Source organism: Ursus maritimus, unplaced genomic scaffold, assembly GCF_017311325.1.
Source record: "Ursus maritimus isolate PB19 unplaced genomic scaffold, ASM1731132v1 scaffold_1, whole genome shotgun sequence".
NCBI lineage: Eukaryota > Metazoa > Chordata > Mammalia > Carnivora > Ursidae > Ursus > Ursus maritimus.
This window is the reverse complement of record NW_024423343.1, coordinates 45,421,880-45,533,903: the sequence shown is the minus strand read 5'-3', so window position 1 is coordinate 45,533,903 and position 112,024 is coordinate 45,421,880. Positions and strand designations below refer to the sequence as shown.

General features: G+C 33.8%; 1 protein-coding gene across 1 annotated transcript; it reads right to left on the bottom strand.

The window, feature by feature from the left end:
• Window positions 1-2,683: 2,683 nt before the first annotated feature.
• CALCRL (calcitonin receptor like receptor) lies at window positions 2,684-97,499 on the bottom strand. Its single transcript, XM_008687238.2, has 16 exons — window positions 97,291-97,499; window positions 77,093-77,160; window positions 44,686-44,775; window positions 44,419-44,508; window positions 43,090-43,182; window positions 39,959-40,094; window positions 37,357-37,467; window positions 37,149-37,261; window positions 35,692-35,783; window positions 19,684-19,810; window positions 16,553-16,706; window positions 15,000-15,060; window positions 14,849-14,915; window positions 11,379-11,597; window positions 11,188-11,229; window positions 2,684-5,778 (listed from the first exon to the last, which is right to left on the bottom strand). The coding sequence occupies exons 5-16, from the start codon at window positions 43,141-43,143 to the stop codon at window positions 5,563-5,565; spliced, it is 1,392 nt and encodes a 463-aa protein (XP_008685460.1). The 5' UTR covers window positions 43,144-43,182; window positions 44,419-44,508; window positions 44,686-44,775; window positions 77,093-77,160; window positions 97,291-97,499; the 3' UTR covers window positions 2,684-5,562.
• Between the last annotated feature and the right edge of the window lie 14,525 nt (window positions 97,500-112,024).

The window sequence follows — 112,024 nt, the reverse complement described above, 5'->3', positions numbered from 1 at the left end:
ATGGAATATTACTCGGCCATCAGAAAGAATGATTACCCAACATTTGTAGCAACATGGACGGGACTGGAGGAAATTATGCTAAGTGAAATAAGTCAAGCAGAGAAAGACAATTATCATATCATTTCACTCATTTATGGAACATAAGAAATAGCAGGAAGATTGGTAGGAGAAGGAAGGGAAGAATGAAAGGAAGGTAAACAGAAGGGGGAATGAACTATGAGAGACTATGGACTCTGGGAAACAAACTGAAGGCTTCAGAGGGGGGTAGGGGGGTGGGGGATTGGGATAGGCCGGTGATGGGTATTAAGGAGAGCACATATTGCATGGAGAACTGGGTGTTATACGAAAATAATGAATCATGGAACGCTACATCAAAAACTAATGATGTACTGTACAGTGACTAACATAACATAATAAAAAATTATTATTAAAAAAATGATAATAAAATAAAACCAGGATAGCAACCATACCAGTCATGTGACTTGTTAATAGCCCTTTTCTTATCCAGGGATGGCATGTTTTTCAAGAAGCGAAAGTGAGAAAAGAAAAGAATGAATGATTCTCTGGGTGATAATGTCATTTCACTCCCTATTTGGATTACCATTTTTGGCTCTGTCTCTAGCAAAATATTCAAAAGAGTGCTATACACACTTCTTCTCCCGCATTCTCTCCGTCCTTTTTTCATGTGTTGTTAACCACTGTTTCAACTGTTAGTTTACAAAATATGTCAAGGCTTATCTCCTTCCCTGTTGAGAGCTTTCATGACTATGAAACTTAGAATCATCACATCTGGTTTCAAAATAATTATCTACCCTTATTTTTATTTGGATCATAGTTACTTTACAATTTATTTAGGGGAAACTGACATCTTTATGGTGATCTTCCTATTCAAGAATATCAGGTGCCTTTCCATGATCTGATTGATATCTTCTGTTGCGATTGTTCATAGTGTTGAAATGTATTTCACTCATTTCTTATTTGTTCCTATATATTTTACCTTCTCTTGATGCTGCTATAAATTTGCTTTTTTTTTAAACTGTACAATTCATTGGTTTTTAATATATTCAGAGCTGTGCAACAATTACCACAATTTTGGAACATTCTCATTACACCCAGAACAAGCCCTGTATCCCTGAGAAACCAGCCCCCTTTATCTCTCAACCACCCAGCCTTAAAGAACTGCTTGTCTACTTTCTGTTTCCATAGATTAGTATATTCTGGACATTTCATGTAAGAATCACACAGTAAGTGGTTTTTTGATAACTGGCCTCTTTTACTTAGCATAATGTTTTCAAGGTTCATCCATGTGGTAGCATGCAGACTGTATTTACTTTATTCCATTTTATAGCCAAATAATACTCCATTGTATGCACATGGTACTTTTTATTTATCTGTTCGTTAGTTGATGGATATTTGGGTTATTATGAATAATGCTGCTATGAACACTTGTGTACAAGTTTTTTTTTTTTTTTTAGATTTTATTTATTTATTTGACAGAGAGAGACAACCAGCGAGAGAGGGAACACAAGCAGGGGGAGTGGGAGAGGAAGAAGCAGGCTCCCAGCAGAGGAGCCTGATGTGGGGCTTGATCCCAGAATGCCCCGAGCCGAAGGCAGACGCTTAATGACTGCGCCACCCAGGCGCCCCTGTGTGTACAAGTTTTTATGTGGACATATGTTTTCAGTTCTTTTGAGAAAATTTGCTCCTTTTTATCCCACTGCAGCTTCTACCTGGTTGTTACAGGTTTATACAGGAAATACTGATCTGTGTACATTTACTCTGTGGGTTTCTACATTTCTGACTTCTCCTACTGCTTAGATTAGCATTTCAGGTGTGTCCATATCTATCATCTCTCTTTATATATATGTACACACATACAAGTATTTATTGTACTTATTGCATATGCATCAAATTGTTCTCTCATCATATAGGCAAGATATATGTTAGAGTCATTAAAGTGTCCTTTCTAATGCTAGAAAGTGTGTCCTTTGGGGTTATCTCTGCTTTTTTATTTTGAGCTATTTTACAGATATATTAGTTGCAGAAAAATGATGATGATGTACATTATTCTTGATCATAGAAATATACAGTTATTCAGTAGAATGCAACTGATTATTGCCCTAGGAATGGAGCATTGATTTATAAATTCATTTCAGCATTTTTTGTATTCTTCTATATGTGTGATATTTTGAATTCTTCCATGAATTGTTGTTAACATCTTGTCCCTTCATTAATGAATGAACTAAACAAAATCTTTGACAGGTTTTCATTTTATATTTGTGAATCATGATTATGTTCTTTTTTTAAAATTATCTTTAAATAGTTCCTTTCCTTCTTTTTCTTTCTGCTATTCAAAACAAAACTATACAGTGGAATATAATGAAAAGAGGAGAGAAATCCCTGTACATTTTCCTATTTCTTGTCATTCTTTCCCTTCTTTCAGCCTAGGAAGGAATTTGACTATGTTGTAGTTTATTTGGAGTTTTCGAGCTTAAAAAACAAATCCATAATTTTTTTTCAAATTCATAATTTTTAAAAAATTGGTTTGTGAGATGTTTTACTGGTCATTTGAAGATTTTAAAGAGGTTAATAGAGATAGTCATTGATTTTAAGTAGTATTCCACTGACAGCTGTAAAGAATTATGTTTATAAATTATTCAGCACTTCAGTACACAAGTGAAAATCATCTTTAACTCATACCTTTAATATTTTCATACAGTCAAAAAATAAAGATATACATTAAGTAGACATAACATGACTTATTTTAATTGATCAGAATATTTTGTTTATGACATACAGATAAAAGAAATGGTGGTTTCCATTAGCTGTTTAAAACCAAAAGAAAATTAAAATAAGTTCACATTTTTAAAAAATTATAAGCAATAATTACAGCACTACACCTACCCCTAATTCTTTGTACACTGGATTACATTTGAGCAAACACCAAATTTCAGAATGGATATTTTACAAATAAATGCACTGGAAAAAAAAACTTTAGAAAATTAAAAAAGAACCGATTAGAATTTTTTTTTAATTAAAATGTGACTTTCACAAGTACAGAAAAATAGCAGATCTACATTTAAGTTAGAAATTCCCCCAATTAGTTTTTAATTACCAAAAAAGTTCCCTTTTAAAAAGTACTGATTTTATCTTTTCTTCATAAGTAAGATACAAAGGAGATCTTAATTAGCATTTAAGCTTTAGAGAAGCCTAATATTGAAAAATATTACTCATAAAAAAATTTGGGTACAAAACTAACACTGAGTAATTATTGGATGCTTTCACCTGAAGACTGTGCAATAGATGATTCTTGGCTGGAAAGGAAACCTGATCTGAACTTAATATGTTAAAAGCACAATAAAAAAATACTGGGAAATTACAGTATAATTTTAATAAAATGCTCATGGAGAATTTGACATTTTCTACTGTCATTTATGGTTGAGACTTGACAGTTTGTCTGGAAGAATGAGGAAATATGTGAACAGTATCAAGCAAAGGATTTGAATCTGTGTCTTTGAATAATAAGTAGCTAAAAAGTGAGTTTATTTAAAGGGATTTTTGTATAATTTAGACAGTAGCAAGTCCAGAACAACCTGCATTCCTTCTTAAGACAGCTTGCTATAAAATCCGTAAATTTGAAACTAACTGTAAAACCCTTGCATGTATACAGATAAATTATAAATTTATTGACCAGACCTTTTAATATGTTAATTATTACTAATTAGATAATTTTCCTAGACAATTTCAAATGACTTCTGAACTCACCATCTAGTGACAGCTTAAGAAAGAAGCTGTGATTACTAAGTTATTAGTTTAACCCATTTTAAACAAATTAACACACTAGAGAACACATACACATAGTGATTTCTCCTCCTCAAATTGACTTTTACTAATTGAAGGCATTTTCATTTTTCAGAAATTTAAGTGGAAAATAACATTAGGGAAACTGAATCCCATTTAAATGTCACTTTAATTCATTAGCAAGGCTTTCTTCCATCTTAATTTAATTACTCCCTAGACATTCTAACAACAGTTCTTCTCCACTGACATATTCAAATCTTTCACTGATTTTTAGTATCGTATTTTAAATAGTCTGGAACATTTCCAAAGCCATATATATTTATACAGTAAGAGTCAGAAAAGTAATATTTTTACTTGTGTAAAAACCATAAGAATGGCAGATTGACATTTATTACCGTAAGGACCCTTTAAAGTTTCTGGATTAGAATGCAAGTTCATCGTCAAAATAAAAGGAGAAATATGTCAAACATACCTATTATTAAGTTATGACTCACCTAAGCTAATGTAGTAAAACAGTGGCCTTGAGTTTTTTTTAATAAATATTTTATATTGTATCATAGATATTTCTGTTCTCTTGGTTCTCAAACAAACTTCTGATGCTGGCATCTGGTTGTCTTTAAAATATTTACCAAATATAGAATTCCAGACTCTATTTTATTATAAAATCAGCCCAGACACAGTATCAGATATTAACAAGCATACATTGTTACATTATGTATTTGTTTTTTTAAAAACTTATCTAGATTATATGCACTTGATTTGAGACTATAAAATAGAATAAGAGTATTTACAAGCTTATTTTCACAAGAATTTTTTTTTTTACAAACTTCCAAGAAAATAAGAAATCCTTCACTGATTTCCTTCATGTAAAATAATTGCTAATTTGTCTACACAGTAGAAATGGAAGGGGCAAAGTTTCTATTTACAGATACAGGGAAACTGATTCCCTCCCACTTGTGTAGTAAGATAGGAAAGTAGCTAACAAGGTGTTTGTAACATCAACCAAAATGTCTCGCTAATGATAGCAAAGTAGGATTGCACATCCTACATTCTAGTCATCAAATCTCAAAAACAGATGTGACGTTGGACATAACTGTGATGTATCAGCCAATGAGTAGCCAACAGCAGTTCTGCTCAGTCACTTTTCTTGGAGAGAAAAGGGTAAGCCAACAGAAATAATTACTACTTTATCTAGTCCATTTGAAAGGGTAGATACAAAAAGGGCTAGAATACTTTACTGGGTAAAAAAAAAAAAAAAATCAAGCACACCAATGAATATGGGATAAAGATTTTAAAAACAAACAAATGAAAAACTAATTTTCCCACCGAGTCTGGAGGCCTTACCTAGCTCTCTTTAGTCAATAAGAGTAGAATTGTGCCCAATGTGTATATGAACTTTTACAGTTACTCATTTGTGAATTCACGCGGTAGTGTACTAGAGCTGATACATATCAGCCTGTAAGAGTTGATTGTATTCATATTTTCCCAGTTTCACATTTAGTAATGTCAAATTGGTAACCTGAAATCAGCCATGGTGGGAATACACCACAGAAACTGGAAAACATTATAAATCAGGGGTTTTTTTCTCCTCAAGAGCTAGTTGTTAAACATTTCACAACACACTACTGAATCGATGTGAGGGTTTTCTTTGTGGCATTCAAGAAATTCATTGAATATTGAAGTCTTCTGGTCATAAAGTCATGGATCCAAGTCCCTTAGTTAGGAGTGGCACAAAATAGTTAAGCAGTACTCTCTCGATTATCAATCATATAACTTTTCTGGTTTTAAGACAACATTTTCAATATCATGGATGCTTTTTCCATTTAAGTGTTCACTAGGACAGTCATGACTGTAACCTGTACCATCACTGATTGTTGACACTGTGTAAGATGCGCTTCGAAGAGCATCTGTATGGGAAAAGCTGTTTCCAAATTGGATTTTATATTGATTCCAATTTCTTCTCAGAATTGCTTGAACCTGTCAATCAAAAAGAAACAGGACAAGAGCAAACCATTATCTGAAATAAAGATATTGTATTTAAAACTACAATAAAATAATTAATGTAAAACTTAAAAGAAACCAAAAGCATTGATGTTAATTAGTGAATAATATTGCTTTATTTTCTTAATTAAATTGGGAACATTAAGAATTTTATATTTAGGAAATTCATTGCATTACTCTTTACTCTTAGATCCCATTAATATTTTTTATGCTCTATCTTTGAAGCTTTAATAACACATATGAATGTATTATTGTCAAATAAGTAGTTAATCCAGACCCCCACTTGCAGCTTGCATGTGTTACATTTAGTTTTATATCAATATCTTAATAATAGAATGAGAAGACAATGAGTGAGAGTACAAAAGAAGAGAGAAAAGAGATAAAAGAAAAAAGTTAGGGATACACGGACTATAAATCTTCATCATCATCATCAACAACAGCAGCAACTACTTATTTTTGAGTGATTATCATGCGCCACATATTGTGCTACATTCTGGAAAAAAACATTAAGGTTTTTGTCCGCCTGAAATTTACTACCCAGAGGGAAGAAAGTGTTGGACAGGTAATTACAAATGATACAAGCCTGTGAAAATGTTTAGGAATATCAGCACTCTACTTTTGTGTGTTTGGATCCCCCTCGGACTGGGTGAATTTGATATTTAATGACTTCCTTCTCTAGGGATAGAGATCACATCTGGTAGGCCAGGTGACTTTGGTTTAAATTGAACATGAGACACTAAGGTGATTTTCTTCATATTGAGTCAGTAAGTGGAAATGAGAATATTCAAAGACGTCTCCCACTTGGTAACCTGAATATTTCCTGGTGTCTGATGATTGGGCAGACCAGTGTGGGGCTGTCTGCTCCTACCTTATGAGGGTAGTAGCCACATCCCTGTGACCTAAGCTAGGTCTGTCCAAAACACATCTAGCTTTGAATTGTCTTCCCCAAGCTCTCTGCTGCTCATTGACGCGTTCTTTGATTGCTTCTTCAGAGACAATCTGAGCATCACTAAAAGCAATTTCCCAGTAATCCATGTACTGTTTCCAGTACTCATGCAATAATTGTCTGCCTTGCTACTAATTATATATAATTCCTCAACTTTTCATTCACTGTATTCATGTGTAAAAATTAATAATAAATTCTAAAATAGAGCTGGTTTATTAAAGTCTACATTCTTTTGTCTAATAGATCTAGAAAACTTCTCCAAATTAAGACCAATCTATAACTAATAAGTATTCCCTGGAACTCTTTTAATGAGAGAACCCTGTGGGATACTTCAAAGTCGTTAGAGTCTCCTGTACTCTGTCACTTAAAATGAACACAAAGTTTTACTGTCTCACTTTACATTTTAGCATGTAGAAAAACGGAAGATACAATACAAAGTCAATGGGTTTCTTTAGTTAGAATTCAAAATGAGTTATTAGAATTTCAGGTATTAATTATGTAATTAGAAATGCAATAAATGTGTTTTAAAAGTTGTATTTTTATGAAATTCAGACCTTCAGGACTTTCAAGCTTATTTATATATATTAACTGTATCTGAAGGGAATAATTTAAATTCTTGTAAATTTTCTTTGAAATAATGGCATTTATAGGACAACAAATACATTTATTTTGCAAAAAATTATATACTACTGCTTCCTTCATGGTTTAGTAATGTCTTTCTTAATTCTCCAAATAGCATGTTTAAAGTAATTTAAAATAATATCTGCATATGTAATATCTTCAAGAGCATAAGCAAATGACAAAAGGAATGGCTTTAGAGTGTGCTTTTAAAATAAATATTCAAAAATTTACACAAAAATGACTTTTGGCCAATTATCTAGGTATTTCTGATGGGAACTGTTTTTGATCCTGATTTTCTGCTAAATTTATTTCTCTTCACTTTGTTACTAAATGATGGGCTGACTGAATACATTTACTATATAGTTTCTGTTTGAAAGGAGAAATGGAATGTAACTTTCTACAGAAGATTCTACATAAATGTGAGGAAGCAGCTGACAAAAAGAAATATCTTAGCTGTGAATATAATACTTAAGTTCTTAAAAATGAAAGTTTAAATTCAGTTCCAACAGTCAAAATGACTTTTGAAATATGTGACTGCTCTTGAAATATCTGCTTTAGGGGTTCCTGGGTGGCTCAGTCGTTAAGCGTCTGCCTTCAGCTCAGGTCATGATCCCAGCATTCTGGGATTGAGCCAGCCCCGCATCGGGCTCCCTGCTCAGCAGGAAGCCTGCTTTTCCCTCTCCCACTCCCCCTGCTTGTGTTCTCTCTCTTGCTGCCTCTTTCTCTGTCAAATAAATAAAGTCTTAAAAAAAAAAAAAAGAAATATCTGCTTTGATTACAATCATCACCCTATTTCTTCCTTACAACTAAATCATCAGAAAAATCATGGAAGTTCAATTTTCTGAGCTGTGGGGACTTATTTACTGAGGTTAAAAATGAACCTAATTAAAGACCCATGGGCCTTGTAGGCATCTGTTTGTTTATGTTATTCTCTATAAGGATTTGTTTTTCATCTGCTTCCTCTAATACAGTATCATACCTGTTCAATAGAATATTAAAGTGGCCAGTCTTAATACACTTGTAATGAGAAAACTGCAATGGGGGTAGTAGCAAGGAAAATTGCCATTGGAAGGAAAGATAGTCTGATGTTATTAAAGATATGAAAATGTTTTTCATTGTTTTACACAATGACTGTCATACAAATAGTAAGGTCAACTGTTTTTAGAATGTAACATTACAACTTTATATGCCCATTAGCACTTAATAAGGAACCAACTCTATACTCCTTAACCTAAATTAATTTAAAAATAGTTAATAGAGCTTCATATAAAAATGCTACCTAGATCTCATTACAGAATATAGCTTTGGTTATTCTCAATAAATCTTTTTGTTTGCTTTATAAAAGTATCTCTCTCAGGTGTTGTTAGATTTACCCCTGAGGCTAAGGAGGGCCCTTCTGATAACGAGATCTCTAGTTTATACAAACAATCCACATTTTTGGCTGAGTGGGTTAGAGATGAGATGAATGTGGCCTGAGCATTTGTCACGCCACAATTATTGAATTAGTGAGAAGTTGCAAATAGGAATATTTTGGCTAAAAAAACATAAACAAAATGTGAGAGTCAAAAAAAAAAAAAAAGAATAAAAAGGTAGAGACTAAGCTAAAGGGAAGCTACTTGACCTCCTGTGGAAAGTAAGAAGGAAACTTAAGCCTGAGCAAATGATTTTAAGAACTACATGACATAGTTGGAACCACACAAAATGAATCTGGCAGCTGTGTCTTCATGATATGAGAGTGGGAAAAACTAAGAGGCCAAGAGACAAAAAAGGAGGGATTATAGCATTTCTCAAGATGAGAAATGAGTCATGCACAAATAGGGACTGTACCTTGAGAGATGAAGAAAAGGGGACACATATTGGAGATGTTGTAAAGAACCAAAGGATTTGGCAACAACTAGGCTCAAAAGATTTTGTATTATTGTAATTTTTTACTGCCAAAATTTTCTCAATTTTAGGACATGGCAGAAGATCAAGGTCTGTGTCTCTTTTGCTTACACAGAGAGAGTGCAACAAGAGTGTTAGGCATTAGTTTAGATATTCCCTGGGCAACCTTTCCAAATAAAAAGTCCAATTTGAGATTGACTCCAATATGATTAATGCTCCCATTTGTACATATATTTTTGAAAATGAATGATTTGACAGATCTAATAAGGAACCTATAATGTACTGGTAATGTACTAAGATTGGGGTATGGTGCTAAAAGCTTTAGATCCCTAGCTTAAATTAATCTTTGTGAGACTTGTGTAAGGAACTTGCTTTTATTTCCCTTTAATAAGAGTAGACACAAAGACTCAAGGAGGTTCAGAATATTGACCAAAGTATTACAGCCAGGAAAGAAGTGGCATTTTTGGGGTTTACATGCATTGCTCTATCTGTGCTTTTATTCTACACTGCTTCCTATCACTAAATATTTTACTAGTGATTATGATTTGTACATTTAGAAGTTACCCTTTATAAAAATGAAATCTTTCTGCAGGTGGAGAAGTATTGTTCATATTGTATGTATGTTCTTTGGCATGTTTTCCATTTCTCTCTCATCTATATTTAATTGTAAAATCCTATATGGACAGCAAATAGGATTGTCTAATTCAGCTCATGCAATCATTAATTTCTAGAGGTACATAATAAATGCTATTTGAATATTATTATCAAAACAAATGATTTATATATTCTTCCTCATTGTATTTTGCATCTGTACTTCTCCTTGACTTCAGAAAAAGTCACTCTTGTCCACTGTATGGCAGAAGACTCACAGAAGCACCACTTACAGATATGAAATACAGCCTACTATGTTTAACAGTTTTATACTCCATTATGAATAAATAAATGAAATAAAAATTTTAAAAAATCAAACATTAAATTGCATTATATGCTAAGAGAAAGAAGTAAACTATTATTAAGCAAAGGAAAGCAATATTTTATAGTTTTATACATGTACATGATTTCCAATGTTGATTTATTTTTTAGGAATAGTTCTCATAAAGCTACACGTACTGGTCCATATGTTTCCCATCTGAAGCTTTGTGATAAGCTTCACATTACCAAGTATTTGAGTCTCACTCAGTTGCTCCCTGGATTTCTAAACTTTGTTGAATTTTCCAAAATTCTTCAACTGGTTAAAATTTGTCAAATAGATTAAAAACAGATAAAGAGCTAAATCAGTATAGCTCAAACCACTGAGCTATAAGACTATTCGTATGTATAAGAAATACAGTACCAGTTTCTAAAACACCTGAAAATTTCTAATTTGGAAAGCCTTGGATAAAAAATCTTGAATTATCCAAGAGCACATTGCCATGTTACAAATTACAGCATTCTGTTCTCCTAAGTTTTCTAACTTACTACATGTCCTCCCTGTATTGCAGAGTTTAATTTTTTAAAGTCTTTTTGTAACCACCATAAAGCTGTTTTCCAAGACCACATTGTGAGCTAGGCAAAACAAAAAACAGAGAAAGGGGGAAAATGAAAATGAGCCGATTTTATTTCCTATTAGAGTATATGTTTTATGAGGTTAAGGATTGCCTAGCACCAGACTTACTAGGATTAGTGCAAAAGGTAAGTCAAAGACTACATGAATAAAAGTCACTGATGGACTATTTTAAAGTGAGGCTGGATTTGCCCTACTCTTGAACTCCAGTATGACCCAAGCTTTTGGGAAGAAGAGTTGCACCCATGAAAAGAGATTCTACATTTTTTTTTCCTGATCAAAATGGAATTTGAAGTAGTTGTTCCTAGGGAACGTATAATTGTGTTTCTTTTTAAGAAAAAGAAATATTGCAAATATAAAACGATAAAAGGAATAAAAACAATCACCATACCTCTCCATTAAAGAAACAGAAAATTGTAGAAACCAAAAGACCCTGTAAAAGAAAAACAGAATTTTCTGATTCCAAATGGAAAAGATACATTATTTGTAACCCACTTACTACATAGTCAAAACTAAACCAAAGCTATATGCAATTTAATACCAAATTTCACAAGCTGCCTTCCTGACACAAGAACACCATACCTGATAGTGCATAAGGATGTGCATGATGTAGTCATATATCTCCTCTGCAATCCTTCCTTCAGGTCGCCATGGAATCAGCACAAATTCAATGCCGAGTAATGGCACCAGGATAAGTGTAGCTCTCACAGCTTTCATGTAGAGATTGGATTCTGCCTGGTGAGTAACTTTTAACTTGGTAATGAGAACACGTACAATATTTAATAGGAAAAAAAGATTCACCTAAAAAAATAAAATGACATATTGAAAATTATTTTATATTTAATATTAAGAAGCATTATTGAAGGATCTTTGATTTTATGTCTTAGATTATTTTCAATGTACAGAATATATTCTACTGCAGAGAATATATGCCTAATATATTAATTTGTATTTCTAGAATTGTGATTTATTAATTTAACAAGAACATCAATGTTAATGGACTTCGGTTTTAGAAAAATAAAATTATGGTGGAATTATTGTGGAACACATTCAGCTAAGGAATATCTGAATGTTTTTGTCAATTCATTTTCTTATGCAGTTTTTTTTTGAACTTTGCTATGGACCAAAAACTAAGTCTTTTGAACATTTTCAGCTCAAAAAAGGAAAGAATTGTTCATAACAAATGCTAATTTTTAAGTGTCTCCTCTGTATCACTGTCCATACTAGTACTTTCCAAATACATATTATACCATAATAACCATTTTCATCTTTTTGGTTTCTCTTTCTTGTGTTTCTTTTTGTAACAGTAATACTCACAACTCCCCAAGATAGTACCATAAGCTTTATCATTCAAGGAAGCTGATCACACACTTAAACCAGCTAATGTTCAACCTAGATCATCCTAGAGTTAAAACAATTTTGGCATCCCATGGGGCCTTCCGTTAATTACTTTCTGTAATTACATATTTACTGTGTGTTAAAAACTTTCCCCAAGAAGTCATTCTCTTTGAAAGGGACATATAAAACTCAAGAATGTAGTGTGGATAACTAAGTTATTCAGGAAACAGAGTTCTGCTTTAATACGTCTCTCTCTCTCTCTCTCTCTCTCTCTCGCACCTTGAATACCGCTTTCTTATCTTCATCCAAGTCAATGTCTTTTATGCTTGTCTATTTTTTCTGTGCTCATATTTTACACCTTCCATAAGATTGTGGCTATTAACTCCATAAGAGCCCTAAGGCTCTTATGTTATTATGTTATATTCTCTTTCCTTTTTCTTCACCCTAACTTCTAGCATCTGTGCTTTAACAATCTAAAACTTTTAAACTACATGCTGATAAGTAATTTATATCTGCTTACCTTAATAAATTGGAATAATAATGATAGCACCACATTTCATATAGAAAACAGTGAACAAATAACATACATATGCTGATTTAAAGCACGTGTTATGAAAATAACTGGGCCTAAAAATATTCCACTACTATTCTTAGAAAATCTAATGGAACATATGCTCCAAAGTTCACTATAATCCCGATGGAAACACGTCTATGAAAAGTAACATGGTTATAGACACAGGAATGTCTCTGCTAAAGACAAAAGCAGAATAAGCCATTTCAACAGGTGTAAGAATGAAAAATGACAAATCAACACATCAGCTGTTATTCCAACCATCCTATTATATTCCCTTTCTAAGCACCCATTGCTGTTTTTAAAGTTTTGACTAAATGGAAATTAGTACCAGCCCATGGAAGAAAATATAATAATGCCCTTTATCTGCTTATAAATTTGGAATATAAAATATTTTATAATCTTTACATGCAAAAACCATAAATTATAAAATCAGTAGAAATGTTGCAGTTTAGATGCCCATTATATGAAAATTTCTAAATGCAAAGTGCTTTTCCAAAATGGCAAATCTGATTTAAAATGTGAAAGTAGGAACTAGAAAATCATCCTACTTTATTTTCTGCAAATACTTCCATTTAGTTTGAGTAAGAGTAGAATAATAATTTTAAATTTAGATGAACTATATCTGAATCTCATCTATCTTAGAGCAAAACTAGTTAAGGGGAAGAAAAGACACCTGTTTTTACTCCAATATTCAAAAAGATCATGTAAGTGGTAGGCACAACAGGACATTTTCATATCGTGATACCACACTTGGGTCATGAAAGGAAGCAGTGTATCTCAGTACAGTGACTGAAAGAGAATTCCTAGAAGCCATTCCCAGACTAGAACAGCCAGCAACCACTTAACTATACACTGAACTGACTTAAAAATCTCTCACTAAACACAAATTAAATGTATCCTCTCTCAACTTCCCTTTGGCAAGATCTCAAAAGTGCTGTAGCCACTCGAATACCACCCTGCTCAAGAGGAAATGTGACAGGGGAAGTCTGAGTGGAAAGAAATGGATTGAGGTTGAAATATTTTATTTATAAAAGTTGTACTTAAGCGTGTGACCACATAAACAATTGCTAAGGCCCCTCCCAAGACCTTGGAATCAGCCATAACCAGTGAGAAGCCCTAGGACTTAAACAAAGACAGAACAATTTATCCTGTTAGAAAAATAGGCTCCTGCTCTTTTTTGAAAGAAAATGGAAAACCTTTTATGCAAATAATGTAGATTTTCACTTTCTTTCTTACACAGCAACTTGATGGGTTGTATTTCTATGTGATAGAATATCAGCTGTAATTATAATCTCAGGCATTAATTGCATTCTGGTCTCTAATGCTCTGTGAAAAAAAGCATGTTAATGTGGATGACTTTATTTCCCCACTGAAACAATGTAAAAAAAGCACTGAATGTGACTTCTTTGTCTGTAACCACACTTAAAAATGTCCAATTGGTGTATTTGTATTAAGTGATGATCATTATAATAATGAAAAAACAGTTTAACCAATACTCTCTTTTTCCAAATTAAAGTTTTTTCTTTATTGGAATGTAACTCTTATTACCAAAATAGGTGTGTAGTTTTTCCCATTTGCCATTCCCTCTCACTAGATCTATCCTCTGCCCTTCTCTCTTCTGCTTTGTGTCCCAGAAAACTCTGAGGCACCTCGAAGCACTGCATTCATGCCCAGGCTTCTTGCTCTCTGACATTTGCTGCATTTGGCCAAAGGAAAGAACCAAGTAATCAGGGCATAGGAAGAGAGAAGTTTGAGTATTTCTTCCTCATTCTTCTTCCCTGCCAGGCTGTGATTTGGGCAGTGCCTGTGTTCCTCTACTCAGGGCCAGACCTCTTGCTGGGCCACACTTCCAAGCACGGGCCCAACTCCCGTAACACTGTTCTGTCCCCTTTTTAGGTCTAGAGCCATTAACAGCTTCCCACTGCAGGTCCCTGGTGCCTGGCCATTCCTTATGAATTAGCTCCTTTCCTCTTCCTGCCAACACCTCAAATTAACACCTTTATTAAACTCTCTTCAATTAAACACTGCAAAAATCTCATTATGTCCACCAGGATCCTGAAAGATACCATAGGCCAGATGATTCAGGAAATAAAGTTGAACTATGAACAATGATGAAACAAAGAAAGTTTTTGTTACGTACCAGTAAAGCAGCACAAATTGGACCATGAATAATGTAGAGGAGATGGGTATCAGAACTGATCCAGCAGCTTGGGGAAAAAAACAGCAAAATTACGTTGAAGATTTTCATTTTATCTAGTTCCAATAGAAATCAGAAAGAGAGATTATCTTACTTGTCATTGTAATATAAGCTTCTCGCAACAGCATGTATACAAGCAGGGATCAGTGGAAATCCTGTAAACAACAAACAAAAAGAAAATTAACAGACAACTTTTTCTGTAGATCAAATTCCTAAAATGTATCATAAAATATGAAACTCAGAGGTACTCTGGGAGCAAAAATAACTGGTCAGTATACGTTTAATGAGTAAATATCATCTGTATAGTCAAGCAATAAATATGGTAACTATTAGGTATTTATATATCCAGGGTTGTGTGTCTGTGTGTGTTTTCTTCTAATAGAAGTCATTTTTGAATCAGTGGACTTCAAAGCCTAAGTCCATAAACGTGCTGCCTAAGCCCCAAGGCTTAGAAGAATTCATATATATTTTCTATGATATAGAATTGGCCAATATTTATTTGGTAGATGGTCAGATGTGGGAAGAAGTTGAGACTGATCAAGTGAAGAAAAAGAGAGGAAGAGAGAGATGGTTTATATCTTAGATATTTTGTATGTTTTTAGTATTCTAAATCAGATCTTTCCAACATGAAATGAAGAAATGTTTTATAAAGGTAACCAATACTAAATATACTGAATATACTAAAGAGTGTGTGTGTGTACACACGTACCTTCATATATCTGTATCTATTGTCTGACTGAATAGGTAAGTAGATTGATATATGATAGGTAAATTTAATCTCAGTTACATTTCTGGAAACTAGTCCAATTGAATTCATTTTCAGCATTTTATATTTTGAATTATTCTAGTTGTTTTTAAAAATATGCTAGAGGTACAAATCAAGAAACAGACTCTTGATTACAGAGAACAAACTGATGATTACCAGAGGGGCAGTGGGTGGGGGGATGGGTGAAAGAGATGAGGGGGATTAAGGAGTGGAGTTGCCGTGATGAGCACAGGGTGATGTATGGAAGTGCTGAATTACTATATTGTACACCTGAAACTAATATAATCCTGTATATTAACTAACAGGAATTAAAATTAAAACTGAAAAGACAGAACAAAAAGAAAAGAAAACATGCTAGGAGTGTATCCTTATTTGCTTTGTGAATAATACCATGTCAGGAGATTGTGTGGAAAAATGGATCTTTTGTGTGCCTTTATTCAATTACTGGTCCCTCTATTCTTAAGATAAAATGGTATTTTTTTAAAAACAAACTTTTTTTGAGTGGAATTTCAAAGCTGGCTAAGCCCAATGCCCTCATTTTGCGCAAAGGAAAAAAGAGATTTGAACAATATGAAGACTAGATCCCTAATTCATGATTCTAATTCTATCGTGTTAGCCACTGCATACTTAGCCAAGATACACACTGGAATATTAAACAGAAAAAACCCCAACAACATTGTGTTATTGACCTGTGACTACTGAAAACAATGAGTCAGTGGTTCTTTGTTTAAATATTTCAATTTACAGCAATAAGCAAAGGTTAATCACCTGATGTTGTTTAAGAATGATTAATATAAGTATATTTTTATTACCAAGGAGCTCTGCATCCTCTAAGACCTTTCTTAAATGGTGAGTCAGCAGACACGCATAATGGCACTTACCCCAGCCAAGAAAATAATACCATATCAAGTGTTGCTTCTCCGCAAACACAGCCACCACAATGAGTGTGTGTAGGTAAATGCCTTCACAAAGCATCCAAAAGTAGTTACAGCCCATCAGGTAAAGGTGAATGAACTGAGACACTTTACAACTAACCTGTGAGAAAAAAAAAGAAAGCCATCAATATTTAGTTGTTTATGAATTCACATGTAAAGCAATAGTCTAGTTTAGATTAGTTATATAGAAACATGGAATGTTCTCTCCTCTACACAAAATCTTATATACTAATGATTCAGATTTGTAAAATGCGTCTGCATCCTGATCTGATGGTGCCTCTAAAGTTTTTAACCACTGACTCTAAATATTTATAATGGTATACCTCCCAGGAAATATGTAAATTCCAAATTTATTACAGTTAGTGGATGCGTATTTTCCAAATACGTTTTTTTTTTCATGAAAAGTGGCCAATAATTGAAAGTCTTGCATAGTACTGCTACCAATGCAATTACTTAGTAAATAATAATCTGATGGGCCGATATTTTATATTATTCAAACAAAAGGTTGAGGATTTCATGTAAGTAAAAAGAAGACAAAGTTATGGTTTCCTTCCTCTTTTCCTGAGATCTCCACTTTCTCTTCTCTATTCTTAAAGTGATCAGAAGAGGAAGGTTCAAATACAGGGTAAAGTAAACATGAACGAGTAAGAGATATATTTTGCTCCCTTAGAAAGGAGAAAATAAATTTAAAATTCTCCCAGAAATATATGGACAATTACTCCCAACAGCTCCCAATTTCTAGTCTGGTCAATAAATATTTAGTGACTATTATCATTATTTTTGAAATAGGTATTTTTTTCACTAAAAAGAAAACTGGAAGGGAGGTACACTAGAAAATAAATATTGGGTTCTCATAGAATAGTAATCATGACATGTGCATATTAGTTAGCTTAAAATATTTTTAATGTGTTATTTTATTTAATCTTTAATTCTGTGTGGCATAATTTATCACTAGTCACATATTTTATAGATAGAAAACTTGAGTACTGGAGAAGTTAAGTGATTTGCTAATATTCATACAATATCAATCAAAGATATACCCTGAACCCAAGTCTTGTAATTCCAATTTTGTTTTCATGATTATACACATTGCCTTCTGCCTGTAGGATATTTATAAAACCTATTCTTCCATTAAATACATTGGCAGAATGCATAACATTAAACTTTAAATAAAGTATCTTGATGTCAAACATCACGTTAAATTAACAAAGGCTTCTCAAGGGTAAAAATGAGTTATTTGACTATATCATAAAGAAATAACAGACTTCAGCTTCAAATTTTTATCTGTTCTAGTTTTTAGACATGCATATCTAACTGGGCTTCTTACTCCTGATTTCACTTAAAAAATTTATCTATAAGCCAATATGATAAAAAGAACTTAAAACATGCTTCAGAAAAGTATTATTATGAAGGGCATTGCTGATATAAACAAACAAATTTTCCAAGAATAAATTAAAAATATATTACAGCTTGCAATTTGTACGTTAAATACAATATCCTTATATCTAAATGTTAGCTTTAGAATCTCTTGCTCTGCAGCTTCATGACAAAATTTCTAATCTCTTTGCTCTAGAGAAAGTCATTCTAAAGTGGTAGGTCATTGGCCAGTTTTTGTTTTTTTTTTTTATGTTGCTAATTCTATCCCAGTGTGTTTCCTCACCCAGTGACGTTAGAATGGAACACACACAAGATTAAGCAATCCGGATACACATGTGCAAACAATGCAGGGAATTTTAGGATTTTGGAAATTACCCTAAAACACACGTAAAACACACAGGAGAGTATTGTTTATTGACCCACTGAGTGAAAATTCCTTCCCTTCCATGATTTCAGTAACCAGATAACTTCATCTTTAAAAAACCACTTTATGTACACCATATATATATATATATACTACTCCACAAATCCATATCCAAAACTGTAGTATGGATACTATAAACATTATGAAAGCAGGTAATTTTAAATACTTGAAAATATGTTTGTTATTTATCCAGATACTTTAAACATAGCTCACATATGCATATAATTTGCATAAAATATATACATTTATGTAAGTAAATTTTAGTTTATGTTTTGAAATATGGCTTTTATATTATGATGGTCTCTGTGCTTATTTTTACCTATCTTTTGATACTCATCCTAAAAATTATGCTACCAGAAACAGACCCCAAAATACAGAGAACAAACTATGTATGGTTACCAGGGATGGAGGGAAGGGGAGTGGGAGATGGGCAAATTGGGTTAAGGGGAGTGGGACATACAGGCTTCCAGTTTATGGAGTAAGTCATGGGAATGAAAGGTGCAGCATAGAAAATAAAGTCAGTGGTATTGTAATAGTGATGTACGGTAGGTGAGCATGGCATGTGGCATTGTTGAATCACTATGTTGCACACCTGAAACTAATGTAACATTCTGTGTCAACTATACTTCAGTAAAAAAAAAATTTGAAAGAAAAACAAATTGTACTTCCGAAGGAATTATAAGGAAACAATTTATAAATATTTGCTGAGATACTGAGGACTTGGTAGAGTCCTTTAAAAGTTTCATGTTAAGAAACGTTAACATTACACAGGGGGTGTACAATTCATTTTCCCCTGGTTTTATTAACTATTTAAAGTCACCTGATCCCAAATATATAATTTAATTAAAATTTTTCTTCTTTCACGCCTTGTGTTTTCTAACTACATCTGTAGTTAGTTGCTTTGATTGATTTTTTAAATTCAATTGAGTAAATGTTACTTGGTCATAAACCCTTATGTCCCACCAGCAGGAAGACTCTAGCCATAAAATGAGGCGAAGATATGTGTAACATATATAAATAATTGAAGCAAAGAAATGTATTCCTCCTTTTGATTTTCAACCTTTATAACTTGGGAAAGATTGAGATGTATTTACCTTTACAGATTAGAATATGGATACATATGCTCTCTAGATGCATATATATACATATATATATATATGTACTTATACGCATTTACATATATCAGAACCCCCGACCCCCTACCCTCCGCCACCACCTTTCACATTTCTTTCCCTCTAACCTCTTGAACCTAAGGGCACAACCTCATTTTACTTACAGGATTTGTGGCCACTAAGGCCTGGTTGTTGGCCACTGCAGTGAGATGAATGATTGTTACAATAGAGTTACAAACGAAAGAGAAAAATAGATTTTTGTGCAAGGTAATCCTTTGGCAGCTTAGGCTCCTAAAAGGTAAGAGAAACCAAATATTTTATTTTTATTAATAATCATTCGAATACATTCACAATTCATAGTAGCTGCTCCAAATCTGGAAGAATTACTTTTTTCTCCCCAAGATTGACTCATGATAAAATCTTAATTAGGGAAAACCTATAATTCTTTAAAAGAGAGACGAACGAGTTGCTTCAGTACAGGTGGACATTCATAGGTATAGAAATTTGCCCATACAAGACTTCTACATAGATTTCTTCTGTGAATCTCTCAATATGATTAATATTTTAATTTATTCCAAAAATGTAGAAACTGAGATTCAGTGAAGTTAATTGATCAAAAAACCATGCAGCTAATTAATTTGAAAACTTTGGATTTGCCTGTCAGAATCTTACACAGATAATGCTCTTTTCATTATACCACATAGGTTGTTCTGTTTATATAGCCTGTTTATGATTGTTTATGGTTGTTCTATTTATAGAGCCTCTGTATGTTGATAGCAATTATGCAGACCAACCATGAGAAAGATAACATTGTATTCAGAATAGATAAATTGATAAAAATGTAGACTTAGCAGCCACTGATGTTTGTTCAGCTTTACTGAATTTTTTTTTCTAATTGGCCCGGCCATATGTAAGATATAAAAATATTAGCACCTTTGACTGGAGCTCCTCCTATATAAAACAAAATTAAAAGGACTGGCTATTTGGAATTCATATAGAAATAGGAAAAGTCATTATTAATGACAAGTAATGCCACTCCTCGGATTGTATCCACATCTACCCTACCAGATTATCCACATATTACTGCCCTACCAATGTTCAAAGACCAACTCAAGTTCTGTCTCTTTCATGAAGCATTTATTTGAATGCTTATGTGTAAAGTTTTAAACTAATAGAAAGGAATCCATTTGAAACGGAATACTAATATCAAAACAAAACACATATGTAGGAAGGCAGGAATGATTTCATTACAGAGACTTAAAAGTTCATTTTGTATTTTTGCAAAATTATGCAATTAATATGGTCAACCTAGATAATCCACCCTATTTAACACAGACTAATGACTTCTACTTTGGAAACTTCAAGATTTTAACTTAATTTTATCACTGTGTCTCCTTATCCTAAATAATCTGTGTGGCTAGAATATTATAGTTAGGCTGGAATGCCAAGGTTTTCTATATTTAAAAATGCAAAGTTTAAGCTATATTATCTCTGAAACTTCTTCCAGCTATAGATCTGTGGTTTTATATATAGCTGTAGTATTTTAAAGGATCTAGAAGTGAATTCAATACAAACCGTATTTACTGATTTTCTGTACATGCCTTCCACAGAATGGGTGCTGTGAGGGAAACTATGAAAGACTTCATGAATGAGATGGCTCTTGGATCAGTCACTGAGCATAAGATAGTCATATACGACAAGTATGTGAAGTGCAGCTGGAGTCCTTCAAAATAGAAATATCTCTGAGAGCTGCTAGTATTTTTGTATTAGAGAGTCTTTGATTTGACTTTGCAGTGTATGAGAGCAGTGAGAGGCAGGCAGGGATCAAACAGTATAGATGATATTCTGTAGAAAAGAAGAATCTTTGAAAGTTTTTTAACAGAGAAGTGGCGTGACTGCTGTTACTATTTAAGTAAAGTCAACTTCGATACAAAATGGCTCTGTTTTGATAAAATACTGCAGCAGTGGGGAGTGTTTTGTGTTCACTGTGAGTGAAGAAAATTAGTGAGTGTGAGAAGAGGTCTAGTCAAGAATTATCTTTTCAGACCATTTGTATCATGAATGGTTTATTTGGTTTTTTTGGGGGGTGGGGTAATTGATCACTCTTCCATGATGAACATTATGAACACATAAAATTTGTCCACATGGTCTTATTTTGAAATGCATTCCTTGAACTTATCTTCTGTCTATAGAGTGTCAACTCTTGTTTAGGGAAAAACTGCCTACCCCATGCAAATACACAATTTTTTTTTTCGTAACACAATTTGAATAACTCAGATACCATCGTGGGAAAAATAAAATAAAAAATGTTTTCTTTAGCTGGGCTATTTTGCCCTTTTCTGCTGAATGCACTAATATTTAGGTCCATTGGTTAAGACATATATATAAACAACAAAATTTCATAGTTTTCAAATTATGACCAAAATACTGGGAGGGTTTGCTTAGACAGCAATTAAGAAATGTTTGTAAAGAGTAAATTGGAACGAAGGAAAAACAAACACTAAAGAAGGCTTTTAAAAATAGCAATTCACGATAGAAGAGCCAAAAGATGAACTAAAGAACATAAAATGAATAGCATTTATATTATGACTGTTGGTGTTTGTAATATTCACATGTGCAAAGATTAAAAATAAGTAAAATGAAATGCTAACTGCAGTTAGTCGAAAATAATTTCAGTTTTCTTTGTGTACACTTAAACTTCCTTTTCTCCTCTATTAGAGTGTGTATTTCTGCTCCTCTCAGAATTCCCACTTTTCTGATGACTCTGCTCCCACCTCAATCTAGTTTGAAAGTTAAGGACTTAAAAATGAGCTGCTGGTATCTACTCTCCTCTAAAGATGTAGTTATCGAGAGTATACTAACAAAAAAAAAAATGCTTCTTACTCTGTGATAAATGGATATACCACATCTTCCCCTTGGAGAGCCAAAATATGCCATATAATGGGCAAAATTTTGAAATAATAAAATGAAATCCTATTATAAATAAAATATTTAATATAAAAACCAAACAAATACTTAAGAGGATGCATGAAGTCATTTCAAAACAGAGATATAAAGCTTATTTTGAGTGTTACAAAATTATCTAAATAATATAGATAGATAATCTACCCTATATAATTCAAACATAGATAATCCACCCTATATAATTCAAACCAAATACTTCTGCTTAGGAAACCCTGATATTCAGTTTAGCTGTTCATATTGTAGTGTGGAACTGAACCACTGCAAAATAAATTAACTTTGTGTTGTGTAAATCTGTCCAATTATCTATAATATTAGCCTATGGCTATTGTTTTAGTTTCTTCCATTTCTTCCTCCAGGTTTTGTGCAACTTAAATGCAGACAGATGCTATCTGACATATGTTTTGTATCAATCTCTAACGGTAAAAATGCTCAAATTTTTCTAGTGATGCATATTGTTTTTCTCTAAACATATTCATTAATGCATGTAAGTTCATCAGTACGAATAAAATCAATTGATAAATGAAAACCAAAATATGTACCTGGTAAACACATTGGTTTGTTCAAATAAAACCCTGAAGGTATCCAGGTATTTTTTCAAATGTTAACCTGAAACCAGTTTCACCTACTCTAAGTTTTAAAATGTCTTTATCTTACTCAAAATATTAAAACAATTGTTTCATACACTTGGAGAAGGTTTTACAAAAAACTCTCTGCTTTCTTTATAAGTTATAATATCCCTTCCTATCTGAGCATAACCACAGAATAGAGAATGTGGTTCGTGGGTTTGGATTGTTTCCATTTCATATTTTTACATATAATTATTTTAGAATACTACTTCAATATGCACTTTGACAAGCAGAGTGATAGAGGCAGTTAATGTAAGCATGTCAATAATCCATTATTCTTTATGTGTAAGGTGCCTAAGACTTTCAGTTCTCTGTTGGAACAATTAGGAGTAGGTGGCATCCAGTCCTTACACATACTTCAAAGTGGGTTTTGAAACCTGGCCTGAGAGTGAATCTGGACTATGTTACCTCCTGACACTATGACTTTGGGCAAGTTATTTTAAAACTGTAATCCTTAGTTTCTGCATCTGTAAAATAGGGATAACAATGGTACTTCACAGGATTGGCTGTAAGGTGAAATGAGATTAATCTTGTCTAGTGTTTAGCATAATACCTCACCCATGTTAAGTTAGCTATTATTTTTTTGGCATAGTTATCATACGGCTGATTTTAGTCAAGTTCTCTAAGGATTGTCTCTCACAAGTAATAAAATAACATTAAGGTTCACCTTAGTAATCTAAAAGTGCCCATATTTTAAGTAATACAATGAAACAGTGAATTGCCATCTTTTTGTTACAAAGCAAAAGAATTTAGCATTGGAAAGACAATTTCCTGTGATGCAGAGCAATAAATCAAGCAAACTGAATTATCTCCCAAGGAATTTCATCCTTTCCAGGGTTGTCTCCAAATTACCACTTTCGTTATCATACAGGCCTCAAATATTAAAGATTTATGTATTTATTTATTTATTTACTTGAGAGAGAAAGTGCATGCATGCGTGCCTGTGGGAGGAGGGGCAGAGAGAGAGGAAGAGAGACTATCTCAAGCAGACTCCCCACTGAGCACGGAGCCCAGTGCAGGGCTCAGTCTCACCACTCTGAGATCATGCCCTGAGCCGAAATCCAGAGTAGGACACTTAACCGACTGTGCCACCCAGGTGCCCTGTTCAGGCCCCAAGCATTATGTTGCTCCGAAGTTCTGCCACAGCATGAACAAAATACTTGCCTTTGTTTCCCACATGGTTTTGACCTGAGGTAAAAATTTCCAAACTACTTTCACTCAATACTAATCCTGAGCAAAACTAGTAACTAAAAGAGGAAATACAAGCAATATAAGAACTGCCCAGCCTACAAAGTACTGCTTTTTTATGCTAGTGTATCTAATTTAATTTCCTAAGGCTCAGCTCTTTTCCCAAGAAAACACCAACCATATATCTGGGAGGAAAGCTCATGCCAATTGGAACACTGCCAGAAAAGCAGGCCGAAGGCAGTAAGTATATTAAAAGGAAAAGCAGTCCGGCTATCTTTTGTCTACTGAAGAGAATATAACTTCTATCAATAGCTCTTTTTTGGAGGTTTCTGGTGATCCATCTGGTCAGATTAGAAAGAGTACGAGAGTGTTTCAACCAAGGTGATCAATGAATGTCTTTCTGAAGGGAAATGGTTGCTCTTGCTCCATCACGTTCCCTTCTCCCTTGCCCACCTGTCAGGCAGGGTTCCTTATTTACGATAACATGTGAATATGGGCTGCATAAGGAACAGATGGGCATGTTTTGTGTGGCCAAATGGTTTTCTCTCATGTGTGAGCTGCCCCATGCAAGAGCGCTTCCTGGTCTTCTAATGGGCAGGAAGCAAGAGAAAATATAGGCTTTCTGAATGCCTGTGATTCTTACACTCCCCAAAAGTTTAGAGATAAAATTCATAATAGTAGCTGCCACCATTTATTGAGCTTTTAGAAAATCCCGGACACAGAGATAAGTACTTCACATTCATTATGTGATATAATAACCCCTTGAAGTGTCATTATCCTTTAATAAAATGGAAGCGAGTTGCTCCAGATCACAATCCTATTAAGTGATCTGGCGAATTTGAATGTTGAATTTTTAGAAAATATAAGGCTTTTGTTTAATATTTATTTAATCACATAACTATTTATTGATGCATAAGTAATATATTGTGCACTATTTCTAGATTTTGAGGAAACACTTCTGAATAATATAGATGTCATTCAAGTGACAATAGAGGGTAAATACATAAATTACATCGCATAATTCCTGATAGTGTTATATGCTTTTTAGAGATTAAAATAGAATTAAGAAATAGATAAAGCCTGTGGCCAGAGTGAGGGGAGACCCAAGATAGAACTGCAACAGAAGATAGGGGAGAAAAGCATTCCAAGCAGATTAAGAAGTTACTCTAAGTCAAAGTTTCAAAAAAAAAAAAATTACGCTTAGAGTTTTTATAGGGAACGAAGAACAACATGAATAAAGGCATAAGACAAGACTCCACATTGTTTTTTTTCTATTCTAAGATGAAGAAAATTAAAGAGCATAAATTACTAAAATACTTTTTGATTCTGAAGCTCATACTCATTTGTGTTACATTGTAATGTTCTATTAGCAAATGTTAGCAGCATACTATCCAGTTATTTCCAGTTTTTGTTTTTCCTAACTACTAAAAAATGCTACACTTTGGAGGTTTACTGTGGCTTTCTCCTAATATATAGTCATTATCTGTGGGTACAGTCTAGCAAAATAAAATATGCCCACAAGAGTGGAAAACCAAATTGCTAAATATATTATGACTTTGAGGAGGGAAATGTTACATTATTTATGTTCTCTATTTCAAATCATGAAGTTTTAATCCATTCAAATGACCATAGTTTTAACCTCAAGCAATGGATCATTTGTTTTCTTAAAATGATTTGTCATTCTATTCCCATGAAAATTTTTATGCTTAAATAGCACTTGTGTTTCAACCTGCTCAAGAAAAATAGATTACACTTATAAAGAAGTTGCATATCCATCAAAAATATTAACAGAAATGTGTGATCTTTAACATTCAGTTATAGCTTTAAATAATAAATTTGTTGTTTAAAGTAAGTCCAGAATCTTTAATTCAGTTATTTACTTTATATTTCCATACCTGGGACACTTCACCATAAACCAGTAATAGCAATTATATTATAGTGGAACTGGTTTTTATTAGAATAAACCCATTAGTTCTTGCACTACTCTCTCCTTATTCAAATCTGATACCCTAATGTGGAAATACAATGCTTTTATTATATAATTACAGTGAACATATTTAAAAAGCTTTCCAACCAAGACTCACATTACTGAATAGGAATGTTTTCAGTTCTCACCATGTGTAGTTTGAGGGGATGGATTTTTCAGCACATTGATCAAAATTTGTTAATTTGAAAATAGACGATGACCTCATAAAATATTACATGAAAATTATGGTTATTTAACCAATATTCAGTGTTAAGATGAAGGAAGCCTAGGATGCATAAAGCAGAATAAAATATGTCTTAGAATCATACTGCCTAACAAACTTACAATGAGTGAAATGCACCAAAGAATTGAGAAAGCCAGGATGATCCTGGATAGGAACTAAGAGCTATGTTATTCAGGGACCACTTGAGGACTCTTTCTGAACTCAGTCATTGTCAAACCTCTGATGGGGCAAATTTGCCAGATTTTAAAGAACTTAAGAAAGTGAAAGTTCCAGTTTGCCAAAAGAAAAACATCAGGATATGATTTGTGGAATAAGACTTTTTGTTCTCCATGTTCCTATGTAGGATTTCTTTAAATAGTTAGCTTTGTTTAAAATAGATTTGAAGATTGAATCATGAACAGTTTTCAGGAGAAAAGTCATAGCTTAAAGAAGACAACCATACTTTGTTCTAGTCAAGAGTTATATGAAGAAACTGGAATTGAGATAAGTGTTCACAATATTGATTGAATATATTCAGATATGATCTAAGAAAAAAGGTGAGCTTTGGATCATTTGTTCTGAAAAGCAGAAATATAAGTATTAAAGGATTATTTTATTAAGGAAATTTAACCTATCAACTGGATAGATTTTTGCTGAATTTTATTTAGGACTTTATCTCAACTACCTAGAAATGATATCATTGTCTATATAGTTGCAAATGTGCAAGTTGGCTTTGAAATTACTTGGAATCAGTGTCTGAAAGGTCAGCAAAATTAAGATGTCAAAAAATAAAAAGCACCATTTTTTTTCCCATACAAGTCAGATGTTATACGTGCTCTTTTATGTGCAGGAAGATGGAGCCCTTTATCTGGGTTGAAAGTAAGAGCAAGATTTGCTATGCTCTCAAGTTTTAAACAGTAATTAAAATATAATTTATAACTAATTCTGGTAAAGTTTATTTATTTTTTTTTATCTAAAGGGTTGTGCTTTGTTTTTCTAAGGATCATTATGAGTAAGAGTCATTGCCTCTCAGGGCTTGGCAAATCCCAAAGCTCTGTCTCTCTGTTCCCCTCCCTCTGGTTCCCTTTCTTTTTATCTCCCACTCTGACTCTTTCCTTTAATTAGCTCTAATATAAAACTGAAGTATATCTGGTAATAGTGTTTTGAGTTCTCTGTTTCTAATTTAAAGCATGGATGAGTAGGAGACTTTTTCTTTTCTCTCTCTAAATAAAAATAACAAACAGCGCCCTAAATCAACTTTTTTGTTTGGTTCTTCGTTTTTATTAGGATGGGTCAGTAACCCTGAATTAACAGACAAACAAAAAATGTTACCTCTACCCAAAACTAATCAAGAATGACTGCAGTATGGGGAACTGGGTAAGAAAGCAGAAAAGAGATATCGGTAGCTTTTCAATGCACAATGCTTTTATGTGAAACATCAACTCCTACAGGATGTTTCCAGGTTGCTGGGAAGAAAGCTAAAATTTCTAGTGCTCTTGACTATTTGAACATGGTTCATTAACCATTCAATTCAGTATTTTCTGAGGTGGTCTTGGTCTTCCTTCAATCTAGCTACAGAGTATTCTATATTGTTTGACAGATTCTCCTACTGATTAGAATTTTAAGGAGTCTTGCTCTAATACCCTTCTTGGTTGATGGAGACAACAAAGGCCAGACAAACTCAAAGGACTTGTCCAAGGCCATAAATAAGTCATGGGAAAGTCAGTCTTAGAAATAAGCTTCCAAGGCACTTCATGTTTTTCATTCCTCAAAAATGTATTAAGTGCCTACTATGAGCAAGGCCTTGTGCTAAGCCCCGGAATGTGTTTAAAAAAAAAAAAAAAGCAGAAATGATTTGTACTAACACAGAACTTAACTTTGTGATATTCTTCCCATTACTTCCTGTTCAGTGGATAGTTGTTTTCAGTAAACAGTGGCTTTTACTTGTTTTGGTAGATAGTTTTGAGGACTATGTAGAAGTGTCTTAAAATCAAAGGCTATAAGTTCTTTAATATAGTTTAAAGTACTGAGTAAGCTAGATGGTACCTTGTAGGCATAAATGGTTTTATTATTTTTGACTAATTTATTTAACCATAATTTTTTTCTGATAAAATTATACTAATTTATTTATAAAATTTTTCATTCACTGTTTACTTATTTTTCTACATGAACATTATAACAATTTCATTATAAATGTGATACATATAAGACTAAAAATTGTGTTCTTTAATTTTGTTTTTAAAGTGACCACTGGTAGAGTGTGCCTATCAGGGCTAAATGTTTATATAAAAATATTTTAATGGACTAATAAGAAAGAGTGATAACTATGTCAGTAATAGACAATGTTTCCAAATTAGACACTCCACTTAACACTGAATATACACTATGTTAGTCCTTATGCTCAATCTGTGATATAGATACCAATAGAATAAGATGTGAAATTGAGGATTACAGAAACGAAAGAACTTGCCACACAGCAGGTGAATGACAAAGGTAGTATCTGAGACCAAAGGTGCCTGTCTAGAGAACATACTCTTTTTTTTTTTTTAAAGATTTTATTTATTTGACAGAGAGACAGCCAGCGAGAGAGGGAACACAAGCAGGGGGAGTGGGAGAGGAAGAAGCAGGCTCATAGCAGAGGAGCCTGATGTGGGGCTTGATCCCATAATGCCGGGATCACACCCTGAGCCGAAGGCAGATGCTTAACCGCTGTGCCACCCAGGCGCCCCTAGAGAACATACTCTTAAGTACTCTCTGTGAGTCAGGATGTCTAGACATACAAAAAAGTATTTCAAATGCTATACCTGGGTCTTAACTTGAAGAGGGTTTTTCATGTTTTACGTAAAGCCTGAGAATGTATAATAAAAAAATTAATTTGTAGTTTTACTTCTTTCTGTTCAAGTGCTCCATTTTTAAAAGACAATTAAAGTCCAATAAAATTACTAAACCAAGCAGAAAGAACACAGATTGGGAGGAAGTGTGGATAACTTAGTTAACTATTTAGAACATAAAGAAAATTAGGTGTTGGACTAGGTAATGTCTTCATTGGTTGTGGTTTACAATTTTTAGCTGTTGAAATTTTACCCATCATTTAACACTTATTTCAGTGAGATTATCACTTTAGGAATCTTCTGATTCTATGAGTCAGAATGAGTCTTTCCTTCCTGTCTTCCCATAGCTCTTTGTACCTTCCACAGTAGCTTTTCTCCCCCCACTTTGTATTAACTATTAGATAGGCGTAATATTAGATGACAGTATAGTGAGTGCAGTCGCCGTTCCTACGTGATGGATACAGTCCAATGACACAAGTTGTACCTCTTTCTTACCATTTATTGAGAGATTGCTACATGCCAGGTACTATGTAAGTCTTCTTTGCCTTTTAAACAACATTATGACTCATTAGAGGAAACCAAGGCTTACTGAAAAGCAGAATCAAGCTAAATCCGTACTATTAGTAAGTGGTGATGGCAAGATTTGAATATATTCCACATTTTAAATTACTGTAGGACACTATACACTAACGTTCCTCATGGTGAATCACCATTAATGATTTTTTTAAGTTCACCAGAGAATGAACAGTTAATTGTACTTTCTGCAAAAAGTTTAAGTATAACCAATGTATTATTAATTGAAAACCTTAATTTTTCTTTAATGTAGAGGCCAAATTCCAATATTGGCAAGACGCTCATTGGTTTTGCCTATGTAGCATGCTAGATATCATTTACAAAAGCATAGGAATTTTAGCAAATAGTAGATACATGGATTTATTGCATACAATAATCTCAATTAAAAAACTTGCTTTCTTTCTGAAAGAAATAAGGCCTATTTATATTGAAATATGAGGACAATACTTGAAGGAACAAGAAATTTCTAGCTTCTCTTTTAAAATGAGGTATGTGGGGGGCCTGGGTGGCTCAGTCAGTCAAGCACCTGACTGGGTGTTAAACTCTGGTCATGACCTTGGGGTTGTGGAATGGAGCCCAGGGGAGGGCTCTGCGCTCAGCATGATGTCTGCTTGATATTCTCTCCCCCAGCCCCTCCCTCCGCCTCCACTCTGCCCCTCCCCCTGCTCACACTCTCTCTCTAAAATAAATAAAAATCTTTTAAAAAAATTAAAAATAATAAAATAAAATGAGGTATGAGTCTATAGATTCTACCTTTAAACCTAAAGTACTTAGCATAATATACATAATTCCAATTTTTTAAAAAATGTTTTTTCATAGAGAAAATAGATTCCGAAGTTTTAAATTTTAAGGCTTCAAGTAAAAATTAAAATTACTTGTGAGTATTGATTGAATAGTGTGCATTTTTAAACAGAACATACCTAAATACAGATATAAAAATGCTGATCCAGATTTTCTTGAAATTCCTAATCAATAATAAAGTTTTTCTGTGTAGATTGTTCTTAGCTTGCAAAATACTTTCACAAATGTTAACTTCCCTGATATTGAAATTATGTATTTTGATTTTAAAAATGTTAATTCTTTTATTCTAATCCTCTTTACTAAATTACTGCTCATTCATAGATTTGGGTTTGGAAGTAGCATTACGGATCATTAGGACTAGCTATGAACTAACCCAGTATGGGAATCCCCCATTTCAAAATTCCTGATAAATTGACGTCCGATTTCTGTCTTGAGTGACAGGAAGGTTGATTGGTCAATTGGTGGTTCATTCTGTTTTGTTTAGCTGTCAGAATTTTCTAGATTTTTTTAATTGAGCCAAATTTTCCTATGTTATTATATAAACTTTTATTATATAAATTTCCAGTTACAGTCATTTGGATTCTTGCAGTCATCTATTGTACCCCTATATTTTGTCTTTCTCTGGCTTAATATTTTTGGTACCTTGACTCCCTGACCAGTGGACATTATTTTCTTCAATTGCTTCAATGTCATGATAAGCCAAATCTTCTGACATTCTCTTTTTCTCTTACAAAGTCAATCCGTAGTGGACAGGGTAAGAGACTGGTCTGATTAGAGATTTGGAATTGGATACTTTGCATTTACTGGTATATTCTAGCTTGTAGCATGGTTTTCACTAGACAGTCCCACTACTGCCTCATTAGTTCACAACAAGCATTTGCTCAATTAAATCACAGACTCTTCATGAAGAAGCTTTGTTAATTTTACATTTGACTTTATGGAATTAGTGCAGGACTTTATTTACATCCTTGCTAAATTCAAACTTGTTTGGGACAATAGGACTTGGTATACTAGGGGACTATTGTTCTCTTTTTGATTACTGATTTTGGCATGCAATATAACTGCTATGCTTAGCTTCATGTCATGCAGATATTTAATGTACATTTTGGCTTATTAGATGGAAAATAAAAAGAGGTTATTTAATTTAAAGGGTCTCAATTGTATTAGTTTTAATCTACAGAGATAGGTGATCTAAATGGTAATTAAAAATTCACTCCACATTCACTGTAACTAGTTGCAGTTTTAGAAATGCTACAATAAGGAATTCAGGAAGATTTCACTGAGGAACTGATCCTACAATTTAGATCTGAAAGTTGAATACATTGAAGCAGGCTGGGGGTGGGAGGATAGGCAAGATAGTCAATTATAGGATACATTAATGATTTTGATTTTATATAAATTACAGTAGAAAGTTTAAGATTTTTAAAGTAAAGGGTGATAAAATCATACTTGTATTTGATCTAAAGCTGTGAAAATATTCTGGCTGCATTGTTTGGACTTGAATGAAGGTGGTGAAGGGGGACTTACTGAGGCTAGGTAACACAAGGGTGGGGGTGGTGACAGCAGACGTGAAACTGATTGCATACATTGGAGGGCTGTTGCAAGGCTAAATCCACAGAGCATGAGGAAGAAGGTCAGGGAAGAAAATTGAGACGATGCCACAGATTGCTCCTAATTCAACTAGCTAGCTGGTGGTAGTATTCTCAAAGATGGGTCACTCTGGAAGAAAAACTGCTTTGGCTTAGGAGGAAGTACATAGTATGAATTTGTTTCAAACATGTTTATTTTGAGATGCTTTTTAAGATGATGTATTTCAAGAACCATAAAAAGATATATACCCTTTGACCAAGAAATCCCAAGTCTCTGGGAATGTAGCCTAAAAAAATAGTGCAAACTATGGGAAAAGTTATGTCTGAAAATGTCCATTGCAGTGTTTTTTATTAATAGGAAAATTTGGAAGTAATGTTAGTGCTGAGGAATAATTTAATAAACCTTTGTCAACTTATTAAATGGAATATTATTTAGCAAATTAAATGACTAAATAATAAACTAAAGAGTTTTCAAAACTCTTCAGGGACATGGAAAGAATTATATAACACTAAATTATAAAATAGTTAACATGCTTTGTACATAACAAAACAGTAAAAACAAATGAATATGAAATAAACTGCAAAAATATAAGAAATTGCTCAATAGGATAGTAAAGTTACAGGTACTCAATAGGATCTTAAAATTACAGGTGTATACATTTCTTTTCTTTATTTAAGTAATGTGCTTAAATTGTTTTTGATTTTTAAAAACTATTACAAATTTAAGTGCAAGTCTTGTTTCTCAAGATTATAGTTTGTTTTTAATTAAGGAGTGAATTCTTTTTCCTGAGGTTAGAAATAGTTAAAACTTGTAACTTTTCCCCAAGATTTGTGAAATAGTACTAAAGAACTCTTATTATTTCTATTTTATGCTTTTAGGATAAAGGCTGATCTTTGTATTCAGTCATAGTTGTAAGAATTTTCATGTTAAAAGAAAAAGAAACTTAGTTAATATTAGTTATATTTAAATCCATTCTCTCAGTGTGTTTGTATGGTATGGTGTGGTGCAGTAGACATGTAATTTTCATGAACTAAAAATCTGAGTTCTAGGAGTACTGCATAAATTTAATGGCATTTATTTGCATTATTTAGTTGTAAGAGCCAAGAGAGTAATATTTTCAAATTTAGACAGTTTCTATTTTTAAACTGAAACAATTCTGTCTTCACGAATAAGAAATGAACTGTATCTTTGTGAAACTGTTAGTCATTTTATTACACTAAATGAGAATTTGAAATTTTAATTTCATTTTGTGTTTTTAAAGTCACTAAATATTAGCTAATTTTCATTGCCCTATTTTACCAGTAAGTTTGTTAGCATCAGCAACATTGCTTCACTTTGTCAATTAGCATAAATTATATATTACTATGGACCAGAGGACTTTATTTAAAAATTATCACTTTGGGTGCCTGAGTGGCTCAGTCAGTCAAGCATCTGCCTTCAGATCAGGTCATGACCCCAGAGTCCTGCAGGCTCCCTGCTCAGCAGAGAGGCTGCTTCTCCTTTTCCCTCTGCCCCTCCCCCTGCTCATGCTCTCTCTCTTTCTCTTGCTCTCTCTCTCAAATAAATAATTGAAATCTTTAAAACAATTAAAAATAAATTAAAAATAAATAAAAATTATTACTTTGGAAAATGGTTTATTTTCTATTTTTTAGAAAAGACATTTTTAATCTATTATATAATCCTAATAAAGTTTTTCCTACTCCAAAGACAGTATTCATTTAAAAAATCTTGTGTAAGGAGAGAATATATTTAAGAGTAAATTCATGAAGTTTTATTAAGCTATATATAAGCAACTGATATGACATAACTAATTATAAAGGCATTGACTAAGAACTGGCGATTCATTTTGAGCAAGAATCTTTTGATAACTTGTTGCAAAATATAGTATAGTAAATTTAATTCCTTAAGAAATGTTTTCCATATTTTAGGATAAAAATTCTTTTCAACTGACTTTGATACATTTTTACATAATTTACTAAAGAAAACGTCAAATATAAAAAAGTACGTGAATGTTTAATTAGCTTTATTCAGAGGGGAGTTGGGTTTTGTTTTGTTTTGTTTTTGTTTTTAAGATTTTATTTACTTATTTGACAGAGAGGAAGCGAGAGAGGGAACACAAGCAGGGGGAATGTGAGAGGGAGAAGCAGGCTTCCCACTGAGCAGGGAGCCCAATGCGGGGCTCATCCCAGAACTCTGGGATCATGACATGAGACAAGGCAGATGCTTAACCGACTGAGCCACCCAGGAGCCCCTAGAGGGGAGTTCTTAAAGTCACTTTCTAATGGTGCCTATATAATGTTATAAATCATTAAAAAGTATCTATGTGGATTCCTCAAAGTAACTGATACTGGAGATTTTTTAAAAGGCACAGTTTTCCAAAAATAGCAATTCTGGTGCAATCTTTAGATCCTGTGATTTTGAAGCCATGAGAGACAATTTTTGGTTGGTTCATATATTATTCAATATACTCTGAATATCTGATGGACTGTGGGCCAAATCTGGTGCTCTAGTTACATATGTATCTAGCATCCAGCTGCCTGATAATTTCCGGGTTTGGATTATTGTGATGTGCTACTACTCTAGCTGATTCTGAAGCTACTAATGTTCCAAGACAACTACTGAAGAAAGAAGCAAAGAAGGAGGAGGAGGAGGAAGATAATGACAATGGTGATGAAGATACAATAAGATACAGCTACTCTTCACACTGCATTCTATAATTATTGGTAGTGATCAAAATTATGAAAACCACATTAATGCATAAAATATTGTATGCATGTTTTGGAATTTATTTTCCTGTCAATTTAAAACATCACTTGTTGATTAGTTAAATCAAGAAATTGGAGTTGACTCTCTCTCCCAAGAAAAGGAAGTAAATTTCAAGTAAAATTCAGATATATAAGCTAACTATATTAATGATGACCTCCCAAATGAGGAAAAGTTATCTAACAATATATTTCTATTACTAGATTTAATAATATATACTAAATCCCATTGCCATTATCTGCACAAAATACCAGTTTCTCTACTGTACCATGTATACTGACACAAAAATTGACCTAGAAGTTGAAAATTCGACTAAGAAGACCTATAATATCTGACAATTTCTGAAACAAATACAGATAAATTTACGTAATGATTTTGGCTCTCTTCTCACTACATGACTTCATTCTTATATGTCTACTAATTTTGTAAAGTTGAGCTTCAGTTTTCCACCAATCTCTGCTCTATATATTTTACAAAGTCATGATAAGATAAATATATTTCAAATTATTTTAAACGGTCAATTTATTTTAAATGTTATAAATCATCTATATTTCATATATTTTATCAGCACATGACATGAACATGCGCAAGACACCGCATTCACCAATGACAACTGGTAAATTAAAAAATACTTTACATGTACTTACTTGAAATAAAAGAATATGCCAAGCGAGATAAGTAGTGAAGCAATAGATAATCCATGTCCAATTATAGTCAGGTAGAACAAATTCAGTGCAGTCTATAATTTGTGTGGATAAAAAAACAAGTAAGGCTCATATGAGTACTATAATCCTCCATGCACATAAGCTCAAATCAGTAGAATAAATTGTATTTTTAAAAATATGTGCTCTGATAGTCTTACCATTTAGCTTGCATTAGATATTTGAATACATCTGGAATGAAGAGTATCTATGCAAATTTGTTGAGTGACATCAAAACTTATAAATTGTATGCCCTTTTTATTTAAGAAATTAGAACTCATAGGATAGGAAGGAATAATTTTATTGATCTAGGTTGTGTAATATATGAAACTAGCATTTTATGTTTTGAAAGATACTGACAATTTTCACTCATCACTTTTGTGCACATTAAATCAAATGCTATGTAATTATTTTTGTGCATTTTCTTTAGGTAAGGCTTTCTTTCCTACTGGGTTTTTCTTTTTCCTATGACAATTTGAAACTCCAAGACAAATCTCAATATAGTAATTATAGGAGCCTCATCTGAACGTACAAATATGTTCTTTTGCATGGTTTTGACTTTTCCTCTGACTTTCTTATTTTTCTGTATTCCATCTATTATAACTTATCCTTTTATTGTTTTTATAATTCTCTTTAAACCCTTCTCTGAATAAGCAAAGAATACATTATTTATAATTATAATGATAGCTGACCGTTATCAAATGCTTATTCTATGCCTGTAGTTTTCAAAGGTTTTTCCTTGTATTAAGTCAATCCCTATGAAAACCTTGAGGGTGAGTTTATTGTTATCTTTGTTTGATACACAAGGAATTGAGGCAGAGAGAGGTTATAGCTTGCCTGAGGTCATCTAGCTGGTAAAGAGCAGAAACAGGAAGTCAGATTTCAGGACTCAGTTTCAATCACTGACAAACTGCCTCTACCAAAGTTTAATTGTTGTGACAAATTGTGACTAACCTTGACTTTAATGTATAGTACTAAAAGTGGGAATGTGAGTGAGAATCACCTAGAAACCAGTGGGAAGGACAGCCTTCTGTTAGGAACAGAGAGAGCTGTTTAAACCCTGCTGGGCTTCCCTTGTTTACTGGAGCACAATTCTTGAACTTAGTTCTCAAAATTCCAATACCAATGAAATGTTCCCTTTTCTTATACTTTTAAAGCATGTTTTCTTTGGGAAACTTGAAACTCCAGTACTGACATATTGACTTGTAAATACACTATTACCTAACAGGATTGCTTCCTCAGTATCATGACAGAATGAATGATTATTTCCACAAAGATTTTTCTCCATTGTTTTCTCAAAGTATATTATGAAAAGGCTTTACAATAGAATGGAACACAAAGTAAATTTTCTCCAATACTGTATCAGCAACTAACTTTTTGAACAGACAGTGTAAATTCCATACCTTGACTTTCTCCTGTGTGTTAACATTACACTGGGTATAATTTGTCCATGTTCGGTTGCTTTCTGGATGTCTAAACCAGTTTCCATCTTGGTCACAGATCTTTGTAACTTTTTCTTTAAAATTAAAAAGGAAAGAAGAAAACAGTAGTTTAGCTAACTTAGGGTTTATTTAATATCAAGCAGATCTGCATATAAATTTCTGCTTTTACCTGATGGGTCAAAGTCCTGAAAGTAATCAGGGCAGTGCTGTATTGACTCGGTTCCGGCGGCAACATCATTCCAGCATAACCACCCATCCCAGGTTCTGTTGCAGTAAATGCCTAAAGGGGAGAATAAACATCAGCGACTACTAGTCCCTCTAGTTATACCTGAAGACATAAAGTCTTACTGGTGGGTTGATACTGACTTGAAATACAGACCACCAACTGAAAATGAAGACATCATATAAATCTATAGCTATTACTTATATTTTTCACCAAACAATTATTGGAATAACTGCTAAATTCAATTTAGAAATATCTATAAGAGTATATTGAAAGTTTAACTTTAATTCCAATTCTCAAAGGTAGCTATTTATTCAATAAATCAAGTGGTCTTTGCTGGTTATCCTTAACCATAAAGGTCCCTACACTTAAGATTTTTTTTTTTAAAATATGGGAAATTGGAAAATATGCTATCTTAGAAACTGTGTTCTTAGGGCAAGGTGTTAATATTTTCTGGGGAAAAAATGAACACTCCAACATTTCCCATTTCACCACACTGACCCTAACAGATATTTAGACCCCTCTACCAAATTCTAGCTCTTACTTACCTTCCTTTACTTTCCAAATGGAGTGGAGTGTTTAACATTCTAACAATTTCCTTTTAACAACCTGAAGAGAAAGAACCTCTTACATGACAAAATGTAATTTTTAGTAAAGGCATAGAGAAATAAAATGACCAGTGTTCCAATGTTTTAATAGTCTATAATCAAAGAAAATAATTTTCCATCTTATCAGGCAAGCACTCATAGATAGAAGCCCGAATGTTGTATGAGATGTTTATTATTTTTAACAGATTTGTGCCACAATCTCAGAATCAATCTAACTTTCATGGGAGTAGGGAAAAAATTCTATTGGCCTGAAAGTATAAATACTTCTGATTTAAAAAAGAACTCAGATAACATCAGTTTTTTCTCCTGTGATTTTTCAAACACTTATTTAAATAGTCTGCATTCATGTATTACTAAATAAAATGTATTTTATGACCTATCTGAGAAGAATTCCCTGATAGAAAGCATCTTAAACAAGTCCATATCGCTAGTCCAAAAGATTCTATCTAATTAATGACAACACTGGCAGTATAATAGATTGCAAGGTCCAGAAACTTCCAAACTGTGCTGTATGGCATTTGAGTGAGACAGGAGTAGGTAGTCCGTTAAAAGAGTTTCTATGGTCAAAAGATTTGGGAAGCACAAAGTTAAAATAACACCAGTTCTTTATTGCAAGACTTTCTAGAGTGTTTAAAATTACAGTGTGTTATGACGCTCCAACAGGAAGATGGATTACACAATGATTCTAAAATGATTTTATCACCAAATTATCTCATAAAGATATTCCTGTTGTTCAATTAGATTTGAAGCCTACTTTTACATATAGCTACATGATCTGGAAGGGGTTAATTCTTTCATTTTAAACTTAAAACACTTAGATTTTAATGGAATAAAGTGAGAAGCCAGATGGATTAACACAGAATTTGTATACAGTTCATGCACTTGATAATTAAACCCCTATTGACATAATATCAGATAGTTTGTCATTGTATATTTCAAAGATATTTTTGACTGAATAAATTTCTCATAATAAAAATGTTTGGATAGATATATCTAAATACTTCTCCAAAGATAAGCAAATTATATTGTTCAGTTAGATTCTTCAGTAAGAAGAATTGTTCATTAAGATTATAAAAGTTGCCCAGTGTGGGAAAATCACTTTTTTTCTTACAGTCAAGTTCATTTTGTCAATTACAAATATTAATAATACCCTACTTTTAACATTTTGTTCATATATGAAACATTATATATTATACCATCAAATATTTTTCCAAAAATTTTAAGATCTTTGTTTCCACTGATAATTTAGAAATATCGAAAGTCTTTTGCTATGTTTTGTTGTGAATTTTGCGTTTTATATTTTGAAGATATTCCCTGTCTTTAGTGTTGCCAGATAAAATACAGGGCCTGGTTTTGGTTTTGACTTTTGATTTTGTTTTTGTTAAGTCTGGCAACTCTAATTGTGTTACTCATCTGTGTATATTCAGAATCAAGGCAGACATCTGGCATTTAACAATCCCTCAGTAATGTTACAAAAATATCTAAAGAATATCTTAATAGAAACAGAAGCACTTAGACTTCATTAGCATTGCTACCAAATGTATTATGCAAAGCACATGTTACCCACAAAAAATTATAATTTTATTGTGCAAACTCCTATCAAGCAGCTTGTGAAAAAAAGAAATACAAATTGCATAAACTGAAGATCAACAGCCACTATTTAATTCAAGGCACACATTTGATATTTTAAATATCTTTGTACCATAAAAAAATGTTACTAAAAATATTCCTGTTACACATACTTTTTATTAGAATTTTTTAAAAGAAGCAAGATAAATTATGTCATAAAATGTTCATATATAGTTAAGAATGCACACATGCCAGGAAAGCTAACAACTAACCCATTTTTAGTAATGGACCTAAGGAACCCATTAATGATGTAATGGAGTTTTCTTTTAAAAATATATCAAATGAATTTAAAATTAAAAAGTCATGTTTACCTTCTGTTTGTTGAATAGGGTCTTGCATAATTTTTTGGTAACATTCATATTGAGCTGTCATGATTTTATTTCTAGTATAGACACCCAACTGACTTAAGTCTTCAATGTTCTCTTCTGATTCTGCTATGTCAAGAATCTAAGGGATTAAAAAAAAATTCAAAATTGTGAGAATGTCTGTCAGAGGCAGTCTGTAACCGTGGAAAACCGTCATTGCAGTGATATGCTAGATGGTCATCTGGCTCTGGTGGGGGGGGGGGGTCTTGATCTGATGTATTTGCCAGTTTTCATGGTTTAAATATCCCTGCCATGTTCAATTTCAAGTGCCCCCAAACAGCTGCCAATAGCAGCTCTGGGAAGTATAGTCTATAGACGGTTCTCAGAAGCCTGTGGGAGCTGGCTCTAGGACATGTGTTCTGGAATATGGACAGAGCTGTAGTCAAAGTCCACCTCTACTTTTTCACCTGCTCTGTGACTATAGGCAAGATATTTAAGGCCCCTAAGCCTCTGCTTTCTTATTGTAAAATGAGATAAAATAGACAGAGGGAAAGTATCTGACACATGGCACATATTCAAAATTGTCATTTTTATCATCATATTTTGATAATCACAATATTGAGAATATTCATTTATGTGTGGTGTGGGTAAACAGAATTTTCATTGTATGCACATCAATAAATGTTTTTGGACAAGCTATATATTCATGATCTTCCAATTCAGTAGCACAATTTTAAGCTTCACTTTGGTAGTAATATTTACGTCACTTTTTGTTTCTGTTTTGTAATATGAAGCCTGTATAATCTCTCTTCAACCTTATTTCTTTTTCACTTTTCCATTATTTCTATTATTTTCCATAAGCAGTAATTTTCTACTTTTATTTTGTCCCCTTATTCTTTTTTTTAATATAAATTCAGTTAGCCAGCATATTGTACATCTTTAGTTCTGATGTAGAGTTCATTATTAATCAATGAATATTGTTTCATTGCATATAACAGCCAGTCATATCACATGTTCATCATATCACATGCCCCCCTTAATGACCATCACCCAGTTACCCCATCCTCCCACCCACTTCCCCTCCAACAACCCTCAGTTTCTTTCCCAGAGTTAAAAGTCTCTCATGGTTTGTCTCCCTCTCTGATTTCTTCCCATTCAGTTTTCCCTCCCTTCCCCTATGATCCTTTGTGCTATTTCTTATATTCCACATATGAGTGAAACCATATGATAATTGTCTTTCTCTGCTTGACTTATTTCACTTAGCATAATACCCTCGAGTTCCATCCACGTCGATGTAAATGGTGGTTATTCATCCTTTCTGATGGCTGAGTAATATTCCAATGTATATATGTACCACATCTTCTTTATCCATACATCTCGGCTTCTTCGCAGTTTGGCTATTGTGGACATTGCTGCTATGAATGTTGAGATGTAGGTACCCCTTCTTTTCACTACGTCTGTATCTTTGGGGTAAATACCCAGTAATGCAATTGCTGGGTCATAGGATAGCTCTATTTGTAACTTCTTTAGGAACCTCCAAACTGTTTTCCAGAGTGGCTGCACCACCTTGCATTCCCACCAACAGTGAAAGAGGGTTCCCCTTTCTCTACGTCCTTGCCAACATTTGTTATTTCCTGTCTTGTTCATTTTAGCCATTCTAACTGGTATAAGGTGGTATCTCGTTGTGGTTTTGATTTGTATTTCCCTTGTCCCCTTATTCTTGATTCTCTGTTCTCTAGCCTGAATTTGTATTTAATGAAGTCTAAATAGTAATATTCCCTCAGTGTGTGGCACCACTCAATTTCACTATCTCCTGCCCTCCATTCACTCTCTCTCTGTCATTCTGTGATTAGTTTTAATTTCCTAGTAAAGATTTATGCGGCATTTGTGCTGTACAAGCAATAAATGTAAATTTACAGCATCAAGAAAATTGACATTCTTCTCCTGTTCTCTGGAAGTTCATCATTTTTATTCTTAAAAACTCAGATTTGCACACTGTCTCAATGAATTCAAGAAAAATGGTCACAATCCTTAAATTGCAATAATCAGATTGGTAATCTGATACAGAATTACCTGCAGGCAACCAAAGTTGGCAGGTGCAGCTCATTGGCATGCTCAGTGGAGGAAGCAGGCTGAAGAAACAGAAGTCCTGCTTCTTGAATTCTAGTCTATTTACCTAAGATAACATCTAAGAAGTGCAGGATTTGGACTGCTCCTGTTTTTGAATACAAATGCTGACAGGAATGTAGTCTTGCTTTTTTCTGTTTAGGTTTTCTATATTTTTCTTGAGTTCCTTTGTTTGAATCTTTTTATGGGGTTTGCTTGAAAACACCACAGGAAAATTATTTGCTGGCACAGAATTAGATGAGATTACATCTCTCAGTTTCTAATACATATAGTGAGATAAGAGTACCATCACTCTTTTCATGTGGGACAGAGAAAAATGTGAACAAGATATTTCTGTCAATAAAGATAACATGATATGTATAAGGAATGTGACCCCTCCAGTACAGTGATAGGTTCGTAGTCATTCTTAGTCTACCTTCCACCTCTAGCCTCGCATTCCCTGCAGATGCACGCAGGGGCACGCATGTGTGCATACACTCACAGACACACCTGCCCCAAGCATAGCATCAATGACTGTCAGAAAACAGACACTTAATACTTATTTGGATGAATGGATAAGGAAATTACTTTAAAAATAGTGCATGGTTTCAATTAATGCAAACCAATCAGTTGGCAGAATGAGAGAAAAACCAACAGATTGGAATCTGCTTTTTAAATAGATCTAAGAATCAACAGGTCTGGTTGAAAATATTTTCTTTACTATGCATGACTACACTATAGAGCCATTTCATTTTTCTTTCAAACTCTAATAATTACCTTCCTCTGGTGTCTTTTACATTTTATCATTGATCTTCCTCACTTTGCCATCCCACCCCCACTGCCTCAGCATCCAATGAAAGTGGATGCTGAAAGATAATAGAATACTGCTTTGTTGATTAAAAATGTACTTAATTTATGCATCAAATAACTATGTCATTCTGTTGTTATTAACCCTTATTAATTATAGGTATATTGGAAGTTAAAACAAACAATCATAAATAGGGAGTTATATTAGAGGAATTTATGCTTACCATAAAAAAAGGCAAGATTAGCAGTAAATACAGGATACACTTTTTCTCCATCATTGAAGCCAAAATGAAATACGCTATTAAATATAAATCAAACTGCAAAGAAAATGACATAAATATAATTAATCAATGTTTATGAAATACAGATGGTACTCAATAGTAAATTTTTTAAAAGTATACAGTAATTTGGCTTTAAGAATTTGATTAATAGGTGTATGTATTACAAATGTTAAGAACATTGGAGTCCTGGGTGACTCAGCCAGTTAAGCATCTGCCTTCGGCTCAGGTCTTGATCCCAGTGTCCTGGGATCAAGCCCCGCGTTGGGGTCCCTGCTCAGCTGGAGTCTGCTTCTCCCTCTTCCTTTGCCCCTCCCCCTGCTTGTGCTTTCTCTCTCTCAAATAAATAAATAAAATCTTTAAAAAAAATGTTAAGAGCATTATGGCTTAAAGTACTAAAGAGCCTAAATACATTTTAGTCTTACAAACAGGAAAGCTTCTTACATATATATTTTTAAGTAATTAGAAAACATCTTGCTTTCTTTGCCTTTGCCAAAATTGGAATAAAATGCTTAAAGTATCAAAATAAAGAGCTTCACAAGGACATAAAAGCACAAATTTTGATAGTGTATTTTACTATAAAGCTCACCTTTATTTCCTATAAATATTAATCTCATTTTTAATTTTCTGACTTTTCAGTAATTTAAGGGGGAAAATTGTTCTTGGGCCAATTTCTTGAGAATCAACAACCATATGTCATAAAAATGGCCTTATAAATTAATAGAAATTCATCATTTAAGCAGGAAATAAGAGATTCCCTAAGTCATCAATGTTATTAAGATAAGGTTACAGGAAATGGACAATACCACATAAAGTATTTCTGTTAAATATTTCTGAAGGTAGATACAATTCTGAGCTAATGAAAATGGCCTCTAAAACAATACCCCTAACTTCTTAATTCTTAGAAACATTGCTGGGTTTGCTTACTCATTATAAACTCCATGAACAACCTACTTTGACAGTAATTTTATGAGATATAAATTATCATGATATAGTCATAATATTTACTTAACTGAATGTGTAAGAAGTATTTTTCAAGGCAAGGGAGATTTAAAAAATCTGGTCAATAGATATTTGCCAGAAAACTATGAACTTAGATTTAATTTTGTTAAGAAACTTGTCATGATTTTTATTATAGGGCCAATGTTAGAGTAAGAGTTATAAAAACCGTTTCCACATATTATACTTACTATTTTTATTATCACAGGCAACGAGAGCACACCAATTTCTAGAACATAGAATCTATGTCATTGCTTGCCCTCATTAATGACTCACCTAGACACAGCTTTTCTTTTTAACTATAGCAATCTTCCAAATCACGTTTTTTCTTCTATCAGCTATACTGGGTTTTTATTATTAGTTGATCTAAAAAAATATATAACCAAAAAATCAGAGGCATTGTATCAATTTTAGATATTAAAAAACATGTTGTAACAGAAGGAAAACAATGAATCAAAGTTTTTGCAATTTAGTAATTAATGCGTTGATATTTTAGTTTTTATTACATTTTACCATGAGAAAATCTAATTTTCCAATACTTACATTCACAATTGTCTCCAGACTCAAATCACATTTTCCCTCGGATCATATTGGACATTGTCCTGAAGAATTTCTTAAATTCAAGGTCATGACCTGAAATATTGATTGATGTAATAATTTAATGTTATTTCAATGAGCCAAAATAATTTCCATGGTAAGTTGAAATTTTCAAAGAAAACACCATTAAAATATTTTTATTAAGCTATTCCAATTTTTAAAAATCTCTTTTGCTTACAATATATTTGAATTTTTTCACAAATATTTGTTGTTTTCCATTATATGGAGAAACTTAAATTTATTTTCATTCATCTAAGATGGTTAAGATACTGAAATTTTAAATTAAACTACAGTTTATTTTTCCTTTGAATGACTTTCTTTAATAACGTCTTGGAGTGTGTTAGTTGTCTTAGTTACGTATATTCATTTCCCTTGCCAGTATGGTTTCTCAAAGCCAGAAACCATATCTGATTGATCCATGTAACTTTGGTGACTGGCAGTTAATTTACGTTGGCTGTATAAATGAATGAGTAAATGAATGAAAAGACTAAACCAATAAACTACTTTAGGATTTAAAATTACAATCAAGAAAAATAATTTTAACTATTAAGTAACTGCCATTTCTTCTATTAGAAGGCTTTTGATAGTGTTGGAATATATACTGACAATGAAAATTGGGGGAGAAAGTTCTTATATCAGCACTTTTACCTTCTTAAAAAAATAATGTCCTGAAAAATATTTATTTTTCAAGTTCTGTGGTTGTTTGGGTATTGAATAAACAGTAGTTTACTCTATTGACTTTGGGACTCTTCATAAAGGTTAAGCCAAACTTAAAGCATTAGTAGTTCACATTTCTCTATATTAAATATATATAATCCAGAAATACACAAATAAGAATGTAAAGAAATGTTATTCTATCTGGAAATCAGATAGGTTTTTTTTTATGAAACAATGCTTTGATGACTTACACATGAGTCAGGATTAAACTAACTATAATATGTACCTGTGCTCAAAAATTGAAAGGAAAAAGTGTTTCAAAATCATGTTTCAGGTTTTGCCAAACCCAGTATATTTGAAAAATATTTCACCCAACACTAGCACTTATTTGTGTCTCTTATCTAATCAGAAGCTTCAAAATCAGGGTTTCAAAAAGTATGTTAGTAAAATACCTTTTAATGTTTACTAGATTATCCTGGCACCCACAATTTAAAAAGACGTTATTCGTTTCACGAAATATTTACCAATGCAAATAATTCCACTTTTATAGCTTCCCTCTTTACCCTATTCCTTAGTGATCTGGAAAATGTGTTACTAGTAGCAAGGTTGTTTTTTGCACTGTGTAAACTTGTAGCACTCCTAATCAAGGGGCAGCAAATTTGGGCGGCAGTTTTTCAAACACACGGTGGACACCTGTGCTCTCCATGAAGTCTAACAATGACCATTTTAAGTGGTGATCCAAGTCATTTGAGTCATCCACCTGACAAAGGACCTATCAAATTTTCTTGCCATCAGACACATGTGGTGAGTGGTATTTATGGAGGAATCACCACTTTCGCCAAATGTTCTCAAGGTCAATAATGGAGGGCTCATGATTGCGCAAGTAGGTAACGCCACTGAAGATCCATCTGAAGGTCAGTTCAGACTGAGTCTCATATTAGTAGATGTAAAGGCATGATTGTTATCAGAAGTATGTTCAATTGTATTCCTCAGTTTAGCTCAGTGGTTCTTTGCATGCTACCTCTAATATGTTCCTTCAGCAAGTGGTTCCCTCTTCTATATTTAGCTTATTCCAAATTTATCTTTGCTAAAATACATTTGATATTAACTGACTAAAGCTGTTAAGCAAATCACTGTAAATCTTTCAGATCTTGTTAAATTATTTACTGACAACTGAGTTGCATGTTGCCTTGTGAGATATAGAAGTTCTCATCCAGTTCTAAAGAGAGATGAAGTACACAATGAAGGGTCAAGTTAAATGACTAAATCTGCCAGTGGGTTTTTCCAAGTGTCCTTAGGTTTGTTTAGTAAGAAAAGAGCTTATTCAAAATGAAGAAAGCTCTAATTTAAACTCTTAAATGAATTTGTAGTCATAATGGTACTAATAGTAGTTACTGGCATTTTCTCTGCTAGCCTCATGGATCCCATCAGTACTGTTTTATTTTCACTTCTCAAAATTAATCAAAATGGAAGATTTGGTTCTACTGGTAGAAACAAAATAATTTTCTTTACTGTACATGCGGAATTAAAAAAGTAGTTTATTTCCAAATAGTCTTCATTTTTCTGGTCCAAAGACCAACATAAAGTAAAAATGACTTATTTCATCACAGAAAAAACTTTGAAGATGAAGAATGTTGTAAAACCTCAAAGAACTTTTGAAATATAGCTTCCTAGTCACTCAGGATTTATGTAATCTCATTCTGGTTTCATTTCCTAAAATGACCATTGATATGTACCATAAAACATTTTTCATGGATCTACATTTCCAAATCCAAAACTTTTAACCAATCTTTTTTGCTTACTTCAGTGTAAAGCATGTCTTATTCTGCATTAAAAAATTATATATCAATGTGACTTAATCAATACTCAGTTATCAGAACACAGAAACCTAAATCCTGTAAATGTATAGCAGTGCCTTGCAAACCTTATTTTCTCAAAATTTTATTATTCCTATACACATTTTTCATTAACATGTTTTTCTTTATAACAGTTCTTAGTTTTAGTTACCTAACCCTGATACTAAAAGTATTCACTCCAAGATTAAGGGGAAAAAACAACTTTTTTACTTCCACTCCTCCATTTCCAAAATATCTTGGATTTCTATGGGCCCTATGCCATATTCTCTTCTCCCCTTACTTATCCAGTCACTATAAAGTGGGCTAACAGAAGCATTTCCCACACATACCTCATTTGCCATCAGCCGTCCTGAACCTTTGTGTGAATAAAGTAAGGATTTTCTATTTAGTGCATGCCTTTCCCTTATGGCATATTCAACATGCTACATTTCTTTTTTTTTTTATTTGAATTCAATTAATTAACATATAATGTATCACCCAGTGACCCCCATCCCCTCTCCCCTCCAACAACCCTCAGTTTGTTTCCTATAATTAAGAGTCTCTTATGGTTTGTTTCATGCTACATTTCTGAATCAAAATAGGGAATAAACACTCTTCTCCAAACCCAGTTTTTCACACTTGGATGGCAAATGGAAACATCTTTCTGTCATTCTACACTATGTAGAAGAGATTGTGCCACTGAGGGAAAATGTCAAAGTACAAGATCCCAGTTACCTTTTATTTTCTCCTCACTGCTTTTTTTTCCTTTCTGCTAGAATTATTCTTGCAAATTACTGTCTTCACTTCCAATAAAATCTTTAAGAAATACATGCAGTATAAGATTTTAACTCCCTACCCCCATCCTGGCCTGGAATGTCCTTAACACTTTCAAATTAAAATATAAGGACCTCTTCTTCTTAAATATCTGTTACGGATGTAAGAAACTCAAATATAAGTTTTTTTTTTTTTTTAAATAATATCACTTGGGGCTTCCATAATTTTTTAGGCTGCTGAATGAACAGGTACCAAATCACTGATGTAGCATAAACCAGTGTTGCTCAAATTGTGGGTTCATGGATCACCTGCATCAGAATCACTACCAGAACCTGCTGAACATGTTAGAATGTCTAGACCCCGCCACACACCCTCGGAATCATAATCTTCAGGAGAAGAACTGGGAATCTGAATTTTTAGTAAGACTTCAGGGAAATTCTTGGCCTATTAAATTTTGGGAAACACAACATAAATACAACAGCCTCATTGGACCATGCTGAAACCTGGACACACTCATATTCCTCTGTCTCTAGTTACTGCCAGACTATTTTTTTTTAAGATTTATTTATTTATTTACTTGACAGAGGTGGGGAGGGGCAGAGGGAGAAGGAGAGAGAGAATCCTCAAGCAGACTCCCTGCTGAGTGCAGAGCCTGAGCATGGGGCTGGATCCCAAGACCCTGACCTGAAATCAGGAGTTGGTTGCTTAACTGACTGAGCCAGCCAGGTTCCCCCTGCCAGGCTGTTCTAAAAATAACTACTAAGGGGGCACCTGTCTGGCTCAGTCAGAGGAGCATGTGACTCTTGATCTTGAAGTCATAAGTTCAAGTCCCACGTTGGAAGTAGAGCTTACTTCAAAACAAACAAACAAATAAATAAATAAATATCAAGTATAAATCAAGCAAAATATTCTGCCATGTTCCCAGGCACAATAAATGTCTCAGAACTCCAAAAGCAAATTTTCAAATAGCTATTTCAAAATGTATCTGGTAATGTTGTAATTCTTTTTGTGTGTGTGTCTGTTTATGCCACTAGATTGTGAGAACAGTAAAAATAGGACATGCATTGTATCTACCTTTATAACTCCAAACCCTAGGCACAAAGAGAGTAAATAGAAAGTGTGTTTTGAATGGATCACTTAAAAATGAATTTAATTAGGTTGAGGAAACTGGTGTTTGGGGGTGCTCTTAGCCCTATGAAGCACATTATAAATTCTGACACCTTAAAAAAAAGTCATTGACTGGATTCTACTCCAGGAAATTTGCGTTCAGTTCATCTCTATTGGGGCCTAGGGATAAGCATTTTTTTCAAGTTTCTAAGATGATTCTAGTATACAGCTGAAGTAGAGAACCAGTGGTACACATAGTAGAATTCCATGGTAGGCAGAATAATAAGCCCCCACATATTTCCATGCTCTAGTCCCCAGAATCTGTCATTTCAAGGTTATGGACCTTACAGATTGCTATGAAGTATCCTGGTAGGCTAAACTGATCATTTGACCCCTTCAAAGTAGAAGAGGAAGGTTGAATGGTCAGCTGTGGAGATGCAACAGAAGAAAAGGAAGCAGAAGAGACATGACACCAGAGATGGCTTTGCCAGGGAACCCACATACAAGGACCGGAAGGAAGCCTCTGGGAGATAAAGGTGGCTCTCAAACTAATAGCCAGCAAGGAAACAGGGACTCTGGCTCTACAACCTCAAGGAATTGAATTCTGTCAACAACCTGAATGAATCAGGAAGTAAATTTTCTCCCAGAGCCTCCAGAAGAGAATTCCTTGATTTGGGCCCTGTAAGACTTGAAATAGAGAAACTAGCCAAGCCCACAGGACTTCTGACCTATGGAGCTGTGAGATAATAAATGTGTGTTGTTTTAAGCTACTACATGTGTGGCAATTTGTTACAGCCCGTTGAAGACAAATCTTCACCTGGTCAAAAAATTATATTTTCCCATCAGATGTAAGTGGTAACTTTCTGCTTCACAATTGGCCAGTCATTCCTCCTAACTTTAGCATACATTTATCATAGGGCAAGGCAATCACATGAGCTGCAGAATTTCTTCCAGCTGTTCCAAAATTGTTAGGTGATTTTAAGAAAATCATTTCAACTCTTTTCTGCTTGGTTTACCAACTAGAAAATGAATACTTAATTTTTAGCTCCCTCTTCTATACTGCATACTTATTGAAAGATGTGTGCTGGAGTCAGAGAGGCATAGCTTCAAACTCCAGTTCTTATAACACTTAAACTCACTATTTTCTGATAGGGAAAGGAGTACACAAATAGTGGCTTGGTTGATGTTGCCTAAAATTTTTATCATAATTCATCTTGTCAGGTTGTTTTAAGTGTTGAATTACATCATAGATACAAAGAACTTATAATAAACACCCAATAAGCATTAGCTATTGCTATCATATTTATTACTCTATAATTTTAATTAGTCATGGGAATATTACTCTTATCTCGTATCTCATACATATCTTAGTGACTTGGCCAAGGGCACACAGATGCTTAGGGCTGATCCCAGTCTAACGACTCAGATTCTCCAACTCTAAATCTGAAGCCCTTTGCCCAAACTCTATTGACTCAGAGAATTGAGCCTTTTTTTTTTTTTTTTTTTGGGGTAACTAAAATATAGAAAGTGGTGCAGGATACATTTCTGTTTTGCTTATTCAGTTATTTTGCCTAACCATCCAATTTTCACATTTCATTTCACTTTCATTTATCAAACGCATTTTTATTTTTTCTCACGCAATTTCTTTTTTTGATTCCTTGTCTTAGTAAGGCTGGGATATTTTACTTTTTTTAAACTTATATTAGTAAACAGCTTTACAACTCAGACTTGCCATTCTGTTAAGATGCCAAGATAAAACCACATGCATTTTAATTTAAGAAATACTTCTGGAAATTTCAATTAGTCATCTTACCCTATTTATTGAGCATCTACTTTCACCTAGTTGTGTAGGGAGATGGAAGTGAATATAAGTTAAAATTCCTCAACAAAAATATAAAGTTAGAGAATAATCTTATTTTAGTGGTTTATTTCATTACTTTTAAACAGAGTCCATAGGACTCACTCATAAGGTTCTAAAGAGGGATGATTTCACCAACATTTAAGATAGGAAGTTAGTCCTGGTGCTCAGTCAATATGTGGTCATTCAATGAGCTTGAGCAAGTTACATACCTTCCCAGGTATCTCACTTGTAAAATGAAAGAGTAGAATAAGATAATTTAAGCCTTGGGTAAGGGTTCAAAATTTATGTAAAAGGCAAGAGGGACACTTTTGTTCAAACTAACCCAAATCCAAAATATCCTTGAAACTGAAACTTTCCAACACTGTTTTTTCTAGGTCAGGAAGATTTTCCCCAGGTCCCCTCCTTCTAATTGCCCAAAGGAGTTTGAGTTTGAATCTAAGACAGTGGAATGTAGACCCATGATTTTTTTCTCTTGCTACATGAAAATTCAGAGAAAAGGTATTTAGGCCAAAAGAAGTCACATCTTGATTTCACCTCTTCATATACTGAAGAGCTGTTCTCACTTTTGAAAGGCCAGTTGGGGTAAGTCTAGTTCTCTCTTCTCCACCGCAGAAAAATGAAATTAGAAAAGCAAACATATGTTTTCATAATCCCCCTTGCCAGACTTCTTCAGAATGGGATCAGATTAATTCATCTAAGCCAAGTTATACTTATCGTCATCAACATTGAAATAGCCTAAATGCTCCTGGGACCGGAAGCCAACAATTTAAGAATTTGGGATACATTGGGTTTTTATCTCTTTTGCATTTAACAGGAAATGACATAGGTAAAAAAAATTTAAATTATACAGCTCCAGAAATTACAAGACATGTTAAGGAATGATTCAACAGTCCATAAACTCAACAAGGTAATCAATAAAATAGCAAGAAAGATTATTACATTTAATTCATCAAAATATTATGACCTAGTATATAAAAGCACATCTAATAGCCAATTTTAAAAAGTCAATAAAAACCCCCAGAAACTATTTTATTTTGAAGAGGCATCTGAGTTTAACTACAACTATTAAATTCTACATGCTAAAAAAATATATATTATAAATGTTGCCCTTCTGACCAATGATACAATTTTCCCTTTTCCAGGGAGATAGTAAAATAAAGTAACATCTACCTGGTATTTAATAATTAGCCTAATAGAGGGACAACTGTGATAGTAGAGGCAAGAGTTGTACTGGTTACAAATTCTGATTTGAAAACCCAACTCAACCTCACACTTTCAAGTTAAATAACTTCTGTAAGAATAGTTTTCTCATTTGCAAAATAGCCCCTACACCAGAAGGCTATTGTGAAAATAAAATGAGATAATGTACAGACTTTTTAGAACTCAGTAAAGTTAGATATTATTGTTATTACTGTTATTATTATTCTATCACATTAAAATTTTTAGAAACGTAACCAAGCTCATACATGTTTTTAAGTTATTAGCCACAATTTCTATAGCATTGTAAATGAAAATTTACCCTATATTTCAAGGGGTGGTCATATGCATTGTGAATTTATCTTCTTTAGAAATAATACGTTTGGGGTTTTTTTCTGTCATTTAAGTCAGTTATGAAAATATCAAAGTGAATGGTAACAAGTATATTCCCAAATATGTCCATTTAGTTAACATAATTGTGTATTTCCTAATATTGAACTTTTATAAACTAAAGTTCTAGCAAATTGTTTGTATACATTGTAATCAAATAGTCACATCTTAAAGAATATAACACGCTAATCCATTAAAAACAAGATATAAACTCTCCCAAATTTGAGTACAATTTTAGGTTGACTATAATAGTCTTTACTGATCTGTATTGGAGCGAAAAAAAAAATATTGACTCTTATGCTTACTTGCTTATCTAATGAACATTCCAGGTTGAATAGCTGAATAGCCATTAAAGACAGATAAAATTGTGATTAAATTTGGGGCTTCATTTTACACTCTGAAGTATGTACTCATGGGAATAATTTTCCCATTGTGGGCATGATTAGCCATTTTCCGGTGATTTTGGTCACCTTCTTTTTATTTGAAAGAGGCAAGTGGCCAATTCTCAGCCCAATTAGTAAAAGGTGGGAGGGAGACTGAAAAAAATGCTTTGTACTTGATGGAAACACTCTCCCTCCAGGAGATCTAATATGGAAAGAATTGCTTGCTCAAAGAGCATAGAAACAAAACATATCTTTCCAGGTCTTTGGACTAAGAGCTTTACACCTATTTCCCTTTCACAAAGTCAGGAGTCAAATTCTATGTGAAAACATGTTTTCTTCCAAAGGCAATAAAATCAGAAAACGTATAATTCCCCTGGAATTTTAATTTAACATAATAGCTCATCATCAACACTGTATTTCTGTTATTTGGGACTTTCAATTTTTCTTAAAAAATCAAATTTACACGGTACCTCCTAGGATATCTCAGTATTTGGGAAGCTCAAGAACTCTGATGATACTGTCAATCCAGCACAATTTCTTTTTTTCCCTGATAAAATGAACCCCTCTTTCCAGTAGAGAATCTATACCCTCTGGTTCAAGTAAGTCTGTCCTCCTGGTCACTGAGGTAGGAAGTCACTGAAATCTGGTCAGATTAGCATAATCCTCTGATTTTGGTTATATGTATATATCTGACAGAAATGAAAACATATGTTCAAAAACATCTTGTACATGAATATTCATAGTAGTATTATTTTTAATAGCTGAAAAGTGGTAACAACTCAAATGTCCATCAATTAATGGATGGATAAATAAAATGTGATATATCCATACTATAGAATATTATTTGGCAATAAAAAGAAAGGAGTAGTAATACAACATGGGTAAACCTTGTAAACATTACACTAAGTAACAGAAACCAATCACAAAAGACAGATATTATATGATTCTATTTATATGAAATATCCAGCATTTGGCAAATCTATAGAGACAGAGACCAGATTAGTGGTTGCATGGGGCTGAGGGAGAGTGATGATGGGGACTGATTGCTAGTGAGTACAGGGATCCTTTTTAGGGTGATAAAAATGTTCGAAAATTAGATTGTGATGATAGTTGCACAATCCTGAGTATACTAAAATCATTGAACTATACAATTTAAACTGGTGGATTACATGGCATGTGATTTATACATTAATAAAGCTGTTTTTTTAAAAAGTAAATGCAAGAAAAAAAGGTATGTGTATATAAGGGAAGATTTGTGCTGAGCAGAACATCAGTTTCCTCTCTCTCCTTTGTCAAGAGATAATGTTCACACTGTAAAACAAAACACAAAGAGCAAAAGCCTGCCTAATTTACAGAGCATCCCACGGATGTAAACTCTGAATTGTTCCTTCAATTTGATGCGTTAACTTTATTTTACATGTTTAGAACTATTTTATTTGTAAGGAAAAGTACATTTTCCTCGAAATTTGCTTTCAGAAACTACTTTTCAGCTTATACACAAAAATATTATATTTCCTTCGAGATAAAAATTCTAGTTTATAGAAAATAACCATTATGCATAATTGGGGCAAAAGTTATTGTGATAAACTTAGAAAATATTCCTTAGGTTTAAAGAATTTATTATTGTTTATCTCTTTTCTCCTGTCAGTAATTTCTTTTCTTTACATTTATACAGTCTTATTTTATTTTTCTTACAGGGGTGGAAAACTGACAATTTATGTACAAAAAAATTGTAGGTATTTGTATTCCACTTGTGACATATTTAAATTGTGTTATTGTAAACAATAACAAGAAAAAACAAATGGGAATATTAGCAAGAAAAATTAAGGAACTTTAGTTTATTCTTTGAAATTAACCCAAGTTAAAAGGCTTACGTCCCAACTGTTTCCCTACTATGAAGTTATTACTAGGTAAAAGAAAAGTGAAAAAAGGATGGAAAAAAGAAAGGGAGGAGCTAAGGGAAAAGGTAGAGGGAGGGAGGAAAGAGAAATATCAATGGGTGTGTCTCAGGTAAATGCACACTTTATTTAAAATTCACCACATTTTCCATTATTTTTGTAAAGAAGCAAACAGTGTTGATAATACTGAAAAATTTTTAAAGATTTTATTTATTTACTTGGGAGAGAGAGAGTGTGTGCCCGCGCTCCTGTGCAGGAGGGGGGGGAAGGGCAGAGGGAGAGGCAGAGGCAGACTCCCCACTGAGCCCCCCCCCCCTTTGCAGGACTCAATCCCAGGACACTGGGGTCATGACCTGAGCCCAAGGAAGACACTTAACCAACCGAGCCACATGGGCACCCTGATAATCCTGAAATGTTTTCCTTTACAGGATCTCTATTTTACAATCATTAAACACAGTTCCACCTTTGTATTTTTTAGTATATTCATTTATTTACTCATTCATTCAAACATTTATTTAGAACCCAATATATTCCAAAAGCAATGTTAAGTGCTGGGGATCCAGAAATGATATAATTTTTGCTCTTGGAGTTGGTTAAAGCCTTGTAACAGAAGAAAGGCATGTACAAATTTGGATAATGAAGTGTTATAGATAATAAATATTTTTTAGTGTTTGATCAGATGGAATGATGCATTTTACATGGGAGTGGTTTATGTATGAGTGTGTGTGTGTGCACGCACACATGCATGTGGAGAGAGTGAGAGAGACAGGAAATATGACACTTGAGTGGAGTTTTAAAAAATCAGTAATTTGAAGTGCCAGATACTTGAAAGATGCAGGTACATAAGAGATTGAGGCATTCCAGGGAGACAGAGAGGCAAATTAGAGATGGTATTTTCTGTCATATTGAGGAGTTTTTATTTAATGCTCTAGACTAGAGATTTTCATCTAGAATGCCTGCTCTGATGTGCTGTGGCTATGATTAGCAGGACTGTGATTAGCAGCAATAAGCTTGAGTCTAGATTCAGTGAGACGCACTGATCCATCAGTGATGTCTGCCATGGCCACCATCCTAAGGAATAACATGTATCCCAAAGATTTGCTAACTCTGCTACAAATAATAATAATAATAATAATAATAATAATAATAATAATAGAGCACTATGATAAGTTTTTCGTTTTAGAAAGCAGGAGGATTGGGCACCTGGGTGGCTCAGTTGGTTAAGCAACTGCCTTCAGCTCAGGTCATGATCCGAGTCCTGGGTTAGAGTCCTGCATCAGACTCCCTGCTCCACAGGGAGCCTGCTTCTCCCTCTTCCGCTCCCCTGCTCCCCCTGCTTGTGCTCTCTCTCTCTCTGTGTCAAATAAATAACTAAAATCTTAAAAAGAAAGAAAGAAAGAAAGAAAGAAAGAAAGAAAGAAGATTAATTCAAAGGTGGCAATAAGGGTAGTTGGAGAGAGACAAAATACCGTAGTGACTTGTAAGTAAGTGAAGCAAGAAAATAATCATGAAGGCTAGAACTAAGAATAATAATAATGGGGACAGAAAGGAATATTTAACAGAGATATTAAAAATATTTAATCTGTGAGAACAGGAGAATTTAGGGAGTATAAGAAACCTAAACAGAGTCCCCAAATTCTACCATGAGTATCTGAGTAAGGTCCAATCACTAATATAAGGGATATGGCAGAGGAAAAGGGGTGGTAGGAAAATATCTGAGTACAGAGCAGACATTTTGAAGAATAAAGTCCCTGGGAGTTTGTCTAGATGATTCTGGAAAGCAGTAAGGGAGGGCTTTGAAATGGAAAGTTCACACCCATTGTCATATAATAGAATAGCAAATGGCGAAATTTCCTCCAGAAGGACTGTCATAACGGGAAGGGAGTAGACAGTGTATTCTGAGATGTGTATGTGAATGGAATGAGAGCACATTTCAAAACATTAGTGTTGAAGGAACTCAGTGTAAGAATGTGTGTTGGTAGAAGACAGAGGTAGAGTTTCTAGGGACAAGGAACTAGAAAAACAAAAGCATAGGTCCAGAATGAGCAAGGACTGTATGAGTGAAGGTAAAGGTGCAGGCCTGCGAGGAACTCGAGATTCTTTGGGGAATTAATGAGTGGAAACCTTGCTATGTCTTTTGGACCTTTGCTAGGCACAGAGTCCCATGATGCACTCTATAAACTGCTGTAATTTTGCACATACCAAGCACAGCTTATTTTTAATTATTTACTCCTGTGACTAAGTCTGGGTTGTAATTTAAAAATAGATTTTCCAGTGCAAAAGCAGTTGCACAGGAAGAAGCTCCTTGCTGAATTAAGCCTTGCTTAAGTGAGAACTGCTGCTTAAGAAGAAAGCGTTCCCTGTGAAAAAAGATGGCAAATCCATTTCAGTGAGTCTAACCTTTACTGAGTGCTATTATCAACTCAATTGTATGTTTTTTCCTGTTTCACAAACATGTTCCCAAAAGACTTTTAAAATAGCTTTCTTTCCTGCTAAATTGTTGTGTCAAGCACTTTTTCTGAATCTCAGCCTTCACTGGACCAGGATGTGTTAAAGAAAAAAATGCCCTGTCACGCTTGACATGGTGTAGGAGGACTTAACAACAATAGTAAAACATTTTCTTAACCTGACTGCCCCCTCTTTCACTGCATCCTAAGACAATGCATTTCATGAAAATGCAAAATACCCTAAAGAAACAAGAGGCGATTTCCCAAAACACTCAAGTGTAAAATCTGTCCCCTAAACTAGGATTTTTTCCTAAGAAAGAGAAAAAAAAATCACTGTAGAGAATTAACTTTTTTAAAAAAATAAAAGTTAAAATAACCTAAAATAAAACTGATTCATCATATGGAATGGTTCTCTAAGTACCTAATAGGTTGATCTTTTATTTTTTCCTTTTTTTGGAGGAAAAGAAAAGATCCACGACATCCTGAGGTCCAACTTGGTCACTTCAAATAATCTCATGCGTTGTTGGGGCCAGTTTCTCAAATTGCAACATGGGTGGTAGTACTACGTGTGTTTGTCTTTCTAATGAGGAGTGTTTCCCCACCATAAGTTCTTTCTGAGCAGTAATAACCCTGGTAATCTCAGGGGAAAAAGAGAAGGCGATGACGAAAGTCAGTAAAAGATAAAAACAGTTCAACAGCCATCTTGATGGAGCTCTGGTTGGAAAATTCACATGTGCCCTTCTGGGGCAAGAGTCAGTCCACCTAGCTGAACAGTATGCTGCTTTTGGCAGCTCATAACAACAAATTAAAAAAAAAAATAACAGTACAGACTTGAATTGGGAAAAAAAAAAAGACAGGAAAACGGTAGAAGGTAAGATGCAGGGCAGAGAGCACAGCTTATTGCATCCCTGGTTTTGGATACTAGCTGCCATATCTACTAACTGGGAGTGCAGGCAGAAATTTAACCTGCAAACTCTCCCTGGGTTTCTTTTCTTTCTTTTTTTTTTTAAAAGATTTCATTTACTTATTTGAGAGAGCTAGCAAGAGAGAGCACAAGCAGGGGGAGAGAAAAAAGCAGGCTCCCTACCGAGCAGGGAGCCCTATGTGAGGCTCAATCCCAGGACACGGAGCTCATGATCTGAGTGGAAGGCAGACGCTTGACTGACTGAGCCACCCAGGTGCCCCTCTCCCTGGGTTTCTTTAGCTCTCAGATGCATGATACAATGTCACTTAAATACATACTCACATAATAACCGATCACATTATGGGACATGACAAATATTTAAGAAGTAATCTCTTGCCCCTGCAGCAGAGAGGGAATGCCTTGGTTTGCTTTAATTGGTCCCAGTGACAAAATTTGTAATTTTAAGTAAAATTGTATATGGATATTTCACAATGCCAACTCCCAGCTTTCTTTACAAAAGGACTTTATCAGCCATCATAGGCATGGGATTACCGTATTCAAGGGAGTGTGACAAAAGGCACTGTTTTCAAAAGCACTTGTCTTCTTATCAAAACTACTTTGCTTGGTACATAAGACTGCTGACCGTTGCTCTTATGCCTTTTCCCATATATATTAGGACTTTCCTTTAAAAATGATAATAAATACCTGTGGTTAAATCTCTCACATCATTTCTTTAGATCCCCAGAACAACACTATGTAAGAAGGGAAGTCTTTTATGCTTTTCACAAACACATACCTTAAGAAGACTTGTTTTGCATTATCAACTGTTTGCTTTTATTTGCTTAATCAATTCCTGGATGAAGAAACCAGTGAAACTGAAGGTATCAGAGGCATTGATAGCAGGGGGACATTAGTTGGAGATAAAATGGTGCAGGCGCAAAATGTAAATGGTTCAAGGAGAAAGAAAGCAAAGCCTGCAGCAGCTCTTGATTTAGCTTATTTTGTTGTCCAAAATAATCAAAACGTAATAATATACACATAAAAAACACTTAAAATAATTAAATTAATAATTTGTTATTAATTAATGAAATAAAATTTATTGTTTTGTGTTTTAAAACATAATGTTGTCTTTTAGTATAAAATAGTGCCAATATGGGGTTGTGATGCAGTGGGGCTTTATCACTTCATACTTATTGTCAAAGCTTGATTCTGGACCACCCACTACCATCCCAAGGGGAAAAAAAAAGTTGATATGTCTGTGTGTGGCAAAGAAATAATAAAAACAACAAAATGATTTTTAAGCTAAGAAATACTTTCTTATTCTGTAAAATTGCATATATTTTGACTTAGTTCTTACTATTTTATGAAAATTGCTTGTAAGAAAAAATGTGCTTTTAAAAATGGGGAATGAATTCTTTAGTAAAGATGTACAGAATATTCAGTTTACAAATGAAACTGAAATTTTCTGCTATATATCTTCATCATGAAGAAAATCTTAGGAGGATACTGCCTCTATATAAGAAAGGGTACCAGTTGGTAAGAAAAAGGAGGGAAAAAAAGGAAGTATAGGGGAACCTAATATTGTTCCTTGGTTGGTTGGTTTCTATGGATTTTTAACTAACCATAGTTTGTAATGCTATGGTTAGTACTTAAAATAAGCGATCAAATAAGTCTCTGAAAAAAAATGTGGTTTGGTCCCCTTCTGCAGATTGTGTGTGTGTGTGTGTGTGTGTGTGTGTGTGTGTGTGTGTGTGTGTATGAGAAAGAGATTGAGAGAGAGAAAGAGAGGGAGCTAAAACTAGAAGATAGGACCTATTTTCCTGTTTTATTTCCTACTCGGGGAAGGAATGATGGAATCAACATTCCTAAAAAGACATGTTAACTAATCAACTGGAAAATCTTTTCGTCTGATGTAAGAAGAGGAAAATTTTGGAAAAAAATAAACTTTTACATAATAATGCTAATACTGCTTTATGAAGGATCTCATTACTGTCTTTTCAGGACTTAACTTTAACTTGACCATCCTTAAGAAATCTGTACTTATGCTAGTAGTCTCTCCCCCTCCCCACGTTATGCCTGCACCACACATGGCTTCGTGGTTCTTTTTTTATGCATCCTCTAATAGTACGTTGTAACACTAGATTTGGTGAGATCTGATCTTTTGCCTTCCCCACTAAATGTGGGGAAGTGCTATTTGAGAGCACTGCCTTCCTAATCTTTAGGTCTCTAGGGCATTGCCTGGTGTGTAGTATCCTTTGGTAACTTTTTTAATGAATAAGTAAATATTAGCCATTACCAGGTATGTGTCCATAGTTATAAAAATTAACATTGTTTTAATGATTTACAAAACCTGATCAAAGTAAAATTCATGTGTATTTAGGAAGAATAAAAGTTAAAATGGTTTGTCCCATCCATTTGTTTTTTTGTTTGTTGTTTTTTTTTAGTATTTTTTTTTTCATAGTCTCTACACCCAATGTGGGGCTTGAACCCACGACCTGGAGATCAATAGTCGCACACTCTTCTGACTAAGCAAGCCAGGCGCCCCTGTCCCACCCATTTGTAAAATAAAGAAAAACACTATTAAACTAGTCAGAAAAGTGTTCTCTCATGCTTCTGAAAACAATTTTTTAAAAATGGGTAGGTAACTATATCATGGCAATCAAAAATGGAGAAGTTACCAAGTTTCAAATGAACTATTATTTCTAATTCTTAAATAGTGCATATTCAAAGTTTAGTAGTGTATTTTAACCTGTTAATCCTAGAAATTTGTGATAACATTGATTTCGTATTCTAAGAGAAAAAAATACAAATTTAAAAATAAAAGAATGAGAAGTCTTTGGGCATGAGGTGAGGACTGAGATACAGTGAGATATAAATATATATGATTGCTATTAAAGCTTTCCTTGGCAGTAAGCATATATTTAGGTAAAATATTGCTTTAAAGAAATTCAAATAGCATCTGGTTAAATATGAATAAACCCAGGGTTCAGATTTTAACCAAACCTGAGGATCACAGAGGAAAGCGAGTGAGGGCTGGTTCTAGCAACAGTTGTGACCTATGGCTTCTTGTGCATGGTGCATTAAGGTTACTAATATTCTCACCTCCACCTGTTGTCTTGTGTTCTGTTACTAAACAAGCTGTATAAAATTTGAGCAAATGCATTTATCTTTGGTGGTCTCAATTTTGTTTTTTTATTTGTAAAATAAGGGTATTGGACTAGATTCTTAAGGTTCTTTTTTGTTCTTTAATTCTATTGCTCTGAGTGGAAAATACTGTTACTATATTCAAGATATATATATTCATGCAAATACATTAAGTGTTGAAGGCCAAACTAAAAAAAAAAAAAAAAAAGGAACTCTTCCTCACCTATTTATTTCAGATAAACAGGCAACAAAATATTACAGTTTGCAAAATAATGCTATTTTGATATTTATTGATATACTTAAAGAACTTAATTTTGGATTTTGTTTTTAGCTATAGGGAGTTTTTTTTTTCTCCTTTTCTCCTCAAGGACTTAATTAATAAATGAGTTGTCAACACATCTAGGAAACATTATTTAGAAATAGAGAATCTAGAAATAAACCCCAAAGATGCCTAAGATGATGCTCATAAAATTCTATAATGTGCTGTATACCTTCCTTTTGATAAGTTAGGATGATACAGATGCCCAAAGGCCTCCTGCAGAAATAAAGAAATGAATTCACTATAATCTAGCACTGGAGTACTTTGTTCTGTACAAATGGAAATTTAAAAACTCTCTTCTGCACCTAGTTTTATTTTTTGCTCTTATGATAATCCAGAACAACTTTTGGATTTTATTGTAATTCATCTACAAATTCTCCCATCTCAGAAAAGTTACCAATAAAATTTTAGTAAAAGAAACTAAGTATTTTAATCACTGTATAGTGGACGAAGTGATTATAACTCCAGTGATAGCTAAGACCAAGAACAAGCTAGACCAAGAAAAAAATGAGATTAAATATGCAGTGTTTTTTTAACATTTTTATTCTAGCCTCTCATTTTCCATGCTCTATACGGTTTGTAATTAAAACGTTTCATGGAGATATATAATTTGGTTTTTCCTAAATTCTTTCCTAAAAATTAAGTAGCAATTACATTTTAAAGAGAGTACAAATAAATTAATTCAGATCTTATAAAGTGTTTACAATTACTCTTGGTTAAAAGCCTATCCTTCTCCTATTTCTTCCTCCCCTCGTTCTGCCCCAAGACTCTAACAGTCACTGTGAGCTCTTTGTAAAGAAATGTTTTACATGTGAATGCCTTTAATTGACTCGGTTTACCAAACAATGATGGATAATAGCCCCGAAATCCCTGGGAAAATGTTTGAAACATCAAAGATTTCCCCCTTCCACTGGATCAGTTTTTCAAACTCATTTGTTTTGATTCAGGAAATAATCTTAGTTAAGATCAGGATTTTCCTCTGGACCAATAAAGAAGATACTATTGTGATCTAAGCAACTGTGAGAGAGAGGGAGAGGGAGGGAAGGAGGGGGGGAGAAAGAGAGAGAGACAGCAAGAGGCTATTCCAGAAGAGAAGTAACACCGGCAAAAAAAAGTAACAAAAGACAGGGAGAAAAGCATGAATATCAAATAGGCATAATGCTAACATACCATAATTTCAAATTCCAGAGATTCAAACATTCGTTCTGTTTTCCTTGACAACTATTACATGTGATTATTGTCAGCTGTTATATTTTAAATCTTATAAGGTAATTGCTCTATCTGATGACTGCTCTACCTATAATTGTTAAATTTTTACAAGTTAAGTAAAATCTATCTGCCCCCCCATAAGAGGAAAGCAAGAGGATGGACTATAATATCATTTAACACACTGTTATTCACACACCAAAAAGATAAAAGCAGGTTTGGGGCAGACTGTTTCCAGCAGGAATAAGGAAATTATTTTTCTCTTTTGCAATTCTGATAGAAATCTATGGAAAGTAATTGTCATTGGCCTTACCTTGAAATAATCTTTTTTATTGAAGGTATAACTTGTGTGCTGACACACACACAAAAACTTTGATTTATGTCTCAATAGATATAAAGTACCAGAGAGGGCAACCCAGAGTTTGCTTTGTTAACATTTACATCTTGGGAAAAGTGAGAAAGATTATTTTTTAGAGTTAGTCATCGATTGTCTGTGTTGATACTATGTATCTATCAAACTTACGCAAATTCTTTTACCCCTATAACCTTGATCTCTACGTAAAATGGGGATAATGATATTATATCCTATTTAGAGCTGATGTAATACATGAAAAATTTGTATGTAGTAAGTTTAGAACACTTTCTGGCACATTAGTAAACACTTAATAAATGTTAGTTATTATTATGGATCATTATAATGCAAATTTAATATTGGGTATCGTTAGTTGTCACCCAGCAGGAGGAATGGAAAGCTAAATTGGGACATCAGTAAGCACATATTTTATTTATACAAAAATTTCACTTTTGGGAGGAATGTTCTTTCTTCCACCATGTATTATTAGAGTGTGAGTATGGGAAAGTTGCATAATTGTAGTTGTCCAAGAAAGTCCATTAGTGTATTTTATCCAAGGAGGTTTTTCAATTCCTTATTATTTGTCAACCATATTTCATTTATAAATATAAAAGTTACTTTAAATAATAACGTTATAAGTAGATGACTATATTTTAAATTCACTGCTCACATATTAATGTAGACAGCAGCATGTCGTAATGGACTCATTTAAATCCACTTTTATTAAGAAAAGTCATAATTATTAGCTGCCAAATCTATATGAGATTGCAAACATGATCTTTCTTTTATCATAATAGAATAAATCATACCCCAAATCAAAGTACATATGTGAATCCTGGCTAAAAATTGTGTCTGACTGGCAACCTCTGCACTGTACGCCATCTGCTATCTTGATGCCCACTCCACATTGACTACACAAAAGCTGAAGAAAAACCCATGGAAACACTGACATTTAAGACATATTTTTCCAGGACTATGGAGGGATTCTAATTAATGTAGAATGGGATTCAGAAACAATCATCACCTACTCAACAGACAGAGCTGACAAACACATCATCCCCAAATTACTGTCTTTTCTGAAGCTCATACGATTGAGAGTTGTGCTTATCAGGAAATTAATAAGTATAAGTGGTTTTGTTTTTTTAAGGCAGCCAGAGAAATGAGTCTATTCCTTTTGTACACACCCTCTACCCCCCACTCCCCCATCCTCCACCCCCCACCTCCATTCATTCTGGAATTCCACTTCCTAGAAAATAAAATACATTTTGTTTGTTGATTGATTGATTGATTTGGTTAGGAGTTAGACACTGGTAATGTCCCAATAATTTCTGTGGTTAAGAGTTAAATCTGACAAATCAAGCCCTATAGGGAAGGAAGGAAGTAGCAAGAGCCCCAGTAGCAATATATTGAAGTTCCTGGAGAAGAGGTTATTATGCATTCTATTATTCAAAGTGTAAGAGCTCTAGATGACAAGATATGATATATATAGGATATGAGACAATTCCACATTAGAAAAATCTAGATAAATGTTTAAAAAAATGCTTCCTAAATGTTGGGGATTTGGCTAAAATCAGTACTTATAGGCTTGCCTTTGAATTTCTGACCAGAAAAGACGTTTTGGGAACCCCTAGAGAACAGTGAGCATTTCTCAAAATGTGTATGTCTGCATGCAGGTCTATCTTCAGGCCGTGATCAGCAAACAAAATAAAATAAATTTGTTCTTTAAAGGGGCATGCTTGAAAAATATTGAAGAACTAGGGAAAGAGAAATCTTTTTAAAGAATCTAAGGAAGAGTATAGATCTGAAAAGTATGCTTCCTAATATATAGAAAACTTTTCATAAACCATTGTGGCATTTAATAGTGTCCCTGGGAGGAAACGAGTAGTATTTCTGATATCAATTTGACATTCAGTCATAAAAGGGTTTTTAATTATGTCTAGTTCATGAAATATTTGGCTGAAAATTCTTTTTGAAGGACTGATATGTAAGAAGTTCTTACACAACAATTTAAATTGGGGAGTTATTGACATATAGAGGACATGATGATTATTTTCTACTTAGGGATTCTACTCAGTTATTATCTGGGATAACTTTAAATTTTTAAAATAACTCTTACCTATTACATCTACTTCTTTGAAATAATTTCTTAGAAATTGGCATTGTGGACTAAATTGTTTCTTCCAAAAACTTACATGTTGAAGCCCTACCCCACAATGTGACTATACTTGGAGATAGGGGTCCTTAAGGAGGTAATTAAGGTTAAATGAGGTCATAAGTATGGAACTGGAGGAAACATCAGGGATGCGCACACACAGAGAAAAGGCCATGTGAGGACACAGTCAGAAGGTGGATATCTACAAGCCAAAAAGGGAGGCCGAAAGAGAAACTAAACCAGCCAACAGCTTGATCTTGAATTTCCAGCATCCAGAACTGTGAGAAAATTATTTGTTTAAGCCTCCCAGTCTGTGATATCTTCTTATAGCAGCTCCAGCAGACTAATACAGTTAGGTTTTAGTCAATTCTCAGAACTTGAATCTAAAGTGAAACCAGGAGAAAAATTTCCAAGAACTTTATAAATGGTGTTATTATAAATTATCTCACTTTAAACACTTTCTTATTGATGAATAGGCCATTTCATTTATTCAAAATTTAGAACAAAGACATATATTTTAATTTGCAGAAGAACAATTTGTGAGGTTAAATTAAAATGCATTCAAAAGGCCTTCCTTAGATTATTTTAACTAGTGGCATAAATCTATCTCTAGAGGATCCATGGTATCTGCCTGAAGGCATTAGAAAGATGAATAGCATAGTATTAAGCCATTAAATATAGCAGTTTAAAAAATGCTATGATTAATAACTCTTAGTTCTGGAGTCACATGCTCACATTTTTGGGAGCAGAGACTGGCTCAAATGCCAACTTACCCTCTGTTTGCCCTACTAATCATTGAACCTTCAGATGTGATTCCAAAATCTATAAAATTTAATAGATGCTAACATTTCTAAGAGAGCTTTCAGAATAAGAACATTGAAAATCATTTTCATGGAGTGGTTGAAGTTAATAAAATCTGTTATTTCATGTTTTTAAAAGATCATATCTTTCCAAGATAGTGAATATAAGATAGAAGTTTGTCTTTTGTATCAAGAATCAGTTTGGTTAAAAGAATCATTTATTTTTTTAAGATTTTATTTATTTGAGTGAGAGAGCAAGAGAGATTCAGAGAACGAATGGGGGGGAGGGGCAGTGGGAGAAGCAGACTCCCCACTGAGCAGAAAGCCTGACATGGAGCTCCATCCCCAGACCCCAGGATCATGACCTGAGCTGAAGGTAGACTCTTAACTGACTGAGCCACCCAGGTGTGTCCCTTAAAGAATCATTTAAATAACTAGTTCTGAATAAGATCAAAGTTCTTTCATGACATTATGACTTAATGTTTATAATGCATATCTCAGAAAAATCTCTTATTTATTGAACTATTTTTTCAAAGTGTAAAAATAGCATTATAATAAAACTGGCTGAAAGTATACCTCAAATAAGCTAATACTGATAATTATTTTTCTTCTTCTTTTGATAATTTTTTAAAAGAAAAGAAGTGGACCAGTAGGGAGAGGCAGCTGTCTCTGTGGTGAAGAGTATGCATGATGCCTTTGCCAAGTTTCACATATTTGCTTATAGCTACAAAGAGCTTGTCAGGCCAAAAAAAAAAAAAAAAAAAATCTATTGGAAGAATACATTGAAACTGACTACGAATTCTTGTCATCTATTTCCAGGAGGAAAATAAATTATTAAGGGCTTCATGCGGCTGAATTGGGAGTCCAAACTCAACAGGAGATAATATGAGCTTACTTTTCAAGAGTATATATGTTTGAGTGGTATCTTTAGGAAAGGAAAAGAATTTTGGAATGTACAGGAAAGAGATATAAGACAGTAGAGTGTGGGTAAAGGCTGGTGTTCAGACAAGAAATGGAAGAAAAATTCTAATATCTAGTCTTAAATTGTTTACACATAAAGATATCAATCATACATGCTTAGAAGTTAATCTTTAAGTAGGACATATCAAATATTGAATGCTGCATGGGTTTTGAGAAATAATTGAGTTAAGTGTTTCAAAGCCATTGGAGAGTTTCCTCTGAACACACTAAATGCTGACTTGTGAGTGCTGACTTACAAGAATTTACATGTTGCCTCTTAGCTAGAACTATCTTAGCCATGAATAGATTAATCCATAGAACATAGAACAGTAGCAAGACCTCCCAAGTGGAAGGAGCTATCCTCATTTTTTCCTATCTGAAAATAACTTTATTAGGAAATATCATACACTTCCTTTATTGCCAAGTGATTCACATGAAACCACAAGATACTTTGAATCAAGCAGGTAATCCCACAGCTCACTTACTATTTCCAAAATCCAAGCACTTTGAAACCTACTCTTGGTTCCATACTATTGAAATATCTTAATTATCAATAAGACTAAATAAAGACTAAGACTAAATAAACTCTCTTTCATGTGACTGAACTCTTGTTAGGCCCTGGAAGCCTATGGATATCAAGTCATGTTATCAGTAAACCCACAGATTTCTGATTTTGCCTGCCCTTAGAACATAGGACCTCCAGCATCTTGCAAAGTCTCAAGTGTCTCTTGAAATCTCTAAAGCGGTGCTTCACAAGTCAGTCTCTTTCATAGCACCAATCCCTACCTTTCTTTCTCTAGCATTCTGACTTCCTTTGTCTGTGCCTTCTGCCCTTAGAATCACTGTAAATGATCTTAATCTAGCCATGTCTCAGTACTTCAACTTGACAATGATATCACCAAGACTATACCTTAATCCTCTCAAAGTCTTCAAATCTAGAGGTGCCTTCTGTGTTCTGTGCAGAAATGGTAGAAAATGACCTCTAAGAAAGAAAAAAAAGGCCTCTAACTTTGCTCCCTGCTGCATTGCCCACCTGGGCCCTAAGACAGCACAATTCCTGACCAGAGTTTTACTAATTTTCTCATGAAAATGTTCCCTCCATCTTCCTTAGATCCTTAAAATCTCCAAACCAGTGCAAATGTCCATTAAGTATAAGCACCATGCCACGCTCTGAATCTTTATGTCTTCCTCAGCCTAAGTTAGGTCTCAGCAAGACAAATCAACCTCCTATTTCCTTCTTCAGCAACATTCAAAGTTCCTCTGTATATTTTTCAAGCATATACATGCTGGTGGAGGGTAGTAGAAAGTGGACAAAAGAAGGGTGTTTGGACCAGGCATCTCATCCTGGTTCCTCTAATTAATAAAAGGAAAGCAGAAATTGTCAGGAATTCATTGAGGTAGCATTCAATAATCTATTATCAAAATATCAACATATAGATATGCTATCTAAATATCTAAATACTATCTAAAATAAATAACTATGAACCAAGGTTTAATTTGATGTTATTTATAGCAATTGCAATCAGGATTATAGGATAATTTACATAGTAATAACTGCCATTTATTGTTTACTGTGTGCCAAGCATTGTCTTAGGCACTATAAGCATACTATCATATTCAATTCTGAGGGTAACAAATTATTACATTCTCTCTCTTATTTTTTCCAGATAAGGAAATTAAAGCTCAAAGTCATCTCACTAGTGAAGTGAGCAAGCTAGGATTCCAACCTAGAGCTTCCTGACTCCTAAATATACTCTGCTAGCTAGACCTACCTCTGGACCCGGTTATATTTCACTCCCCCAAATAGTCACTGGCTATATGGATATTTATGAGTACTATTCTGAAGTTAATATGAAGCATATGCTCCCCTCCCCCCAATAGAACCATCACTAAAAGATCCGTGTTTGTGGAGCACTTGCTTACTCTGTGCCCTCGACCACGGTAGATCCTACAGGGAGACGATATGAAAATAAATAATCCTTACTTTTCTTTTACATTCAACTTGGTTTCTTTGCTTATAGTAAGAGCATTAAAGTATACTTCAAGGAAAAAAAATGGACCATATTAAATAATACTATGCAACTGCATTGAAATTGTTCATTTTAACAATCACATACAATTTGAAATCTTTCTGACTCCAGAAAGTATCTTTTTTTTTTTTTTCAGAATTAGTGAAACAGTATGTAACATGATTTTTGGAAGATTATGTAGTGAGGTATCTTTCAGATAAGTCATACATGTGTGACCAGTTAACAGTTGAGGTGAATTAATCATAGACGACACTTTTAACTCAGTATTTTGTCCTGATACTAGCTATACACAGTAAGTCCCCATATTTTTACATTCAATTCTAGAGAAACACAAACTGTTGAAATGATTCAAAACGGAACACCATCAGCCAAAACGGAACACCATCAGCCAAAACTGAACTCAATGCCGTTCATAGAAATTAAAGTTAGAAGGACCTCATGGTTTCATTAATAATAATAGTAACAAAAGCTTTTATTTGATGAGAACAAATTATATGCATTTTGTGTTTATTATTCTCTTTAAATAACATCATTTCACAATATAAACAAGACCAAATAGGTACCAAACCTTTACTTTATAGATGAGAACACTCAGGACCGGGGACGTGAAATGTCCTGACCACATTAATGCAACTAGTCAGAGGCAGAGGAGAAACTAGAAACATGTCTCCTAACTCAAATCCCTATTTGTTATCCTATGCTGTCTCAGGGAAATCATCCCAGATATACAAAATCCTGTGAACCGAGCTAACAGTATTTTCAAGATAAAATGTGAACCACCAATTATATCCACAAATGGTCATGTGCTCTTTATTACTGAGATTTCAGTAGAAAATATATATTTACCTATGGGTTCAGGCAGATTTAAAAATCAATGACTTAAAGGAGTTATATTAAATGAACAGAGTCTGTGCTTTCTCTTTATTTTTGTCTACTTCACCAGTGTTTGAAGTCAGCTTGATGCCCCTGCTAAGTCCGGCTTTATCTTCTGTAATAAAATAAATTTTATGTCAAACATTTTTCAATATAAAACTTAATGTCAATATAAAACTTAAGACCCTGGTGCTAAGTAGGTTGCTACATAAAGAGAGAAAAATACAATAAAATAGGCAATTAAGAGACCTGGAATAAACACAGTGGCTATAGTCTCTATGCACATGTGTGTGCTGTCAATTGGGTAGCATTTTCATGTCAGAGTATGGAAAGCAATTTCAAAAATTTGATAGGTCAATTTTTTTCAACAGGGATACAATCATAGTACTTATTTGAACAGAGTTTGCACTATAACTACATGAAAGATCTTGAGGCAACAACTATTTTGAAGTTTAAGATACATCAGCACATGATGTGAGTCAGTTAGAAAATAACTTGACAAATTCAGCAGACACTGGATTGGACATAAACCTAAAACAGGGTGATTTCTTGAAGTCCAGACTGAACAGGATGTGACTGTTTGGGGGTATCATGAAAGGGATTTATCAACTCTAACGTAGTGATCCTAAGGATAACAATATCCTTAATCAGAGAATGCTTCAAGTTCCAAGTTCACCATAGAAGAGAACATCCAGAAGAACACAGAGAAAGAGTAAGTTTACGTGAAGAATGGAGTGTTGCTTATAGATAATTTCTAAAATCATGATTATGTAGTTTGTAGTCATCTTGTAGAATAGTCAATACAAGTATATTGAAGAGAAACAGATATTAATTTTTGTTGTGACACCAGCTTACTATTTTCTTTCTCTTAACCATTTTTTTTATTTGCCTGTTTCTCTGTTTTTCATTTCAAAAATGTAGGGGGTTGTATCAAAAATCTGTAAGGATACTTCTGGTCCTACAAAGCTATAAGGCTAATATATTAGAATATTGAATATAAGGCTTTTTAAAGCTCTGTGCACAGAAATGGCATCAAAGACTTCCAAGTTATAGAATTGTAATAGAATAGAATTTACAATTCACATTACAATATTCAGGTAATAGGGCTTATCAGAGAAAACACAGCTATTCCCTGTTCACTTCTAAAATTTTGCAAAGATTAATTTGACCTTTAAAGACAGTAATAGAAAATAATAATAGAATGTAATAGAATTTTTCTTTCTTTTTTTTTTTTTTTAAGATTTATTTAGAGAGAGAATGTGTGTGTGTGTGCAAGCAGGGGAAGGGCAGAGGGCCCCACAGAGGGAGGGGCAGAGGGAGAGGGAGAGAATCCTTAAGCAGACTCCCTGCTGAGTGGGGAGCCCCACACACGGCTTGATTCCAGGACCCTGAGATCATGATCTAAGCCAAAATCGAGAGTTGGATGCTTAATTGACTGAGTCACCCAGGTACCCCTAGAAGAATTTTTCTGGTTACAAAGATACATAGACCTTTCCAAACCAGGCATTACAAAATGTAAACCCAGAAAATAGTCTTATGCTTTTTAACTTCATATATCTGTGTGAATACACTTCTTTCTCTTCGTTTTTATTGCATGAATTTTTTTCTCAGAATGCATTTGAAGTTCAGCTAATGTTCTTCAAAGTTACATATATGTACGTATGTATGTTTGTATGTAATTTTCCACCAAATAGTCTAGCAAATGTAATGTAGAATCTGAGATGTTATAGAAGTATTCAATATTATTTTTCCCTTGTAAAGCAAACACAAAATTTATCTTAATAGGATACTGTTGAGGAATATTTTTAAGATCTGGATATAACCACAAATGCTAAGGTCTGCTATGGTTCAGAAAATTTACACTTAGGATGGGAAAATTCATTCTAAAGCATTTTGTGATTTTATATGTGTGTGTGTATTAGTGTTAACAGTGATGTGGCACCCTATGTGTCATAGCAACGTTATCTGGATCCTTTATTAAATGTCCAAAGTCTTCGGAAAAAATTGAGAGTAAATAGGGAATAATAAACTTTTTCTGGAAATAAGTAACTAAGATTAGCACACTCTATAAAGTGGAATCCCAAATGATTTAAAGTTGGAGTTTGTACTAGTTATGCAGTAAATATGAAAAAGAAGTTTACTGTATTTTGAGATAATAAAAAATAATAAATTCAGCATGGCATAATTTTTTCCTTATAGATAGGGGCTATCCTGCTTAAAGCCGCATTAATAGTAGCCAACTTTTATTTTTATAATGTGATATGCCCAATGAGGTGATTCTTTACAGTGGGAATTGATAGTTATTGGTTACTTAAATTTCTTACTTTTTGGTGTCATGTAAACAAAACATTTGACAGAAATGTTGAATTTTCATCTTAAGGTTTTGGAGTCCTATAAAACAGCCTAAAACAATAAAAGTGGGCCTAAATGCGGCTTGAGTTAATGAATTGTCACCAGGTCTATTTGCCAGGTTTATTGAATCATAGCTTTAGTTTCCTTTAAATCCAGGTTCTGTTTCTCATGGCAGGCAAACTTTGGATTCAGCAAATTAAAAGCTACAACAGTTTGTGTTGGTTTTCCTTTGTCTTATATCTACAGCAGTCTGAGAGAGCAAAGGACTTTTAGCCACCGCAGGAATTTCCTGTAAAATACAATAAATGACTGTGCTTTCCTCATATTCCACATCCTTTTCTAATTCCTAGGTCCTAGGCATTTTTCCACTACTTTAGGTAGAAATTTGCTCACTTTTACAGGAAGCAATACATGTAAATGTTTTTCAGTTTTTTAATAGCTCATAGACATATAAATAATATATCATTAAATATATTAGCAGGACGCTATACATTAACGGAACAAGCCAGAAAGTGGAAGGCTTGCCCAACTGGCATTTATTTTTTTTTTTATTTTTAAATATTTTATTTATTTATTTGACAAAGAGAGAGAGCCAGCATGACCAGGGGGAGGGGCAGAAGGAGAGGGAGAAATAGGCTCCCTGCCTGATGCTGGGCTAATCCCAGGACTCTGGGATCATAACCTGAGCAGAGCAGATGCTTAACCAACTGAGCCACCCAAGCAACCCCCATCTGGCATTTATAAGTATATTGTGACGGATGGGATAACAGAAACAGAAAATGAGATAATCTCAGAAAGATATAAAGATGGGCAGTTTAGAAAGAGCGGCCTGGAAGCTAAGAACTAGCTCGTTTACAATCCTGATAGGTATAAATGAAATAGCATAGTCTAACTGATAATTTTACTTTGTCACATTCAGGCTAAGGTCTGCATATTTTGGGAAGAGGAAAGATTTTGTCAAAATCGATATATTCCATAAAAAGATAGCTAATTTGCTTTGAAAGGAAGCTTAAGGAAGGCCTGGGAGATAGGATCGAAGACAAATGAAACAATAATAAAATATCTAAGCAAAACAAACAATGTTTTTTGTGGGGGTGGGGAGGTGCTTTCTTTTAATGTGGGGTTTTCCTACATAGGGGAAATCCACATCGCATCAACTATTAGAATTCATCTGGAGTCTGATGGCCTCTGGTTGAGATTTGGCCTGAAGGGTCTGATTCTTAATCATATTAAGTATGGGTCTCTCCCACTGAACAAGCTTTTCAAATATAAAAATCCCTTCAATATAAGTACTCTCTGTGCAGCTGATTGCTAATTTTATGAGTCAATGCATCCCTGTAAAAGGTTAGGGAGGTTTCCCACATCTAATGGCAACCTCTTATGTTTTTGCAAATGCATAATGTTCTTCATTATCAAAAATAAAATTTCATTATCAAAAAATAAAAGTAAGCTATTTGTTAATGATCATAAATTACAAATATAAGTTATTACACATAGAATTATAAGCCCCAGGTTCAAAGGAACTTTCTTAACCTCCTTATAATTTATTATCCTTAATAACAAAGGAGAAGCCTTTTGGGTATGTTCCAACACATTGCTTATAAAGCCTTACATTTATTTGCTTACTAGTAGCACGAACAGCTCACCTCCATATGATATATGCAGTATCTAGTCATGTTATCCCAGATCCAATTAATTTTATTGTAATTAAGCCAGAAAGATAGAGGCAGAAAATAGATCACTGAGTGAACAGGACATTTTAAGAACTGCATTGTTTGTTGTCCTCCCTTTCCTTTGAAGTGATTGCGTGGCTACTATGAAAACCTCTTCTAATCTTTTCATAGGAAAATTTTCAGTGAAGTCTTTCCTGCTCAAAATCTTCTATCAACAAAATACGCACCTTGGTGAAATTTTATTTAAAAAATTTCCCGTCCAAATGACTGTCAGTGAATGTTTTTAAAAATCCTATTTGATTGCATTACCGTTACAATTTCTGCAGGTACAGCCATTTTGACAAAAATATATAATTATTTTATAAACATAAAATAATTTTTAATAAGTAGACACTGTATTAGTAGATGCAAAACTAAAACATATGAAGATGCTTAATTATCTCCCAAATAATCTATAAATGTGATGTAATCAAGGTAATGAATAATTCTAAAGTTTAAGTGAACGAGTAACAAAAAACAAATGGACCTTAGAATCCAAAATAGTTTTGTTAACAGAATTTAGTAAATATAACACTTTAGTTTAATTTCAAATCAGTAATAGAAAAGATTATTTAATGAAAAGTGTTGATACACCTGTCCATCAATTTGGAGGAAAAATTTATATCAGAGATTCAATTTCAGTTAGATTATGACTTAAATGTGAAAGTGTACTATCAAATTATTAGAAATTTAAAAATTAATATTGTTGCTATGTTGGGACATGAAAGAACTTTTAGTAAGATTACTAAACTGTAGTGATAACTGAAACAGATCCTTCTATTGCCAAAATTCAATCTAGCCAGAGATATTCTTCTTATTTTTTTCTTTGTCCCACCTCTTAACCATTGGTCAAGTTTCAGAGTCTTATCGATGACTATCTAAATAAAGCAGTGCAAAAATATTCAAAGTTAGAATTGAGCTATTACAAATCAGTTTATTTGTTACAAAGAACTTCTGATAGTATTTTATCTCGTTCCTATCTTTAATTCAGCGTAGTTACATTCAGAGGTTCGAGAATCTCAGAGCTGAATGGACCTGGGAAGTCATAGTGAAAATTGCTCATTTTACAGATTTGGAAAGTAGGAGTTTAGGAGACTTTTTGCCTCCCATCTCACAGCCAGGGTAGATGAGCTAATACTAGGAGTGCCCTAAGTTTCAGTTCTGTGCTTCTTTCATTAGGTTAAAATTAAACCATAGATGAGTCAAACTAATATGATAGCAAACTGCAATCCTGGTTCTCATTTAAATTTTTTAATCTCCCCACAGACAATTTTTCAACAACTTTCCTGCTGAAATTTAAACACATATTTACTTTCAACTGTACTTGTTAAAAATAAAATTTTAAATACTACAAAAGAGGCAACAAACTTCTCCCAAAAAATCTTACCAATACTACTCAAGTCAGAGATCAATCCAATGAAGAGAAAACAGTTTAAATTTGTACCTTTCATTTTCAAGCCACTTCCAATTTATCTCCTTCACAGTATCCAATAGATGTTAAAATTTATAAGTTGGAAAGACACTTAGAAAAAATATTATATAAGCTTCTTAATTTCCACATGAAGATGACTGGTACACATAAACAATGGAGGTCAAAATCAGTTTTTGCCTAGTAAGTGAATTTTCTTCCATTTTATGCTCTTTCCTATATGTCTGCATTAAGCAAAATTAGGGCTTATAAAAATTGATCTGGCTCCACTTCACATAAAAAATCTCAGGAAGAAAAATCCAGCTGTCAGATATAAGCAGGCATTTTGAGCATTCAACCTTGCTCTAAGGAACAGTGAGTCATATAAAGTGTAATGTGCAAAGGAAGCTGACACGTAAAAGGATAGAACAACAATGATGAGTTCCCAAAGACATGCTGTGGGAAAAAGAATAATTATAGAGGGCCTATTTTTGGGTCCAGCAGAATGACTTGGGAATTTAAAAATCAGAAGAAGGAATTATGTCACTTAGCTTTGAATTTACGATAAAATTATTTAGGAGCCTTTTTTCATTAATGTTATTATAGTTAATCGGGATGATACATGATTGAATTGTTAAATACTTTGCAATCTAAAAATAAGTGAGGACAGGAGAACTACTTTAATTTTGTCAGGAAGGGGGCTGTGAGGTGTAATAATAATTGCATAATTAATATGTTATCTGACATGGAAGTATAATGCTAAATATAAATAAAAAGACATATCCGTCTACACCAGTGATGTTTTTGGAGGCACCAGTGCCCCTGAAGCTTGTAATTAATGCCCAGGATTGAAATGGAAACTGTTTGGCCAGGGAGTTCTAAAAATAGTCTCTAGAACAACTTAAATCTTTAGAACAGCTTACCTCCCATTTTCCTGTTCCCTTATTTATAAGTGTTATCCTCTTATTACCAACTATGGGAAAATTTTACAATCATTTATAGGAATAGAACAGTGACTCTGTGATTCAGAAAGGAAAGAAATCTACAGAGGAAAGTTATTTTGTTCAAATGAGCAACTTAGCTCTATTATTAAACAACATTAAACATAACTTGTTTTCTATGTATGTCCATATAGAAATATATATATATATATTTATAGTTATAATAAGGTGAGCTACAGACATTATATATATGTACGTACATACATACATGTATGTTTGTGTGTGTGTGTGATGTTTGTGGCAAATATTAACAAATTACTGATATACTAAATCTGATAGGACCCATTCAAATTAATTTAACACTCCTAGTTCTCTGGCCAAGGGAACAAGAATTTGGGGGCTAAATGCATACCCTAAGGTCCAGGAAATGACTTCATAAGGTTGCCAGATGCCCATAAGTCCATCTCTACCAGTATTTTGTTAGACTACCCTTCATTCCTTTATTCGGGAGTTATCTGACATTAAGTTATAAATCATTCTGTGAAATCTTTCTTACTATTGTTAACATTTCATATTATTCTCAACCTCATTGGAAATCCAGCATGTTCCTTTCTTTAGGTCCTGAATGTTCTTTTGTAATGAACGCAATACCTGAAAGTAGGGCCATCCAAAGTTTTGACAGGTGGCAGCACAAGTGGTTGGTGTATCATCGTAGAACCCTGGATGACAAGAGAACATTCCTGTGAATTTGGTAATATTATTAGTGAATAATGGGATTTTACAGAATTTAACTTAAGGTTATGTACTAGTGTGGTTTTTTTCTTCAAACCATAAACCCCTATATTTTAAGTGTTGAATTTTAATGGGAAGTTGGTAGGAGATGTATCAGGCACTTTTAGGTTACTAGGTTGCCATCATGCTAACCTGGAGGTAATCAAGAACTTTGTTCTTGGCACCTTATTTTTTAATAATGAAGATTTTAAGGGGCACAAACAAGAAGAATGGTCCCTGCTGTTCAAGATCTTAGCAGTAGGAAGAGGTGGATGCCCTGAAATGTTCAGGAGAAAGGTTGTTCCTGGAAGAAGGGAAGTATTGGTCAGTGGTTCTGAGGATGGAATGACGTAGCCAGTTCAAAGTACAGAAGGAAGGTCAGTGTGATCAAAGTGGAATGAATGGGGGCAAAGAGTGTCATAGACCTTGTCAAAGAGGGAGGCAAAGGCTAGATCATGGCAGTTTAGCATTTAACTTTCTTTAAACATAGGACATTACCAAAACGTGAGATTCACCTACCACTGAACAAAGACTTAATGTATGTAAATGGGGTTTTTATGCCTCTTTTCAGACTCAAATGTTGAAAGCAAAATATAGCTATAATCAAATTTAATCCAACTTTGCAATTACACGGTATTTGAACTTACTGAACTTCAAAAATGTCAAATTTGTGTTCACAAATTATTTATCTCCATTAGTTCGTATGGCGATTTGAGAGGCTTTTATTGAACTTACTTTTATGGATCATCAATTTGTTGCTATTTCTAACAACAACCTTTGAATTATTGTCAAGGATTTCTATGAAGTCAATAGGGATATTTACATGAAAACTCTAAAGTTAAGAAAGCTATGTTAAAAGCAATCTCTGCAATCAAATTTCTGTGACAAAAAACATTTTTGGATTACTTTGTGAATTTGTACAACTTCACATATTTTTAATAATTTGTTATATATTATTATAAATTGTGGAGTATATGTTACAATTAGGATCATGGACTAGTCTTACTAAGGAGATGTGTGTTTTTACGCCAACAAACACTGCACATTTTTAGAATCTGGATTTTCTACAAGCTATTTTGGAAAAATAAAAACTCTTGTCAGTCTCAGACTTTACTGGCATATACATGGAATTCAGAAGGTTCAAAGTTGAAGTTTATTTTGAGTATTTTCACAACTTGCTAGAAAATAGCACATGAAATAGAAAGGACCATGAAGTGTTATTGGTTTTCTTCTGCATGGCTCTAGAGATTTTATTTTCACTCCAGCTGAAAATGCTATGAAAGAATCTTTCCACCCTTTTGGTGATTTGGGATAAGTAGAAAACAAATATGTCCGTAGTTTCTTCTAGCTATCAGAAAATTTACAGATGTGGTAATTTTGATTAGTAAACATGTTGTATATGTCTTTTTTTTTTAAGATTTATTTATTTTAGAGAGAGAGAGAGAGAGAAAGACAGATCGAGAGGAGCATGGGGAGGGTTAGAGGGAGAGGGAAAGAATCTCAAGCAGACTCCCCACAGAGTGTGGAGCCCTTTGCAGGCCTCACTTTCACTTGAGACCATGACATGAGCTGAAATAAACAGTTGGGCACTTAATCAACTGAGCCACCGAGGCGCCCCAATGCATTGTACATTTTAATGTAATAATGCATATGTCAGCATGGTCTTACTTCCACTCTTCTCTGAAAAATATCTGTATCTGTAGTACCAAAGGTTAATTAATATCCAAGAAGAAAAGATGCAAAGAAAACATAAACCCTCTAGATAGATATATCTAAAGAAAACTCAAAAGAAAGTTAATTTTGTTCAAATAATGCCATTGGCTGAACTGATTAGACAATGATCAAAATCAACTAAACCTTAAAAACAAAGAAAAGAAATGTGGCAAATAAGAATAACAGATAAGCGTAATGTAATGTCATGGTGAAGCACAACAATTGAGCTAAAGAGATGTGAATCTAGGTATATTTAGTAAGAGGAAATCAAAACATTGAAAAAGTATATTGGTTAGATTCAGCTGATGTGTATAAAGGCAATCAGGTGGTTTCCAAAATGAGGGATTATGTGAAAGACACGAACTTCAATGCCTTCTCTAATGTTTTCATGTATAAGAACTAACTTTTACCACAGTAGAGAGACACTCTCTTTCAAGACATTTGTAAGCTCCATAAGTGATTTTAACTATTCAAAAGATTATAAAAAGCATACAACACGTCAGTATACGTTTGTCCAAAGTCATAGAATGTTAAACACCAAGAGTGAACCCTAATGTAAACTATGGATTTGGGGTGACCATGCTGTGTCAACTATAGGTTCCTCAGTTGTAACAAGTATGCTACACTGTTGATGTTGATAGTGGGAGACGCTGTGCATGAACGGGGACAGGGACATATGGGTCATCTTTGTTCCTTCCATTCAGTTTTGCTGTGAACCTATAACTGCTTTAAAAAATAAAGTCTATTAAAGAAAAAGTGCACATGCATCTGAATGGAATTAGTCATTTTCTTCCTTTATTTATTTTTAAAAGAGGTTTTGATGTGTATTTGATGGGATGTTTGAATAAAGGAAATGGGAAGTTAGAGATATGATTCTAGGCCTTATCAGTTTGTGTTCTTGTCATGCTGAGAAATGCTATTTATATCTTCCCAGTTTTAAAAGTAATAAAATACACTTTCTCCTTTTCCTGGACCACCTAACCGAAACAAGGTAGTCAGTCCTTCTCTTAAATAATTACAAGCAAAAGTGACTTATCCATAATTCTACAACATCAAGTTACTGCTACCCAATTAAAGACAAATGTTTCAGAGAAAAATTTTAATTCTTTTTACATCTAAATTTGCTGTGATTGATAATCAGGGCAATGCAAATTAAAATCACAATGAGATACTATATTACTGCCACCAGTCTGGCAGAAATTTAAAAGTTTAGCAATAATAGAAAGTGTTGGAAAGGATGTGGTGCAGTGGAAACTTCATACACTGTTGATGAGAGTATAAATTGGTACAAGCACTTTGAATTGCCTAAATCCTGAAATCCCACTTGAAAGTATATTCCTTGAAGAAACTCGGGCATATGTGTACCAGGAGATTTGTAAAAAATACATTTGCTGCTTCATTGTTTGTATTAGTAAAATGGTGGAAGCAATCCAAATGTCTCTCAGCAGTAGAAAAGAGAAATACACTATCGTATAGTCATACCATGGAACACTGCAAACGTGAAAAGAAAGAAACAGCTACATACATTAATAGGACTGCATCTCCAAAATGTTAAATGAAAGAAGCAATCTCTGAAGTCTATATTCAGAGTGACTGCACTCTCATAAAAATAAACATAAAAACAGCAAAACTAAATAACACATTGCTTAGAAGCATGCACGTATGTGTTAATGCCATAAAGAAAAGCTAAGGAATAATATACAAGTTTTGGTTAATGGCTTACTTCTGGGGCCATGTGTGTGACTTAATTAAGAGGAACATGATGGGGGCGCCTGGGTGGCACAGCGGTTAAGCATCTGCCTTCGGCTCAGGGTGTGATCCCGGCGTTCTGGGATCGAGCCCCACATCAGGCTCCTCCGCTATGAGCCTGCTTCTTCCTCTCCCACTCCCCCTGCTTGTGTTCCCTCTCTCGCTGGCTGTCTCTATCTCTGTCGAATATATAAATAAAATCTTTAAAAAAAAAAAAAAGAGGAACATGATGGACAAGCTGGGTTCCATGAACAGGCACTTGTTTATTTAAACAATATATTTATGCTATGCATAATCTTTTGTATGTACGAGATTTTTAAAGTTAGAAAACATTTTTGTAGAACACTCTGAAGAGTATGATTCCTTAATCTGGGATTATGTATTTGTTGATTTATGGACCAAAATTTCAAAATGCAATGTATTTGGGATAGGTCAGAGCCCTGGGGTGAGGGAAATGCAGCTGCCATACACATCACCAATCCAATTTGGAAGTTTACTTACTTTTGTCAAGATATTGTAAGATTAGAACCCCTTTGAATACTTCACGGTTAAATCATAGTCAATGAACAATTTAAACACTTAGAATTTTATAAAAATGATATCAGGTGTATGAATTCTATTTGACTTTAGGTTACTTTCCTAGTTGTATGGAGGAAATTTTGGAACACCAACAATGAACAGCCCATGAATCAATTGTGTGGGTGTGGGTGTGTGTATTTACCTCTGAGTCCAGTGAAAGAGGGAAGGGTCTTGTATTTTGGACTATTACCAGATTCTCAAGACTTTTAAGTTAGGATGATTCAGACAGGGAAAATACACCCACAAATCACAAAACTAATACTCAAAGTGAAAATTAGAAGAAAAAGTAATATGTATGTCTTATTATTTGTATGTAGTTCATGTGAATTAATGCTTGTTATTTTATTATTTAGAAAGAGAATCACTTGGTTAAACATGTGTCTTGTTAATACTTTTATTTTGTTATTGTAAATTTGGACCTAATTGTGTTTTTATGTCTTAATTCTCACCATATCCAGAGTTCAATAGAGAGAAAACTATTTTCAGGGCACACAGGGATCATTTAAGCATTCCTCCCTCTGTATGCTGAGTGATCTCAGCCTGATTTGGTAGATTTGGAATGAGCCAAGGGGTTCATATTTTACCAAATAGTTCTGGTGCTTTAGGTGTAGTATGATTAATATAGCCCAGTATCAGGGCTGCTTTTTGAGAAAGCGTCCTAGACAGACCAAGACTTGCCAGGAGGTCAGACCCCAAGACCGTTAAAAGTGCAGTTATTATCTTGACCAATAGGGCCCAAGACTTAGAACATGATTATCATCCAGGAGGTGGTGTTTGCCTCTCACAACTTCTCATAAGCGCTCCTCACCTCTTATCAGAAGGAAAAAATTCTGGGCTTAACCCTCAATCCAATTTCCCAAACGAATAGGCAGATAAAGTTTTCCTATCTGAACTGTTAGATCAAGCAGCAGGAAGGCATTTGCATACTAACTTTTTGTCCATGGCCATGTATTCAAAGTATCTCTGCATCTTAATTTATGCAGTTCAGTGCTGGATTTTTATTTTCTAACCTTTCTAGCAAATAAAATATCTTATTGAACCAATTTATCTTCTTTTATTGCCTCCCCTTTTATCTTCTCTCTCTTTTCCTATTTTGTTCACTCCCTTTTCTTGATCTAATTTCTTTTACTTTCAAAACCCATCTCTCACTCTGGTTTTATGTCAGTCTGTTTACTCAGTGAGCAATAATTCCTAAGTTAATTACATTCTTACAGTCATATATATATCTGTTCTCTAGATGAAAAATTTTCTGAATCTTCTCTTTTCTCTGTTTTCCAGATTGGCCCTTCACTCCCTAACTTGTTCCTTTCATGTCTTGTTTTATCAACTTCTGGGTCAATCTTCAAACCCTTCATCTTGCCGTTTACCAAAGATACTGTCACCAGACCTGTAACAAAATGCAGTGTTCTGGATTTATTCCAGGATGGGATGCATGTAAACACAGCACATTTGTTCCTTTAGAGACGTCTGAGGGGAGGACAGCTAGAAAGAATTAGTTAAAATACGACTAATTAGAGAATTGTTAAATACGTTTGTTTGGCCAACATCATGAACTACAAAATTGATTTAAGGTCCTATTTTATGCTGTAGGCTAGCTAGCTATGTCTCTGGTGTTACAATCAATCTCCTAGAATAGAGATATTCAACACAGTCAAGGTGATCTAGCTGATATAAAAGCTGAAAAATTACTAATATATATATATATATATGCATATTAGGATATATCTTTGATTCCACTATGCAGTGGAGAGCCAATTGTAATATTTAGTGAAACTATTTTAAATTGACAGCAATTTTTTACATCATGCAATTATTCAAACCTCAAACAGCCTTTTTCATCCTACAAGTTGCACTATTAGAAAAGGCTCTCAAGAATATGTGGTGTCTCTGCTGAATCTTGATGAGCAAGAACAAGTATTTTGGCACTGCTTTTACTGAATCAGACTACTGGGAGTCTCTATTTGTCATTGTAAGGACTGATACTAGCTTGAGAAAGCATAAAGTGTGTCTGCTCCCTGTAAGAAATTAGTCATTATTGCATCATATTTTTTAAATTAATTACTTATTTTTTTAAGATTTTATTTTATTTTATTTTAAAAGACTTAATTTTTAAGTAATCTATACCCAATGTGGAGCTTGAACTCACAACCCTGAGATCAAGAGTCACATGCTCTTCTGACTGAGCCAGCCAGGCTCCCCTGTACAATAATTTAGTACAAAGTACCTGAATTGAAATTTCAGTTGGGGATTTTATTGATGTAAAGTTTATTTTTAAGTGCTTTTCCCACCATTTTGCCAAGCTCATCTAGATTAAAAATTGTCAATTGTCTGTTGGTCTCAGCTTTATTTTATTATTATTAATTTTGTCTGTTTTAAGCTTCTTGGGAAAAAGGAAATGTGTTGTAGAATACTGGGTTGTGATGCTGTATATAAACATACCAGAAATAAATTGAATGTAGACTAGTCCTTAAAACAAAATGCAGCTTTTGTCAGGGCATTGTTATCATTTATGTTTTGCAATCAGAAATTTATTATAAGTACATTATTTGATAATGACCATATCCGATAAAGTCTGGAAGTTCAAGAAGAGTTAAAGAATAGGAAAGGATGGTGGTAAAAAGAAGCTATTTGACAATTTGCTTTTATGTTTTGAGCAATACTTCATTTCGGACAGAGAGTTGTTTAATCCAGACTAGTTTTGCTGCTTGTGGTTTAAAATTCAGCCAGTGTGTTATTAGATAATACGTTGAAATAAACAGCAAAATAACTTCAAAACATTTTATGTACATATTTTCTCTGAATAGTATGAGCATAATTTGAGAAGCAGTCTTTTTCTCAAAGGAAAATTATGACATGCATATCGCCCAATTATGATATTTCTAGGTAAATGAATGATTAGCACTCTGTTTTAAAAGAAAATAAAGTTAGCTATGTGAATCTCAGCACATAGAGAATCTAAATGTAAAAAGACAAGTATTGTCATAACTTATGAGGTGAGTCAATTCAGAAGACATATTTTGTGAAAATCCATCATGAAGCTTTCAAACAAATCATGACTTTATTTAAGGGCAAACATATATTTCAATTTATAAAAATGTCCTTTGGCTTTATGTTTGGAAAATTTCCAAAACTATACAAGGATGAAAGGGCATTGACAGTTGGTATTCTCTTTAAAATTATCTTTAAATATTTATAAATTAACACTTAGAAGCTTAATAAATTACAGATTTTCAAGCACGTAACTCATCACTTATCAAATAGGTGTGTAATTTTTTGTGAATTAAATGAACTTGTATTCTACATATATTTTCTTAAAAGACTGATTTTTTTTTCAATTTCACTGCCAAGTTTTTTTCTAGAACTTTCTATAGACTTTTTAGTACTATTGTCCAGAAAGGCAATAAGTAATGGAGTTAGACTTTTGTTGGGAGGCAACAGTTGGCAGGTCTGCCAGTTTCAACAAGAAATTCTGCCAAGTTCAGCCATTGTTTGGCCATTTGGGGAAATGCTTCAACATTTTGTGTTAAAATACCAAGCAACCTCTCATTTACCCTAGTTTGAAAGGTCATTCCTTGGAATTCAGTGAAACCTGAACACTAACTGCATTACAGAAAGCATCTTTACTAATTTATTTCCCTTTACAAAAGCAGTGGAGGGATAAATATTAGGTTGACCTAAGAATAATAAAATGATAATTAGTTTCTGAGTATTTTCTCTTTGGCAATGGGTCATGTGTCTAACACCTTCAAAATTTCAGCTCTAGCATCTATTTTATACTCCAAACAAAATCACAGAGTCACTATCTAGTTTTCAGAGACTGATACAAAGAAACATATTCATTCATTTAATTATTTATTAAGCAATATTTAAGCACCTACTAGGTGCAGGCACTTATCTAGATGCTTAGGATATATTAGTGGAAAAAAAGCAGGCAGAAGTGCTTGTCCATGTAGAGTTTATGTGTTAAAGATATGGACAGAAAATAAACATAGTTGATGGTTTGCTGCAATGTGATTGATGTTATAGGAAAAAGCTAGGACAAAAGAAAATAGATGAAGATGAGCAAAGGGGTTATGGTGCTATAGGTGTAGCTGACTTTAAATAGTGTCTAGGTGAGGTCCCGAAGAAAACTTTGTATCTGAGCAGACTCCAGGGTGGAAAGGGAGCTGACATGGATTTCTGAGAGAAGAACATTTTATGCTCTTTGAGAGAAACCCACAGATAATTTTTTTTTGGGAGGGAACACAAGCAGGGGGAGTGGGAGAGGAAGAAGCAGGCTCACAGAGGAGGAGCCTGATGTGGGGCTCGATCCCATAATGCCAGGATCACGCCCTGAGCCGAAGGCAGACGCTTAACCGCTGTGCCACCCAGGCGCCCCCCCACAGATAATTTTTAATCTTATTTCAGATAATGTGCTTACCATTCCTTAATTTTATGCTAATTGATATCAGAAGTACTAATGAGAATTAAATTTGTCTGGAGGTGAAGGAAGAAGAAATACGAAAATCTGGAATCCAGGAACTATAGGCCCACAAATAAGGAAGATTAGCGTTTTTTTCATATTCAGGTGCTGTAACGGTGGATATGTGATGAAGAGTAAAGGAAACACGATAAACTTAAAAAAGTTACTCAGCTAATTCATTCAAATAAGTATTATTTCATTAATTTCTATTATCATCTTACATCAATAAATATGATGCACAATAATCTTTGTTGTTTATTACAAATTTAATTTAATCCTAAAGAGTTATCCAAGTAGGAATTGATAGAAAAGCTAGAAAAGCTCATACATTGTATTTACAGTCTGTGTCCTTCCCTGATTATAAAATTATGCAGTTATATCTGGAAGTAAAATCATAGGCCAGAATGTAGAACAATCCTTAAAGTCTACATGACTTTGAGTAATTAGGAGCAGAATGGTGTCTAAATGGAGAAATCTAACTTTTTTTTTTTTTTAAAGCAGATGCTATTTCAAGATCTACATCATAGTTACACTTAATGAAACCCTCTGAGGACACACAGAGCTAGAGTCTCCTATTTCTGTTAGAAACCCATTAACTAGATTTCTTTACCTTATTCAGGACTCTAGCTTCAGAAACCATATGTGACATGAGAAGTTTTGAACATGTAGTCCTTTATGGTACAGATAGTACTAGAATTGATACAGTCGCAAGCTTGCAACTTTAAATATGTAGTCTTTTATGACATTGAGAATTTAGTGAATAATCAGCTTTCAGGGTTAATCTGAAAAATCATACAATTAGTGAATTTTTAAAGGATGTTTGAGTTATACAATGACTCAAACATAAATACTCTTTGTTAATTTTGGTGTATTAATTTGAAAGAAGTAGGCTGGAATCTGGTTCATTAAATATGGACATATTTTAATTTTATGATCAAAGAGATTCAGTAAGTGTTTTCTAATAATTTTGAACTGATAACATGGAACACAGCACAGGAAATCCTTTTGGAAAGTGTATAATTAAGGAAGTTAACTCATGTGAGGAATTCAATTAATTAAAATATTAAACAATATTTAGGAAAATCATTTTGTGGGCTTCACCCCTGTCAGTTTGTTCTAGACCTTAATACTTGTTCATATCTCATTTGAAGGTCTTCCTGTTCAAATTAATGAAACCAACTGTATGGTGACTAATATAGCAAAATAAAAATTATAAAAAAAATAAATTTACTTAATTCAATAAAAAAATTAATGAAACCAAGCATTCTTCAAAGCTTTATTCTTAGAATATCTTTCTTTAACTACATTCTTTCTGTCTTAAAAATGAACAGTTTCTGATACCCAACCATGATGTTTGTGATTGATTTCGATGCAAGGAAATCTTTCTGTTGACGTACGAATGATCAAAGTTACATTAGAAGCAGTTGTAAATTAGATATTTCAGAATATCTTAACCAAAGCACATACAATTGTCAATGAGGTAGAGTCCATTAGACTGTTCTTTATTTCAGGGTTGCGTTTTTTTTTAATGTGTCATCTGTAATACAAGGTTTCCCAAATATAATAAATATGTACAGAAAATATCTGATTTATCAAGTTTTGTCATTTTAGAAAACAACCTACTTCAGGCTTTCAGTCCTGACCTTGTGACAAGATGAAAAGCTGAGTGGCAGCCAGCACTATAGATGAAGAGTTCATACTTTAATTGGCACTGAGCACTGAGGTGGAGCTGACATTGTCCAGAGCAGGGGTCCTGTCTTGCTTACCTTTAACATCTAGCATTGGGCCTGGCACATCGTGAGTGCTTGCTAAACAGAGGATCATTCTGTTTAACCCTAGCACCCCCTCAATAGCAATAAGTCATATAACTTAAAATACAACTGTTCTTTGATAGGATTAAATTCTGGTGTGAACATAAAGTTTCCCAAATAAGATACGCAATGAGAGCAGACTTTAATTACATAAAAGAAAGAACAGTCTGGAAGGTCTTATGTGAATCATGTAGAGGAAAAACAAGCTACCTTTTTTTTTTTTTTTGGAGTGTAGAAACCTTATACCTTTTCAACCTCCCTCATTTATAATTGTTTTAAATATTTCTTCTACCTATATTTAGAACCAAATCAGACTCCACCCCTCTTCAAAAAAAAAAAAAAAAAGGACTGAGTAACTGGAGAATATATACCATGCTCATAGTTAGATGACTTAATGTTAAGATGTTAATCATTTTCAGTTTAACTAATGAATTCACTGCAATTCCAATTATCATTCCAGTAGGAATTTTTAAAGAATTTCCAAAACATAAAAACCTAAATAATTTTGGGGAAAAAAGCAAGTATTGGGGCGCCTGGGTGGCTCAGTTGTTAAGCATCTGCCTTCAGCTCAGGGCGTGATCCTAGCTTTCTGGAATCGAGCCCCACATCAGGCTCCTCCACTAGGAGTCTGCTTCTTCCTCTCCCACTCCCCCTACTTGTGTTTCCTCTCACGCTGGCTGTCTCTCTCTCTCTGTCAAATATATAAACAAAATCTTAAAAAAAAAACAAAAAAGAGCAAGTATGGATGAATGCCCCTAACTAGTTGCAATGGTTAACTGTATGCATTAAGTTGGCCAGGCTATGGTGCCCAGTTTGATCTAGTCTGGATGTTGCTGTAAAGGTATTTTGTAGATGTGATTGACATCTAACATCGGTTGACCTTAAGTAAAGGAGATTATCTGGATAATGTGTCTGGGTCACATCTGATCAGTTGAAGGCTTTAAGAGCAACACTGAGGTCTTCTGAAAAATATTTCTTCAAAATTTTTGTTTTCTAAGCTACTTTTAACTACTAGAGGCTAGAGGGTAACTACTGGGCATTTGGTTTGGAGGAAGGTGAGGGCTAAGCAGGTATAGATGAAAGAATTTAGTGGAAGGAAATGCATACGGAAAGAAAGATGGGAAATTATAAATTGCAGATTTTACCTCTTATATACAGGCATTTCTCATTTTATTGTGCTTCTCAGCTATTGCATTTTTTATAAATTGAAGGTTTTGGTGACCCTGCATTAAACAAGCTTATCAGTGCCATTTATCCAACAGCATTTGCTAACTTCATGTCTCTGTGTCACATTTTGGTAATTCTCTCAAAATTTCAAACTTTTTCATTATTATTATATTGTTATGGTGATCTGGGATCAATGTTCTTTCATATTATTATAGTAATTGTTTTGGACACCATTGACCATGCCAATATAAAATGGCAAACTTAATAAATGTTGTGTGTATTCTGACTGCTCACCCATCTCTGTCCCTTTCCATGCGCCACCCTATTCCCTCAAGATACGACCATATTGAAATTGGGCCAGTTAATAACCCTACAATGGTCCCTATGTGTTGAAGTTGAAAGGAAGAGTTACATATCTCCCACTTAAAATCAAAAGCTAGAAATGACTAAGCTTAGTGAGGAAGATATGTTGAAAGCTGAGATGGTCAAAAGCTAGCTTTCTTGCACCAGTTAGCCAAGTTGTGAATGCAGAGGAAAAGTTCTTGAAGGAAATTAAAAGTGCTACTCCAAGGTACACACAAATAATGAGAGAGGTAAGGAGTCTTATTGATGATATGAAGAAAGCTTCAGGGGTCTGGATAGATCAAACCAGCCACAACATTCTCTTGAGCCAAAGCCTAATCCAGAGCAAGGCCCTGACTCTCTTCAATTCTATGAAGTCTGAGAGAGGTGAGGAAGCTGAATAAGAAATTTGAAGCCAGGGGCGCCTGGGTGGCACAGTGGTTAAGCGTCTGCCTTTGGCTCAGGGCGTGATCCCGGCATTATGGGATCGAGCCCCACATCAGGCTCCTCCGCTATGAGCCTGCTTCTTCCTCTCCCACTCCTCCTGCTTGTGTTCCCTCTCTCGCTGTCTCTATCTCTGTCGAATAAAATAAGTAAAATCTTTAAAAAAAAAAAAGAAATTTGAAGCCAGCTCAGTTTGGTTCATGAAGTTTAAGGAAAGAAGCCATCTCTGTAACATAAAAGTGCAAGGGGAAGCAGCAAGTGCTGATGTAGAAGCTGCAGTGAGTTCTCCAGAAGACCTACCTGAGATAATTAATGCAGGTGGCTGCAGGAAACAACAGATTTTCAGTGTAGACAAAACAGCCTCCTATAGGAAGAAGATGCCATCTAGGACTTTCATAGCTAGAGAAGAGAGGTCAATGCCTGGCTTCAAAGCTTCAAAGGACAGGCTGACTCTCTTGTCAGGGGCTAATGCAGCTGGTGACTTTAAGTTAAAGCCAATGCTCATTTACCATTTTAAAAGTCCTAGAGCCCTAAGGATTATGCTAAATCTACTCTGCCTGTAATCTATAAAATAGAACAACAAAGATTGGAAGATGGCACATCTGTAGACAGCATGGTTTACTGAGTATTTTAAGCCCACTGTCAAGAACTACTGCTCAGAAAAAAAAAAAAGAAAAAAGATTCCCTTCAAAAGATTACTGCTCATGAAAGATACACCCAGTCACCCAAGAGTTCTGACATACAATGAGATTAATGTGCAATGAGGTTAATGTTGATTAATGTAGTTCTCATGCCTGCTTAGACAGCATCCATTCTGTAGCCCATGGATGAAGGAGTAGTTTCAACTTTTAAGTCTTATTATTTAAGAAATACATTTTGTAAGGTTAAAACTGCCATACATTGTGATTCCTCTGATGGATTTGAGTAAAATAAACTGAAAACCTTCTGGAAAGAATTCATTTTAGATGCCACTAAAAACATACATGGTTCATGGGAAAAGGTAAAAGTATCAACATTCACAGGAGTTTGGGAGAGGCTGATTCCAACCCTCAAGGCTGACTTTGAGGGGTTCAAGATTTCAGTGGAAGGAAATAGCTGCAAATGTGGTAGAAATAGCAAGAGAACTAGAATTAGAAGGAGAGACTGAGGATGTGACTGACTTGCTGTAATCTCATGATAAAACTTTAACAGACGAGCAGTTGCTTTTTGTGGGTGAGCAGAGATAGTGGTTTGAATGGGATCTATTCTTGGGGAATATGATGTGAAGATTGTTGAAGTGACAACAAAGGATTTAGAATACTCCATAAAGTTTGTTGATAAAGCAGCGGCAGGGTTTGAGAGGACTGACTCCAATTTTGAAAGTTCTGTGGTACAATGCTATCAAACGACATCTCATGCTACACAGAAACCATTCATGAAAGGTGTCAATGGATGCAGCAAACTTCATTATTGACTTATTTTAAGAAATTGCCACAGCCACCCCAACCTTCAGCAACCACCACCCTGATCAGTCAGCAACCATCAACATCAAGGCAAGACCCTCCACCAGCAAAAAACAAAACAAAACAAAACAAAAAAAACCCTCTTCCACAACTCACTCAAAGCTCCAGATGATGGTTAGCATCTTTTAGCAATAAAGTATTTTTTTTAAATTAAGGTATATATGTTGTTTTTTAAACATAATGCTATTGCACTACACTATTTACATAACTTTTATATGTACTGGGAAACCAAAAAGTTCATTCAACTGGCTTTATTTATTATGGTATCACTTTATTAAGATCACTTTATTAGAACCAAACCCTCAACATATCTCAGGTCTGCCTGCCCTTTAACCTAAGGTTCTGGAACGAGCATCCATTCACACTAGGGGTGACTAGATACTACCAGCCACCAACAGGAAAGGGAAGCAGGGTGGTTTTATTTATTTATTTATTTTTAAGATTTTATCTATTTATTTGACAGACAGAGAACACAAGCAGGGGGAGCGGCAAGCAGAGGGAGAGGGAAAAGCAGGCTCCCCACCAATCAGGGAGCCTGATGCGGGGCCCCATCCCAGGACCCGGGGATCATGACCTGAGCCGAAGGCAGCCGCTTCACTGACTGAGCCACCCAGGTGCCCCAAGGGAAGTGGGGTGGTTAAAAGCGTGAGCTCTGGAGTCTGGATTGCCAGGATTAAGTTCCTGGCACCTCCACTTGAATAGCTATGTGATTGGGGCACATTACCTAGAAGCTCAGTGCCTTGGTTTTGGAGTTTCTTATCTGCCAACAACAACAACAACAACAACAACAACAATAATTCCTGAGGCTTTGGGTAAGGTTAAATGAATTATACGTGAGTAATTAATCACGTACATGGCCGAAGGCAAGTCCTCAAAGAAATCAACTAAATAATCTCAATAGGGCAAGCCACCCTTTAAAAAGGTGTTCTCCTGTATTAGTGCAGTATGGAAAAATTCATCCGCTGCTAAATTGGGAGAGAGAACTGCAGCAGGGAAGGCAGACTCTCTTGTCTGAGGCAAAAAAAAAAAAAAAATTATTTGTCCCTCAGGAATATGAAGATATGTGCACTCATCTAATAATGTCAAGGACCAGAGGCTTAAGCTGACAATAAATATATATATTTACCAAATAAGCCTGACAAGTCCAAAGATATTTTAGTTAGTTAACTGGGAGTTTAATGAAATTATGTTTAACAGATTTACAATGTAGCGGCATCCTTGTAGTAAGGATGAATGCTGTCTGAAGTATACTCCATTTTAGGCAGCTGTTTCAAACAGGGATTATACCTACATTTCCAAAACACAAATGTGTGAGTTATATTTTTTGCCTTAGCTAAAAAGTATATTGGCATGTTTTGAAAAAGATTTAAAATAAGAGTTTTATTGAAAATAACTTTTTGAAGAAGACATATGTAGGCTGATTAATAAAATATTTAAACATGTCAGTCTAATATTAGGTTTCCATTATTCAAGTAAAAGTAAGTCTGCTCTTTGCCTCACATTTGAAAACAACTACAGAGTTAGGCCAAAAAAAAAAAAAAAAAAAAGCACACACACACATTTTGTTTGACAACATTCTTTTCTCATAGTCTTAATCCTCCTTATTTTCAGTTATAACATGCTTTATTCTTCTCTAGTACTTACCACATTTCTGATTTTCCCTTCAAATTATCCTTGGAAAGAAAGCAAAATGGAGGTTTATGCACAAAATATCTAAGCAACAATTGGTATCATGTTCATGGAGATGGATTCGATTAATACTCAGTTGCAGATTTTTGAAATTGATACTGGGATATAAGACAAATTTTATCTTAGTTTTGATAAAACCAAGCCTGTGTGCTCCTGAATATGCTAATGAATCTCCAAGTGACTAAACTGTGAGGAGAGGGTCGCTCTCGTAAACCAGATAGTTGCCATTTACTGTATCACTGTTATTTAATATACCAAGGGACATACTCAGGAGTCACTGTGGTTTTATAAGAAACACAGCTGAGCTCAGGTTCACCTAAACCCGAATAGAAAAATAATGACAGATTTATACAAAAGTTTATGCCATATTAACATTTTTATTAAAAAATACATTCCATATTAATGGGAATAAGATTTCTCTGAAAACTGGGCTCCATCCAACAATCTCAATAAAGTATAGAGTTATAGCGTTAATACCATAGGAGTAAGTTGGTTATTTATTTATTTACTTATTTGTGTTTGTGTTGGGTTGAGTTGAGTTGAGATTTTTCTCCTTTAAGTTGGTAGTGAGGTAAAAAACATACATTTAATTAAAAGCACAAAGGAATAAAAAGATACAACTTGTTTTACATTTTAAAAACAAATTCACTATTTTGGTCATTTTTGCAAATGATAATATATTAGTTGTTAGTTTTGTAGAATACTGTCTCTTTTAAGTAAACAAACTAATTTAAAGAAAAAAGGAAGAAACATGTTCTAGGAAAATATTTGCAATTTATCATCTGATAAGTAATACTAATAATCTCATAAACATAGACTCTAACTCAGTTCACAGCCAGTGATTCTTTTTTATTTTTAAATAATAGTAAGACTTTTATTGTGTTATTAAAACTTAATTCATTTCATTTTTTTGTAAAATAATTTATTAAATTAAGAACTAATTTGATTTCAAGATTACACAAATATTGGAAATGCCAAAATTATTGATTTAATGCACAATATTATAATACTAATTAGACATGAGAAAATAACAATCTAGATTTATTGAGGACTTTTCTGTTTAAATTGGAATGGCAATATAATGTATAACAATGTATTTCCTATTATTTAAATGGTTGGCTGACTTAATTATTATATATATAATTATATGTTCTTTTATCCTAAATAACACTAGCTCAATATTTACATTCCAAGTTATATGATTAAATGTATTCCACCTATTACTGCTTCAATTTTGTACTAATTAAGACGCTATATCTTCAAAATTACAAACCAAATTATAGGTAGGTAAACCAAAATTAAGATGTGAAAACTATCTGGATCATTTGCGTTGTGTAACTGCTGTTGATGAAGAAATTTGGGCAGGAATTCCTATGGGAATCCTATGGTAATAAACGGGAAAATCATTGAAATATCTGGTTAGTATGTAGCCCTGATCTGTTTCTCGAAAATTTTTATTTTCCTTCTAATTTCATCAGAATATTTTCTTATATTAAACGAGAGGATTTCTTGAAATAATGTAATAGTGCTGCATGGTAGATGTACTTTGGTAGAAAAAGAGAGCTTTCCTAAGAAATTATAAATGTTTATAGTTCATGCATGGACTTCAAACCCAGATACAGACAAATGCTTTAAATAGCTATGTACTGACTTTTAATCTTAAGAGTATTCTCTAATAGTCTGATTGAGTCAAGAACCCAAGAGGTGTAACAAATTTGACACTGAGTATCTTTCATTAATACCATTGCAATGATACAGCTTACATTTTTGGATTAATACCATCTCTGAATCCTAAGCAAAGATAAGATAGAGAATAAAGTCAATGATTTCAGATAATGTCCTTTGAATATATTTGTTTTTTGAGAAGTTGATACCATAATCATGATAGCTCTAAAAACAGAATTATTTTTTCAAGCTGTGTTGACAGTCATACACAGAGTATGAAATCAGTTTTGTTTAGTGAATGTATTATTTTGATCCTTTAAAAAATGCTTTGTTAATTTTTCTATAAATATCTCTAAGACAACTCTTAAAAATCAAGTTACTATCAAATTTTAACCATGCAGCTAAAAATTGAAAGCGAAATAGTGTTATAATGGTCACAAAAATGATGTAAGTTAAAAATATATAATAATACTATTAACTGAAGTTTTATTAGTTTTATGTGTTTATCAAAGAATTTATCCACATTAGCATAAAGCATCTAAGGTCTTCTTTCTTTGTCTTAATATTATTTTGAATTTCTTACTGAAATAAATTCATTACGCATAAAATAATGGCAAAATCCATACAATGAATGTGAAGGTTCTCCTAAATATGCCAGGGTTTTGGTTCCATTTAAACTTACGCTAGGCATCACCAGTGAGTAAAGTACATACACCTTGGTCATTCATTTCACACAATTCTTAGAATTCAGAACCAATTCTGATTTCTTTTTCTTTTCCTGGTTTTCCAATCTTTGTTTTTCAAAGTGGATGAATAGTTTTATATATTCTAAAAGTTTACATATTTTAACGAACAAAACAATATTTTGGGATGAGCTAAGTTATGCTAGGAAAAAAAGACCTTGTAGTAATAACCTAAAGCATATTTCTTAAAGATAATGGAATATTACAGGTAAAACGTACTTCAGCTCACATTATTCTTATGGTTTCTGAATCCTACGTTTCATAGTTAGAACTGGCCTTAGACTCTGCTTTGATTTTATCATCCTATAGCATCTAGAAAGAGAAGTTAATTCTTCATAGCTGAAAGCATGCATTGATCCTCTGATACTCTCTTATCATTAAGGAAAGCAAACTTTAGAATATAATAACATGAGTTCTTATTTCAAACTTTCAATTATTTTCTCAAATAAGTCTGCCTAATGACCTTCAAAATTCAGTGCCTAGTGGTTTTTAACAGTATTTTCTGAAAATAAAAAACTATAAGTCATACTATTAGTACAGTTTTAAAATTTTAATTAAATTATGTAAGAAAATTATGGGGAGTTCCTTATTATAAAATACATTAACTTAATATAATACCTTCTTCTAAGAAAATAATCTAAACTAAAAATAATGCTATTTTAATTTTTGTTAATAATCCATGGCATTAGGTTAGACATTTAATGTGTTCTTTTCATTTCCTTCCCTAATTATCTAGTGACTATTTACAAAGTCACCTTCTAAAAACACCTTTTCCATTTCTACACATGTGTCAAGGAATTCAATACAATTAGTGATTGAAAGGAAATAGGAAATCAGGCATAATTTTTTTAAGAATCACAAAAATAAGACTTAATTGAAGTTTCCATTATTGGGAGAAATTTGTGGAAAAATTGAGTAGAAAATTATGAGGGAGTTACTCAGAATGAGTTTGTAGTTCACTGTTTATGTGCCAGATTATGGGTGATTAAATACAGGATTTCTCCATTGAAGGACATTTTGCAAAGTATAATTACATAGGTAAGAAAGAATATATATACATATATATATATAAATTATGTCAGTCAATATAATTTGAACCCAAATCTGATGTATAATTTTTATATAAATAAATTATATCAGTCAATATAATTTGAACCCAAATCTGACATCTAATTTTTCTTAGCAACAAATATGTGATATCTCTATACCAACACTTAAGTAGACAATAGTTTCTTAACAGTCCAGCACAGTCTGTACTGGTGAAGGAAGCATTAACAGATGTTTCATCTCAACATTACTGTAAGTTTTTCTGGACATTCTTGTTTTTTTTAAATACACACTTTAATTTTTCTGTTTACTAATCTGACATACATATTTGGGAAAATTTTGCTACTTTTCCTTATTCACAGTTACCTCTATTTCACATCCTCCCCGCAAAAGCTTGCAGAGGGATACCAGACAAATTGAAGTAATACGCTGTTAGCTAAAGAGTTGTAAAATTACAGTTAATGTACAAATAACATTTTCTCAATCCTAGCGGGTTTTTTTTTTCTTTTTCTTTTGTAGCCCACCCATGATCCAATACAGCGGAAACAATTCAGGGTTAGCAAGATAGAGACTTAACCACGTCTGGCAACAATGAACAATGAAAATTCTATTAGTTCAATAGTTAGAGATATATGTGTAAAGAAAGGTGAAAGGCAAGTAGAAGACACATAATAAATCCAAAGTGATTTCTTTTAATTCTCCATTTTGTTCAACTACAGAGAGACCAAGACTCTGGGACCCCGTGAGTAGTTACTCTTTCCCCCCTTTCTCAGAGTACTGACTTTATAAAAAGTTTAAAGACCCTTCCTGGGGGGAAAATGTTTTCCAGCTGTCAAAATTTAAGCTTAGCTAACAGTAGAGCAAATTTTAAAAGACATTGTTCCCTGATTAAGTTATTTGTTTGAAGTATGCCTTTTAATCCATTTAGATTTTTATTACTTGCTGAATTTATCTTCTAGAATATCACTGTACATAATAATATCTAGTAGTAATAGATTTTGTATACATTTTCGAGTAATACACTGTAGTTTCTTTCACATACAAAACAAGTGAGAATATGTTTCAATATTATTTCAATATCACTAAATTCTACCATAGAAACACTGCCAAACTAAATGAGAATACTACTCAGAATACATATATTTATTCTGAATAATGTACTCACCCAGCACAGCTTCTAAAGAAATTCTTGGTGAAATATTCTTAGGATGGAATTTGATTTTCTGAGATTCCGCAGAAGAGATTTGCCTCCAGGCAAGGTGAGGAAGAGTGAAAGCCTTGCAATTTAATCCTGCAGGCAGGCTGAGGTCCAGTCAGCAGGGCTTGATGATCCTCTATCAGGAGGTGAGACTCTCTGCTGGAGAGAGAGGGTTGTTCTGAGTAGATTGGAAGTGTTGTCACATTGTATGTGCTCAGCAGCAGAAGGGAAACATCAGAGCTTCCTGTTACATCACTCTGACCCCGCCTGCAGTTAGTGTTAGGTTACTTTCTTTCTCAAATAGCATACCCCAGGAAAGCAGCACTCCTTTCTTATTCTGAGACATGAGCAAGAAGCAGCCTGAACAGACAGAGATCATATGCTGTATGAATACATTGTTAGCAGCAAAAGCTGGCTGGCTTTCACCTTGACTGAGTGCTGTTAGAACTTGCCACACAGAGCTGCCTGTGATTTGAAGGAAATCTGAATATAATATCCTGCTCCAAGAATTAAAGGAGTTAGGGGAGTGTGTGTGAGTGTGGTGTGTGTGTGGAATTATACTTTACAAAGCATTGAGGAACTATTATCTAACACGTGTTTCTTCATAAGTGAACACAAAAATAATACCTACATCTATCATAATTAACTCTGTGATCCAACTCATACTGAATTCTAATAACCAGAGCTATTGCCTGATCAGTTTTTCACAATTAAATGATGACATTTTATCCTGTAGGTTTTTTTTAACTTTTTTTACTTTGTTTACTGTAACTACATGTGTATGTGTCATAAACAAAACCACTGTGTGTGTATGTGTTGTGTGTGTGTACATATGTATAGGATAGTTTGACATTATATGTAGGTATATATATTAGGGAAAATAATCTTTTGAGAACATATTTATAAATTTAAATACTTGCATGTATTTAAAATATTTAACTTAATTATCTTATCACCTGTGAAATAAAAAAGTAATTTATATCACATTTATCCCTCAAAATACCCTTACCAAAAATGCAGATAACTTATAAATATAGTGATTATGTAAAATATGTAACATATTCTAATTTTTTAGAAAAAGTTTTCCCTCAAAACATAATTTTATTCCAAATGTGTTTAATAAATCGTTGGGCATTAACTGGGTAGAATGCTTTAAATTTGAAATGCACTTGTCTTTTGATAATATGGTAAGTGTGTGAGATACAACAATAATCATAATTGCTGAAACCTAAACAGCACTGGGCGGATTCTTCATCTGTAAACTAGAAGGGATTAATCAAATAGTATCTAAAACTGCTTATATCCCTAAGAATTTGAATCAACAAATTATGTAACATTCAGAAATAGATAAGATACTGTGATAATTATTCAATCCTTAGTAAATTTCAGATCAGAGGCACTGGAAAAATCAGTAAATTACTGCAAAATTCAGGAACAAAATGAGATGCTCACACTTTTTCTTAACTAATAAAGGAGGACAAGTCAACATAAACTAAAGGGATACCATGTTCTGAAGCATTACGCTCCTGTTGACATTTTTATTACCTGGATCCATGGAAGAAACTGATTATACATCTTTGATTTTAAGATCAATAGGATCAAGGTGAATAAAAATAAGTACATACAAAAATAGGATATAAACTAATCTCTGTCAGTTATAGTTAAAAGACTTGCAAGAAAGTGAGTGTTACACCTTTGGTTATTGAGAGACAGAAATAACCAGAGGACTTAAATTGTCGGTTATAGAATATTGTATTTTCAGTTACAGTATGGTTAGCTTTGCTTTGGGAAGCTGCTGGGACGTACTTCATTTTGAGCTATTTCTTTCAGCTCGTTAGAGGAAAAGTCAATGCCGCAGATTATGTCTGGCTCCACAAACAAGGGTTCTTTAATCAGAATACTGCTGTAGATAATCCCAAGTGAAAGCCTGACTGAATTCTGCTATGGAGGGAGGACACTGCTCTGGGAACTACTAAGAAAGAAGTGAAAAGCACTGGGATTGGACCAGAGACATGAAATTCCAGTCCTGCTTCTGACACTCTCTAGGGTGACCTTTGACAAAACTTTTTAGGTCTTGGTGTTCCCATCTGAAAATTCAGAGTGGAATCAAGTACTAGATTTAATATCTGAAAGATCACTGTCTATGTCTTCTCATCTTCCATGCTTTATATAATATCTGACCCCTAGAAAGAGATTAATATAGCTTTTGAACTTGTTATGAAAAACTAAAACTTTTTCCAATAAGTTTGCGAAAGCATTAGTATTTTTTCAAAGATTCATTTATTTCATTTCCCCAACACTAGTGAAGTCTAGTGAATAAGAAATCTATGCTTTGAACTTATGTCTTAAGACTCTTAAACCAATGCTCTTTCCCCTCTACTCTACATCAAGTGATATACTAAAGGTTAATGGAGGTTATCATATTCCTTTTTAAGTGATTGGTCAGGCATATGGTTATAGTCTATGAATACACTTGGATAATTCTTCCTGGTATCATCTATAAGCCTTATTTAGGCATAATGGGTAAACTGCATCCCACCAATCAGATCCTTAAGAGTTGCCATTTTATAACCCCAGATGAAATCAATGGCGTGAGGACTTCCAGGGAGCCCCTCTGGGTATGGAGGGACAAGACAAAAGATGGATGAAGCAAATTTCTCAAGTACACACTGAAATATGATGACAAATATTTAAGAAAATGCTGTAGAACAAAATGAATTATTTCAGTAATCAATGAGGTGATTCTTAGGCAATGTGACATTAATCAATCAATTAATTCAGTATTATGTGTTTCATATACATATACATATAAAATAATCTTTTTCCATGCAGATTGAAGACACTGGCGACCGTTTAATGATTAGTGATCAAGCTTATTTTTTGAGCTACATACTGTAATAGTTGTGTTGGGGAGTTAAGGAAAGATAGGATGTGTCCTGCTCTGTAGTTGTTTAAAGCACAGATTGGCTACACATGAGGATTTAAGCACCAAATTCTCTGCAGTTAGCAGCAAAAGCTACAGACAGAGCCTAGATGTAGCCATGCAGAGATGTCAATAGGGTTTTCTATAGAACTGAGGGATAAGAGGTGCCTGGTTGGCTCAGTCCTTAAGCCTCTGCCTTTGGCTCAGGGTGTGATCCCCGGACCCTGGGATCAGCCCCACATCAGGCTCCCTCCTGGGAGCCTGCTTCTTCCTCTCCCACTCCCCCTGCCTGTGTTCCCTCTCTCGCTGGCTGTCTCTCTCTCTGTCAAAGAAATCAATAAAATCTTTAAAAAAAGAACTGAGGATAAGGTATAATTGAAAAATGACATATTTAATGATAAATAGTCATAGTTGTCTATTTTAGAGTCCTATACACAGGATTGTACCTACATTTGTAGTCCCAGGTAAGGCTCACAAGTACCGTAGTCCCACAGTAATGAATACCAATTGCCATGTGAAATGCACTTTGACACATACTCAGGAGGAAGCTAACTCAAAATCTCTGGATTACTGTTTATAGTATTTTACTAAGTTAGTCAAATGGACCAAAAATGTGATTTGGCAAATTTAGTTCTCTACAAGCTGCACTGATCGCTTATTCTGAATTTGTGTAGCTGCAGCCTTGGAGGATGGTTCTGCCACAAAAATAAACAAGACAAAACAAAACAAAACACTTTTACCTAAAACATTATGGACAGACTACTGAGGAGAATGTAAGAAAGATCTTTACAAATGATTTCTATGATTATGTTGTGAATGAATATATTATGTTGTACATTAATAATTCCTCTGTGTTCTCAGTTGTCTGAAAGTTGTTACACTCACAGATAATTTATGTAGTCAACAAACCAAATATACCTTGCTTTATTAAAAATTCACCAATAATTTTAAGAGAAACACATAATTTTTATAATCTTTGCATCAAAAAATTCTAGGAAGGTAATAAGTTGACCTGACCTGTTATTATTTTACCTAACAATTGCTTAGTATATTTAAAGTTATTTCATTACAAAATGAACTGTATTCAGTAAAAGGACCAGATCCGATGACTGGGCCATTAAGAGTGAATATGCTGTTTTCTGTTATTAAAACCAAAGAGCTGACCTTTAAATCTATTTGTGCACATAATTTATCATCTTGAAGGAAATTATAATGTTATTTTTAAAATATCTACTATGACTACAAATTTGAAAAGAGCAGAAAACTTTAAATTTGAAATGAGTAACATTACATCCATATATAGGTAAATAAAACTATTTTACTAATCTATAGCTAGTTTTTCTTTTAGTATTTTATAATGTGTTCCCCCAAGAGATTCAAACAATGTATCAAAAACAGTTGTCTAAAAATCTGCCTATTCTTTTCATTATTCTCATTCATTATTCTTATTCAGTTCTGATGGATTTGGATCTCCCAAGAAAATCAATATGTTTTATAGATATTCATGATCGTTTGAGCCTCTCCTCCTCCAAAAGGAATAGCGCTTACTAAAAGAAAGGGCTAACACTGGCAAATGAGATACATCATGGATGAATTCAAAATGAATGCTTCAATACAACAAAATTATAAATGCTCACTTAAATAAGGGTACAAAATGAACTTTCTGAGAGTGAACATTGTTAATTAGGGTGATTGTATGCCCTAGTTTGCTAGGGCAGTCCCAGTTTATATTTCCACACTCAAAAATGTGATGATTTGAATGGAAAAAAATATATGATCACTGTAGCCATGCTTATCCATATTGCACTGACAAGTGGTAACATAAATATTGGCAGTGAGTAATGCCTTTGGGAAACTTGAGTCTCCAATTGCCACAAGAGTTTAAAATGGTTCTTCCTACTTCTAAGATAGTTTTAGTTGGCATTGGAAAAGATGCCCTTTTCGTCTCTGCATATGTATTTATTGTGATTTTATGCTGAATTTCTTATTTGCAGAATATCAATTTTGATTACCAGAATAAATGATTTAACTTTGAGTTTATGCATGTTGACGTAAGTAGCACATGATTAAATGCCCATGTCTTAAGTTCTAAAGATGCCAAATAGCATGAATGTTTTCCCACCAAAGACTTTTTTATTCAGCTATTGTAATATTGATATAATTTGTAAAGTTATTAATAATTTATATTTTTCTCTTCAATAATTTACTCATATTTAACATCACTCGGGTGTTTACAGTTAGAGTTTTTAAACAAAAAGAAATGTGAAACTATATGTAGTGCATATATTAAAGAATAATACAGTGTATTTACCTAAGAATTCTCAACACTTTGAGAAAAGTAGCAGATCCTTTTCATGCTTGGTTGAGGAATTATGTATCTATGGTCTCATCCTGCCATCTAGTGTTAAGTATTCTCAAATTGCAAAAAATTGCTCTCTAGCTCAATAATGAAATTCTTTTTTTCTCTGATTAAAAAAAAAAATCCCAACAACTAGGGAAGATTACGAAGAAAATATCCTGAAGCACATGATAACCAGAGTTACAATGGGCAAGTGCTTACTGTAGACTATACAATTAAAGGATCAGTTTATATATAGTGAAAAATTACATCATAAAATATTTAGAAGCAAAGGCAAAATAATTAAATGTTAAAACATAATATAAGTAAAAATACAAATTAAAAAGACCTACCATCTTTTGCCTCCCAATAAATATATATATTACACACATAGATAATATATATATTTAAATATTTGAAATGATCTAAAGCTAGACAATTCTGAAGACTATGGCTAGGCTAGAGTGGATTAACTCCTATGTATCTGACCAGGAATACAAATCAAATCTTCAAAAGCTTACAACAAAGTGAAAGTGTCTCTAACATCTGTTAAATCAGTCCTTCACTATATGCAAGCATAAAAAATATATATTCCATCACTATGTGTTAGAAAAAAATCAGTCACTAATTGGCTATACTCCTATTCTGGCTAAATACAGCTGACATTTGAGAGAGACATTATTTGGGGGCATAATTATTACCGCCAAGATCTCTCTCTATAAACATTCGTATCATAAGAAAGCAAGGTTTCTGAACAACAGCCATCCATTAAACACATATTAATTGATCACCTACCATGTGCCAAACATTTGGACTGATACTAGAAGTACAAAGTGGTCCTTTTTACATTGTCATGTACAAGAGATATGGTCCTCGATCTTAAGGAATTTATTTTCTATCCTCAGGTAGACATTTAGAAAAATACACTTATTTTTTGCTTATATTGCTTAAATAACTCAGATTGCTAAAAAGCAGTATGTTCAATGACTGAAACAAATCGGGCTGAATAGATAGGAAGGTAGGGTGGAGGGAGAACATATTTCCTGTAGAAAAGCGTTTCTCTGAAGCTAAGAATTACTCTGGAACCTGGAAGGGAAGAAATATGAGACATTCCATAGATTAGAAAGAAGGATTTGGATGCCAGTAATTTACTGAAGCAGTGCTCTTTGGACTTTAGGCAAAAGCATTAAGGGAACAAAGCCGATTTGGGAAAAGGATGAGGTGAGCAAACATGTGGTCTCAAGTAAAATCTGATTTTGACCTAAGCAATAAATTGCTTGATCAGGGTAGGGCTTTGGAATATAACTTGCATGACAGAGTTGGCCTCCCTTGATGCCAGGGAATCTGTCTTTACTGACTCCGAATTAGTCAGTCATTGTGCGAGCCACTCTGGGAGTGGGGAACATAATTTCTAGAGAAAGAACTACCACCAGCTGAGGACAATTTGGAGAAGGTTGCAGCTGAGGGCTATGAGCAGCCAATTCTCCCAGCAACTGCGAAGTGAGTACACTGGCTTAATAAAAGGCATATGGGAGGGGTCACCAAAATAGAGTTTGCTGGAAAACTATTACAAGCAAACAAAACCTGTCCAAGTGCTGCACCTAGATTATTTGTAGAGTCTGGAGACCAGTCAGTAAAAAGAGAATCCCGCATGAATCCATCAGGACATAAGTTATAGGACCTTGTAAATTATGGTAAGGAATTTGTATTTTATTCTTTGTGTGACAGGTCATACAATCCAAATCGAGTTTTATGCTTCGTTTTGGTGTGGTTGGTTCTGACTGGGGTGGTGGGGCTGGTGGAAGTTGGCAAGTACAAAAACTTCCTGTGAAATATTTCCACGTCTTTCTGCAGTTATTAATAAAGTTAATGTCCACAGTGTTAACCATGGTTCCTTATATAAGGTATCCTTAAAATTCCCTTCTCATGGGATTTGTGGATATTCAGAAAATAAAAATATTACAATTGAAGAAATCTCCTTTTTTGGATTAGTTGTAAAGCATAAAAACAAGTTCAATAATGATTTGTAGTGATTAGCATATCTTTAAGTACTTAACATCTAGTAGTGCTGCTGGGTCTCTGTGCTGTTTTAGAAGTTGAGGAAGAAAAGTAATGTTGATAACTGGCATTTTTTCAGATATCTGCTATATGCTTTAGATATTTCCTTTAACTCTGTGAGGATTTTATTCTGACTCTTCAGGTAAGGGAATGGAATCTTAATAAGTTTATACAACTGGAAATTGGTAGAACTGGAACTTGAAACCTAACTGGTTTAGTTTTTAAACGCCCTCCTTCTTTACAACATTACTGGCAAAATAATTAATCTGGCAAACTACTTCAGATACTTTTGGAAGAAAATTGTATGGAATATAAGTCAGGTGATGTTGGCTACTGAGGCTTCAGTGAGATAATTCCACATAGAAAAAAAATGAGTATTAGCAAGATAGGAAAACACAGCACAGTGTTTAGCAAATTCACATTAAAGCTTCCCCACTAGCTTAGCTATTTTTCTATTTAAAATATTTGTATTTTGGTTTCTATCCAGATCATGCATTTTTTAATATTATTCATATATGAATGCTAGTATAAGTTTGAATATTTGAAAGGATGACACACGGAATAAGGGTGGTCATTTTTTAAACTCAAAATTTCTTAGAAACAAGACATTTAAACTTTGTAAGGTAAATTTTACCTCTGTAAAAGGTAAATTTTGCAGAGAAATAAAAAGAATATTCACTGATTATTTTTACCCCCTTTTTATCCATGTTATGGAACTTATTAAAAATATTTTTAGCACCTCTTAGGCAATTATCTCAAAAACAAATTCCTAAAAGTTTTTTAAATTCTTAAATTTGTAATTTTTACATTTTTCTCAGTTAATCTTAAAACCACTTATGTTAATTCCATTTCTCATTTTATAAAATTGTTACTTTATTATTATTTATAATATGTCAGTCACCATACAGTACATCATTAGTTTTTGATGTAGTGTTCCATGATTCATTGTTTGTGTATAACACCCAGTGTTCAATGCAACACATGCCCTCCTTAATACCCATCACCGGGCTAGCCCATTCCCCCACCTCCCCTCCCCTCAAAAACCCTCAGTTTGTTTCCCAGAGCCCATAGTCTCTCGTGGTTCAAGCAAACAAAAATTTGCCTTAAAGTTCCCACTTTAACTTTTACTATCTGACTTATTTGAGAAATTGTTAGAGCTCAGAGACTATATTCTGAAGCCTTAAAATATTAAATATTTAACAAATTGTAGTATGAGTAGTTAACCATTTTATTAAAGGCTTAAGATGTAACAAACACTATACTGAGTACTTTACATGCTCTCACTTACCCTCATGATCATATCACAATAAAGCGACCATTAGGGATACCAAGGCTTAATAAGGTCGAATCCAAGTTGATTTGAATCCAGATTCTATGCTCTTCATTATTTTATTTTATTTATTTTTTCCACAGCCTTTAAGATATTACTCATCTGTGTTTGACAGTTTATTGAAGCTGTGAGATTTACTACATTTTAAAGATTTTCCTCCCTGATTGTGTATATGTGTAATTTGTGAGGGGGAAAAGGAGAATATGCAGAGTTAAATAAAAATTTTCCTAACATGCTTACTTAGCTTTACAGTTCCAAAGCCTTTTTCATTGAATAATGTCAGATATTTTGAGTTAAAAATGGTAATTGTTTCTTTCTTCTCTGGAGTAGCAATTTCTTGGCGAGATGGATCATTTAGGTAGCTCACAGCTGTTCACATTTAGAAACTCTGGAAATTTCCCTAGAGTGATTTGCTAAGTTTGTGGAACATTTGTTAAGAGTTGGGAATATGTTTAAAAAATAGACTATTAGAAAGTAAAAATTCTTGCTTTGTAATTCCAAAAATTGGTGAAGGAAGAAGGAAGTAGCAGTTTCCTCTGGCTTCTAACTTGAGAGCACCTGCAGCTTAAGGGGTCAGTCCAATAAAATTACAACCTTTGTGAAAATACAGATTAAAAATACATTAAAATCCCCCCCAAATACTCAGGTTCATAATTGATTTAGCTGATGTTATCTCATAATGAGAAGAACAGGAAATGAAGAACAGCAAATCATCAGTAATGCTGACAGGAATGAGTTAATTCTGTCTACAATTGGATTTAATTAAAACTTGTTAAAATAAATTTTATATTGAAATAAAAGATTTGGGTACTAGGGATAATTTCTTTTCACTAATTTTTGCTAGTTCCTTTATGAATGATTTTTAAAAAATGGGTTGCCTGGGTGGCTCAGTCAGTTAAGCAGCTGACTTTTGGTTTTGGTTCAGGTCATGACCTCATGGGTCCTAAGGTGGAGCCACGCGAGAAGCCCCCGGGCAGCTGTCAGTCTGCCTGAAGATTCTCTCATTCTGCCCTCCCCCAACTCTTGCATGCACTCACTGCCGCTGTCTAAAATAAATAAATTTTAAAGAAGAATGATTTAAGAAAGATTAAACACTTTTATAATTATTTCAAAGCTTTCATGAGCTTAAAATGCCTTGATGATTTAGCGTAAATCAGAAGCACATGAATTATTTTCTCTAGTATGCGTATAATCTTGAGAGAGGAAAAAAAGTTGATGTTTCAGAATCTTTTAAAAATCATAAGCAAAACCACAATGTTAAGGCATTCAGAATCTATAATAAATTGGAAGCTTCTCCTAAAATCTTCTGATGTCTGGGAATCAATCAGGCACTGAAAAAGAAAATGTTAGGGATGTGGTCAATTTGGATATGGCAAGCAGTATCAACATAGGCCAGTTTTGAAGGAATATAGCCAACCACTGAAAAGGATCACCCTATGCTAGAAGAGACGTGGTTATTACCAAGAGAAGAGCCTGGCCAATGTTGATTTTTATTTGTCTTTCTGATCACAGAGCATCTTTACCCTTTTTGGCATACTGTGTGTTGGAGTTGAATGCTTTTAAATAGACAACATTCCCATAAAAACCTAAAATGACAAAATTGGAAGAATTGTTATAGACAGTCTAGTCTAGTCATTCATTTCAAATATGAGTAAATGTGAGGCTAAAGAAATAAGATGACAAACTCACCACCAAGTAAGGTCAGTATTGGTACAAAAAACAGTATCTTAGGTCACACTATAGAATTTTCCCCAAAGCCTCTGATGGAGGTGAAAGCATTACACAACTCTACTTTAATTAACGTTTGTTTTTCTGGGAAAGCACTACACGCATGTCATTGAAAGATCAATTGGCATTAAAGCCTTTTAACGAGTAAACAACTATTATCCTCCCTCAGACTTTCACATCCAACTTTATTCTGGCTTCCTTCATTCTTGCCATTTAGAGATACAATTCCACTTTATTTCAACTGCTCTGTGATTATTCCCCCACATTCTTCTCTGTCCTTTAAGAATCTTCTCTTCATCACTAGTATTTGAAATTTCCTGTGTGTGTAGGTGTGTGCTGGGTGGGTTTCCCGTTGTTGGTTATGGCACACCATTTCAATAAAGGAAACCTATGTTGTTTATGTCTTTAAAATTTCTCTCCCCTCTTTTCACCACTCTATTTTTCTGGACTTTCTACTACTTCAAGGTTGGGCTCCTGAATTAATTTCCTAATTTTCTTATTTTTTATTATCCAGTTTTCATTTGTATGTCTCTCTCTTTTTAGCTTAGAGATTTTCTTCGCTCTTCTATTTCTTAATTTGAGAAATGCTTATGTATTTGGGCACCTGGGTGGCTCAGTTGGTTAGGTGATCGATTCTTGATTTCAGCTCAGATCATGATCTCAGGGTTGTGAGATCAAGCCCCATGTCAGACTCTGCTCAGTGCAGAGTCTGCTTGGGATTCTCTCCCTCACCCTCTACTCCTCCCCCCAGCCCCCCCTGCCCCCTGCTCATGTGATCTCTCTCTCTAAAAAAAAAACAAAAAAAACCCAAGAAAACCAAACTCATGTATTTTAACATTTTCTTCCTTCATAATCTTATGTTCTTGTGTCCTTTCTTTGCAAATACTAAGGGCTACAATAAATAGAACGTTTAGCCCTTTTCATATCCCTCAACATATTTGAATTTTCTCTAAAGGATTAAAAAAAATTTTTTTTTGTATACATCTTTTGTGGGCTTTGCTGTTACGTACATTAGGGTTTTTGTTCTTTTGTGGCTAGTACATATTTTCTAATTTTCTATTTAGTGTACAAAAATGCTCTTGATTTCATGTATTGAACTTGTATGTAGCCATCTTGCTATACTCCTATTATTTCTGTTTTTTATTTTCCTGGATTTTCATTTATGCTAAGCATATTATATGAAAATAATTGTGATATAACATACTTATGCCTAATTTCTCTTCCTTTTTGTTTCGGTGTAAAATTAAGACTATCTGGATATGTTGAATAATAATGGTAATGGAGAACACCTTAGTCCTGTTCCTGAGTTTAATGGGAATATTTCTGAAATTTTACTACTTATCATGTTGTATGTTTTCGGTAGATTTGCTTCATTAGATAAGGAAGATCTTTATTTTGCTCAAAGTTTTAAATCCTGAAACAAGTGTCGAATTTGGCCAAATGAACTTTCTTTATTAAATGATAATTTGGTTATTTTTTCTGTTAATATTTTTTATTACACTAAATAATGACCAAATGTGAACCAACTTTATATTCTTAACAATCATCGGTATTAATTGATTCTTTTCCTTTTGCCTCAGATTCCAATATGGCTGTTACTGAGCCTGTCTTTTTGATAATTTTGATATTTTCACCATGAATTGCTTTATTTTTTAAAAATGCTGCATTACAATACTATTTATCTTGGTTACTGATTTTTTTTTTATGTCTTCTCAAATTTTGTGCCTGAGGCCTCACTCTAGGCCCAACTCTAACAGTCAGATCACAGATTTCAGATAGTGCTTATGCCAGTAGGATGTCTGGAGTGGACTTGTGAATCAAACCTGGTTACTCAGAAAGTCAAAATTCTCTAAGTATGATATTTGGGTCAAGGCTGGCCATAAGATATTTGGGTCAAAAAGAGTACAGCCAGGATTTTTTTTTTTTAATAAGAAAAAATTTTTAGAGTTTTATGTTCACAACAAAATTGAAGGAAACGTACAGAGTTTTCCTATATATTTTCTAACATGACACATGAACTACCTCCTCCATTGTCACCAATCCCCCAGCAGAGTGGTACATTTGTTACAATTGATGAACCTCCATTGGCACATAATGATCATTCAAAGCCCATAGTTTATATTGGTTCATTCCTGATGTACAATCTATGGATTTGGACAAATATATAAATGACTTCTTTCCACCATTATGTTAACAGATAGGGTATTTTTACTGTTTTGAAAATCCTCTGCTCTGCCTATTCACCCTCCCTTTCCTACTTACCCCGGTAACCACTGATCTAAACATTTTCATAGTTTTGCCTTTTTCCAGAACATATATTGTGGATCCTACAACATGTAGCCTTTCCAGATTGGCTTCTTTCATTTAATAATAGTCATTAAAATTCTTCCATGTCTTTTCATGGTTTTGGAGCTCATTTCATTTTCACATTGAATAATATTCCATTATCTGGATGTAACACAGTTTATCCATTCATCTGCCGAAGGACATCCTGGTTGCTTCCAAGTTATGGCCATTATGAATCAAGTTGTTATAATATCTGTGCAGGCTTTTGTGTGGACAAACATTTTCATCTTATATGGGTGAGGAATAGCAAGGAGCATGATTGCTAAATGTTGTAGTAAGAGTATGTTATATACTTTTATAAGAAACTGCCAAATTGGTTTCCAAAGTGGCTATATCATTTTGTATTCCTACCAGGAATAAATAAGAGTTGTTCTTGCTCCATCCACATCTTGGCCAGCATTTGGTCATGTCCGTGTACCTGATTTTAGCCATTCTAATAGATGTGTTGTAGTAGCTCCTTACTGATGACCTATGATGTGGAGCATCTTTTCATATGTTTATGTCATCTGTAGATCTTTTGTGAAGTGTCTGTTAAGGTCTTTGACCTATTTTTTAATAGGGTTGTTATTTTTTACTTTTAAATGTTCTTTATATATTATATATAGAACAGTCCCTTATCAGAAGTTGTCTTTTGAAATATTTTCTCCAGGTTCATGGTTTGTCTTCTAATCTCTTGACATTATCTTTTGTAGAGCAGAAGTTTTTAATTTTAATGAAGTCCAGCTTATCAGTTATTTATTTCATGGATCATGCCTGAGGCCAGGACTTCAATTGTTAGAGGTAAGAGAGTCTAAACTTTTCTAGAAAACTTAATCTGAGAAGATATGGGCCTTAAATTCTAGAAGTCATCTTGAAACCCTGTGAGATTAAAAAATAAAGGCAAAAAATGTTGGGCAGAAGAATCAGGACGAAAGACTGAGTTTTTCTTGACAATATGAGCCCCTGAGTCCATTTATTACTGAAGTAAAATACCTTTGGCCTTTCTAATTTTGCAATCAAATCTATCCCCATTTTGTTTTAGACTTTGGGGACCAGAATTTTTTTGGATGAGGAATTTTGGCTAGAATTTTTGGATGAGGAAATCCTATTCATTTTCCTAATGCTCTATTTTTATTATATTTGATGACCAAATGCCTGCACACCTCTCTCTCTCTCTCTCTCTCTCTCTCGTGAAATGAATTACCATGCATCACTATTCCCTTAAAAAGTGGTCTGAATAATTCTAGCCAAGACACCTATGTGTCTTGTAGCTGTGTGGTTGTAGTTCAGAGATTGGTCCTAAGGGACTAACAAGATCTGCTCTGTTCCATAGAGCAGAATACAGGAAAAGCAATTCAGGTATGTTCATGCTAAAGTTCTCGAGAAAGAACTGAAAGTCAAAAGTTGGAAATGAAGTTCAAACATTAACTTCATAAAAAGGAGACAAAAACAGGAGTGGTTGTTAAAAGAACTCAAGATTTCTCCCAAATAGTTGATTAATGTCATTTTCTTCCTTCTTCTGGGATAGAAATGGGCCAGGACACCTTCAATAGTCAAGACTGGAAGTCACTTATAAAATGTATAGTTACATGAAATATATTTAAATATACACATCATATTTATATAATCGTGTGAGGTGATTGGTAGAAATACATATGGAATGGAGTATGGATGGTAGAGCATAGTATATTAATTTGTTCGACAAATAAGATGTCCTAGTATATGAAAGCACATTTGTAATTGAAAGGAGATTATTAGCAAGTTCCAATAAAAGAGGTGAAAGTCAACTGGAGCTTATGGAACAATTTTTTTTCTTTGTCTTAGAACTCAATCTTTGTAATAACTGAAGGACACTAAATTTTTTTAAAGTATAAAACTTCATAACAGTTATACTATATTATCCAGGATAATATTTTATTTCTTATAATGTAAAAACTAAAATCATTTGAGCAATTTTCAGCATGATCTGTTAATTTTGAACATAGAAAAAACAAAGTAG

Bases quoted from the DNA above. Each gene is read 5' to 3' on its own strand.
- CALCRL (XM_008687238.2), bottom strand. From the start codon at position 43,143: ATGATGGAGAAAAAGTGTATCCTGTATTTACTGCTAATCTTGCCTTTT. The intron at 16,707-19,683 runs GTAAGTAAAATG...TTTTTCTCACAG, and splicing joins CCTTAGTGGCCACAAATCCT to GTTAGTTGTAAAGTGTCTCA. The intron at 11,230-11,378 runs GTATGGTGTTCT...TTTCTTTTACAG, and splicing joins ACATCCTTATGCACTATCAG to GGTCTTTTGGTTTCTACAAT.